The sequence below is a fragment of the Chiroxiphia lanceolata genome, chromosome 15, assembly GCF_009829145.1.
Source record: "Chiroxiphia lanceolata isolate bChiLan1 chromosome 15, bChiLan1.pri, whole genome shotgun sequence".
Lineage (NCBI taxonomy): Eukaryota > Metazoa > Chordata > Aves > Passeriformes > Pipridae > Chiroxiphia > Chiroxiphia lanceolata.
The window spans coordinates 17047801-17190518 of NC_045651.1; the positions used below are offsets into that span (position 1 = coordinate 17047801).

A 142718-nucleotide genomic window follows, 5' to 3' on the forward strand; every position below is an offset into this window, starting at 1 on the left:
TGTACGATCTGGACTCTGACATGAGTCAAATACACAGAAATAGTATTTGTTAATGGTGATGTAACAAATATCTGATATAAATTGTGTTCTTCTTCCAATCTTTTGCAATCATTCTACTAAAGATGACAGGATTTTTCTGACTTAATGGGACTATTAAGACACCAAACTTGTATTTTGTCTCAGTAAGTGGCCAGTATCTGAATATGCAAGAGATTACATGATATATACTTCTGACTTCATTTGACCAGGAAAAGTCCCTTTCCCCACAGAGGCAGTTCACTCCCATACTGATGGATGACTGGCTATACTCTTTGCTTGCAAAAATACTCTTATTAATCAAAGAAGGCAGCCCTACATCAAAAGGTGGCAGCTCATTATTACAACATTGTATAGCCTTTTAATTGTATAGTATAGTCTTTGTATTGTATGGCCTTTTAATTCTGCATTTAGTATTAAAACACCATAGCAACAGACACTTGAGACATGCATTGACGGATAATTTAGAATCAGTAAAATATTCAGAGAGAGACAAGTGTGAAGAAAACTGATTTACGTGTTCCTTACTCTACAATGCTTAATTGACACTACATTGCATAGTTGGACAATGTGGTATAAATCTGCATAGTTTAAACACTGATGTCCCACAGTACAATGGAAATGTTGGTGTTACTGCATTAACTGATTGGATTATTGCAGTTGCTAACACGCTCATCAACGAGTTTGGGATTAATTTCAGACTGTTACAGAATTAGTTGGCACTATAGGTGGCTTTGCAAAAAGCTGAATAACCTACAGCTGGATGTGTATAAACACCAGTGCAGTGAGTGCCCAGTTCACCTCTCTCAGGAATGCCACACGTGTGACACACAGGTTTGACTCAGATGTCAGCACAGCACTGTGGCCTCACTACCCCTGAGTCATCAGGGCAGCCACACCCAGCAGCTCCATGGTTACAAACCACACACACACAAGCCTGGCATATATTCACATACTAAATATGACTTATTACTGCCATCTCACAGTTCACAATTTAATCTTCCCGTGCATCTGAAGCACTGACAAACCCCCACCTTACGCAACAGAGCAGGTATTCTTTCATTATTGTGTTCTCCTTTGAAGGCTCAGATAACTATCTAAGAAGAGAAAAGCAACTGTGATTCTCTAAACTATTGATTATCACTCTCAAGCACGAGGGAGGAAAGAGATCTGATTTCTGATCTATTCAAAACAGTATGAGGAGAAAATACAGAACTAATGCTTGGGGTGGAGATGGAAACCAAAGTTTTCCCCTTCTCTGTGACTGTCCAGATAAATGAATCCAGAACTTCCTTTGCTGAGTCCCGAGTTCTCCCCTAGTCAGTGGCTCCAGCCGCAAGCAGGGAGTGCTGAATCACCTTCCCCTTCCCGAGTGGCATTTGTCACTGTGACTGTGCCACTGAGTCTTTTGATTATGACTGAGCCTTTTCAAACAGAAAGTGTTCCTTTCTCTAACACTGTGCTCCCGGGAACCAGCACAATTGCTCTGAAGACAGCAGTGATTACTACTCGGTCTGTGAGGAGCCCTGGTTAATCCACACTGGCTGTGCTTTCCCCACACCTACCAGATAAAACATCTCAGGACTTCAGGCGCAGTTCCATCAGCAAACACGCCAGGTTAACAGTTTCCTGCTGCTGAGAAGGTTCTGCGTCTCCTCTCTCACTCAATCTTTCCTTTTCCAGAAACCCAGACGGGTGCAGGGAATGCAATCCTGCCCCGTTCTGAGCTCTAGGATTGGTACCCAGCACCCTCTTTCTCAGCTGGATGGACTGCCCGCCACAGAGAGCCCCAGAATTACAGCTGATGACCCAAACTGGACCATCCCCACAGCTCCTGACTGACACCACAAGGAGTTCAAAGATGTAATCGCCTCAAGTTTCATCAAGAATTTCACTATCTGTATGGAAAATACAGAGCTAAATGTGCTCTTCAAACATCTGACTATGTCAGAAGGTCAGCAGTTATTAAATAATATGAACTTTTGCTTGGCAAGTTACACAAGAGTTGATGTTATTGCTTCATGTTATTTGCTCAAGATTATTTTGGGACTACTAAGGAAGATGTGAATTCTTGAAACCTATCACTTCTCAGTGAAAAACATTTTTCCTTCTACAAATTTAAGCACAAACTAAGAACATCTGAAGATGGGAACCTATCTAAAAAGACAAACAACATTCTGGAAGGAAGACAAAGCACCTGAGTCAGGTCATTCAAACAAACTGATGTCTACCAGGAGAGTATGACACCAAGAAACCGAGACTGACCTACGAAAGCAAACATTCCTTATCCCTTGCTCACTATGGAATCCTTAATTTGCTTCAATAGTAGGCAAAGAATTTAATAAGTCAGACTCTGTATTAGGCAAATGATGACCAAGACAATTAGCGCAAATTAACGAGGAAAAGTCCCTGTACCCTCTTGAAATGAACAAATCAACATTTTGTTTATATTTTGACCCATTAAGTGAAAAAATACATTTTTTTTTTAATTGATCGTTTCATGCCTTTTGGAAGTTATTTAAGGGAAATCTTGCATTGACTGATTTCTCTCCCATTTAAGATGCAAATTGCAATAAGACACATAATCTATTGCAAATCGGTGATGCCTATTTTCTTCCATTCCTTTTTCTTGCGTCTTATCCCTGTCTTACTGAAATATTTCCCCTTAGGAAGAAAGGAAGCGTCTGAGTGCACTAAGGTAGCCGAGGTCCACCACTAGTTTCCTGAAAGGACCTGAAAAACGTCCACCTTCCTGAAAGGTTCCTGAAAGGACCACCGCTAGTTTCCTTTACCAAAAGCTTACACTGCACTTCATGCATTACTCCTGTCCAAAAAGCTCAGAATAAACCCCGGTCTTCCAAGAACTCTTTCAGTATAAATTGTCTTTTAAAGAAACGCCACACAGCCTTTCTAACCTAAGCACTACATGGTGGTACAAGCCAGCTGATATTTAACGCTCATAATTTAATTCCGAAAAGCTTTATTTCTAAGTACCAACACCAGCAAGCGCCCTCCCCTTCCCTGTTCCCTGTGGGACACGGTAACGGTGCTCAGGACTACGGAATCATGGAATTGCTGGGGTTGGAGGGCACCTCTGGAGATCATCCTCCCCAGGCAGGGTCACCTGGAGCAGGTGACACGGGGACGTGTCCAGGTGGGTCTGGAAGGCCTCCTGAGGGGGGGAGACTCCAGCCTTCCCTGGGCAGCTGTTCCACCCTCAGCCTAAAGAAGTTCTTTCTCATGCTGAGGTGGGACTTCTTGTGTTTTAGTTTATGGCCATTTCTCCCTGTCGTGTCGCTGAAGAGAGCCTGGCATCGTCTCATTGGAGATATTTATGTGCATTAATTACAGGGAGAACCACAAACACTGCGAAGCCGCACAAAGCCACTGGAGACCCGCGTCCCGCCTTGTGACCCGGGAGGAGCCGGCGCTGGGCAAACGGGGACAGGAAGGGCAGGCACGGCCACGGCAGCGACGCCGTTCCGGCGGTACCCCCTCTCCCGCCTCAGGGATGGGAGCAGCCCCAACAGCCGCCTCCCCTCATCCCCTCCCGGGCTCCAACCCCTCGGCCCGCGCGGCCCCTCAGCGCGCACGCGCGGCCCCGCCCGGGCGCTGCGCAGGCGCCGTGCGCTCCCGCGGCGTCCCCCTCCCCGCGGCGGGGCGGGCGGTGACGTCAGCAGCGGCGGCCATTACACGGTGCGGAGCGAGGAGCGGCAGCGCTGCCGCAGCCGGAGCGCCCCGGGCCGGCCCCGTCCCTGAGCCCCGCGCCCGCCGCCCGCCCGCCCTGACGCGTCGCGGCCGCCGCCGCTGTGGGGAGCGCGGATCGCAGGGGCCCGCGGGGCGGTGCGGCAGCAGCAGCAGCCGGTGAGGAGGAGGAGGGAGAAGAAGAGGAGGAGGAGGAGGGGGAGAGCGGGATGGAGGAGAAGGTCTTCACCAAGGAGCTCGACCAGTGGGTGGAGCAGCTCAACGAGTGCAAGCAGCTCTCCGAGGGGCAGGTGAAGAGCCTTTGCGAGAAGGTGAGGGGCTGCGGGGCCGGGTGGGGAGCTGGGGCGGGGGAGGCGGCGGGCGGCCGGGCGGGGGGTGCCCGGGCGGGCCGGGGACGATGCGGGGGCCGGTCCGGTCCGGGAGGGGAGCGGGGCCGGGCGCGATCCGGGAGCCGCTCCGGGCTCGCGGCGGCCGCTCGGCGCTGCCGGAGCCGCGGCCCCGCCTCCCGCCCGCTCAGCGCCTCCTAAAATGGCGCCGCGGCCGCGATGGATCCTCGGGAGAGACCCCCGAGAGACCCCCCGGGTAAAACGGTAAATCACCCCCCGAGCGAGAGGGGGCACAATGGGAATAAAAGCTTGCGGTGATCGGGTGGAAATCGCACGCCTTAAAGAGCTGCTGCTTTGATTTTTTTTTTTTTCTTTTTGTGTTTTTCATGATATGAATAAGCACCGATACGTTTATAGCTCATTGAAAAATAAACTGGCATCAGGGCTTTGGTTTCTCTGAATGAGGTTCTGGATTTCATGGAATTCACAGAATAAACGTTCGAGATCCTGTAAACGTTCGAGATCCTGTATAACTAGATGTGTTTTTAAGGTGATGGATGGGAAACACTGGAACTCGGATGTTACAGAGCGCTGTGTTGATTCAGGCATTTGTGGCATAGAAAGGTTGTAAAGCCAGCCCAGGATGGATTGGTTGCCTTTTGGAAATTCAAGAAAAATTTTGTTCTGATAGCATCCATATGCATTTTCCAGTTGGATTCTAATTCTGGGTGTAACTTAATAGCTGAGTGGTTTGGTTTTTTTTTTTTTAAACTGAGGGTTTTGTGTATTGTTACATTCCTAGACTGAAGGATGGAATATTTGTGAATTGTATGGGAACTGGACATTAAGGAATATGAGGAGTTATCAATGTACTGGGTTCTAAAGAAACCTCCATACTTGCCACAGAAAGTAGTTAGAATATTTTAAATTTGGAATCATGCCTTCAAATACTACACCATGTTGTTTGTGAAGCAAATTGTTTCCAGAGGACTGTCTATGAACCTAATAAAGAACTTTTGGCCAGACGGGTTCTTGCTCCAGTACAGAATTTAGTTCACTTGTATTCCAGAAAATCAACATTTTTTCCATTTGATCCAGGCTGTGTATTTTAAATGGTGCTGCAAGCAAGGGGCAATGTCACTGCCTGGATGTTTCCATGTGCTTCTCCAATGACAGTGGTCCAGCTTCTTCCTTGTATTGCTTTGTTTGAGAGGCAAGTGTTTCATTTGCCATCATCAATAAACTGAAGGGTGCAGAGTCCTGAATCCCGCAGGAGGGGGTGTGTTTTGTGGGGCTGGATGGTAACTTGCAGGACCATGAGGGATATACAAGAAGCTTTCAGTACATGGGGGTTTTGGTTCAGTGAGGAGCAGGCATGCCACTAGAAATTCCTTACAGAGGATACAGTAGTCCCAGTCATCATTGTTGCACAAGATGACGTTTTCATTTTTTCCCAGCGAAGAATGGAAATTAGCTTTATTTGTGGATAAATGTGTAATGCTCATCACCAAGGTAATGGTAAAGGAAAAAGAAAGTTGTGTGTCTACCTGCTGGGTGTTGACATGAGAGACTGGGAGAATGTTTGAGAGAAATCTACCTTAAAAATATCATTTAGTAGCAACCTTCAGGTTGTCTCAGGTTGGGTGTCTGTGAGCAGCTCCAGACCAAAGGTGGCTGTTCTCTGGGTAGTGGGATGGAATTCCCTGTGTGTGCCAGGTGTGGGCTCAGCACTGTGCAGAGAACAGCCACAGCCTGGGGATGTTACAGAAAGGTGATTTGTTCCTGGTAACTACAGATGGATTTACTGGGACTCTCTGCCCAGAGTAGTTTAGTTTCTACATGGTTGCTGATGCAGGGAATTGGAAGCAGACCCTTGACATCTGAGTTTTCCATCAGGTTGTCTCTGCCCCTCAAGTGGGAAGCCGTGATTGTGGAAGCAGGGCATGAGCCGAGTTCTGCACCTTCCTGCTGAGGGACAGCACCTGCTTTAAAGTGCTTCCATGTCTCCAGCACTGACTCTCAGAAACCTCACTGAGTTGTGCTTTGTTTGGACTATTTAAGTAATTTCATGGATGCAATCACACACCAAAAGGTGGTTTTTCCACAAATAGCTTAAGTGTCTTAAGGGCAATGCCAAATATAGCTCGTGTTCCAAAGGACAGTAAAGACCCTACTGGGTATGAACTGTTGTTCTTCACCACGTTTCATTGTAGCTAGGGCTAGTTAAAATAAACAAATAAAAAATATCTTTGTGAGAGCTTTTCCCCTGTAACACCGTTGGATGGGATGATCTCCCTGACTTGTATTTCTTGATCTGCTGGGGCTTCATGTGTGCAGTGTGGTGCCTGTGTAATGAGAACAAGCCTAAGGGCTCTCTTGTATTTCAGTATTGATACCTGAAGAACATAACAGCATTTTATGAGCATAATAATTAAGTGTGGCCTTTTGTGCATCCCATTTACTGTCTTGGTGCATCTTACATCAGCCATGGTTACCTGGGTGATGGTGGTGGTGGTAACTGGGCAGAAATGTCTTTGAAATCTGGGAGTAATTTGTAACCATGAATAATACATAATACATTCACAGATGATTTGAAATAATATCAACCTCTGAGTGACAGCTAAATTATTCTGGGCTTAATACATACTGTGTGTTTAATGTTACATCAGTTGAGTGACCGACTGTGTGTGCTTTGCTTCAGGATTTAAGTGCAAGTTCTGAAAAAGTGGTCAAAATATGCCCAGTATAGCTCACTGTTACATGTCAGCAGTGTTTGTCCTGTTAACACTGAGTTGTTTATTGACAGAGGAGAAAGGAAGTCCTTTATTGCCAGGTGAGGGTTTTTCCACTGGCCATTTTGAATGAAAGGATGCTGGTTTGGAATTTCTCTTCCATGCATTGTGAGGGTAGAGGGAAATGGTGTTGCCTCATCACTGGTGCATAGATGGCCTTCATGACAGGAGGTGGGGGTGTGGTGCATTGCTCAGGAAGGTGGGATGACAGTCTAAAAATGCACAAAGGAATGAGTTGAATTTGTGGATAGTTTCCTTTGGTTATTGTAGAAGGGATCTAGTGCAGGTGGAGGCAGAGGTGTCAGAGTCTCTCCCCTGGAAACACTAGTTTGTGATTAACTGGGTTTGAGCACAGCATCAGGTTTTTAGAGAGAGAGGACAGTTTGGTCATATAGCTGTGTAGAGTGTTCAGGGCTCTTGAATTACTGGTGAAATGCCTCTGAATGAGCATTTCTGTGCTGCTAGCCAAAATATTTTTAAACTAAACAAAGGGCTGATACTGGGAAAGGCATTCAAGAAACCTTGATTCAGGCTTTGTCTCCTGCAGTTTTTGATCTGTATCAATGATCTTGGTTGCATATGCTTTTTGATTTGTCATCAGTGCTAATTTTCATAGAATAAATATGTTTCTGGGCCATACTGTTCTCTGGTATGTACCTTGTTCATGGTGTATTTTTCTGATTTTTTTTTTTTTCCTGTTGCAGAATTTTGAATTTGTTTAACACCTGATATTCCAAGTTAGATTTTCTCTAACCAAACAGACTTGTACCTACTGCAGCTGTGTGAGCTGCTCCAACTCGTGTAACTTGAGTGCCTGCCTTAGTTCTGAGAGGGCAAGTATGTTACTGGTGAAGCTTTCTTTTGGGTCAAGAAAAGCCTCTGCAATCAAAGTTCAGTTCCTCCAGTGCATAGGACTGGCATGTTTTGTGGATCTCACTCCTCTGTTTTAGGCTGAGTTGTCTGCCCAACTTCTTTTTCAGACAGAGGCACTTGCTCCCTTCTGCCTCCTCTGCTGTTCAGGAGTTACCTTTCTTAGCTGATTATTTTTGGCCAGAAGTGAATGTTTTAAACTGTCTCCAGCTGCATTTGCAAGGGCTTTTCCATTAGCTAGCTTCCCATATCCATCACGTATAACTATTCTTCAGACTAAGATGATTGTGAAAATTATTATTCCTGTCTGAACTTGCTGTAGATCAGCCAAAAACCCTGCCCCAGCAGAATTCCCTGGTAGTGAGAGTATCTGTGTGGTGGGCTGTGCAGTGGGCAAGGTGTGTGTCCCTCCACCCTGGCCCTGGCACGAGAGGGAGGTGCAGCACTGCACTGCTGCCTTGCCCTTGCACTGGCTTCTGGATTCTCTACCGAGGGAACCCTTGACCTGCTGCCAGTGGCAGGAGGGGCCCCTCTGGAGCTGTTCCAGGGGCTCTGGGAGACCAGAGGTTGGTTTAGAGCTCCTTTGCTGCTGGGATCAAGTCATTGATGGGGGTATGTAGTTACACCTTCCGTCTCTGAAGAGTTACAAGTGTAGTGTAGAGAGCCTCTTGTAACATTTTAATAACTGTGGTTTCGATTGTTCCAGAACATTTTCACCAAAAAAGTCAATCCTTTTACTCCCAGTGTTCTGGTTTGTTGTTGATTTTTTTTTGCTTTGTGGTGTTTGATAATATAAAATGGAAATTCTTTAAACAGAAGGCATTTGAAGTGTCAACCTTCCAGTCTTCTCACCTAGTCCTGATTATACTCACAACACCTTGATGTGCATATGAGAATTTAGTCTTGTATATGCCAGTGATTGTAGCATCAGCAGCTTTCTGCTTTTTTTTCAGTTCTAGTAAATTCTGTAAAAATTGAATTGTGCTGGCAGTGAGGTGTTTTGGTTTTGGCTTTTTGGTTTTTAATTACAGCATTAGTTGTGATCAAATAGGAGTGAAAGATATTTGGGTTGTTTTGAGGATAGCTTAAGCTAACAGAAGTAAGCACTCCTAAGTCAGAGCAAGTTCCTATTTGAAAATACCTTCCAGTGCTGGTTAGCTCTGAAGTCCCTCTCTTGGGTTTTGACACACGTGCCTGCCCCATCCTCCATCTGGTGTTCTGACTGCACCTCCACCATCGCTGTGCCAAGCTGTGGTTGGAGTTGTTGGAGCAGAAGGGTTGAAAACCTTTGGAGTTCATTGCATGAAGCTGGACTTGTGGATATCAGGCACAACTAGTTTGGGAATGGCTTTAGCCTGTTTCTTTTTTTTTACAACTGGAATGATTCAAAATGAATACAGCTTGTTCTACAGATGGGACTGAAAACAGTGTAAGTGGTCAGCTTCTGCATTACTACCCTGGCTGTGTTTCTTGGAAGTCCCGTGAGGGGAGGAAGGCATCTGGATTTCCCAAGCTATGTGGCCTCCTGTGTTTCGAAAAAGCTTTTCTAGACTTTTTTTAAAATTTAAAATTAAACACGCTAAGATCTTTTATATGAAGCAAAATAATGACATTGAATTTTTTCAGAGAAGCTCCTTCCTTCAACTACTGATTGTTAAATAGCAATTCCCCTTTCCTTCTCTTATATCTACATCTGAGGGAAAGAGTATTCCATCAGTTAACACTGAGTTTGTAAGACTGCTACTGATTTTTCCAGATGGAAGTATCAGGGGACTGTCAGGGCTACAAGTGGTGTCAGTCGTTACTTTGTAATACAAAGGAATACAGGTTATTTGGCAGAAGTTCAGTGCTTGCATGCTTTCTTGCAGACCTTCTAGAATTGACAGGAGATAAAGGAAGGTGGTTGTCTCAATCTTAGCTGTAGTACTGGCACTGGGATTGCTCTTCTAGCTGGCTAACATCTTGTATTTAAACTGGTCTCTCTTTGAACCAAACAGAAGAGATGAGAACTGAATGTTTAGATGCTCGTCAGAACCGGAGAGAAAGCAGATCTGTCATCTTCTGTTTCAGTCCTGGCAAAAGAGTATTTTGCTGCTGTGAGTTCTCTGTGGATGGAAATCCTGGTTTTACTTACTTTGGAATACTAAATAATTAAATGTCAGCGGGGAGCTTTGTATTTTAATTTTGTTCCTACTTATACATTCACATTGAACTCCTTAGTGGATTGCCAAGTTCAGCAGAAATCAGTTCCCCATTTGTGTCGTGTGTAATCTGGCTGCTGCCGTGGCTTCTTCACAGAAGGGTGATATGGGAGGTTTCATTTACCTAGTTTTGTTTAAAATGTCACAGTGAATGAAAATACCTTTTGTTTTAAAAACGAGTCCACTTTTTGTTGGAACACGTTCTCTTTCCTCCTCAGGTAAAGGGGTGATGGGGGGAAACCTTTACATTGAAAAGCATGGACTCTGCAGAAGAACTTGCTGACTGTAATGGATGACTTTGCTTGGGACTGGAATCTCTTCCAGGTCATGATGTTTGGCCAGCTAAGACCAGTGTTCATCCCAATTAGCTGATCACTGTGCCTTTAGTCACATCCTGTGCACCTTGGCCACAGGAAATCATGGGTGTGGTCGAAGGCTTCGATCTCATCAAAATGTCTTTGTGGTAACTCCCAATAACTATTTCTCTGGGTTACTGTGGATGCCTCTCATCACACACTTTACTAGACAACGTGGTGGGCTGCAGGTGTGAATTCTGGTCTGCCAAGAGTGACACTTCACCATCTGCAGCCATGGCTTTGGAGCTGTGTTGTCTAATTAAAATAATGGTTGTATTTCCTTTACTGAGTTAGTGGTGATCTTTGGTAAGTGCTTCATAGTGCTGCTTCAAGCATTGATTTAGAATTCTACACAGACACACTGGTGTTCACTCTTTGATTTGGGTCTTGTTATTTTTCTTTTATGTGCCCCAGAGTTTTTCAGGGTAGGTAATTGGGCTGAGTTGTCAGAGCTCCTGCTGCAATGTAGGGACCTAAGAGGGGTTGGAGTAATAAGAAGTATCTGGTATGTTCTGGAAACACAGAGGAATTTGGTTGCAGATTAATTCAGAGGATTTTGCAGAAATGGATCACTTGAAATTAATTCTCTGAGACAAGGCTGAGGTACCCTGCTCAAGAGGGAAACTCGCTTATCCTCAGAGTAGTGAGAGTTGAGAAAGAAAGAAAAGGATGGATTATGGCTTTTGTGGCACTTACAACTCTGAGCCTTAATTTGTGGCATAGAGGATAAAATTATATAGGGAACAGGGGAAATAAGAGAGATGTCTGCATACACACAACGCCTGCATCTCATGAAATATGTTGTGAGGGTCTGAAAATCATACTGTAGTAACTTTAGTAGTCATACGTTTTTTTAAATTCTCATCCATGGCTGTTCATTCACTTGGATCTTGCATTGTCTTAAAACAATGAAGCTGATCTTTGTGTTTTAAGAACAGTGCTTTGCATAGATGTGCTTTGTAAACAGAGACACCCAAACAGTGTGGTACTGTTCCACTGGCCCTTTAGATGCTGTGCAGCAGGCCAGGAACAGTTTAATTCTAAAACACTAGGTTTTAGGTATTTTTATACAGTGCTACTTGCTTTACAATAAAGTGAAAATGCGCTGTTTTCTTGTGTGTTTAAACCAGTATTGGTTTTATTCCTGTTGCGCTTTGGGATCATACAAGTTGTCTTTTTACAATGTCAGCAAAATGGCTGAGCAAGCCAGTATCAAGTCAGAATGAACTCCAGTTACTGTGACTAAGCTGAAGTGTATTTGATATGTGCTTATTGTGTGAACTTTGAGATTGTTCTAAGTAAAATACGTGACTTTCCACCTCAGCAGTAGTGTTGTGACAGCATTGCTCTTGGTTCTTATGCTCTCCTTGTGCAACTGTGTTGCACAGCTACATGGTTTTTTGCATTAGACCTTACTGATGCTTGGATGTAAAATCAGCATTTACCAGCTTGAAGTAATGTGTTCTTTTCATCTTAGTCTGTATCTGTTTGCACTTGATTTTGAAATCTGAGAAAAAATAGTTGGACTGATTTGGAGTTTAGGGTCTTACAACTGTAATGTAGTAGATTGTTGGTAACAAGTTTTTGCTTAAGTTAATTAATCTCTAAGTTGTAGAATATCACCACAAGTCAAACTTCTGTGGTGTGGGATACTTACAAGGGTTGAAGGTGTACAGAAATAATGCTAAGAGTTGTTAAGAACTGAAAAAAGGCTGAAATACAAAAGAATAAGTGTCCAAGAAAAATCTGTTTCAAAATTTCAGTTTGTGCTGGTGATAGACAATGAAACCTGGACATTTTAAAATGTTGATGTCAAAATACTGCAGTGTGTTGGACTGCTATCCTTTGTGGCAATAAGTCACTGAGTTTTTGAAGTTCAAGGGGTTGTGGCTGTGCTTCTTTCTTAGTTCACCTTTGTGAGATGATTGGATCAGTTGTTTTTTGCCTTGTGCTGAAGGATGCTGAAGATTGCTCTGCTGCTTCCTTTCCGTGAGGAAGTGCAGGAGAGCTGCTGGTGGGAAGTCCATTTGTTGGAGGGGAGGATGGGCAGGGAGGGAGTTGTGTGATGTGGCTGAGTAAGTAGCATCATCATGGATCTGGCAAAAGGATCAATAGAGGGAGTGGAACTAGGTGAGGTTGCACAGGGTGGTGTGTGATCCAGTACAAGGTCAGGGGCACAGAGAGTGCAGTAGTGATGTTAGTGAGCACTTCCCTTTGTGAAACTGGAGTCTTCCATGTGCTGCTGTCTTACCAACTTGGGTTCCTTCCATAGGAATGAATGTGGAAATTTGGGGTTTAGTTGATGGATTGCTTGTTGGTGGCTTGTTTTCAGGATGTTACTTTTCCCATGTTCAGCTCTGCCAAAGCTCTTTTCTGGAGTGCTTAAACACTTTAGTGTGTGCCACTCTTAATGTTATGGGACATAAAGCTGTAAATGGACTAAGCAGTTAGTAACACAGTATTGCATGAAACTGGTTTTAGAACATGGAGATGCTGGAATCTCTGCACCAGCATTCCTCTACTGCAGGATTTAAATAGAGATTGCTGTTCTGCAAGTTGACCTGGAACAGTCTTTTTCCATCAGAGTAGCTGTCTGAGTTATCTACGTGTTTGGTCACGTGAGTATCTGAGTGATTTAATATTTCAGAAACCAAGGAAGCAACAACTCCATGGCTGAGAAGTTCTGCCATTCTCATCTCAGTCAGCACAAACACTGCATACCTTTGATGAAAAATGAATGCTGCATTCTTTGTGCAGTGCTTCAAGTGTGTTAAGAAAATACGGTGGTAGAAGCAGTCTAATTAAAGAGTAGGGTTTTTTATTGGGGTGCTATAAGCATCTGTAAGATTCTCTGTCAAAAGGATAATTAAGCTGGCTACAGCTTCTGAATGTAAGAGCGTATTAGAAGAGGCTAAAGCTGTTAAAACACCTTCAAAACATCTGGTGAGTGTCACTGCATTAAAATGAACTTAAGTCAGGCTATCTTAAAATAAATCTACACTTTTAGCATCTACCACAAACCAGCAATGACCTATCTTTAGTAGGAGGCACAGCACGAGTGGAAACTGTCATGGGGGGTTGACTTCTGTTGTAAATGTGTCTGTAAATGAGTCTGCAGAGTGGTTCCAGCCTGGGCTGCTGCTGGAGCATCTCAAGCTCTGTGCTGTGCAGGGGGCTGAACCACGCTACACTCTTCCATTTCTTTGCAGTGTTCAGTGAAACATTTCATGTTCCAGCTCATGAACCTCCATCATTAAACTGTGTGGTGCTTCTGTTTGCAGTGGTGACCATGGTGGTCAGCCAAGATGATGTGAGGGGACAGTGAGACACTTTTGGGTGGGAGAGTCAGCCACTGTCTTGTAGATACCTTGGGTTATAGAACAGAATACAGTTTTTTGTCATTCTGAATTGGAGCACTGACGGTTGAAAAGCAGGGAAATCTTTGTAGATGGTAACTTGTAAACTTGTTACTATTTATATTTCTAATACCTTCTTGATTTAGAAAATTATTGTGGCATGTGTCTGGTGACTGTTCTGAGAACAAACTGTAACAACTGTCTTTGGCTATTTTAAAATTACCTTTCTGATGCTATATTTAGCCTGTGCTGCTTCATACAAATTGCCTTTGTCTGCAACTTCTGTGTACAAAATTTTGTGGGGAAAAAATGGTGATGACAAAGATGTTTCCCAGTTTTGGTTTATAAGGACACAACTTGATGTTACTAGTCTGTGTTTAAACACAAAACTTGTTGAGAGAGCTTGTGCAGGTAATTACCTGCTCTGTAATTGCTGGTACCAGTGAGGGCTTATGTTCTCATTCTGCTTCATGTAGGAATCACTGCCTTTGTGAGTGAGTTGGTGTCTGTGCAGATGGATGTCAAGATGTTGGTAGTGTTTTGGCCATGTCTTAAGTTTGGGCTTTTGGCAGGATTTTTAGATTTAATTTTTCCAAATACTTACAAACTTTAAGTTCCAGCAGTGGTGATCATTTTTTTATGTTTTTGTAGACAGTCTGAAGTTTCACTGAAGTTGGAAATTACCTCTGAAATACTATTCTCAAGGAGAGAAAACCCCCACCAAACCAAATTTCTGTTGCTAATACAGGGCTGCATAAAGCAAAATATTATTTAAGTAAAGGGGAACTCTTATCTCAAATGCCTCAGACAAGGAAGGGACAAGAGTTCCTAAAGAGAGCAGGTAGTAGAGAGCAGGAAGTGGTAGAGTGTGCTTTGAATGAAACAACTGTTCATAGACAGACTCACAATGAATGTGTTTTTTGTTTTGTAGGCTAAAGAAATTTTGACAAAAGAATCTAATGTACAAGAAGTGCGATGTCCAGTCACAGTCTGTGGAGATGTCCACGGACAATTTCACGACCTCATGGAACTTTTCAGAATTGGAGGCAAATCACCAGACACAAACTATTTGTTTATGGGGGACTATGTTGACAGAGGCTATTATTCAGTGGAAACAGTCACATTGCTTGTAGCTCTTAAGGTAACCTTTCTTCTTAGCTGCATAGTTCTGTATAAACATTTATAATTACTCTGCTGACTACACTTAATATCTATTATGATTTTCACTGTACTGGTATTAGAGGTACACAAACTGACATGTTGGCTGTCTTTAGTTTTCTAAGTCACTCCTTAAAATAAATCAATGTTCAATGCAAGCCTGAGCTTTAAAATGAGTACTTTTTACTTGCCTAAGTAGCAGTCTTTAAGAATTTGCTGGGAGAGATCAGCTTAATGCACAGTTGTACTGAAGTCCACTAGTAATAGTAAATACAATTTGTAATTAATCCCAGAAGTATTTGGCAGTTAAAAATTATTCCTTTTTTTCCCTCAAAGGCTGTAAGTGAACCTTAATCTTAAGAAGGGCTTGGGTTTAATTGCTTCATTGATGGGGATTAAGGGGTGCAGATTGTGGTTTTGGGAAGACACAGGTGTTTTGATGCCTCTCACATGCACTGTTGTGTTTAGGTCCGTTACCGTGAACGTATCACAATTCTGCGAGGGAACCACGAAAGCAGGCAAATCACACAAGTATATGGGTTCTATGATGAATGTTTAAGAAAATACGGAAATGCAAACGTTTGGAAATACTTCACAGACCTTTTTGATTACCTGCCTCTAACTGCCTTGGTGGATGGCCAGGTATGTTGACATTGGACAGAGTTAAATGCTGTTGGTCGTAAAGGGAGCTCTTAACACTGCATTCTGTCAGCTCTCAGTTGTAAAGGAATCTTGTGCAGATTTTCTCCTAATCATTTATTCTAAACCATTATAATCGCACTCATTAAATAAATAAACTTCATATGTCTGAACTCTTGCAGATTTTCTGTCTACATGGTGGCCTCTCTCCATCGATAGATACACTGGATCACATCAGAGCACTTGATCGCTTGCAGGAAGTTCCCCACGAGGTACTGAAAATTCATTTTCTAAACCAATGAGTTTCATGATTCAGCATGTATTGGGTGGTTGGGTTCACAGGCTGAAAATGAAATTCAGATCAGCTTAGCAATGAGAAAGTGCCTGTCTTCCTGTTCTGGGTTTTTGAAGGAAAGGTGAGGGACACCTGCCTAAAGAAAGAAACATATTAAGTCTCAAAATGTTGCTGCAACAAGTTGTGTGGGAGGGGAGTGTGTGCAAGTTTTTTGTGGGTTTTTTTGGTATTTTGTACTTCACCTCTGAAACATCTTCTGCATCTCTTACAGGGTCCAATGTGTGACTTGCTATGGTCAGATCCAGATGATCGTGGTGGCTGGGGAATTTCTCCTCGAGGTGCAGGTTATACATTTGGACAGGATATTTCAGAAACCTTTAACCATGCCAATGGCCTTACATTGGTTTCAAGAGCTCATCAGTTGGTAATGGAGGTGAGCAGGACATCCTGTGTGTTCCAGCCTTGAATTCTGTGCCTGGTCCATTAATTCTCTGTGTGCCAGAAGTGTGCATGTGCTGCTGTCACAACTGATGGTCCAGCTGAGAGTCTTCCAGAAACTTGACCTTGACAGTATTGATGTGCTACTGAAAGAGCTTCTCAGTTTGACAATGGGATAACCTTTATTTTGGCCCTTTCTTCTGAAAATTTACGGTAATGTCCCAAACCAGGCTTCAGTACTAGATGTGGCATTGCTTTCTGTGTAGATAAAAAGGTTCTTGAATATGTGTTCCTTGAAAAAAGATGGTTTTTTTCTTTTTATCCTACATGTGTGCTTTTGTTGTCTGTCTGTAGTTATCTCCTGGCAGTTCAGATCCTTAAATGTATGTCTGGATTCTGGTTTTGGTGATCACAGCTGAAGGTTCAGAGTAGATTTTGTGCTTCAGAATTGCTATTTTAAGTTTCTAACACTAATGCAATGGCAAATTCTTGCTGCTTTGTTTTGGTTTTCTTTTTTTTTTTTTAATGTTTAACTCACATCTACTAGTAAGAAGCAACCTGTGAAGGCCAAAATTCCTTTTTCTCTCCAGAAGTGAAATAAAGACGTGGCCTTACCCTTATTTAAAATGACCTTACAAGTGCCACTTAGGGCTTTGCACATTAAAAATTCCATGAGTAGTCAGGTGGTTACATGGGGTACAACAAGTGAACTTGACTGTCATAATTCTTTTTTCTCCCTCTGCAGGGGTATAACTGGTGCCATGATCGGAATGTAGTAACAATTTTCAGTGCTCCAAACTATTGTTACCGTTGTGGCAACCAGGCTGCAATTATGGAACTTGATGATACTCTAAAATACTCCTTGTAAGTATGTTTAAAAATGAGAATTATATTGCCTGTGGTTTTAAGATAGTTGTTGTAGCAAGTTATTTAATTATTGTGTTAAGGTATGGGGTTTTTTTTTCCTCCTCTGTGCTTTTTGGAGGTGGAGTGAGTGTGGAATTGTTGGGTTAATCACATTTAAAGTCTTGGAGTCAAATGTCTGGGACAATTGTTGAGATCTCTGTCAGATTAAAGTGAGACTCCTCGTTTTTGTTTTGTATAACTAATTGGAGTTTAATGAATTACTATGGAGGTATGTGATTTGAGAGTAGGAGTAGTCTGTCACATCTGAGGTAATGCCCTCCTGTAGGTCTAGGCCAAGAGACTTCTGGAATCTTTGAATTCTTCAGATGTTGGGATGTCAGCTTTTCAAGTGATGTCAGCTTTTCTAATTAACTACCACAGCAACAACTTTATTAGTAAATGGGGGAAAAGCTTAGTGTAAACTGACTTCTTTGACAATTACTGGAGACTTTAACTTTCTAAATATATGTTAATGTTTACCCAGTTTGAGTCTTAAAGCTAAAATTAATTTCTCTCCAGACCTTTTAGTAAGAGGAGTTTTAAATGTGGAGGTTATAAGTACGTATTGATAGGAGGGGTGGAAGAGGTTGAATGCTTGGTCTAGAGGACTTCAGTTGGGTGGTAAAACTTGGAAAGACTTACCTGGGGTAAACCACTGCTGCTGTAGCTCGGGGATGGGAGGTACCTGAGTGGAGGCTGAGCCCTCCTGTCTCACTGCTGTGTGCTCTCAGTTTGCAGTTCGACCCGGCGCCGCGCAGAGGGGAACCGCATGTGACCCGCCGCACCCCAGACTACTTCCTGTAAAGAGATTTTAGACCTGTACAGTATTGCCATGAACCATATGTTGACCTAAAGAAAATGGGAAGAGCAACAGTAACTCCAAAGTGTCAGAAAATATTTAACATTCAAACTTTGTTTTCACATGGACCAAAAGACGTGCCATATTCAAATACAAAGCCTCTTGTCGTCAACAACTGTGACCACTTAGAATGAACCAGTTCATTGCATGCTGAAGCAACATTGTTGGTCAAGAAACCAGTTTCTGGCATAGCGCTATTTGTAGTTACTTTTGCTTTCTCTGAGAGACTGCAAATAATAAGATGTAGACATTAACACCTCGTGAATACATTTAACTTTCCATTTAGCTATAGCTTTATTCAGCATGACTGTAGATAAGGGTAGCAGCAAACAATCATTGAAGCTTAAAGAACATTTTTAAAATAAGTACCAAGGCCTCATATTTGTTCTGAAACTGTTTGTTTGTTTTATTTTCAGGGAATACTGTTTAATTTAATTGTATTGATTTTTTTTTTTTTTGTCTGCACTCAGTTCCCTTTTCCACTCTGCCCTACCATATTGTCCCTTGTAATTGTCCAAGGATAATGAATTACTTTGAACAGAACTGTTTTTTTCTGTAAAACAATTGTTACTGCAGGACAGAGCTGCAGTGTTTTTCATAATAAACTTGTGAACTAAGTATGGAAAAATGTCAAAATCCTAATTGCATCTCAGGTCAACTGTGGTTTAATAAACTAACATGTAGCTGGATGGGTTTTATAAACTTGCATAGAAATTTCCACCTTAAGTAACTAAAACTGAGGTGATCTGGAGTGTGCTGGAAAACTCTGACCTTTTGAATCCTGTCCCAGGGAGGTGCCTGGGCCTGTGTCTTGCAGCTGAGAACAGCTCACTGGTTACTCACATGGTGCTCTTTCCCTCTTGGTGCTCTACTGAAATACTCAAAAATGGAAGAATATAGGATCACTTAATTGATTGTGTGGCTTATTTTCAAGTGTAAATCTAAGTTTGAGTCATTTACAATGTAGGTGCTAATACTTAAAATCATTTTTCTGAAAAACTTAAGAATAAAACCAGTTTTCTAAATATTAAAGGAAACAACGTGAAGTTTAGTGCTACGTGTATTGCCCAAGCTTCTATTCTGAAAAATAGTGGTATGTGGGTTATGTTAACTTCTGTTCAAATATTTCCTTTCTGCTGACTTGTTTCAGAATTAGAATCCCGATTTGATAATTTTGTTCAAAACAGAAATTTCAGTTTTATGCCTTCTTAAAGCTTGTGCTTGAAACTTCTTGGGCATGTCGAAAAGACACACTGGGCTGTTGGCTTTATAGAGAACTCTTAATATTCATATTGTTTGAGACTTTAAATTTGTAGATTCTGCAATAACATGGAGGTTTGTTTTCTACCGGTTGTTTCTAAGGGAATGCACTGAAATTTTGCAGATTTCCAACTCACCTGGAGGCCTGGTCCTAGACATGCTTTTGGGGGCTTTCTTGCTTTTCTGAAAAGCTGAAGGGCCACTTAATTCTTTACCTTGCAAAAAAGGTGCTGCATTTCACAGTGTTCCTTCATCCCCTTTCAGAAAGGCTCAAGGGGTTGCTTTTCCTTCAGCAGAATCTCAGCCTCGTGTCATAAGTGGGGTTCCAAATGGCTGTTGGGGAGCTCAGTCTGCTGCAGTTTCATCTCTTGCAGGAAGAAGTGCATGCTAAAAATAAGTACATCTGAAGTGGCTTTTTTTAGTATATTGGGAGCTTTTGCTTTGATTGCTGTTGAAAACCAGTCCTTTGCTGTGGAGAGCGGTTCACGTTCCATTCCTGTCGCTTGCCATTCCCTGTGTTTGTGTAGATGGAACTGTGCTTTCATTGACACCATTCCTTCAAGAGGAATGTCTTTGCCCTATTTTCTGTTTTCCTTGTTGCTTTAATTGGCGTGACTCATCTGCTCTGAGCCCCTTCCTTGCTTCAGTTTCTGTACACAAATCCAAGTGCTTGTTAGTAAAGTCCATGGACAGTGTTGGAGTCACTCCAGTTTTTGTGCTTTCCCCAAATTACGCTGTGAGGGTCTGTGTGAAGATTCCTTTGAGAAAACCACATCGTGAGTGAAAACTGGTTACCCTGCTGGAGTACTAACCAGCTAAAAGCATGTTGGGAAGATTCAAGAGGAGAAAGAAAACTTCAAATGTCAGTAATTGGTGTTTGATTTCTTGGTAGCTGATCCATTAGTTCACCTGAGCAAGGCTTCCTTCACTTCAGCCTGTGAAGACAGTGGCTGCAGAGAAATGAGCATGATTAGGGTTTGTCCTTGTTCTGGAGATCAGTGGTGATGTTTCCTCTGTCACTACAAAGACTGATGGATTCCAAGAAATGCACAGTAGTAGCTGAGAATCCCAGATTGTGGTAGTTCAGTGTTCAAGCAGGAATGTTACAGCCAGGGCTGCCACTGGGGTTTGGATTTGAGAATGAAATTACTTTTCTATGAACCACTTTAAAGACTTTCTCTTCCTTCTTCTTTCTCAGAACTTGGCCAGAGGCAGGAGAATCCTGATGGACAGAGGGGGGTGGGTTTTGGGTTTTCCCTGTTGTGTTTTGCTTTAGACATTTGGCCATATCAGCTGGAAGTGAGCACTCTGCACTGGTGGAGGCCTGTCCTGAACTAGGGGGCCATTAAATCAAGAGACCAAATCATGCTCCTGCATAGGAAAACATTTAAGTAACTTTGTTTTTGAAAGGAAGAATGAGACAGATTTTAAGTGTATGGATTTGCCGGGGTTTTTTTCCCCTTCTCCCTCTTTCTGCCCCTTTCTTCTGCCTCTTCCCACCCTGTGCTTTGTTCCCTCTTGCTCATGGCCTCCCTGGGGATCAGGGCTGGCTGCTGCCACAGCCCCTGCTCGTCTGTGCCTGAGCTGCCTCTGGAGATGGATGTTTCTCCAAGGTAACCAGTGTCTGTGACTGTCACCTCCTGCTCATGTGTGATTGTTTCCAGCTGCTGACGCTTCCATACACACTCAGTATCCCAAGTGCTTGGGCAGTGTTACCTTGTTTAGGTCTGATAATACCTTGGAAAGATACTGGATACGTGGGAGAGGGAAGACAGAGCATTACCTCCTCCTTCCCACGTGTCTGGGTGGTAACAACAAATTCTACCCTGGGGAAAAGGTGATGAGGGGACATCCCTCTGCTGAAAGCTGAGGCATTTTACCTGCCTGTATCTTAATCTGGTTACTGTCAAAATCCATCTGGAAATAGAGGAAAAACTGCTGAGAGCTGCCAAGACCTGCCAATCCATGTTCCATGGGAGGGGAGTTTTGTTTTTGTAGTAGTCAACTGGAATACTGAAAGCCATTTTCATAAATCAGTTGTGGGTTAAGAGCCTGGGACAAAGTCTTTGACAATTTAAAAATTCAGCCTGAGTCTTAAAGGTAAAGAATTTCCTCCTATACAAGACAAGACCAACCTTGTTATGCAAGGGCTGGGTTTATTTTGGGCCTTTTCTTCAGAGTTCAATAAACACATTCATCTGTTTTTCCCCTCTCACCCCTTTGTTTCCTTAGTAATACTGGAGTGCAGTTCCTGCTGTTGGAGAAGCTGTGACCTCAGGAGGGGGCTGAAGGATAAATGTTCATTCAGGAAAAATGGTCTGTAAGAAGAGGCAAGTGCGATCACAGCTTTGAATTTCAGATTAAATACTTCTCCAAGTTCAGTGAGTTGAAGGTGTGGCCCCACTCCCCACCTCCTTATGCACCTGTCACATACTCATTTATCACTTGAGTTGCTGCCTGTTTTCTCTGAATGCAGAGTACTCATTGAAACTCGAGTGTGTTTTAGGGGTTGTTGCATAAGTTAAAGCAAATTTTACCCAAGAGGAGTGGCTTTTTAGTGTTCCATGGTTTTTGGCAGCCATATGCATGGTTTCCACGAGCTTGGATTTTGGAGCCAAATGCAAGCAACGATTTTTGAAGCCCTGTAGAAGGCATTGGGTGCCTTCTGTGTGCTACAGCAATCTCAACATGGAGTATTGGTGCTCTGCAAGTTCAGAGGGTTGGAAACAGGTAGAGAGCCAAGTAAAAGTCACACTGGGCTGTATAGAAATCTTTCAGTACCCATGAACACACCAGCAAAGCCCTGCAGAGTCAGCAGTTCATGAGTCAGCCTTCTGTGGTTTTACAAAAAGTTATTTCAGTGCTCTAATTCATTTGGCTGTGCTCCTTTTTGGATGGGAATAAAGGCAGGCTGCTCTCTTGAGCAAGGGACCAGAGTGCTTTGGCATATGGACAGGAAAAAAAGGCTGAAACAACACTTTAGGTTTGAAATTAAGCAGTGCTGCATGTTTTAGCCTTTTAAAACCTGTGCTGCAGCTTAAAAGCTTTATTCTCTTAAGATGGGTTGAACTACTGATCTCTTAATTGCTCTCTGGTGGGGTGGGAATTAAACTGATTGCTGCTGGTGTATAAAACATTAGTTGGTTATAGTACCTGGGACTGGTGATGGAGCATCCTGGATGAAAACTTGCAGGAAAATAATTGTGAGGAGAAAACTTTCCTTTTTGCAGCTCCTCATATCATTGCACAAGGTTATATAAATTGAACTAAACCTTTGCTATCTGGTTGTCTTGACTTCTGTGTTCATCTTCCTCATCAGATTTCCCCCAACCACATCTGGATTTTTGGAGGTTGGATGCTTGAGGCTTTTTTAATTATTTGTTTCATTAAATCTATAACCGGTTTTCTGGATTATGCATTTAAAACCCAGAGCGCTGAACTGTCAAAGAGGAATGTGACTTGTTTACATTGCTAATTGCATGATCGATTGGGCTGAAAGGCTTTAGGCTGGCTCCCAACTGCCTTTATTTTTCAGGAGTTTAAAAAAACACCCCCACACACCCCCAACCTAACCATAAACTTTGTGGGAAACCCTTTATCGCGGCAGTCGGTGCAGGAGTGGGCAGTGACTGCTGCTCTCTTCCTTGTTTTATAAGGAAAAAGGGGGAGCCCTGGAGAAGCCCTGTCTGGGAGGATCCTGTGGTGGTTCATTCCACGCTTGACCCACTTTCCAGGCAGCTCTGCTCCTTTTGCAGCGCCGTATTGTCCTCGGGGAAGAGGAGCACAGCCGGCTGCTGCTGGAGCTGGGACCGTGCCCGGGGGAGGGAGGGGGTGCCACAGCTTCCCGGGAGAGAGAGAGGCTGGGGATGGGTTCTCTGACTGTCTGGTCATGAGTTTATCCAGCTTTAGCTCAGCCACGTCAAAATGTTACAGGACTGCCCCTTTTTCCCTGGAATCTCTTTTAAAAATGCTTTGAATTAGCCTGACTTCTGAAACACACTATGTTTATTCCCATGGACTTTGAAACCTCAAAGCAACTGCTCGTTATCATCTGTGGCGTCAGAGCCAGCCTGGAATCTGCTTTTTGGACTTTGAACAGCTCCAGGGTTGGACACCAGTGCCAGGCAGCCCCGTAGAGCCAGCACAGTTCCCTTCCCCTCGTTCTTATATCAAGGATATATCAAGGATATTCACAATTCTATGCGTTACCGCTTAACGTCGTTCTTAAGGCCACATAGAGCGAGCCTGCGCTTCTCCCGGAGTTCTTGGAATGCTCGGGAGCGCATCTCCCGGGGCTGACTGAGCTCCCTCGGAGCGAGCCCCGGCGCCACCGCGTGGCACTGCCCGGCCTGCCCTGACCCTCTGCTTAGGCGAGGCTCTCACACGCGCTGTCTCCGGGCTGGGCTCCTCTGGAACGGTCCAGATGATTTCAGAGGATGCCAAGGCACAACTGGTACAAAAATCACTGTTAAAAGTGTGCGGAGGTGGAGGGAGGATGAGGTTAGGAAGTAGATGCTGCAAATAGGTTTGAGGTAGGTGTTTCTATTTTTAGTCTTCCCCCCCCCCCTTCATCTGTAGTTTTTTAAACTATCTCGAATCCTTGCAGTTATGTAAGGGGAATGTGAGCAGAGTTAGAGGAAGAAACAGAAGCTGATAATGAAAAAAAGCCAGTTGGTGTCTGCTTGGCAGAATTTGGTTGTTGGGTTTGGTCAGTCCATTGGTGTCTATTTTGCTCTCATGAGACCCCACCTGCAGTGCTGGGTCCAGCTCTGGGACGCCCAAGAGCAGGAGGATGTGGAGCTGCAGAGGAGGCCACGGAGATGCTCCGAGGGCTGGAACCCCTCTGCTCTGGAGCCAGGCTGGGAGAGCTGGGGGTGTTCATGTGGAGAAGGCTCCAGGGAGACCTGAGAGCCCCTGCCAGGGCCTAAAGGGGCTCCAGGAGAGCTGGAGAGGGACTTGGGACAAGGGGGAATGGCATCCCAGTGACAAAGGGCAGGGGTAGATGGGATATTGGCATGAAATTCTTCCCTGTGAGGGTGGTGAGGCCCTGGCACAGGTTGCCCAGAGAAGCTGTGGCTGCCTCATTCCTGGGAGTGTCCAAGGCCAGGTTGGACAGAGCTTGGAGCAACCTGGGCTAGTGGGAGGTGTCCCTGCCCATGGCAGGGGGTGGGACTGGATGGGCTTTAGGGTTCCTCCCAACCCAAACTTTTCTGTGACTGATTCTATGGCCTGGACTCTCACCCAAGTGCTGGGCTCTGTCACCCACCATCTCATGCTGCTGGGGTACAACGGGAATGAAAAATGACTCCTTCTCAAGGATGCTGTTGCAACACAAATTTTAATGAAGTGGAAATGCAATAATTAGCTTTTCATATAATTAGCTTTTTCAGATTTGTACTGAGAACAAGAATTTTCCTCTTCTGCTGCTACATTGTTGCAAGACTGCTTTAAACAACAGTGGCACAGGCCTTTGAGCTCAGTGTTGTCTTCCTGCCATGTCTCTCACATGAATAATTCTGATGTTTTCTGGTTTTACAGTGAACCAGTCACTTCAATTCTTTTCAAACTTGTTGATGTGGCTGCTTGTTTTAAAAAACCGTTCCTTATCTTTTGTATTCCTGGTGGGGGAAGAGGATTTTTGCAGCATTCTCCCCTACATGTAGATGAGGTTCTGGTTCAGATTCCATGGTTGTACCTGGCTCAGGGAACCTCTCTCTGGTTCAGAGAATCTAGGCTGAGTTCTGTGCAGTTTCATGGAGCAAAGCTGAGCCCTTTCAAGCCTGATTGTCATTAGACCTTGACAATCCCATGTCACGCTTGCGGTATTGAAAAATAATCAGTGTGTTATCTCCATAGTCTCTAAATCACCAGCAGCAAAAAAAAAAAAAAAAAAAAGAAAAAAGGAAAAAAGGCAGTTTCTCAGTCAAAGTGGAATGTGAGGTGTTCTGAGGGGCGGGAGGCTGTGTGATTTTTGCCTGGGAGAAGCAGCCAGGAAGGGAATCCGGGGCTGTGGAGCCTGGGGCAGGGCAGCGTTCAGGAGCTGCTCCCCCACTCAGCCGGCTGAGCCCCAGCCCGGGGATGCTGCGAGTATGTAGGTCAGAGCTCTTCTGGATCTGATTAAGCGTTAAACCAAGCTCAGTTGCTCCAATCTTTTCAGGTATTTGCTTTAGTGTTAAGCTTCCCCCTCCCTCGCCTGCGTTCGCAGCGGTTTTTACCTCAGTTGCGGCGTCCCCGTGGCCGACACACGGTGCGGTTCTCTGCGCTCAGGGGGGCGATGCTCGGATTGAGGATTATTTTGCGTTACAGTCGTTACCTACAATTGAAATCGGGCCGGCCCTTTTCGGAACAATCATGTTCTCTGCCTCGCAGCTTTAGCCAAGGACGGGTTTTTTGTGCCATTAACGCCGCCTTGCAGGCAGCACTCGGGCTATCGGCGCCGCAGCAGCTGCTCTTGCAGGGCAGATAACGGGAGGCATCTGGAGCGCCGGGGAGGTTCTTTGTACGATATGTGGGGCACAGCGGGAGGTGCCGTCCCGGCATTTGGCATATCTGTGCCAGCCGGCTGCCTCTTCTTGGGCCGTGCGGTGTTTATGCTGCTTTGACTTTCCCAGACTTCGAATTCAACAGCGAAATCCCCCGAGGACGGAATTCTCTCCTTTGGAAAGCTGTAGAGAGCTGTACCGAGTATAAAACTCATCAGGAGTATAATTTTTAATTTAATTCACCCACAGCTATAAGTAAGCAGAGAACTTCGCTCTCAGCCTGTTCCGAGATTCCATGAGGTTTGTCTCGTGGTGAGAACGAACCCCATCCCCCCTTGGCCGAGCCTGATTTGCAGTCTGAGAGCTTGTGCTCCCTGGTCACGAGCCAAATCAGAAACCTTGGGCTTTGCCAACATCGGGAAAGGGGATTGAGGATTTGCAGATATGTTCTCCACAGACCACCTTCTGTCATTCTCTGATCCTCTAAACCAAGGAGTATTAATATAAATAAATTAAAAAAACAAATGAACAAACAACAACAACAAAAAACCATCATGGCTAGGCTTCACGAACGAAGATTTGGGAAGGCACTATCCACTTTTGCTGCAGGCACGCTGGTGGCTTATGAGGCCAATATGTGACAGACATATCCGATGGCAAAAGGCGCAGCAGAAAGACTCCTTAGATGGTGTAATCAAAAAAACAAACAGGAAAAAAGGAAAATAAAGGAATAAAAGGAAAATAAAGGAATAAAATAAATAAAAGGAAAATAAAGGCAGTGTTGTTTATATGCAGTGAATGTGGTTCTCAGCATTGGAGATGGAGTGACTGAGGGGGAAAGAGGTAAATGTGATGAAGGTACAATCACAAGGTCTCAGTAGACATAGTTTGGAGGCTTCACTCTATGTATGTGATATAGGGTTGTCACTGTGTAAATATCTTCCCTACTTAAAGGCCACTTTGCCACAGAGGGCTCAGCACCAGAGTGTGGAGCAAGTGCTGTGACAGCAAAACACAGTGCCCTGGACACCTCATGGAACCACAGAGTGGGTCAGGCTGGAAGCGACCAAAGAGGGCCACCTGGTCTCACCTCCCTGCTCCAGCAGGGCCATCCCAGAGCACATGGCATTGTGTCCAGAAGGTTCTGGAATATCCCCACTGAGAAGACTCCACACCCTCCCAGGGCACCCTGTTCAGTGCTGGGTTCACTGCAGAGCAAAGAAGTTCTTCCTCGTGTCCAGGTGGAACTTCCTGGGCATCAGTTCCTGCCCGTTCCTCTTGTGCCATTGCCGGGCCCCCCACTCCGAGCAGAACCTGGTCTATCCTCTGCCCTCTCTCTGCAGACACTGACAAATGTTTCCTGCACCCTCACGACGGGGTTTCACTGCACGCGCTGCCGGACGGGTCCCGGGACGGGCCGTCAGGGGGAACGGGGCCCGCGGGGTCCCGTCCGGGCCCCCATCCCTCTCACGGCCCGTCCCGGGACCCCCGCGGCGGCGCCTGAGCGCTCATGGAGGCCCCCTGCCCGCCGCTCACTGCCTGACAAACTCAGCACACTTCGCTCCGCTCCCCACCCTCCCCCCGGCTCCTCTCCCCACTCTGCACCCCGCGGGAGGCAGCGCGGGCCCGCGTTTTCACCGTCCTGCCGCCCTCGGCGCCGTTCGGAGCGCGGTGGCGGGGCGTTCCGCTCAGGCGTCCGCGGCGGGCAGCCCGTCGGTTGCGAGGCGGCGGGTCCTTGCCCTTCCCCCGCCCCCTATAAAAGGCGCCGCCGCAGTCGGGCCCGAGCGCCGCCGCCACCGCCTCCTCACGGTGCGAACGGAGCTGCCGCCGCCTCCTCCTCAAGGTGAGGCCCGAGCGGGGCCTGGGGTGTGCCCAGGGGAGCGAGAGGGGCACTGTGAGGGGGCGGTGGGAGCGGCCTGGCGCGGGCAGAGCCCGTGGGGTCGTTGCGGGGGCCGCGGCGGAGCGTTGGGCGCTCCTGGGCCCTGCGGGGCTGAGCCCGCCCGCGCTCGGAGGGGATGAAGCTCTCGGGGGTCCCGTGTTGGAGCCCCCGGGGGTCGGTGTGGGGAGCGCTGCCCGCGGGGGCGGCCGGAGGAGCCCCCGGGACCCTCCGGTGTGTCCGGGGCGGCCGCACCTCGGGGGCGAGTTGGTCACCTGGTTACCGCGCCGGGATCCATCCGGGATGGGGCTGAGCGTGGCGCCCCAGGATTATCCGTGTAAGGGATCACCGTGGTTCAGGTCGGGCTCTGACCGCCCCCCCGGCCTGTTCTGCTGCTGTCGAATAAAGCTTTTAGGACTCTCCTGCTTAGTCACCCAGCGGTGCTGCTGCCCAGGGACCGGCACCTGCCAGAGCTCTGCTGCAGCTGCTGAAAATGACTCTTTTAAATATATTTTTCAGGCAGCTGAGCTCTGTGGTGTAAAATAACGAAATGTGGGTGAAACCCCGATTTGTTATCAGTGACAAGGCAGTAGATTAACTTCATTCTCACGGTTTCAGACCCTCAGCAGTAGCTGAAGGGCTTGTTTAGAAGCGGGTTTGGGTGACACGAGGGTCTCGCTGGAGATCCCCGGGCAGCATCCCCCCCTGGCCGGCTCTGCTGAGCAGGATTATGTAAGCCGGGCTCAGGAGGCTGGGTTTGTTCTGGAGAGCTCCCAGGCAGCCACTGCAAGAACAGATGCATCAAATTTGAAATGTGTGCCTGCAGCACTTTTTCCCGGAGCATCACTCAGACTGCTAACTCAAGATTTTATTTTATTTATAATCCAGGTTTTATTTCTGTGCACGTGGGTGTATTTATATGTTTGTACCTTTGGAACAATCATGACTGTGCCCCTCCAGAACACCCATCTTAATTAGAAGTAGCACTGTCATATAGGGTTTCATTGCTGTGTAAACATTAACTGGCTGCTCGCTGCCAAATGGAAATTAAAGCAATGAGGGCTCCAGGCTGGTGTGAGCTGCTTAATAACGTGTGTTGGCCGAGCCTCCCTTGGCCTGGCTTTCCAGCAGCTCTGTCAGGCTCAGCCACACTGATGAGCTTTCAAAAGGGGGTAATGCAAGTTTGCTGCAAGTGGCCCAGCTAATTCACTGTTGGTAGCTCAAGTACTGCTGCCAGGAACTGGTGTGCAAGGCTCCTAAGTTTGGTAGGGGAAGGACATTGGGAAATTGAGATTGATTTGAAATTCTTTGTTCCTAGAGCTGTTGAATACCTTGCAGGCTGTACAAACACATGCTTCAGTGATCTTGAAGCAGGTAACTCCAGGGAAAAAATGAAACTGTTGCAATAGTTTGCTGCTAACAAAGGAGCTTACGACACATCCTACTAGCTGGTTGAGAATCAGTTTATGGAATTTATACAGGCAGACAGTCGTGTTTATTGTGTCCTTCAGTTGGTTCCAGTGCAGTGATACCCCCACACTCTGCATGTGCTGGCAAGACTCTTGGCTGCTGTGTCATGTGCCTTACTTCTGGGTTTGAGTTGTTAAACATCCAGAAAGATGTTTTCTTGTAAAATTTGTGTTTCTGCTGATGACATCTTCGAAGCCTGCTGGTTTTTATTGTAGCTATGATCACAGTTTGGTTGAGAAACTTTGTTAAAGTGCACGGTCATGTCAGGTACTAACAAAGTGCTGATCTAACTTCCTGCTTTGCAAGAGCAGCAGTGGGTGCTGAAACCTTCCTCCTAGGGGTGTATTGCTTTTTAATCTCTTGAGAAAACCAAACACTGTTCTGAAGGGAAAGCCTTTGATCCTGAGTAACCTGGTTTGTTTGACTCTGTTTGGAGCAGGGGAGGCTGGATTAGGTTGTCTAGAGTAATTCCTTCCAACCTCAATGTTGTCATTCTGTTCCAGAGGCTATCATTTGAAACTGCTTTTGAGATCTGACATCATTTGAGCAAAGTGAGTAGCAGTTGTTTGGATTTGGAGATAAGTAGTGTTTGGGAAGTGTTGAAAATTAATTCAAGAGAAAATAGCTCCAGTGTTGCACTGTAAAACCCAATAAAAATACAAGCACTATTGACTGATGAATTCTATGTATTTTATGCTTTCACATTAAGAAAAAAAGCTCTTAAACTAGTGTTAGGCTTTGATCAATCCGTGTTTCTTAATCACGAGGATTAATGAGTTTAGGGCTGTTGATTCAAGCACTGAATAATCAGATTGTGCTCTAAGTGGCTCCAGGCTCTGCTGTTGAGAAGGAGCAATATGAACACTAAAGGTGATGTACATCTTTGGGTCGGCTAAACTTGTAACATCTGCTGAATGTTGGGTGGAAATAACTGTCAAATTCTCTTGTAGATGCCTTCAATTAAACTGCAGAGTTCAGATGGAGAGATCTTCGAAGTTGATGTTGAGATTGCAAAACAGTCTGTGACCATAAAGACTATGCTGGAAGGTAAGTGTGAGACCCTGGGGGTCACAGTGTGTTCAAGGAGGCCTCTTGAGCAGGAACTGTGACCAGAGGAGACAAACTGGCACTGTGCTGGCAAAGGATTCCCAGCCCTCTGGAGCAGCTTGCTGTGTCCTGGCAGAACAGCTGGAACAGTTGCTGCTGTAGCTGAGGCTGTCCTGGGTGGATGTGCTCTTGCAAAAAGCTCTTGTTAAGAGTACTTACAGGGATGCCAGTAAAATATAAGCACCCCACTGCCCTGCCTACGGTTTTGTGAAAGCTGAGCAAACAGAACATTAATAATATTAACAACTTTGGTTTATTTAATCACCCAAACCAATCTTAGAATGTAAATATCACTTAAAGGGAGTGGGAGGTCATAAATAATGCAATAAAGAGCTGAAGTGAAACCTATATTGCGAGCTGGTAGAAGCAGTTAAATTATTTGGGATAAATACTTAGTTCTGATCTCCTGCTGACATAAATTTGAAACAAAAGAACTCGTGGCGGGGGAGGGGAAATGTGCCAGATGGCTGAGATACAGAGCAAACTGTGTCTAATCCCTCCAGTGCAAATCCTCATTGTTTACTGGGGTTTTTTTTCAAGTTTTTTGATGTATTCTTGAATTAACTTAGGAAAAAAATATTTCTGTAGAAGTAGTTAAAATGATGCTCTTGGGTATAAATTTTTGGTTGTGACACCTTAAAAGAACAGTAAAACCAGGGTTGAGATACATCAGGCATTGAAGTCTTTTTCTGTTAATAAGATGCTGTGGAACATGACTGGCAGCAGGAGCAGGAAATGGAATGCATTAGGGAGCACAATTCCTCTCAGTTTTCTCCTGCAGGAGCTGTGTTGCTGCTGGTGTCCAGTGACACTCAGGTGGGGATGGAGGGGGAGATAAACACGGGGAGTGTGTGAGCTGGGCACCATAAACTTGCCTCTGCTAAACTGGGGGAGAACCAGTCTCCCAGTACAGGTGAAATGCATTTTCAGGTTATGTTTTGGGTGCTGCAGCTGAGAGGGGAAGAGCTGAAAGGTTGGGTTGTGTTGGGTATCAGGGGACCACCAATGAAGTACCAGTTTTCTGATAATGGGTGACAGTGCTGGTTTGGAGGTGATGGTGACAAGTTGAGCCAAGTTGACTGAACTTGAGATATTGCTTGAATCATTTCCATGTACCAACAATTTTGGACTGGTCATTTCTTACACTGGATCCCCCACCATGCTCAAAGTCTGCTTTTGAAGTCTCCATTAGCTGGGGGCATGAGCAGTACCTTTTAGTGGCAGGGGTTTAGTTCTGAATTGAGGAAACTGGTTATTTCAAACAAAAAGTAGTGTTAATGTCCCACTGGTAACAACAACTGACTTGTCTAAATACAGAAAAAATACATGGGTTTTTTTTATAATGTTCAAATTTGATCAGTCATAAGTGTTCAAATTTGATCAGTGACAATGGTCGTATGGTCTTAAAAATGAAGTTCCTTGGTGATGTAGAATTGGCTCATCTGTGCATGTAATGAGTGAAGGTCTGTATAGTTCATTACATAACTAATTACAAGATGTCTTTGACAGCCAGGGTGTCATCCAACTGTTGGCATTTGGATAATAAAAAAGCATATTCTCTAACCAAAGATGGATAATGTGCTATTTGTTCTGCGTATCAAATCCAAACTTTAATTATGTTTTTCTCTCAATTTTTACTTTGATTCCTTAATTATATCAAGAGGGTAGAGTGACAAACTTTATCCAAAACTGTCTGGAGCATGCTGACAAGCTTTTAAAACAAGGAGTGTCAGAAGTGTGCTGTACAAATGCTTTTTTGATGAAAGGGTTTGTGCTGCTGTGTTATCATGTGAACTTTTTTAAGCTGGGAAGGATCAGTGCAAAGCTTCAGAGCCAGAGAATGGCATCTCTGTGGCTCCAGTGTTTACTGCTCATACAGAGCACAAGGCACTGTCTCTACTTACCACAGTAGATCTGAATTCTTATTTAACAATCACTGGAATGGGAGCTCTCAGTTTGAATTTGTGGATTGACCCCTGTAAGTGGTAAAAATATGTAAATATTTGTCAGATTGTTGAACATTCCCTATTCCCAGAATACTGAACTAGCAAGTTCTGCTCTAACAAGTCCCTGGCTGCTTATAGGTGATGGTTTGATGATGCTCTGTGTGATGAGGCAGCTTTGTTAGCCACTTGCCCTAATCTTGGTATAACCTGGGATGTATAATGCAACCATAGCTCCACAAAGCTTTCTAAAAGCTCCTGACTTGACCATTTGGGGATCCTTTGCTACCAGTCATTCAGCCTCAGTGTTGTTAAAACAGTGGATAACTGGTGAAGCATCCCAGTTCAGTAAGTGGTCTTGTCTGCCAATTGCTTAGTCATCTTTCCATTTTTAGATTTGGGAATGGATGATGAAGGTGATGATGACCCAGTCCCTCTTCCAAATGTTAATGCAGCTATCTTAAAAAAGGTAAGATGCTGGAAGTGGTCGTGCTGTATGGCAGTAATGAAATGTGAACTTCATCTTGGGAGTTGGGTATTGTTGGATAAAAAATGCTTTTCATGTGCTGGCTACAAGGTTAACCAAATCCAGGTGCATGAACATGGGACCTGGGTTATCTGGGAAGTGGGGTGAGGCTGGCAGGAGTTAATGGCAGAGGACAGAAAGGGGTGACCTGGAAGAGCAGCTGGAGGCCAGACAGGCTTCCTGAAGTGCTGGGGTGGTGCTGGACATGTGTGCACACAGGCATTTCATGGTGTTAAAGCACTGATTTTGACTGCATTCTGTGCACTGAGGTGGCTGTTCATGAGATGCAAGTGTTCAGAGAAAGGATTCAGGACAGGCAGTGGCTGTGCCAGGTGGCAGTGACAGAGCTCAAGGGACACTGTGTGCACTTGGTGGCATTAAATTCACTGGCAGGCCATGGAACTGAGTCACGTGAAAAAAGTGGGGTAGTGTGTGTTTGTCTGAGATGCTTTTTGCTTTGAAATAGGAAGTGCAGTGCCAAAATAAGCACTGGTCTGTTGTGCCTGTTTTGGGGTAAATACAGGGTTGGGAATTCTTTCCTAGCGAACAGACACAGATAATTTCACACTTGTGGAGTCTCTTGGGTTGGTGAAATGGAGCAGGATTTTGCTTGCTGTAGATCCATTCTCCTTTTAATTGTCTGGTGATGAGATTGCATGTTCCCAAGCTTGTGTTGTTTGGTTGTTTTTTAAAGGCAAACATGCCAGTTGAACTTTGTTCTGGGGTGAGCATGACCTGCTGGTAGCTGTTACCACTCTGCACTCTTCCCCTGTGCAGTATCCTGCTTAATAATAATTATGTGTCTGCAAACAGATTGAACACTGCAAAATGAGGTTTAGTTTTCTTGGTATGGTCCTGTGTGTGTTATAACAGGGTGTATTAACTTTACAGCACCAGCAACTGGCTTTTAAGATTAAGTAATTAATATGCTACCGACTCATTGAGATTCCTGAAGGCTGTTGTACTCTGGGATTGGGGATCAGTTCTTCTAAAATTAAAATACTGTTGATTTGAGCATGTTCATGCAGGATTCTAACATTAATCTAAAAAAAAATGTCCATTTCTTCCTAAATGAAGTTAAGTTTTATAGTTGGGGCCTAATGGGAGAATCACTTGGATAAAACTCTAATATAAAAACTCTAATATCAAAAATTAGGTGATTCAGTGGTGCACCCATCACAAGGATGATCCACCTCCTCCTGAGGATGATGAGAACAAAGAAAAAAGAACAGATGACATCCCTGTGTGGGATCAAGAGTTTCTGAAAGTAGACCAAGGAACCCTCTTTGAACTTATCCTGGTGAGTATGTTCAGAAAGTGCAAAGGCTGTGCCTGTGAAGTTATCTCTTAGTGCACTTGAGAAACAGCCTTTGTGCTTCTTGAGTAACTTCTTCATTGGGAGGGGGATGTGGGTAGGGGAAGTGGTTCTGGTAACTACTGGCTGGAATTGCTGAGGATGTTAAAATGCTTGTCTGTGTAATGCTGGCATTAATTATACTCATTTATCAATCAATTTTCTGAATATTGCTGCCTTTTATTCTTGTGGCTCTTGAGTCTGAGCTGAGGGTTTATTTCTAGTAATGGAGTTCTGGAGATCTGCACACAAATTAAAATACAGCTTGGACTTACAAATTTGTACCTTGTATGGTCCTGTGAGCCCACATTACCTGTCTTGGTTAGTTAACAGGACTGTAGCCCTGAAGATCTTGGATGTTTGCAGACTCCTGAAAGTCCTTTGCAAAAGGAGCAGCAGGAGTGTGTACTTTTCATGGTACAAATGACTTTCCCTTTTGTTTGGCAAACAAGTTGTAGGTAGTGTCACTTGAAGGTTGTAGCTAGAAGCTTCTCAGAGTGGAGATGATCTGTTTGCAGTTACAGTGTTCTACAATTGCAGTGTAAGCATGACTCTGGTAGTACATCTGCAGAGGCAGAATATTGATATGGAGGTTTTACATTTGGCAACTCTTCTACAGGCTGCAAATTACTTGGACATCAAAGGTTTGCTTGATGTCACATGCAAGACAGTTGCAAACATGATCAAGGGGAAAACTCCAGAAGAAATTCGCAAGACATTCAATATTAAGAATGACTTCACTGAAGAGGAAGAAGCACAGGTACTGGATCTGGGTTTAATTATAATAGAGCTGGCTTTTTGTGCTGGATTAGAGTGTGGTGCTTCAAAATTTAATCGTTAATAAATGTAAACTAATACATAAAATTCTCGTAACTGGGTTGCTACTGGTAGAAAACTTTTTGGTGTCTACTGCACTTGCAGCCCATTGCCTGAAAGGGTCAAAACAGAGCACGTTGATTTTTCTAGCTCCAACATGTACCTGGTAAGAAAGTGTTGTAGGATTGTTTGTGGCAGCCCTAGTGGGCTGTTTGGGAGCTGTGGTCGGAGTGCTGGAGGTGCACTGCTCTGTGTGGCTGGAAAGGTAAGATGTTTGGGTTCTCATCTTTAATGAACTCATTGATCTTAAAACTTGAACAGCAAACCAACTGCAAAATGGCAGAGCTGGGAAAGAGCAGAATAAGATGCCTTGGTTAAATACACAGGCAGTGACTGGACACTTGGATTTGTCTTCAGTGCTATGTCATGAAACGAGCAACTTAGACTTAAACTAATCCACTTGCTTTACTTGGTGGAAAATTTCCCAGTTTTGCTCAAATCTAGGCATAAGTTTCCTGGCTTTCATTGATAAAAAGGTCAGTTTGGAAGACTGACTTTCTAATTGCAAACCCTGCATGAAGAGTTAAAGCTGCTCCAAGTTGATGCCTCCTGCTGGAAATAATCCTGAATGTTTATGGGAATTGACAGCCAACTCTTAGGAGTTCACTGCAACATATTAACATTTAAACTGTTGTTTCAGGTACGTAAAGAGAACCAGTGGTGTGAAGAGAAGTGAAGTATTTGTGCCTGATACTCGAACACTGTAAGGATTGTTCCAAATACTAGTTGCACTGCCCTGTTCATAATTGTTAATATTAGACAAATGCAGCAGCAAATGAAGTTGTGTTAGCAGGATATTGTTCCCTTTGCATGTGTAGTGGTTTTTTGAGTACAAATCTAAATCTTCTGAGTTTTTACTAGTGTAATTGGATGTCTTTTTACTTTGCAAAGAATAAAATTGAATTAAGTGTGGATTCTGTATGGGAAGTAGCACTTAAGGGTATCATTTTCATTACACTTTTAAACTATTCAAGTCCAGTTACAGTGCTGAGGATTGACTCTGTTGTAAATAAAAACATCTATGATTTCTTCCTCAAGAAGAGCAAAACACTTGTATTTACAGGGTATTGATAGTTTCAGAAAGAAAAACAAACTAGAGTGTGTCTTGGGGAACTAGGTAATGTAAAAAAAAGTTACTGGATTTCTTCCAAAAACATGGTGGAAAAAATTAGTGTTACTTAAAGCTATATGATTTTCAAGATGGTTCTTGTCCTGCATTTAAACAAACAAAAAAAATGAAATATTTGACCACTTGCTTGTCCTGTTAGTCTTGCCTTATAGACTAGTGAAAATGTGATCTAGAACTAAGCAAGCTCCTGACAGCTAAATTTGAATACTTCAGCCATGTCTTGAAGACCTGCCTCTAGCTGGTAGCAAATAAAGTGTGTTGCTTTATGCACAGGATGGGTGTGTTTTTATACATGTTACTGTTAAAAGTGGAACCCAGATTTGACCAAAAATGACTGACATTACCAAAGTTAATATTATTGACCTGTGCATGCCATTAGTGGCTGGTTTTTTAGGCAGTTTTAAAGAACCCTTGTGATGTAGCTCTTGAAAACATGGTTTCATGTGTCCACAGGAAATCTTATGCCTCTGTATGTGATACTTCAGCTTGTAGAGACTTAATTATTGCATACAAAGCTAATGAAATATCAAGCTTAACTTCTTTGGACAAAGCCACTTGCAACTAGTTGAACAGTAACTGGTTTTCTGATTTTTATTTTTTTTTTTTTACAGTTCCCTTATAGGGAGTAGGGGATGGTTGTGTGGTAGATCTTTGAGGTGTGCTCTTAGCTTGTATTGCATTCCATTCTCTGTATAAACCTTAGAGTAGAATGAACCTTAATAAACATACTTATCTCACTTTAAATATCGGTGTTTCACTTCTGAATTAATAAAGGGCTTTTAAACTTTCGTTTGCAAATGGTTCTAGTTATTTGGAACTAGACAATCTTGCTGTCACTTCTTTCTGAGTGCACAAATAACAGCACTGAGGCAGTGGGTGATTGGAATAAAGCAGATGTAAAGACTCTGTTAAATGACCAATGCAGGACAGTGGGCAACCTTCAGATGAATTTGGGTGATGGTTAAATATCCAGGTGGATATGTTTTTTGATGCTTACTAACTTTTAGGTAGTCCTTGATGTAACCCTTCTGAAAGCATTAATAACTTTTTCTAAAGCAGCATTCAAACCCAAGCTTTGGATGCAGGTGCTGCTCACATCTGAGGTGCTGGGCCTGCCTTTGTGCTGCTGTGTATTGTGTGGGTGTCTTAGTTATTGTCAGTGGGCAGAAAATACTCCACTGCTGCTCCTGGACATGCTGAAGCCTTTCCAGCAGCCTGTATTGCAAACAATACACCTCACTTTAAAAGTGCTCCCAGAGACAAACCTTTGCGTGACGTTTCTGTGGCTGCAGTTGAATATTCAGTTTATCCTGGATTCTTACAAGAAATAAATCCGTGTGTGTACAGCTCCAGAGTATTGCAGTTCACCCTCAGAGTGCTGTGTGGCTCATGCAGAAGCCTGTGCTATAATTGTGTTTCGTAGGAACCTGAGTGAATTCCTTCAGGTGCTTGTCATGAGACAGTGTCCGTGTGTGTCAGCAGCCGCCGCCTTGCACGAGGCCTCAGGGTGCTGTAGGATAAGGAAGAGGCAGTTTTCTTCCTCATTGCATTGCTTGTACTTTGTTTGCCATGCCATGACCACACCTGGATAAAAGCTGGCAGTTCTTAGAGCAGCTGGCCTAAAGCCCAACTCGTGGTGGTCAAACACTGCAGCCCAGGAGCCTCTGCTGAAGCTCCAGGCTGTCACATGTGGCTGTTGACCCTGAGGCAGCTGTGGAGGTGCAGTATAGGGCTGCTCTGTGCTCAAGGCATTCTGCAGCTTTGACAGATTTTTAATACTCTTAGTAGGTAGTTAGGATTCCATCCTGGTTATTTTCTCTAATTGAAATTCCCCTGTAGTAGTGACTCAGGCTTCAGCCAGATTCACATTCTGTAGCTGCCTGGCCGGGATGGCAGCAGGAGAACTTTGGGGTTTTTTTTAAATCTTTCAGTTGTCTCACCCACTCTGGTGACATTATGCTGTGCTGTAGAGAAGGACACTCTGGGGAGGTGCTGAGACAGCTTGGGCTGCCTTGTGTTTCCTGCTTCAGCTGAGCCTGTTCCCTGCCTGCTGTTCCAACAGACACTGCCTGGGAACTCTGACATTCTAGAGAGGGGAAGACACTGATTTCCCACTGTTAAACTTTCTGTTGCTGTTTAACTTGCATGGTGCTTCCTTACTTTTATTTTTTTTTTAAAAGTCATGGCATGATCAGGGATCAGGCTTCTCTTGGCTAAAGGGATTAATTGTGGGGGAAGGCTGGGTATCAATAGGGACTGTAGAAGAAGGTGTATTTCTTTTTACTCTTGCTTTACTTTTGCAGTCTTACCCATTGAAGACTACTGGCAGTTATTCTAAAAACTGAAGGGGAAAAAAAAGGCAAGCAGGAATCCTCTTGAATGCTAAGAAACAGTTATTTGAGAGTTTCAGAGGATTATAATTTCCAGTGGCCTCTTTTGAACAGCCAGTCTGGCAATTACTTTATTTATAAAGCTATAAACATATTTTGAACATAAAAGCCAAAAAATACAAACTCAGTGAAGTAAAAAAATTACAACAAATGATGGATAGTCATTGGACAAATGAAAGTACAGCTGCAAAACATTTATCCCTGCTACATACATACAGTGGTTTTACTTGGTTTAATGAAGTGGTGCTTCCATGACTTCTACATTCAAACTGATTTCAGGAATTCAAATGTGTATTTCAGGAAGAGTTAAAATTGCTGTAAAATAACTAAAATATTCTTGTTGAGATAAAAATGTAAGGGCAAAGTTTTCCTTCTATTAAAAAAGAATATTAACACAAAATAGCAACACTTCATATAGCAGTTCTAAAGACACTTTTTTTGGTATTAATAAGAGTAACTTTGTTTTGGCATCAGTTATCAGCTGTGGGGCATGGAACAGAAGTCAGTTGTGCTGTTTTGTCTTGGAAAGGGGCAGCTTAAACGATATCTCTTCTGTGTTTTGGGATAAAAATAAGTCAATTTTCTGTTACCCCTGTATGAACTGATTACAGCATATCACAAGGGGGTGTTCTGAGTTTATGCTGTGGGTCAGTCTGGCTATAACCTGTATGTACAGAGCAGAGCACGGGCAGGATGAGGCTGTGGTGGAGATGGGTGTGAGTGCTCCAGCTCTGGAAATGCTTCTGTGCCACCAGGGCACGAGGAAGGGCTCCTGGAGAGGGGAGTGGTACTTCCACTAAGGAGATTTTGCAGCAGTGGGGTGGAATAACGATGAGAGGAGGCTGTAATGCAGACGGGCCTCTGGCTGGTCGGGGCAGGGACCACAACACCGAGGAGGGGCCAGAGGAGCCTTGAAATAATGGGAGAAAGTCCCAGAGTGTGAAATGAGTGAGGGCTGCTCTGGGTGCTCGCGCTGCCTCCTCCTCGGCCAGGTTAATACTGATCAGGGCCTTCCCCTCAGCTCCCTCTGCTCTCACTCACACCCATCTGCCTTTTCCTTTACACCTGCCTTTGCTTTGCTGCTAAGTTCCATCTTCCATCCCACCACCAAGTACCAGTGGGGTGTTGAGTTACACCAGCTTTACACCCGGTGTGGGGCTGGTCTGTCCTCTGTGGTGTTCCCTTGTACAGCACCTTACAGCAGAGGGGCTCACAGCAACAGATGCTGAGCTGAGACATGGCCATTTTTTTAGAAAAAACCGTTTTGTTTCTTTTTTAAATCAAGTGATTGGAAGAGACCATGTCAGATCTGGCAAAAGTCTGCTGAGTTCCTCTGTTCAGCACTGGAACATGCTGTTGGCTAAGCTTGCTAAAATAATTTAAAATGAGCAGATTGCATATTGATCTAGTGCTATGTAATTAACCCTGTGAGTGCAGTCAGTACAGGTGGCATTGGGTCAGGTAATGCTACTTCTCCGAGGGTTAAAATGGTTCAAACTTTAAAATGATTCTTTGCAAACTTGTCAGGTTTGTGCACGTAGCTTTCAGTGCTTCTGAAGTTACATTTACACAGGAGAGGAATAAAGCAATAGGTTTAGATCTTCTAAACTAAAACCAGAAAAAAAAAAATCTACACTGCTGTAAGCAAAACTACCTAAATAAAGGGAATAAACCCAAAGCTGCTCTACAGACTAATCAGGTTTGGCTTTTTTTTTTTTTTTAAATTTTAAATCTTTGAGGCGTAAACTTGTTTAAAAAGTTATGTTTAGTCCAATGTAAAAAATTAGGGTTTGTGTTTTTGCGTTAAGAAAAAAAATATAAAAATATTTTGTACATTATAAAGGTCATCTTAAATTTCTCGTAGTTCTACAATAATATTACTACATAATTTGTATTCAGTACTCCAGAACCTATCTATCAAATAGGAAAAAAATAGACCCCCTCTTCCTTTGTGTGGTGTCATTTTTCTCTTCAGCAGTCTGGAATATATTTCTTTCAAGCAGGAAAAAAAATTGCACTGGACTAGATTTTGATCTCTGTGAGAAGTCTGTAAACCTGAAGTAAATCCAGAACTTGGAATTATTTGGGATTTACACCAGTTCGGGGAGATCATAATCCGTCCACAGTGTTTTTTGTTTATCAAACTCAAAATATAAATACAACACCAGAAACCGGCAAACGTTTTCAAGCTGGAGAGAACACATCAGCATTTGGCGTCGTCATGGGGGTGGGAGGGAGAATCTTTCAGAAAAAGCTAGAATAAGGTTTTTTTAAAAAGTTACACACTGAATCATGAACAGGGTTCTGATCTCACCGAGGGTACGGACAGACGGACGCCTGCAGCCAAGGGCAGGGCAGTGCTGCTCTCCTGGGGCTGGCAGAGCTGTGCTGGGGCAGAGCTCACCCCTCTCCCCAGAGCCCCCGCTCAGCAGGAGGGGCCCCCTGGGCCAGTGGGATCCTCAGGGCCTTGCCCACGGCCCACCCTGCCAGGGCCGCTGGCTCCATGCCCACCCCTGCAGAGGGGCACAGTCAGTCAGGGCCTACAGAGTCAACACAGGGATTTCTGAGGCTTTGCCCAGCCTGACTGGTGGGATTTCTGACTGTCCTCATCTCAGAGGACAATCTCTAACAGCCAGGGAGACCCTGCCCCTGACTGGTGCCCCCAGTGACCATCAGCCCTTCCCGGGGTCAGTCCATACTCCTTCCCCTGGCTGGTGCTGCACCACCATGGAATGGGACACGTCTGTGTTGCCTGTAAACAACATCTTCCTGTTCTCAAACAAGAAGTGTAAAAAATTCCCCTGGTTGGTTGGAGTATTTCATTTCTCAATGACCCGGTCAGATCAGAGCGCTGGCACCGCTACGGTTACTTTTCAGACAGAAGGGCTTTTAAAAAACGCTCCTATTCCAGCTTTTCCAGCTCCACGGTGGAATGGCTGTGAGAGATCCGTGAGTGACTACACTTTCAAACAGCTCAGAGGGCAGGGGGTGGAAGCCAGGGTTAGATGGACAGCACCTACCACCTACAGCAGCAAGCTGGGGACTGGGCTCTGCTCTCCGCCACGCTGCCAGATAATGCAGTAAAAAAACAAAACCCCAAACAAAACAAAAAAAAAGCAGCACAGGGCAGGGACAAAAGGCTTGTTTACTCATCAGCACTTTAAATTTCGGCAAGTACTTATTTTTGAATTTTTTTTTTTTTTGAAATCGCTTTTCTACCTTTATCACCCGTCCCCTCCAAAAACAACCAACCCCAAACCAGAGGAGTTTTTCCATCATCCTCAGGGTCATCCCGTTGCGTGTTTGACGGCGAGCTGGGGGTTCGGCCGGGCCCCTGGTCCTTGTCCGGAGGAGCCGGGCGGGCGGGCAGGGACTATGTCCCCGCGGGAGCTCGGCTGTGCGCGGGGGACGCGGCCGCGGAGCGCCGGGAGCCGGGTCTGGAGGGGCCGGAGGCGGGCGGGAGCTGCGCGGGCACCGGGCGGGGGTCGGGCTGGTCGCGGTGCGCGGGGTCGGCGGGGGCTGCGAGCTGCTCTGACGGGAAGGCGGAGGGGAGACATCGGAGTGCGTCCGGAGGGGATGGAGGCGAGTCTATAGCACTTCCATCGGAAGAAACTGGGCTGGCACAGCGTCCTTCTCCTTGTAGGTACCGAATGCACTTCTTTTTCCTCCTGGAACAGCGGGGAGAGAGGGCTCGGTCAGTGATGGGGGGGGTCACCGGCAGCCCCGGTGCTGCAGCGCTGCGGGGACACCGCCAGGAGGCGCCGGGAAAGGATCCACGGGAAAGGGTCCGAGGGAAAAGGCTGCAAGGGAAAGGGTTCGAAGGCAAAGGGCTCCAAGGGAAAGGGTTCATAGGGAAAGGGTTCGAAGGGAGAGGGTTCGTAGGGAGAGGGTTCGAAGGGAAAGGGCTCCAAAGGAAAGGGCTCCAAGGGAAAGGGTTCGCAGGGAAAGGGTTCGAAGGGAGAGGGTTCGAAGGAAAATGGTTTGTAGGGAGAGCATTCCAAGGGAAAGGGTTCCAAGGAAAAGAGGTTTAAAGGGAAAAGCGTTCCAAGGGAAAGGGTTCGAAGGAAAAGGGTTCCAAAGGAAAAGGGTTTTAAGGGAAAGGGTTTGAAGGGAAAGGGTTCCAAGGAAAAGGGTTCCAAGAGAAAGGGTTCCAAGGGAAAAGAGTTCCAAGGGAACAGGGTTTGAAGGGAAAAGGGTTCGAAGGGAAAGGGTTCCAAGGGAAAGGGGTTTGCCAGTAATGTGGGGAGAGGAGTAGGTCATGAAACCAAAATCAAAAAACAGTAATAATAAAATAAGAATATAAATAATAATACTAAACACGATAAAAATAATAAAGCCCCAAACAATAATTAAAATCAGCCCGGGAGGTCACTCCTCACCAGCCACCACCCTGGCTCCTCAAATTCCAGGAGGCTGTGTGGGGTGAGCATCTCACGAGTTCAGGACCAAAGCACTGCCCCCCTCCCCGGGTCACCCCTCCCCACAGAGCCCACCAGGGCCCACGGGACACACGTGTCATGGGGCAGTCACACCCCTGTGCTCAGCACTGCTGGGTGGGACACTGCCCTTCACACCAGTCCTGGCTTTTCTCATCTCAAAATCTGAAGGTCCCAAGAGCCCATTTCCCAGCACTTTCCTGGACTCGTGCACAGTATCATCTACTTAGAACCACAGACTGGTTTGGGTTGGAAAGGACCATAAAGCTCATCTTGTTTCAACCCCGTGCCATAGGCAGGGACACTCCACTAGACCAGGTTGCTCCAAGCCTTCTCCAACCTGGTCTGAGCTCTCAGCTTTTCTTTTGGCAGCAGGAGCCCCTGCTCTCAGCTATTTGTGCATCTCTGAGTATTTCCCAGACATTCCCATCTCCAAGAACAACTCAGTGATGCAGCTGAGTGGAAAGTGCTCAACAGAGATTCAAGAGGAGGGAAGGAAATGGCCTGGGACTGGCTGGAGATGGTTGGAGGCTGTCTGAGGTGTTGCTTTGGATGCTGGAGCAGTCCAGGTACAAAATGACAGATTTGGCAGCAGGACCTGAGTGGCCCTGCAGTGGTGCCAGACTCAGTTCCACGCTCCCATTCTGTGGAGTGTGACACAGAGAGCTCAGCAGCTGGGGAAGGATTCACTGACCAAAAGGGTTTTTCCAAGAAGTACCCCACAGTAGCTCTCCTCCCCCAGCCCTGCTCTTCTGGTAAGAAGCCCACTGGGACTGGGAAGGCCCTGAAGACAGCAGCACCTCAGAGCAAGGACCAGCCTCCCCTCATCCCTCCTGGAGAAGATACTCAGGTTTCCCATTTGTTTGGATGTCACGATTTGGGGGTCTCAAAAATCCAAGTCACACATTCTTGCTGTAGCTGGTTTGGGACACGATTCCTCCATGTCTGGGGACAGTTCTGTTCAGTGTTTACCCTGAACTCCAGGTGTCATCTCATGCACCTGATTGTTTTAACTACCCCTGGCTGTCCAGAGTCAGTCCCTCACAATGTTTTGTCTTTACACACTCTGTTGAGCTGGTTTTCCTTCTCTCCATGTGACAGATCCCTCATGTCACTTGCTGTGGGTCCTTGAGCACCTCTGCAGAGATCCTCAAACAAAAGAGCCCTCAAGATGTCACCTTAACAATAGCGAGGGGACAATTCCTCTGCTGGAGATGGCATTAATGACTTTACAGCTAAAACAGGTAGAAGAACATCTTCCTCCCACCCAGCTCCCTGCCTTGGCTGTCTCATGTGAGGAAAACAGATCAAATGAGAACTCGCTAATGCGGGCACACACCTTTCTTTGATCTTCCTAATGAAAAACCAGACAGTGTGAGAATGTGTATGAACTAGTCCAGTATTAAACACGACTTTGACTGGATGTGAACAGGAGCAGTGCTGTTACTGCTGTCAGTGCCATCGTTAGCCGTGGTGACCCAATTAATGTGATAGGAAACACGACGGCCCGGCTTTAACTCGCGGGGTATTTTCCATGGGTGGTAATTCCCCAGAGCAGACAGGCCTGAGGAGGAGCTGTGCTTCCCACAGACACCTCAGGAGTAGCTGCAGGATGGAGTTTCAACGACCTGTTTGAGATGACACGAATCTGTCCATTGATTCATTGATCTGATTTACAGCAATGGGGAGAAAAGAGCAGGTGTGATCCTGCTGATAACAGACCGGTCCGTGGGTTATGCTGAGGTGGGTGGTTTATCTAACCTCTTTAGCTAAAGGGGTTTATCTCCCTCCTTTTAGGAACTTATCCCTCTCCCTGTAGGAACTACAGCACTCTGGAGTGTTGTGTCCAGGGCGTAAGGGAGAGGGTGAAAGCTTTTCTAAAGCAGCAACACCCAATCTTAACCAGGTAACCTCTCCTGTGGATGGAAACCCTCCCGGGGAAGTTGTTCTCTGCAGGTGAGCAGAGCAGGCAGGACAGGAGCCCTGGAGTGTTAGTGCAGGAATTGCAGAGCAGCTCTGGCTGACCAGGGTTTGGTTACACAGGGGACACAGTAAGAGCATGCCAAGGTCTCTGAGCACTCCAGCAGCCTGTGTTAATTGGGAAGCCGTGCAGAGGAGAAGCTGAATTCAGAGTTGGAGTGGAGGCAGAGCAAAGGTGGAGGAACTACCCACAGGGGCACAGGGTGCTCAGCCTGGCTGTAGGAGGGATGGGGGACTCCAACAGCCCCCTCTGGACATTCAGGTATTAATGAGACACTAAGGGAGCTCTGTCCAGATTCTTAATCAGTAAAAAATGGTGCTTGATGACACTATCTGGGGTGTAAAAGGTGAGCAGGGAGCTCTGCTGTTGTGGCACCCTGAGGTGCAGGAGGGGAGCTCACCTGGGGCTCAGCCACAGGGACCAGAGCTCGGGGTGCAGTAAAGTCTGGGCCAGATTTGGGTGCACTGAATGATTTTAGTCACTTCAAGCTGCATTAAGCACATCAAGCAATACTTTACTTCCAGCTTTTCCTACAGCTCTCAATGCATTGGTATAAAAACGTGCTGTGAATCACAGACCTCTGTCCAGGCTGGAGCCTCCCTGTGCTCCAGTGCCCAGGTCCAGAAGCCCCCATGGAGCTTTTTCTGCCTGGCTGCCTCCACAGACCCCTGAGCCAGGCAGCACTTGGTTGATGCACTGAACTTTCCTATCTCCTGGCCATGTCCATTCCCTGGAAGCCTGAGGGGCAGGGCACTGCACTGTTTTGCTGCTCGAGGCTGTCCCGTCCCACCCATGGTGGGTACTGTGAAATTTAAGGGTCAGGAAGAGCTGGATCCTGAAATACATGGTTAGCCCGGTATAAATGGGAAAAAGAAACCCATTAACTCCTCACTGCTGGCCCTAGGGTGCTGTTTATGTGATTGGACATCACTAACAGGGGGGGAAAAAGCCCCACATCAGGGTCACAGAGGTCTCCACCCTGGAAATAAGCTTTTAAGACCAGGGAATTCCATCAGCTGAGGAATATGTACAGCACTACACCAACACTGCCCCGGGGGTGTGAGAAACCCAGTGTGCAGCCTGACCCCTGCAGCTCAGGCAGCAGCTCCGGAGGATGCCCAGGAACACCCAGGGAACTCCCAGGGAACTCCCAGGGAACACCCAGGGAACGCCCATCCCCGCCCGGCTGGAGCAGCCCCCGCCGGCACCGGGAGGACCCTGGAGCTGCACCCACTGTCCCAGGAGCGCCCCAGCAGCGAGGAGATGCCGATACACACCTGCACGGGCCGCACCAGTCCGTTTGTTGGTTGAGGCCAAAGCGAGCTCTGCATTTCTTAGGAGAGGCAGGATCTGAACACAGAAGCATGCGCGGCGAGAATGGGCAAGGCAGAGGCACAAAGAGGAGGAGGAGCAGGAGGAAGAAAAGAGGCAACATCATTTTAGCCACTTGAACACACGACTAACAGACTACAATCCCATTTTTTTTTTTTTTCCTGCTGGCACCACCTCTCCTGGAAAAAAGTGATCGTTAGGCAAATATCGGTGATCACTGCTGGCAGCTGGAGGAGGAGGTTTGGGAAGCAGCTCTGGGAAACGTGGGCAATTACGGGGAAATCCACGGACCTTCGAATTTCTTAAGTTTGGAGGTGCTGCCAAATCCCAGAGACGCTACCTGGCTCCTGTGTCTGCATCCTTACCTGCTCCCTGCCTTCCCAGCAGCGACTGCCAGGGCTGCCAGCGAGCTCGGAGTGCGCACGGAAGAAAGAGGAGGAAACGTTGCAGAAGCAGCTGAAAGCAGAGTTAGCACCGAGGAGACCTAGGCCAGGTTATTCCACTCTGCCCCCCCCATCATTCCCCTTGCAGTTTTAATGGAAAAGCTCTTCTCCATGGTTTTTCTAAAATGTTGCAGTTTTACTGTTTAATTATGGGACTCATCAGGGTGAAGCCCTATTTGCTTTCAGGCACATCCTGTTTTTCTCTAGTGCTGCAAATGGGATCTGAACAGCACATTTCTGTGCTGGATTCAGCCTCCCTCTCTCAGGCTGTTGTGTGTGACCAGCAGTTGGTTTCAACCCATTATCATTTTTGTATCACACAGACAGGACATATATAGGGATATATAAATCTATATACACACTACATATAAGCCTGAAAACTTGTATTCCCTTTATCAGTCTAGACACAGTAAGATCAGTAGTGTTAATTAAAGTGAAGATATAACTGTGACACAGTCATGGAATTGCTTTTTAGGGACAATTTGAAGACGTCATCCAGTGGTGATTCATTAAATTAATAAATTTGCTTAGAAAGCCAATAGCTTATCATATGGATGGCACAGTTTCATCCAGAAGTAAGAGCAATGAGCAGTAATGGACTGGTGAGCTGGAGAGTGGGAAAAGCTCTTTGTGACTCTATAGGTAATCCCAGAATGGAGACACTGGGAAAAAGAGTCTAAGTTCATGTATATGTGATGCCACAGTGGGCAAGACAGTCTCTTGATGGTTTATAATAAATATTTATTGGTGCAGATATTACTTGTTCCTGATATGGCAGAAATACTTCAGAAATCAGCACAGGAATAGCCTTGGATGATGGGGATATGTCTGAAATCTGCCAAAGGGGCCTTTCCTCATCAGCACTGGGGTGCAGGGAGGCAGCTGCTACTGGATTTTAGTATGACTTTGCTTCAACCTTGGTTACTCTGAAAAGAAAACCAAACTTGGGGTATCACCCCATGGGTGATCTTCAATCCTGTCACTGCATTTCATCCCACCCACAGTCCTGATGCATTTGAGAGCTTTCTTTAATTGATGACACCTGTAGGTCTGATGGGGACATGCACCCTGGATGTTTTCAACAGATTTAGTGATAGTTTATGTGAAGTTACACACTAGCCAAAATCTAATCTTTTCAGTTTGCACACACTCCCCATGTTCTAATTCAAACGTGTCCATGAAAAAGTCACAGAAATGTTAATTTGCCATTTCTTAAAACATATAATAAATGTGTGTTTCTCTGGTTAAGCTCAGGAGAATAAAGGAAGACATGGTAAAACACAACAACTGCCTTGGATTATCCCCTCTGAGTGGGAATGCAGGGACAGCCACCCCACACACACGTTTACCTGAGTTGGAATCTTGCTGCTTTTCCCGTGTTCGTCTCTTCTTTTTCCCCTGGGAAATCAAAGGAAAGGCTGTTATCCGTGCTCCAGGAGAACCAGGGTGCTGTGCAGGGTGTTTGGGGCTGGATTGGTGCTGCTGGCTCAGCCCATTCCAGGGAGAGATGAACTGGGAAAGGCTGCTAAGGGACTGCTCAGGTTTATCTATCAACAGCTGATGCTCCTGCCATATTCTTATTATTCCTCTTCCCTCTTTATGTTTCTAAGGAAAGCCCTCAGCCCATTTTAGCACCTTCCCTGTTTCCAAAACGTGCTTTACTGTGGTGCCTTATACCCAAACAGAAATTGCTCCTTAACATTCCCTGATTTCAAACGGGAAAGAACGTTTAAGGAAATCCCCAGAAATTCATTTTCAAATCACACTGACCTATTTCACTGCTTTTGCAGCTCTGGACCCATCTCTTGCTCTTCTTTCACTAACAAGAAAGCCCTATTTTATCCCCAAACTGCCTCTCTTGATTCACAAGACACAGCAACTCCCCTCCTGCCCTAATGAGCTGATTAATGAGGGCACAGCAGCGCAGGAGCAAATCTGGCTGTGAGGAGCAGCAGCTCACAGGGCTGCCTTTGACCTGTGACTTTTTATATGACTTCTTGTGGTTTGAGTGAAGGTGGAAAGCTCTGAGCTGTGGTGAGCTTTTTCTTCAGTGGGGGAGCAACTGTATTTCCTGCCCGATATCCGCATCACGTGCTGCAGAAGTGACCTACATTCCTCCTCCTCCTTCTCCTCCTCCCTGCTCAAGCTCTGCAGAGAAAAGCATCTCTTCCACAACCACAACACCCAAACCAGCTGGTCTGCAATGCTGGGAGGACCAATATCCACCTTCTGGAGCAAGGAACCAGCCCGTGATTCCCCAAGGAACCAGAAGAATGACGATACAGGTTGAGATTTCCATGCAGGGTGTGCTTGGTCTTGGTGCTGTGCCCTCCAGGTGTTCATGTCCTCCAGATGTGTGCCCACCAAAATGTGGGCTGGGGGTTTCCCCTCACCTCTGCTTTTTCTGCATCATCTCTGCCCTCTGTGTTTTAGGGGTGGTTTGGGCTCTTTAAGGGTGTTTTCTTGCCCTTGGTGGAGTTTGGGCTTCCTGGAAGGAGGGCTGTGGTCAGTGTGGGATGGATGGGATCTCACTGGGCAGCTCCCAGGGGAAAGAAAGTGTCTGTGAGGGAAATGATGGAGCCTTAGATCAAAGGGACAGAGTCCTTGAGTGGATGGACAGACCTCTGAAGACTTACGTGTGCTTTGCTTCAGGTCTCTAACGAGTTCATTAGGCACAACAGTCAAGAAAGTCACAAGGAAAAACCCTTTTCAAACATATCCACTATTTTAAACCACAGAATACTAAAATGGTTTGGGTTGGAGAGGACCTTAAATATATCCTACAATCCTGTTTCAAACCCCTGCCATAGGCAGGGACACCTTCCACTAGCCCAGGTTGCTCCAAACCGTGTCCAACCTGGCCTTGAACACTTCCAGGGATGAGGCAGCCACAGCTTCTCTGGGCAACCTCCCTCCCTCACCACCCTCACAGATATCTCAGCTGCTGCCCAAGATGCACAAAGCAGTGTATTCCCATAAAACTGTATTTCCAAGGACCATCCCCATCACTTCAAAGCTCCTCTTCCTCACTCCTTGTATTTGCTTGGACAATAAGCAAACACGTGTGGTAGCTGGGGCTGTACCATTCATCCTACAGACAGGCAATAAACCAGGAGGGTGCTCCAAATACTCCTGGAATGTGAATTCCCACGGCGCTGGTGCCACCAGGAACGGCACTGCCTGGGCCAGGTGGGCTGTTTGGCAAACACCAGCTGTCACCCCCGGGGTCATTTGGGGCCGTGCCAAGGGAAAGGGGCCCGAGCAGGGCGGGCACTCACGTAGTTGTCTCTGGCAGACCAGCCAGGGTAGAGCTGCATGTGGAGCTGCCGTTCCTTGCGAGCCAGTTCGTAGTACTTGGCCTGTTCCTCGCGGGACAGCGCGTGCCACTGCAGGGACACACACACAGAGCAGTGAGACACGGCCCCGCTGCCCCCTCCCAGCCCACCCCACCCCTCCACGGCCATCCCGCCCCCGGGCACGTCCGACCCTGTGTGCTTAAGGGATAAGAGCACCCAGCCTTGAAGCAGATGCTTGTTACGTGCTGAAGAGCAGCTGCAAGGGACGGGAATGTGGCACTGGGGGGTGGTGCTGGGCCCCACGAGCTCTCACCCTCCTTCCCAAGATCTGGTTGATGGCAGCGCTCTCCTTCAGGGTGCACTCGGCGATGACTTTCGCCCGCATTTCTTTCATATACAACATGAAAGCATTCAGGGGCTTCTTGATAGTGGGCTTCTTGGCTTCCTTCTCTCTCTTTGGTTCTGGTTGAGGTTTCCTTGGTGGGACCAAAGGAGGAGCTGTCAGCATCAGAGCCTGGCTCAGCAGAAAACTCCCCCCCCAGCCAACCCGACAGCACGAGCGGGTGGGGGGCCCGAGCTCTGCACCTCAGGTGCAGACAGAGCTCAGTGTTCACCCACCCTGCCCCCAAAGGGGCATTAAGAGGGATAAATGACATGGGTGCTAAGGTGCCGTTTCACGAGCCCTGCCTGCACTTCCAACTCACATGTTTCGGTCATAGTGCTCCATGTCCTGCTTGCCGGAGTGGGGCACGATGGCGGGGTGCGGGATGCCGGTGGTGTGCATGCCAGAGCCCAGCATCAGCGGGTGGGTGAACCTGCAACAGAGAGCGGGTGAGCCGTGCCGGGAGGGCTGTGCCGTGCCAGGGCTGCCTCACGGGACGGCACTCGGACGTGGCGGAAGCGGACGGAAAGCAGAGGACACGGAAAGCACGTGGGTGCTGCCAGGCTGGCGGGGGGCGGGCAGTGCCCACCACCCCAGGTCACCCGCGTGGGCAGGCAGCTGGAAAGGATCCGGTGCCATGGCGAGGGAACCGCCCGCAGCGGGAGCCGGCCTGGCTGAGGTCCAGGGCACTTCCAACCAGCAGCTTCAGCTACTCAGATCTCTGTTGCTGCAATATCTTATTAGCACTGCACAAAGAAACAACAAGCTCAACGAGGGCTTTGGATGGGAGAGATGAGGACCACCCCGCACCTTCCTTTCAACAGAAACAGCCTAAGTCTGAACACGAACCCAGCTGCAACTCTAGGAGGTGCACCTTGCCTGAGCAATGCTCTCCACAACACAGGCTGAGATCATGAGAGGTCTCGCTCGCTCTCAGGCTTCATTAGCTCTCTCCGGAGTTTTGGAGGGTAAAGCCAGCACAGTCAGCTTTGCCAAGCTTGCCACTTTATGACTGCAGCTTGAGATGGCAGAATTGCCCATGGGAGATGAACTGTTCATTAGATATGCTGGCACGAAAAGAAAAGCTGTTTAATTTAATCCACCAGCACAGTCTGATCCTTATCTGACCAGGTGTACTTTCTCGGCTGCAGCACTGCTGCAAAATCCACCCCGAAATCCTGCAAGCAGGAGCTCAGGGAGGCTGCTGGGGCTCCGGGGGGAACCGTTAGCTCCTCTTGCCTTCGCCTGCAAGGCTGTGCAAGGCTGATGCGTGAGCAAGGAGGGCTGGCAGCACTCCCTCCCCTCTTCTGCAGGACTAGGGGCTCCATGGATGGGGGATGAATGGCATGGGTCAAGGGTTGCATGGATCCAGGTTCCTGCATGGCTAAGGGCTCTCATGAGTGAGGGTTTGCCTGGTTTTCCTATGGGAAATCTCCAATAAAAGCTCTTCAGGACAACATGAAGCAGAAGCAAAAGCTGGTGCATGAGCCCAGACACCCCTATGGAACCACGGGGGCTTTGCCCAGCAGCACCCCTGGAAGGGCTGGGCTCTGTCATGCCCATCCACAGGGGTGTACTGTGCTCAGTTGAAGGCAGAAGCTGTGTTTTTGTCTCACAGAACTGACTTGTGCCCGATGGGAGGGCAGAAAATCACTGCCCATGGCCTGTCCTGCTTTTAAAGCTGAGGCCAGGAAAACAGACAGGTCTCTGCAGAGCAAGAGCTGTGGTGGCAGCAGAGAAACATCCAGGATTAGGATCAGTGACACAGAGCAAAATCCTGAGCAATGGATTCCAGCCCTTTTTCCCAATGCTGAGCTGAGGGCTGGGGTCTCTGGCTCTGTTTAGACTTCTGCTCTATTAAAACCCAACTGCTGTGCATCCTTCATCCTCGATACTCCCCCGAGCACCCTCTGGACCAGACACTGCCTCAAAGCACCTTCTCTCCCCACGGCTGCCCCGGGGCGGGTGCGTGGCTGTCCCTGGGGGCCGTGGTCTGCTGCAAGCTCCTGCTGCACACACTGCAAGCTGCGAGAGCAGCCGAGCTGCTGCCCTGTGTCACACAGCTCATACTCACCTGGAGAAAGAAGCCCCAGCAGAAAGCGCGGACGAGTACGGCTGTCTAAATCCACATGACGGGAGCGGATAGACAGACTGGCTCTGCCTGGGATCAGGAAGAAAGAGGCTATAAAGTATCCACAGCTACGTGGTGTTTCCTAAAGATATCCTTTCCCAAGGGGACTCGGAGCACCGATGCCCCTGGCTGGCAGGACACTCAGGTTGTCCTTTGGATTCAAGGGGCCCTGCAGGACTTGGACATTATTTTGAGAGAACCTGGGCCTTCCTACAAAGGTTGGATTCGATTCTGACCCCCCTTCCAACCCTGGTGCTGAGCAGCACTGCAGCTTTGAGTTTATCTGGTTAAAATGCAAAATGCAGAGGTGTGTGCTGAAAAATCAGCTGCTGTTGCACAGAAGAAGTTGCTAAAAAGAGCACAGCTTGACCAAAAACCTAAAGCCTGGTTAGAGTCTCTGTGCAGTGCACAAGAGGCTGCAACATGAGGATGAATATGAGGAAGAACTTCTTTACTGTGTGGGTGACTGAGCACTGGAACAGATTGCCCAGAGAGGGTGTGGAGTCTCCCTCACTGGGGATATTCCAGGACCATCTGGATGCAATCCTTTGCCATGTGCTCTGGGATTGCCCTGCTTGAGCAGAGAGGTTGGATCAGATGACCCTCTGTGGTCCCTTCCAGCTTTACCCATTCTGTGATTCTGTGATCATGGAACTTCCTGGTGTCTGGAGAGAAAATACCTACTCTGCCCTTGTATTCAGGAATACTCTGATTTCCCCAGCATATAATTTCAAGGATGCCCATCAGTTTTAAACAGCCAAAAGCTCATTCCTTTTCAAAGTGCTTTCATACTGGGGACTGGGCATGTACCAGACCTGGAGCTGGAAATTATTTTTGAGATAGTAAAATAACTATGCAGGAAGTTCCTTGTTGTTCCCAGCAAGGGAACCCCCACATTTTCATATGGAAATAGCTCAAAAATACCTTGGCTTGTTCTGCAAACCCACCAAAAGATGCTTCCAGCCTAAAACTGCACATGGAAACTGAGATTATAGAGTCACAGAGTGGTTTGGGTTGGAAAAGACCTTAAAGCCCATCTTGTTCCACTCCCTGCCATGAGCAGGGACACCTTCCACCAGTCCAGGCTGCTCCAAGCCCTGTCCAACCTGGGGCATGATGGGGTGCTTACACCTGCACTGGTGCTCATGCTCCTCTGGCCGGGCTGCACAGAGCTGTGCCTAAAACCAGCACCAGTTATTTTCAGCTCTAATAACCAAAAAGCCCACCAAAAGTCCACTATCATCACGCGTGGTGCCCTGCCAAGGGCCGAGCTCTGGGGTGCCTGGGATTTTTCAGGGCCAAAGACAAGTTTGTGCCCTGCAGAGGCACAATGACAGTGGGGCAGCAGTCAGGCCCCTGAGCCACGCTGGGCAGGAAGGAGGTTCCTGTTTCTGTTGCTCAGGGAGCTGCTGTGCCTCGGCTTGACCGAAATCTGCAGGATCTGTGTGCAGGGAAGGAGCCGGGGCGGCGGGGCTGTTTACACCCTGCCAGGCAGGAGCCCTCTCCCACCCCTTAGATGTCGGCGGGTATAAACACACCAACAAACAGCCAAGTGCCGCCGCACCGGGAAAACCAAACAGCCTTTGAAGTTGGAGGCGGCTGCCCCAGGGCCGAGAAAACACTCGGAGCTAATCCAGAAGCAACCTGCATTACTCCAGAGGCTGGGATACACCGGGATAGGAACGGAGTCGGGCACTCGCAGCTTCATCCGAAGTCCCCCTGACGTGCAAATTAGTGCAGCTGCGAAATCAGCCCCTGATGGTTGGGAATGCATGACTGCAGCCTGTGCCATGGAATTACAGACTGGCTGGGGTTGGAAGGGACCTTAAAGCTCATCCAGTTCCATCCCCTGCCATGGGCAGGGACATCTTCCACTAGCCCAGGTTGCTCCAAGCCCCGTCCAACCTGGCCTTGGACACCTCCAAGGATGGCACATCCATAGCCTTTCTAGGCAACCTGTGCCCAGGCCTCACCACTCTCCGAGTAAAGAACCTCCTCCTAGTATCTAACCTAACTCTCTCCTCTTCTAGTTTAAAACTGTTCCCCCTTGTCCTATCAGTATCTGCCCATATAAGAAGTCCATCTCCAATTTTTTATGAGCTCCCTTTGTGTACAGGAAGGGGCTGTGAGGTCTCCTCAAAGTCTTCTCTTCTCCGAGCTGACAGCTCCAGCTCTCTCAGTATCTCCACAGTATCAGAGATGCTGGGAGGACAACTGGAACACAGCCATGGGACTCGGCCCAGGGCACAGAAGAGTCACACCATGTGCAGGTTCCTGGCCAAGGTGAACTGCCAGGCTCCATGAGCAAAACTCACTTGACTGGACTCTCGGAGGCTTTTATCCGACTGTCATCCCAGCTAATTACAGAGAGAGTGATTGCAGCTCCTCCTCCTGAAGCGCTCGGTGAGAACAAAACCCGTTTCTGCCCAGCTCCTGCCTGCCAGCTCGTGCAGGAAAATTTGCTTCCTGTGTGTGGCCATCCTGGCTCAGCAGCTGACTTGGTGGCACTGGCACAGGCACAGAATCATGGAATGATTGGGCCAGAAGGGACCTTAAAGACCATCCAGTTCCACCCCCTGCCATGGGCAGGGACACCTTCCACTAGCCCAGGTTGCTCCAAGCCCCGTCCAACCTGGCCTTGAACTCTTCCAGAGACGGGGTAGCCACAGCTTCTCTGGGATGCATCCTTGGCATGACCATCCCTGGCACACAGCCCCTGCTGCCATGGCACAGGGGGATGCTGTCATGAATCTGATGGGATTTGGTGCTTCTGCACCCACCCACACTGGTGTGCTGAGCCTCAGCTGAAAACTGGGCACTCCAGGAGGCTCTTTCCATAAAGTTTGGGCAAGGAAAAGAACGAGCAAAAGCTCTATTAGGCACACGTGCCTCGAGGTGCTGCTCTCTGCATGTCAGGCCGTTTGTTGCTGTACCATATCTGCTCTATTAGTCACTAATGAAGGCATCTGAGGGCGCCAAATCCTGTGGATGCTGAAGAAGCTCTCAGCCATGCAAACTCCCTCTACCACCAACTACCCCACAAAACCTCCACAACAGCCAGACTGCTCTGCCTCCATTCACCCAGGGCTTCCTGAACAACACCATCCCATCCCAGGACCTTCCTTTTGACAAACAGGCTCATTTCTCTCCATCTCCCAACTATTTCTTTCATGTTACAGCACAGTCGCCCCAGTCCTTGTTTTCCCTGAGGATGAATCACATAATCTGAGGAGTTAAATCATCACCCAAGAGTAGCAGATTTAGCACAGAAGGTAAAATGTAATCTCTTTGAAGCCAAACTCTGTATCAAAGGCCTCAGCTCCTGTTTCCTTGTGGTTAAATATCTGGAACATGAAATTCATAAACAAAACAAAGCAAAAAGCTCCCCTCTCCCATTCTGCAATTGGTTCTTGTACCTGGAGCTCTCTGTGGGGTTTTGCTGATAAAAATCCCTCAGCACTGGGGACATCTGGCCACCTGCCCCCATGATCACCCTCCCCGCACTCTCTCCCTGTCCTGACCACCCTGAATTGCCACCTGCAGCCACCACCCTTTCTGTCAGCCTCTGCCACGCCTCCGTGTCCTCAATGGGGGTTAAAAATTAACCCAAGGAGTGACGATGCCCTCACGGCAGCCCTGGCCAGCCCTGCTCCCCTGGGCTCGTCACGGGGACACAGCCAGGGACACGACCACAGAGCACACACTGGTGTATTTTTAACTTGTGTGCCTGGGGCAGGTTTCCCAACTGGCTCTGCTTTGCAGGATGCTCTTCAGGGCTGGCCCATGCAGGAGGGACATTTTGGGAGCGCTCCAGCTCATGGTCCCACCTTCCCCATCCCCACTGGGACAGCAGTTCCCACTGAGCCAGCAGTGCTGTGGCCAGGCTGTGGGTACTGGGGTCGTTTGCTGGGCAGGTCTCTGCCATGGTGTACTTCTTCCTTGTGTGTCAGACCCTAAGAAACACCATGGCCTGGCAGATAGATCATCCCACAGGATTACACTGTGCTGGTGGCAGGCTCAGGAAAAGCACTGCTTGTGCCGCAAACTCCAGCAAGGGAGAAAATTACCTCCCACTCAAAAGAGAGACTTTTGCTGGGATTAGGAGGGATAGGTAGGAAGCTCTCCCTGGGTTCCCTAATCCACACAGGCTGTTGGATGTAAGGCAGCAGACAGTTTTGACTCAGGCAGGTTGTAACACCTCTCCAGGGGTGCCGGGATGAAGCCCTCAGCCTCTCCATGGATCTGCTCCCCATGTGTGACACGGGGCTAAATTCTGCCTGTTCCCCCCGCACACAGGAGGGATGAAGCTGTGGGGGGATGAAGCACCGTGGAGGTCAGGGAGGGCACTGTGGGTGCTCAGTGACCCGTCCGTGTGGAGCGTCCGGCACGAGGGGCTGTGTGGGCAGAGCCCTCCTCACTCACCATCCCATCGAGGGCGTGATCTGTCCCACTCCTCCGGGGGGCAGGGGGTAGAAACCAGGGATGTCTGACGTCTGGGAAGGACGGTGCACTCCTGGAAGAAGGGAGAAGGAGATCAGTTGGACCCAGCACCACATCCCCCAGCCGACAGGGACCACTCCCAGCCCAGTCCCCTGGCTGCTTCATCTATGGACACTTGTCCAGCAGGCCATATATATGTGAAATATCTGTCTGCAAGTGGCAGGATACTGCAATTCCCCTTCATTTGCTGTGGTTCTCTCTATGGGGATGTGGTGGGTCACCCACGTTGCTGCAGAATCACCAACACTCAGGTAAGGTGGTGGGGAATGCAGCTCGTTCTTGTACAAGCATCATCCCTGCTCCATGCCACCCTGAGGACAAGCAGCAACTTGCTTTGCTAAGGATTTGGTTGACTCCAGGCCTCCCTCTGCCCTTCCCAGAGAGCCTCATGAGGTGCTCAATGGATGGTCCAAGCCGTTCCTATGCCCTGTCCCCATCAGTCACCTGCGGGACCCCCCGTGAGCAGGTAGTGGGGATGCTCCAGCAGGCACCACTTCTATCTCCATTTTAAACAATTTGAGTTCAAAACAACTGTTCCGCGGGCTCTGTGGGTGCCAAGGAACTGTGGAGGTGGGTATGGTGCCAGCTGGGAATTCACCCTTCGCACGGGGAATCCCTGTGGGATCTTCAAAGCCGCTGGCACGGGCAGCATGGCCAGGAGACACAGCCCAGCACTGCTCCCTTTCCACCTGGACTGCAAAACATCCTGCAGAGCCTGAGGCTGCGGGTGGGACTCAGACAACCAGGGAGCTGCTGGCAGGAACAGCCTCCAGCTGACCCCTGCACTGGGAGACTGGAGGGGCACTGGGGCTGAGCTCTGCTGCACAGGGGTGTAATGCTGGCTGCTACCCAGCCTCAGACTAAAACTGGGGACAGGGATTGTCCACTGGCTGCCCTGGGTGATGAATACATGGAATAAATTGGCGCAAGCAGCTGCAAACTCAGAAGTCTGGATTATTTTTTTAGGTGTGTTAATGATTAATTAATAATTAGGAATGACACCAACAGATTCCAAGCATCTTATTAGGAGGTAGCTAAAATAAATATATACCTGACCTGAAAGGAATACATAACTTAGTATGAGATCTGCTTCAAGTGGGACTCAGCAGCACTCTGAGGGTCAAACAAAACCAGCACTCACGTCAGGCAGCTGCTGGAATATCCTGAGATTTGCACCTCCAACAGTACAAGTTGCATAAGCCAGAGCACAAGTTATTCTTGCTGGCCCAGTGGTTGGGGCACCAACTACTGACTCAGAATTCCTGCTTGTATTTCCTTGTCTGTGTGTCCTTGGGCTACTGTGAATACTTTAAAGGCATGCTGGGAGAATGAGTATGATGGTGACTCTCAAGTGCTTACACTGGGTGATAATGGGAGCTATTTCAGTGATGGAAACAGAGATGGGACACATCCAGAAGGAACAGGGGAGAAAACCCCCGCCCAGCAATACAGGGACGGGGTGTGATCCCAGCTGCACCACGGAGGCAGGTCCCAGCTGAGGATGATGGTCTGAACCTCTGCACAAATAGGAGCTGGGGGTCTCTGGGAGGGACAGAGTGAAGGAGGGTCTGTCGGGTCACCTTCCCTGCAGACTCAGAAATCTGCAGTCTCCTCTCGAGACTCAAACTCTGCTGGTAGCTGAGCTTCAACAGGTTTATTTTGTTAACTCTTCCTTTTCTTCTGCTGAGTTTATTATGCTCTGGTGGCTGACAAGCAAAGTGCTGGCTGGATGACAACCAGGATGTGCCTGGGTATCTCTTACACCAGACCTAAACCCTACCCATTAACCATCTCTGGTGAGTCCAGAACGTGGCCCCTGGGTTCAGACCAGGGATCACTCAGCAGGTCCTCCAGCCAAGAGCATCCTTGACAGCCCATTGTTTTATCAACAATGTTAACTTGGTGAAGCTGATGCCTCCAGGACAGTTTGGATCACTCCTGGGTGGAGGCCCTTGCCCAAATCACAACAGTTAGTTTTGTGTCTTTGTTTTGGCACTGATTTCTGGGCTCTGATGGGCCCTGAACTCCTTCCTGAATACAGCCTGACACAAAACTGTGAATTTGCTTGCTTTCCCACAAAATCAAGATCATGGTTGTGTAAAAGCCTGGATAATCTGAAGAGAAGTTCTGCACTAACGTAAGGTTGAGGAAAGTTTGATTTTACACTCACTTTGCCAGTAACCCATGAAGAATGATGGAATGATAAACTGGGGTGAATTCCTCTGCACATACCTGTCTTTCACAGTTCAGGGTATGTTTTACAGTTCAGGGTTTAACCTCTGCCTACTGTACTTTCCTCTGTAGCCTCAAGAGCCAGCTGACGTGGCCTGAGCTCACACAGGAACCCGAAGAGCCAAAGCGTGTGACAACCACACAACGTGTGGCTACGGGGACACACATGTCACAATCCAGTCAGCTATCAGACACCGATCCTGCTTAGTCAAAATATTTCCTGTTTCAAGCATTTATTTTCTCTAAACGACAACCTGACAACAGTTTGGGTATGAGTCAAAGGAAAGATTACTTTCCATTTTCTGGTTGACTCTCGCGCATCACCGCGCAGCCTCTGCTCTGGTCTCAAGGTACAGGACAGCTTGTACAGAGAGCTGAACCCACCCCATCAGCAGAGCTGGCACTTTGGATACCAAACTGCCCTTGCCTAGGATTACAAGGCATTGCCAATAAACGAAATAACCTGCTACTGTCAAGCAATGCCCCAGCTCTTGATTTTTCTCACTGATTTGGGACCAGGAAGGTGACAGCCTTCACCTCAGTGGTCTCCAGCACTGTCCCCCTCCCACCACACAGGTCCCCACTACCTTGTTTCTGGTTGATGTCAGCGGGCAGGTGGGGCGAGTGGGAGCCGTGGCTGAAATGGTCGTTGCTGTACGGGATGAGCGGGGTGAGCGGGTGGACTCCGTGGGATGGCTGCACGACGGGAACTTTGTTGGACTGCAAGACACAAGGAGGGAGAGCACTCAGGAATCATCAGGATCCATCAGCAAAAAGGGCCAGTGCCCTTTGCAGACCGGTGGTTGGAGGCGAGGCTGGGAATGACTAAAAACACTAAACAAATCACTGAACCAACATTACAGCACCCTGCTAGAAAAATCCATAAATGAAGCACGGACAACAGCTGGACATGATTACATGGATAGGTGGAAAACAGATCAAATTAGCATGAAGTTTTCAAAATTCAGACCTTTTTTTCATTCATTTCCAGTATCTTTTATTCCAGGATGAATGCTACAAGCATGTTTCCCAATGCAGTGCTCTTGTTCTCTGTCGTGTGCTACCACAGGGTCTAAATCTGGACTCTCACATCTTTCACATTCACTCTGAAAACCACGCTTGGGCTTTCCTAACCAGGGCTCTCATGCAGGCACAGACACAGAATCATTTAGGTTGGAAAAGTCCTTATAAAGACCAAGTCCAACCATTAACCCAGCTCTGCCAAGGCCACCACTAAACACTGAGGGCAACGCCTTTGAAAACATGACGTGGTCACCAGCGAGCCCTTGGGCTGAAATCCCCCTTGGACTGAGGTCCAGCGCTCAGGGAGAAGGACCAGGGGGAGCTGAGGCAGCACTGGGGATGCATGAAACCCAGGAAACTAAGGAAAGAAAAACCTGTCTCCTCTTGCAGCTGCCCCTGGTTAAACACGGTGCGGCCGTCGGAGCCCAACACCTTGTAAAAGGCTCTTTTTGGTGAACATAACGGGAAGTACTTCTGTATGTTGGAGCAAAGAGAGGGGAACCTATTCCAAAGAGCTGCACAGCTGTAAGGAACAAACACACACACACACACTCACACACACACACACTCACTCTCTGCCATCCACACCAGCCTCCTCGCCCCGAGCGTCTCGCGCTGCTCCCTACATGCCTGGTTTCGCCCAGGGTTGCCTTTAAACCCAAACTGACAGGGCAAAGCCTTGGTGGTGGAGTGTTAGGATTTGTCCCAGATAAATCCAGAAAGAGAAACAGGACAGACAGACAAAAGTGGGGAGAAAATGGCAACAGAGCAGGTCAGACAGCTCTGCAGGGGCTAAGAGCTGTGGGCATTGCCAATCAGACCTCTGGTTCCAGCAGGGACTGCAGGTGATTTGCTGTGTGACTTTTGACAAGTCATTTAGGATCCCTGGACTCAATTCACTGGTGCCTTTCACTTTGGAAATGATTTTGCTCAGGCAGAATGAGCACGAAGCTCCAGTTGGCTTTGGTGGAGGTGGCACAGACGGAGACAGGGCTCTGGTTGACTTGTCCTGGACCTCTCCCAGCTGCTCCAAGCTGCTTGCACAGCAGATTGGGAGTCCTGGGCAAGTCCTGTGCTTTGCATCCCTGCTCTGAGGAGGAAACCCGTGAAGCGGAAAGGAAAACAGGCTGATGGAGAAGCCACTTTACATCTGTCTTTCCCACAAAGGTTTGCTCATGTAAATAAAAACCAAGAGGCATGCAGGTTTGCATTTGAGAATGAATGAATACCCTAATTCCTGATGCTTAACAGGGGTAGATTTACTGTGTACAGTGGGATAGTGGGAATGCAACCCCCCTTCCCAGCACAGACTGGTGTGGTGCAGGCGTTCCTGTCCTGCAGCAGGGCCATGGGTTGTGTGGTTTTCCCACTGAGAGTGGTGCTGGGCTGGCTCCTGCTTACTTAAATACATGTTTGGAGCTCTGAGCTTTTTCTATTCTTAGCCATGAAATGAGACGAAGAATAGCTTTTCAGTGATATTTCTAAAATTAGCTTTGGCTGAGCTTGTTTAAGAGCCACAAAGCCCAAATGAGGGATATGCTGTTTTACATGTACATTTGAACATGACACTGGAGCAGAATGAGCTCTGTGATGGGCTGTTCTGAAAACTAAACTTGAGCATTTCTGCTGTTCAAAGCAGGGCAGATCTTTCCTTTCCATTTGCCTCGTGCCTGATCCAAAGCACAGCACCAGCCTGCCTGATGACTGACAACAGCTCTCAGAGCAATGACAGAAGACACAGACCACTACAGCTGCAGAGGAACAGTCCTGATGCTGATCCGCAGGATACCTCCACAAGGAAAAGCGGAGAGCAAAGCTGCTTACAGCAAAGGCATGGACTGTCCTGCTTCCCATCAAAGCAGAACATGGAAGTGTTCAAGGCCAGGTTGGACAGGGCCAGTGGAAGGTGTCCCTGCCCATGGCAAGAGGGGTTGGAATGAGATGAGCCTTAAGGTCTCTTCCAACTCAAATCATTCTGTTATTCTATGGTAACCTGGTGTTACAAGAAGGTTGCACTCAGCTACTCAGATTTTCCATCGGTTCAGATGGCAAACAAGATGCTGCACCAGCAAGAGCTGCCATCCCCATGGCCCTTCTACATTTGCCCTTGTCTCACTCAAAAACCTTTCTACTCTCTAAAGCCATGGAGATCTGTGGGGAAAGATGCTCAGGAAGGAGGCCAGAAAAATTTCTGGAAGAGGCTGTTTATCCCTCTCCCACTTCCTCCATCAGGGAGTTTGTCACAGGAACCCGTCTCCCAAAACGAGCCAACCAAGGGAAGAGGGAAATGTTGCACAAACATCTGGAGAAACAGAGACAACTCCTTCAGTGCTGGTCCCCAGTTCAAACACCACAGCTGCTAATGGTTGTGGTCCATGGCCAGGACTGCAGCTCCTTGTTTTCCCACAGCTGTGCTGTGAAACCACACCCAGCTCATAGAAATCCATATGCCAGAGAAACGGGATCGATTCCTCTTTTTTGTAAGGTCTAGATTGCATTCCTGCAAATCAGCTGCAGCACCTGAACCTTGAAGAGGCTTTTCAAAGCCAGGACTTAGGAGCTGACAATGTTTTACGCCATAAAAATAACCTGATGTAAATGTTTTCTTCCAAGTGGAGATTTAACAAGAGGGTAGTGGTTTGGTGTCCTCCCAGCAGGTCCCCTGGGAGGACGTGGGGTGCTGCTGGTTGGGACTTCATGGGGATCTGCTGTGGTTTGGTGAAGCATCTTTTTTTGCCTCTTCCCCAGAGCTGGGTTTCAGTACAGCCCAGAGCTGCAGTGACAGAGCTGCTCACTGCCCACCCCCCAGAATAACACAGCTGGTGCCCAGGATCACAGGGCAACTCCAAGCTGTGACCTCTTGTCCTTCAGCATTCATGGGGGTTCATGAAGGGGCTCCAAGGACAGCTTTGCCTCACCTCTCCAGCACAGCCCTTTGAAGGCAGGTTGGAGAATGAGCTGTGCAGCCACGCCCTCGTACAGAAATGGAGAGACACCTTTACAGCAACAGCAGAACGATATTTCCAGAGGGGATGGAGCAGCAGGATGGGGTTTGCAAGCCTTTTTCCCTCTCAAATTTGCTAAACTGCAGCTCTGCTGAGTGCCCACCCCCTGGTAAGTGCTGCCTGCTTGGTCCCCTTGTGCTGGGCCAGGCACTGACGTGCAGCACATCACCCTCCCGGGACCAACCACCCCCACCACCCTCCCTGAAACCAAAAACCCCCAAAGCTATTGTGAGGGAAGGAGATCCCACTTCGAAGCCAAGAAGTGACATTAATAACCAGAGGTAATTGGAGGAGCAGAGAGAAAACACAGTTGCATTAATTATTAAGAAAGACTAATTGTTGGCAAGAAAAAATTAGGAAACACCGCTCACACAGGGGCGTCTGATTGCCACGGGAGCTCCAGGCTAGCTAGAAAAATCTCTTTGTGCTGAGCACACACAAACCCAGCAGGTCTTTCACATGAGGATCACCCTCACCATCAGAACTCCAGTGTTTTTTGACTCCAAGGTGCCTGATCAGGCTCAGCATCCTTCGCCTTTACTCCCATCCCACACCACACGTGCTCTGGCTGTGGGCAGCACTGGGGTTATATAAGTTGCTGGTTGATCAGAACTATAAATGAGGGGGTTTTGGTCAAAATGTGGGTTTTTCAATAGAAAATTGTGTGAGATTATAATCAAACATCTTCTGGAAAGCACCTCGTGTTAGCAAGCATTTTGATTCATTTTTTAAAGACTGATGTATTTAGTCATGACATGCTAAAAATGAGTAGCTTTGCTTTGCTGGCTTGATGGAGGATTTTTCTTTTAAAGATTTTTCTTTCAAACTTTAAAGCCAGTCTTAGCAAAATGTAGCACAGAAGGTCAAAAGTCAAAATTTGAGTGAAATGATCAAATCAAAAAACTTCCATGGCCAGCAAAACTCTTCAGTTTTTAACTCTGTGAAAATATTAGGAAAAAACCTGAAGATTTTTTTTTTTCTGCTTGGATCACTTTCGGAAAACAAACAAATGGAAAAAAAGAAGAGCATGTTTTGTAACCTGTGAAAAGTATTCCTTGCTACAACTGAACACAGCTATCAAAGGCAGAAGTGGTCACACCAAACTTCCTGGGGATCTGCTAAGGAACCCAACAGCTGCTTTTGTGGATGGGAATTTTCTGATAGAAGACAATTCACGACTAAAATAAATCAGCTGAATTCTACTGCCCCTTCCAAGAGCTGGTGCCCAGTTTGCTGAAAAACGCTAAATTTCTGGGGACAAGACTCAGAGGGGTGATGTGCTCCCCATGGAGGATAATGGGGTGCTGCCTGCCTTGCATGAACCACAGCTCCCACAGCATCAGCCAACACCCTGGAGAGCCAAAAGCCCCGTGGTCAGCCCAAAACCAAGGAAAGCAGGGAGGAGGCTGCTGGGAAGTCCTGCACCGTGGGAGCCAGGGATGCACAGGAGTCTGCAGGGAGGAGGAAGCCCCAGGGCCCCTCTGGGCACCCCAGAGTCAGGTGCCCCCATCACCCCGGTCATGCTGGCCCTGGCAGCACCCCCAGCCTCGGGCAGGCTGGAGCACCCTGGGGGTGCAGGATCTGTGCCCCCAGCACACAGGGTCAGGGTGCAGGGCCGGGGGAGTGCTGTGGTTCCCAGCCCTCCGGGGAGCCGAGCCACAGGCAGGTGAGATGAGTCACATCACTTTCAAATTTCCCCACATGGCCCGCCCCAAAAACAGAGAAATGAAAGAGCCCTGGGCCAGCCTGGCCATGGCCAGTGTGGGGCGAGGGGCCTGGGCAATGGATGGGAGCTCGGGGTGGCAGCTGTGCCGAGCTGGTGGCCATCACCATGGAGCTCAGGCTGGCAGCTGTGCCGAGCTGGTGGCCATCACCATGGAGCTCAGGCTGGCAGCTGTGCCGAGCTGGTGGCCATCACCACCACGGCAGAGCGGGGATTTGGCAGTCCCAGAGCCCTGTGTCACCAGCTGTGCTGTGTTTCCCGCTGCTGGGAGCATCCCCAAGGCAGTTCCTGGCTCAGAGCCGGTAGATGGATGGGGTGAGCTCCATCCCTGCTCCTCTGCCCTGCACACAAGCTCCAGTCCAGCCCCAACAAGCTGCCCCATGAGCGTTTGCTCCGACGTCACTTCTCAGAGGGGGTGAGATGAGATGAGTCGACGCGTCGTCTACGAGAAACAAAACCTACCAAGTTTTGCTGTTGCTGATTCAATGAGGAATTAATTCCTCTTAGCTGCAAAATTAGTCATCGTGCCACAGAAAGAAAGGTAGAAGGTCAGGCTGCACCGAGCATGCACTGCTGCTGGGGAAGGTACCTGTGACCGGTGGGACTGTGCCTTGTGCTCTTTACCCATCAATCAATCCAAATTAGCAAGTGATTAGTGACGTATCAGGGACATCAGGACAGGTTGGATGAGGCCCTGGGCGACCTGGTCTAGTGGAAGGTGTCTTTGCCCATGGCAGGCAGGTTGGAACTGGATGATCTCTAAGGTTCCTTCCAACCCAAAGCACTCTGTGATTCTATGCTATTATTAAGGACATTATTAGGTACATCATGTAACAGGAGGGCTCACAGGACTCCCATGGCAACGCTGGGATCCGGAGCTCACACCTTCCCACCCAGCTCTGCAGAGTTTCAGGGTTCCTCTAAGTTCTGGAAACACCTCCCAGCTCAGAGCCCCGGACCTTCAGACACATTCAGCCCTCGCTGCCCCGGGGTGTCACAGCAGGAGATGCTGTGATAACAGATCACCCCAAACACCCGCTGCAGGCCGTTTGTGGCGCTGCCTGCACGGGGCCGGAGCCCTCGGCAGCCGCGGGCCACGGCAGCGCCGACTCATTTCTCGCCTCAGCTCGCTCTTTTCTCCTTTCTCACTTTTGCTGCAGTCCCAGCGCCCGCTGCCGCAGCACAGAGGAAACAGGGAAAGTTAAAGCCACCCACGCCCTCATCCAGCCATGCACCCCTCCAGCAAAGCCCAGCTTTGGCTGCAGCTGCAGCATCAGCATCTCCCTGGTCCCTGCCCGGGCCAACCGGCGAGGCTGCGGCACGAGGGCTGGACCAGGTCCTCACCCTCAGCACCACCAAGGGTTCCTCCAGGGACCAGGCACCACCTGCCCCATGGCCAGAGGAGCCCCATGCACCCCATCCCTGGCTGGCCCCAAAGTGCTCATGAGCAGCAGTGAGACCAAGAGGAAAGTAATAATATGCAGCTCTTAATTCTTGCATTAATTCTGCATGTGAATCGCAGCAAGGAGCTGATTGGTTTAAGAGACACATCACACACACAGGCAGATATTGTCTTTGCTCAGGTTTTTATCCAAATATTGTCCTCACTCAGGTTTTTATCCCTGCACTCCACGTTTTGTGGCTGATGGAGCATTAATTCCCTCGACTCTTCCCTCTCCCCCTGCTTTCTTTCAGCTTCATGAAAATGCAGTTCTGCTTTGAAAATGCTGATGGGGCACCTGGGCAGCCCCACTCTTCTCTGCACACTCAAGGGGATGTGCTCACCTCAGCAGTCAAATTCAGCTCCCCTGGTGCTGACTCCCCTGGGACTGGGATGTGCCTCAGGGGACAAATCACAGAATCATGGAATGGTTTGGGTTGGAAGGGACCTTAAAGCTCATCTTGTTTCACACATTCCACTAGACCAGGTTGCTCCAAACCCCATCCAACCTGGCCTTGGACACTTCCAGGGATGAGGGAAACACGGGGAAAAAACTTAAAACCCTTCTAGAAGTTCTCAGTGACCTTCTGTGCTGCTGCTGGTTTCTGGTTTTAAGCAATAATGGTTATTATTTTTAAGTTAAATGCTTCAGGGGAAATCAGCTGAGTTTTTCACGGGCACAGGAAGAGCTGTTTCACTTCTCAAGTATTTATGTTCTAAGAGAAAGATGTAGGTGGTTCTTCGTGAAAATTACGAAAAAAAAAAAAAGAAAAAAAGGCATGGAAAAATAAAGATCAAAAGTCCCTCCCAGAGGCTGCTGCTTTGGGGTGAGGGGGGCAGTTACACCCCATACCAGAGAGGTAGTACCCCCAGAAAAATGAAATTTAGGCATCACCACCCAATGTTTACAGTCCCATTCAGCAGAAGAGCCACCTCACTCCAGAAGCTTCCTCAGCTCTGCAGAAAGTCCCATTGTGCAAGGCTCTCCTTGCCTGGGAAGTGCTGCTGCTGTGAGTCTCAAAGCACCTGCTCAGGAGGGGACAGAAACACCCCCCAGTCCCAATGTGCCACTGCCACGGAGGGCAGCGGTGACATGTGGCTTCATGGCAACAAATACAGCCCAGGGGCTGCCCCACAGCACCAAACCCCAGCTAGCTTCTCCCCCAAAACAGGGCAATATAATGCCAGGGGCTGCATCACCCCCGAGCTATTGCCCCTCTTCTGCAAAACCCACCCCTGGTTATTGGCTTTCTCGTGTTCTGGGCTAGGGAGAAAAAACATTTCTGGCCCCGTCGTGCTCTGAGGTTCTGAGAATTTGAATCAAGAGCTGCAAACCCTGGAGTTACCAGTAACTCTGAGGCTCTGAATGCCAAGGCTCTCACTTGACCTGCGGGGGCTGATAGGATCTGACCTCCTTTACTGCACTTCTCGACGGTGAGTGCTCGCTCCAATACCCAGAATTAATCAGGAAAATGTCCAACAGGGCAAGGCAGGAAAGCAAAACAAAAGTATGTCACAGAGGTGAGGCTCACCCTGTGGTCAGGCTTGAGACACCACTTTCTGAAGGACCAGGGACATTCCCTTGTGTGCCCGGCAGTGCTGGGACCAGCCAGACCTCAGGGTGCAAAGGCTGAGGGTCTGCACTGGGAGAGCTGTGTCCCAGTGCCAGGTGCTGGTGGTTTGGAGGATTTTCACCTGTTTGGACAAGCCATTTGCAAATCCCAGCTCTAGCTGGGTCTTGGATCTGAACCCAGATGGCTTTGGCATCTGGTTGTCACATCCTTAGGTATGAGGAAGAAATTCTTCCCTGTGAGGGTGGTGAGGCCCTGGCACAGAGAAGCTGTGGATGCCCCATCCCTGGAAGTGTTCCAGACCAGGCTGGATGGGGCTTGGAGAAACCTAATGTAAGGTGTCCCTGCCCATGTCAGGGGGTGGAATGAGATGAGCTTTAAGGTCCCTTCCAACCCAAAACACCCCTCCTCTCCAAGGACGCTCTGCAGCAGCAGATGGAAAAACCTGTGAGATCTCTGGGTGCATGTGCCAGCCAACGAGCCCAGCAGGAACCCTCCAGGTGCTGGGGATGTGCAGTTTTCTGGAGGCAAATGTTTGCTCACAGAATCCCTGGGCACGGGCAGAGGGCTCCTGGCTGCTGGCTGTGTTTTTTCTTTCCGTGTAAAACAAAAACAAAACCAGCCCATGTACTTGAAAGAGCGCGGGGGAGTTTACAAAACACAACCCCCCAAAAAACCCTGATGCGATTTGAGGCGTTTCGATTCACCAAACATCAGAGGGGGTGAAACCTGCCCCTCCACATCACAGTGCCAGAGTGCAAGGCCACCGTGGGTGACACCATCCTGCTGGTGTCACCATCCTGCTGGTGTCACCCCTGTCACACCGGGACATGGGCAGGAGACACATCACAGGACTTTTGTCCATCTCTAGGCTTGGGGAGGGACAGTTGCCAGCCCCTCCTGGCAGGCACATTACTCCCTATTTTTCTCTCTCTTTTCTTTTCTTTTCTTTTCTTTTCTTTTCTTTTCTTTTCTTTTCTTTTCTTTTCTTTTCTTTTCTTTTCTTTTCTTTTCTTTTCTTTTCTTTTCTTTTCTTTTCTTTTCTTTTCTTTTCTTTTCTTTTCTTTTCTTTTCTTTTCTTTTCTTTTCTTTTCTTTTCTCCTTTTTTTTCTTTTCCATTACCTTTACTATTCCCTTCCCTTCCTTTCCCTTCCCTTTTTTCTCTTTTCTTTTCCTTTTCTTTCTTTCATTTCCTTTTCTTTCTTTTATCTTTACTTTCCTCTTATTTCCTTTTCTTTTCTTTTTCCTCTTCTTTTCTTTTCCTATTCTATTCTGTTCTGTTCCTTTTAAATCTGCCAGTCTCAAAGCTCAGCTTCAGGGGAGATCCCACTAGCTGACAACATCACTGGTTGGAAGAAACAGAAAACAAACCCAAGGACCTCACCCCATCTCAGAGTAAATCCCCATCTTGGTGACTATGATGGGAAAAAATAACAGTAACAAAATAATAACAATCCAGTAATTCTGCTGACTTGTTCAGAGGCATCAAAGGACACCAAGAGAAGGTGTTTTACCCCGTGGGAGGTGGCCGTGCCCAAGCACTTGCCACAGCTCAGTGACAGATAAACCCAAACAACGAGGGATGACAACCTGTAATATTACTGTCCTCCCTGGGTAGGCATTTCCCTCCTGGGGTGAAATCCTTGGCCATTTATAAAGATGCTGGGGTGCATTTCCAACACGGATGGCCAGGAAGGAAACCGAGCCCTCCCCGGGCTCTCTCCCAGACCCTCCGCAGCCTCCCTGCCAGCCCCGCGTGGGGATGGGTGTCATTCCCACCCTGGCACTGGTTCTGCCAACCAGGGAAGCGAAGGGCAGGGGTGAGGGACATCCCTCCCTCCCCACGGGGACCCCTCTGGGGACCCCCCGGGCTGGAGAGGGGCGAGCTGCCCGCTGCCGCCCCCAGGGTATCCCAACCTCACTCACATTTATTTCCCAGTTTCCATGACAAACGGCTCCCCGGGGGCCGTGGAGGGAAGATAATCCCCCTCGGAGCCGAAGGGATGCTCTCTGGACACCCCGCAGCAGTAAGGCGATAGCAGCTTTCCCGGCTGCTCACTTTCAAGGGTGACATGTTTACAAAGAATGCTACAGCCGCTAATCCTGGATGATACCCCGTGTCTGCCTGGGAGAAATCCTAATTTTCTCGATAGGAGGAATTAGTTCCTTTAATGCCTAATACCCTTTTTTTTTCCTCTGAAAGCAAGCAAGCATTATTGTGCAGAGCGGAATAAACATTTTAATTAAAATGAGGAATTTATCTTCCAGTCGAATTCGTCTGAGCCCCCGACGACACGTCAAACTCTGCTTTCCCATTTTGAATCTTCCTCTGATCTCTTAATGCGAGCAGCTGAATTAAAACCTGGGCTTGGTGGATTTGCATATAATTAGAGAGCAAGGGAAATTAATAGGGAATTGAATGGGCTTCTCCTCTGCCCATCTGATGTTTTTACCAGATTAAAAAGAGTTGATTTTTTTTAATGACTGTAAAAATGTATTAAATATTATTTAAACTTTTTTTGTTTTGTTTTGTTTTGTTGGGGGGAGGGAAGCAGACAGACTAAAGAAGCAAACTTATACATATGATAATGAACAACTCCTATCGTGGGAAGCAAATATCATTGTAATTAGGATTAGAAAGGAATCCTAATTAATCTTGTCCTGCCACTTGACTTCTAGAAGTTCCTTAAATGTTACCTCCTATGAGATGTAAAACAAGGAGCAGTTTAAAGGCTCGACAGCTAATCCTCGTGGCCTCAGCAGCACGGGGTGGAGGCTCCTGGATGAGATTTAGGATGGAGAGGTCTGATCCCATGGGCTGGACTCGGACTAAAGGGGAACACACAGCTCTGCTGCCTCAGACTCCTAATTCCTCATGACAAAGTAGGTAATGAGAGAGCAAACCAGGAGAGATGGGATGCACCAAGCACCACAGCAACCCCCCACTCCATACAATCTCTCCAGATCCTCTTCCATGGCTTTTTTTCAATACTGTCTGTTTAGCAACACTTCTGGGGCTCTTTTTCAGAATGGGACTCCAGGTGAGGGGGGGAATAAATGAGGTAACTCCAGGGCTGTGCATCCCCACCCCATGCCTCGATTTCATCTTCTCCACACTCGTGATGATAAAGATTACCCACCATGCTGGTATTAAGTCATACATATTTTAACTCAGCTCTTGTCATGTGTCATCAAATCCTGTTTTTCAGGTATTGAGATTCATGGATTTAATTGCGTAAGATTTTACTACGGGAGTGGATGGTCATGAGATTTTTTTCATCTTTGTGTCTCAGCATGGAAAGCAGGTTGGAGAGAGCTGGTTTCCAAACTTCAGAGCCTGGATGAAAGTCTCATTTTCCAAATACAGCTAAATACAGTGCCAGGAGATGCCATAACGGGGGATTATAACTTGGCCTAGTAATGAATGCAGCAAACTTTATGCTAAATAATAAATGAATCCTGCTATGGCTGGGTTGCCTTCTCAGCATTTTTTTACCAAGAGCTCCCATCATTTTTTGGCTATGGCTTTATGAAAGTGACTGTGAACAACAGCCCAAGAATAACCTGATTAGGACAGACACAAAAAATTTTCACCTCGAAACCAGAGACCACACAAAATATGCCCAGTCTTGGATTTCACCTTAACCCAGGCTAATCAAAAGTTCACAAGGCAGGACTGATCAAAGGCTTCACACTGAAAGAACGAGAAAGTCACAATTTCATATGGTTTTCACGAGAAAAATAATTGATGAAACTTTTCCCTTTCAACTTGGTTTTGCTTTGAGTTCGGGGTTCATCGGAATACAAGAAGCCACAGGCACAGACCCACGAGGGCTGAGATCTTAGCACAGCTCTGATGATCCAGTTCTTACTGGGGGAGCTCATGACCTGGCCCAGGACTGCACGGAGTCAGGAATTTTAAGGAACATTTATTTTTGTCTGAAAAACCAAGTCATGGAAACCACAACTCCTCGCAGGGTGCATCAAACAGTTTTGCTGGGAGAAGTTTAGGTCCTGGACAGAGACTTGAGCCACCTCCCGGTTGACGTGCTCACCTTCCCAGGTGGCAGAAGAGCCAGATACAAGCCACGTTCATCCCAAACCTTTCTTTGTATTTTCATGCTTTGATTCTCATCTCTGATGAGATTTTCCTTTTCCTTTTCTTCCCTTTTTTCTCTTTTCTTTTCCTTTTTTTTTCTTTCCTTTCCTTTTCTTTCTTTTCTCTTTTCTCTCCTCTTATTTCCTTTTCTTTTCTTTTTTCCTCTTCTTTTCTTTTCCTATCCTATTCTGTTCTGTTCCTTTTGAATCTGCCAGTCTCAAAGCTCAGCTTCAGGGGAGATCCCACTATCTAACAACATCACGGGTTGGAAGAAACAGAAAACAAACCCAAGGACCTCACCCCATCTGAGAGTAAATCCCCCCAGAGCTGTACCCCTGGCTGACCATGGAGAAGGGTCCCAGTGGCCAGACCCCGACTGGGGAAAGCAGCCCGAGGTGGGGGTTGGAGGCACCTGCCTGTTCCCATCACCCCAGGTGGGAGGTGTCACCATTTCAGGGAGGCAGCGAAGGGGAAAATGTTAAAATACCACCTTTTCTGGCTGAGGTCAGACTTGTTTTCCAAAACAACTCGCCCTGGGAGCTCGCCCTGCCCCGCGGTCAGCTGCGACACGGCACTCCATGGAAAAGGTTTTCCAGAAAAGCCAAACAAAGCAGAACTGGGCAAACAGAAGGGTGTGTGTGGAGTCGGTCCCACGGGAGGCAGGGATCAGGGTGGCTGACGTGCAAGCAGGTCACTGCTGCTCTGGTGCCTCTGCCAGGTCTGCCCGCACCACGCAGGGCACCGGTGCCACCAGCAGTGTCCCCAAGGCAGGTGACTGTTTTCCTTGGGGCAGCTCATTTCGTGGGATTTGCTGGGAAGTGGAGGGGGTGTCTGAGCTCCTGGGGTCACCACAGGAGAACGTGGGGACTTCGGCCCTCTGTGACCCAAGTAAAACCTCAGGGTTTTCATGGAGGAGTTTGATGAACTCACTGATTTGGGGCCTGTTCTGTGCCAGCAGCTCCCATGGAATACAAACTGATTCACAACAACTTCCCCAGCATTTACACCCGTTTGGATGAAAAGGAGAAGAAAAAAATATTCAAGAAGAAAGAAGAACAAATGATAATATGAAGCTCCTGGCATAGATTTTTTCCTAACCAGATAATTAACCAATTCAACCCACCACCAGGGATCAGGTATTTAACTGCAGGTCATTTTGTAACACAGACCTTTTTTAGCTTACTTGCCACGGCCTCTGATCTACTGCAATAACTGACAGCTGTATTTGCTGAATGATGAAACTGAGATTACAGAGAACGCAGATCATACTAAAAATACCCCAAACCACCTGTGTGCATACAACCTCCACATGCCTACAGTGACATTTTTAAGCTTAGGTATTATTTAGGGCCTGAGCTCCAAGTCCACGTGTCCCACATCTGCCTTCTGACAATCCAGGAATGAAAAACTTATCTTGCCACCAGGACAGTGATCCACAGGCAGAAGAAATCCTTGCTTCAGGACTTTACTACATGATTAAATCCTATACTAGTATTGCATTTTCTCCATAGCAAAAGTTCTCTTCATTACCTACGGATTGTACATTTGCTGAAAAATCCAATTAAAACACTACTGCCGTTGGGTTAGGATTTACATTCTTTCCAGCAAAGTTTGCAATTAAAAAAATAAACCCAGATATCTTCTGGCCATCATCTAAGCTCCTTAGAATGCAAAAGGTAAAAAGCATATAGATTACAGAGGATTACACCTTTTTACACCTCTCCATTCTGAGGTGCTGCACAGGGAAAGCAACTTCTTCTTAAAGGATGTTCTTAATATAATATCTTCCCTTTAATTTTTTGGCTGTCTCTTTCCACCATTTCAGGACATAAAGCAACCTGGGACTTTAGGAGGAAACCCCATCTCAGAACAGGTGACCCCATAAGTCCTCAGCTGAAGTGTTTGGGGCATCTCCAGACCCTTTCAGTAGAAGAGGATTGAAAATAAGATACAACCCATGCCAAAGTGAAAGCTTTGCCACTGATTTATCTCATCTAAGGCCAAGGACATGTCACTACCTCCAGTGCCGGCAGGTGTCCATTCAGGTCTTGAATCACAGATTCATTTAGGCTGGAAAAGCCCTCAAAGATCGAGTCCAACCGTTACCACAGCACTGCCAAGGCCACCACTAAGCCATGTCCCCAAGTGCCACACTCCTTTTAAATCCCTCCAGGGATGGTGACTCTATCACTGCCCTGGGCAACCTGTGCCAGGGCTTCACAACCCTTCTGATGAAGAGATTTTTTCCTAATGTTAAATCTAAACCTCCCCTGGTGCAACTTGAGGCTGTTTCCTCTTGTCCCATCACTTGTCACCTGGGAGAAGAGGCCAACCCACAGCTGGCTACAACCTCCTTCCAGGGCTTTGTAGAGCAAGAAGGGTCCCCCCTGAGCCTCCTTTTCTCCAGGCTGAGTCCCCCCAGCTCCCTCAGCTGATCCTCACCAGACTTGTCCTCCAGCCCCTTCCCCAGCTCTGTTGGCCTTCTCTGGACACACTCCAGCACCTCACTGCCTTTCTTGGAGTGAGGGGCCCAAAACTCCACACAGAACTCGAGATGCCTCCTCACCAGTGACTGCAGAAGTGGGAAGAGCCAGAGTTTTCTCCTGAGATGAATACTTGTTTGCTGTGCTACAGGGAGACTGGTGACATGGCTATAAAACATTGCCTTTAGTCCACCTCTCTTATCATCACATCTCTCTGCCTCAGTGGGACTGTTTCTATGTGTACAGGCCCATATTCAAACCACGAATTTAACAGAAATTGCATTTCTTAACTGTAAAGTGTATTTTTAGGGTGGAGACCTGTTATCTCCTGCATCTGAACAACGTGGAGCTCAGCAGGCTCATTTCTGCTTGTGATCTTCACCAAGCAAACAATAGATATTGCTTGTAACAGGGGATTTTATATAAAGTATTTCTATATATTTGATACAATAGTGTAATAATAGCTACCAGTTACTGATCAAGGTCTGACAGGCAGCTCAGAGACATTTCCCTGTCTGTTTGCTTGCTGACCCCAGAAAAAGGAGTGGGGAAATTACCCAGGAGCAGAGGCAAATGAGCACTTTTCCTTATTTTGTCTTTTATGACAGCAAATTTTGCCACTGATTTCAAGAGGAGTGTATTGTCTGCCTCTTTATAGCCACCAGCATAAAAATCTGTGAGGATCACAAACTGGTTAGCAAGAGCATAAATATGTGCACGTACACGAATGCCAGGGCAAACACGTGCACAAACCTGCAGGCCAAGGCTCTCCTCCTGCACCAGGGAATCACAGGATCATGGAATGGTTTGAGTGGGAAGGGACCTCAAAGCTCCTCCAGTTTCAACCTCCCTTCCACGGGCAGGGACATCCCAAGTCACTGCAAAGCAGAGGGGGAGCCCCTCACCAGCCCCCCTCATTAGTCCTCGGGCTCATTAGGTTATCAGGACCCAACTATTCCCATTAAACAAAATCCACTGGCATGTTCCTTTCGTAAAAAAAGTATTAATATTTTAAATTACTATAATTTGTGCCTGGGACTAATAAATCTTAATTATTCAGCAGAAAACAAATTGTAGCATGGAATTTAATCCCTCATATCTACTCTATCTACTACAAACGAGCTACCAGCGATCCAAGCAGGAGCTACCTGGCAATCAGCGATTACACGATTTATTTTTTGAATTTTCATTCTCCACTGGGTATTATCTGAACACCTGCAGTGCCTCTGTTCTCACCTGACGTGTACTACGCTGTGCTGGCTGCAATGACATCTGCTGGTGGCTACAAACCTCCTCGGCTGGCCCAGGTAATTCCATAATAAAAGAGGCACCTACGTGCTCCTACACTTTTGGTTTTGTTGTGGTATTTTTTTTTCCCTCCAGAGCTGTGGAACAGTATTTATGTGAAAAGGAGTAATTCTGCTACACCTGAGCAAGCTCAAGAGGTGAGGCTGTCCAACCCACCCCAGCAGTCCATGGAGCACAGCACTGCCCTGAAAAGTCTCCATGGTTTCTCCAAAAATCCCGTGTGCCACGGGTAAAAAAAGGAAGGGGTGGGTTTCACCAGTATGGAAGAGTTAGTGTAATTACAAGTTACAGGATCATGGCAAAATCCAGAGCAAAGACAGGCATTTCCCGTGGCAGATCTCCAGCAGTTTCGAGGAAAGATAACCTCAGTTCTGTCTGGGTGGCACAGACACGTGTTGGACAGCACAGTGAAGGACCACACTGTCTGGAGTTCTGTAGGACTCTGGGCCCACAGACTGGCAAACTTCCTTTTTCCTGCCCTGGGGGTCTGCTGACACACATTCCCTACCTTCCAGCAAGGCTGCCACTGTGCTGGGGGCTGCTTCCCACAGAGCCCACGAGCTGTTCCATGGAGGAGAGGATGGGCCACATCAGGTGGATGTCAAGGCCAGGTTGGACAAGGGCTTTGAGCAACCTGGTCTAGTGGAAAGTGTCCCTTCCCATGGCAGGGGGTTGGAACAAGATGATCTTTAAGGTCTCTTCCAACCCAAACAATTCTGTGATTTTATGATTGGGATGGACTGTTGCTGCCAGGGCTGTGGGGCCACAGGACAGTCCCGACTTCCCTGAGGTGCCACACTGTGTATTGAATGCCCAAGCACCTTAAAAAAAACTTCCTCATAGAATTTGGGTCTCACTGAAACCTAATTATCTTTATGCTAATGGCTGAATTAGTCTGAATCCTGGTTCCCTTTGTGCCGGGATTCCTGCTACCAAACCCGAGGAGCGAGGAGACACACCACCAAAGCCAGCACATTTCAAAATGCAGAGCCATGCTGCAGATGCCAACACCTAAAGGAATTTGTCACAAACCACCCTCCCAACGGGCCAGCACTCACAGAGGGTGAGGCCTGATGGCATCTTTCTGCTGAGACTGAATTTCTTGTGCTCCTGCTCCACGGACTTGAACGCTGATTGCAACAGCCCTGCCCTGACCAGGGTAAGGATACGTAAGGAAGTATTTACAGCCATCCCTGCTGATGGGATTTTTTGCTAGAAGGGATGTTACTAGAAGAAAAACACTGTAATATAATTTTAAGTATTTCTAACAAAATGTTACAGAGTAGGAAGAAGGGAACATCGCCTGATACCACAACATAAGGGAACCACTTCTCATCACCCCCTTCTTAACACAGGATGGGGCTTCTCTCTTCTGTCAAATTGTAATAAAGTAAGAGTTAATTTAAATTCTGGAGATAGTCACTTAACATTTTTAACAGGAGGGGGCTGCAGGGAGAAACCTCTTAGCCCAGCAGCCATCCCACACCTCAGCGTGACCAAGCCACAGCCTGTGGACTTCCAGGTAATGCAAGAAGTGAGATCAGGGCAGGATGGAGACTGAGGGACACGAAAAGGTTGTTCAGTTTTGCACAGCATGAAAGACTACCAGTCTATGAGCTCGGAAGCTTTGAAGAGCCCGATTTGAAAAATCGAAAGAAATGAAAATAAAATAATTAAATAAGTCAGATGGCAGCCAACAGACTGCTCACCTAGCATTTTCCCACCTCGGGCAGGAGCTCTGATTAATGCTAATTAGCTTATCTTCACATTAGATCCTGATGATTCATCACTTACTACCCCAGGAATTATGACGCACTGGGGAGAGATATATTTGTAGATTCCATGGGTGTATGCCATGTCTGGAACACTTAAATGATTTTGGCATGAAAAGGGACCAACCACAAGCCCAGCTAATCAAACCAGCATTTCTCAACCTACACCTTCCAGTAGTTATAAAGAAGATTCAGAGCAAAGACAAGGCTATGGCACTGAAGACAAATTTATCTGCCTCATCAGTGGTGTAGAATCTTAGCAGAACAAAGGGCTTTATCGGCAACCTGCCAGGAGCCTGTGGCTGCTCCTCGTTTGCATATAAATTTAAAAAGAATTTTAATAAGTGTTAAATGCACATGATTATTTCTTATTTATAGCCCGAAAGTAGGTGTATGCAGCGCTTTATAAAACACGGAGAGGAGAAAAAGCACCTTTGGGAGCCTGAACGGAAAAACCAACGGAAAAAAACCTGCGAGCGCTTCTCTGAACTCGCTCCTGGGCACCCCCGGCTCTGGTCCCCCACGGCCGCGGGCACAGCGGGGCCAGGTTGGAATGGCAGCCTCCCCCTTTCAGAGGTGATGCATCAAATGAGAAGGGATGTGCTCGCCGCTGTGTGCTCCTCCCCGCAGAGGTGTGCAGATGGCCGGCCACCCCCCCTGCAGCCCGGTGACTGTCACTCAGCACAGGGCTGGAACGGAGCACTGCATCCTCACACCTTCGGGGGGAGTGCTCTGCAGCACGGGGGGGTGCTTTTGGGATGGACCTGGGCCTCAAGCTGCTTTGCATTCAGTTGTGAGCAAGCATGCAAGCAGCCTGGAGCTTCTCTTCTTCTGAGAGTTTTCAAACTGTTGATAACATAAATCCAAACCCCTCTTTTTATATGTAAAACAGGAGTAGCTGTCATACTCCTTCCAATGAAATATTCTATTCTATTCTATTCTATTCTATTCTATTCTATTCTATTCTATTCTATTCTATTCTATTCTATTCTACTCCTATTCTATTCTATGCCATGCTATTCTATTCTATTCTATTCTATGCCATTCCATTCCATTCCATTCCATTCCATTCCATTCCATTCCATTCTATTCTATTCTATTCTATTCTATTCTATTCTATTCTATTCTATTCTATTCTGTTCTGTTCTGTTCTGTTCTGTTCTTCTATTCCTCTGTCTCTCTCATTTGTCACTGAGCTGCAAGGAAGGGAAGGTCACTCCCTCACGCCTGTCACACACCAGGACCTGCCACCTGCCTGTGTTTGCTGTAAGCAGGATAAAACAAACAAAAAAAAAGCTGAAATTTTCTGTGGGGGTTGAAGATTCAGCTGCCTTTCAAAAGCAATGTGGAGTCATGAAACAGAAGAGATCAAAGACTTATTTGGAAACTTGAGAGCTATTATTGGATACAGTCCCTTCTTAGTCAAAGCATCTTTATCTCTTCTGGAATTCAGAAGAATTTCCTCAGAAACAGATCCTTGCACCACTGAGGAGCTGCAGTCCATCAAACATCTTATTTACGGGTTAATTAAGGAAACTGTTCTAGCCCAGTCATCTCACAGTGATGACATCAGATAATCTTCCTTGAAGCCTGTTTTTTCCAAGGAAGACTTTCATCAGAGTGTGCACCTACGGTACCAATGTTTATTTTATCCATGTGAGAGCTGGCAGGGAAATCTGGGACAGGACACTCGCAACCCACTCACTTGGGAAACCAGCACTACTGACTGGAGACAAGGCACACTGTTAGCACTCTCCCATGTTTTCCTAGCTAACAGGAGCCTAAACTAAATCCTGAATTTAATTTGGAGAACAACATTAATCCCAGACCCAACTCCAGTCCCAGCTCATGGCACTCTGGATATTAGTGTAATTTCTACCCAGAAAAAACATTCTAGCAGATCCACCTGGACTCCCCTGGATTTAAGGCAGGCTGCACATAGCTTCTACCTTTATGGCTGGGGTGAGAGTTTTGGTCAGGAATAGTATTTGGCAAGGGGTAGGAGATAGTGTTGAGGCTGGAGTAGGTGTTGGGATTATAATCCAGGTCAGGAAGAACAGACGAAGTTGGGTCATGAGAAGGTTCAGTGGAGGAGGATGAGCAAAGCACAGGGAGAGGACATGAAGCTCTTTGAGACCATTTTCCTCTGGTACTGGTGATGGCTGCATGGGAAGGTCCAGAAGGAACTGATGGGCTAGGATAGTAAAAGGATTTGGGGGAGACAGCATCAAAATTGAAAGCTCATGTTGAGTCAACCTGTGACTCCTTTGAAATCTGGGGTCACCAGGAGTCACTGGAGCAGTGAACAGGTCAAGGTTGAGGTCAGGGTTAGAGTTTGAATCCAGCAGATTATATGGTGGGCTCTGAATGTGCTGCCACATCTAGAGCCATTATATTTAGTTTGGGAACTGGGAGAGGTTTCTGGGGCTGACACTGAGTGTAGGATTTAAGGGCTTGAAGGAGGAGAAACCACAGAAATTGTACTACAGGCATCACTAAAGCAACCTGAGAACTGCTGAGTGCCCCTGGGCCACGCTTCCAACCACAGCCAGCAAGGTACTGATGGCCAAAGCTCAAGGCAGTAGGTAAAGCTCAGAGAGAAAGTGCCAACTGAATAGTGTACCATGGGAATCCAGAAGCACCTACACTGTGTCATGGCTTTTCTCAGCCCAAATCTTAATCCTAAAATTTTCCCCTCCTATCCAGTGTCTCCCAGCAGCCCATACCCCGATGCAGGTCATTGTTCTGTCCTGGTTCCCAGGCTCCCTTCCAGCTTTAGGTCTCTACCAGCCCAAGCCTTCACCCTAAAACATATCTTATCCTAACTCAAAAAAACCCAGATTTCATTTTTTTCCTAAACTGTACATTCAAGCCAAATCCTCACAAAATTGTTGCCACGTGAGAGATGATGTCTTGGCTGTCCCAGCTGATTTTCTGTAGCCAGCTCATTATGGGTCTTTGTGCTAATTAAGAATATAAGGAGTAAATGAGACTGAGAAACTACCCAGGGAACCTGTTTCCTCCAGGGCAGGCTGAGTGACCTGTGAAACCCACACGTGTTGTGTTACAGACTGTAAACCCTCAACACTGAGGGAGGAATCAAAAGTAAAAGCAATTATGAGGGAAGGCAGTTCCCTCAGCCACCCCACTAATGCACCATGGTAAACACATACAAGTGTCCTCTGCACAGCTCTGTACTGGGAGGTCTCTTTTCCTTTCCCAGTTCCCAAGGTGGAAACTTTCCATTCCAGATGATGCATTGCAAATGTGGTCAACCACCCTTTTCCCCCCTGACTTTTTGGAGTAACAAACAAATAAAACCACCACCGAGATTTGCATCCTGGCCTTCCTTTCACAGGCACAGGTCACTGGAAAACGGGCAGCAGCTGTAACTGCGCTCCCAAGGAAAAGGCATGAAAGGGCTCTTGAGCCTCCTTGCATTTTTGGGCATTTTAAACTGGATCTTCATCTTCAGCATGTTTGGAAGCGGAGTAGAGGCAGCCTGAGCTCTGTGCACAGGTAATCCTTCCTGTCTCCCTTAGCTCCTGCAGAAGGGCCATACCCTGCCCTCTCCAAGCTGGAAAGACAGTGTCATCCACATGGGATGCTGAACTGTCTTGTATGAGCAAAAGCAAGGAAGATTTTCATGCACTTACAAATTAAAGAATTAGAATGACTTGAACTTGCCTACTAAGATTTGTAGAATCCCAGAATGGTTTGGGTTGGAAGAGACCCTAAAGCTCATCCTGTTCCAACCCCCTGCCATGGGCAGGGACACCTTCCACTAACCCAGGTTGTCCCAAGCCCTGTCCAACTTGGCCTTGGGACACTTCCAGGGATGGGGCAGCCACAGCTTCTCTGGGAGACCTGTGCCAGGGCCTGGGCACCCTTAGGGCTAAACAGAGGTTAAATGTATGTCCAGGTATGTTGGGATATGGCTGAAGTCACCTCCATGTGTCTTGAGTCCCTCCTGCCGTGCAGAACCTTCTCTCCACGGCTCAGGGGGCTGGAGCTCCGCTCATCCACTGCCCCAAGGCAGACACAAACTGCTGCTCACTCCAACCCAACTGCTCTGCAAACCAAAATGGTAGGAGGACATCACCCTACAGCAGCCTGGGTAGGTGTGTGCTTATCTGTATTTGTCTGTGTGCACACCGAGGAAGTTAATTTTAGTTTCACGTCTGAAATTCTTCCCTGCCTGAGCTACATACACACTCTCCTCTTTGGTCTGTGTGTAGCCAAGTTCAGGTGAAAAACACCATGTCTGTATTTTCCATGGTAAACCACACAGGGTTTAAACTCACATCACTGTATTTGCAAACATGCAACTTCTGCATGCGCCGAATCCTGTTTCGTTTGAAACCCTCACCCCCAAAGTGTCTGACGTTAGAAAAAAGAAAGTTGAATTCTCAACCACAAGCAAAAAAACCTCACACTGGCCCCACTGTATCCTGTGCACCACTAGAGAAATAGGAGCCTGTGTTTTGATTTCCATGCCATGTTGTCTTTCTGGTCTGGCTAGGGTTGGTCTAGACTGTATTCTGAGCAGAAGGAGAAGCTAATCCTTCGCCACCCTCCCCCTGTGCATCCCTGTGATATGGGATGAGCCCAGGCGTTCTCAGGCACAGGAGCAGGAAGAATCACCCTCCAGGACCACACATTAATTTGTTCTGCTCTGTTCCTAAATTCAGTCTCTCTGCTTCAATTACTGCTCTTCTCTTCCACCCAACCCGCAGCATGAGATTTTGCAGGCTGGGTATTTCAGGCTCTCCAGATCCTAATTCCCCATTTCTGCTCCCAGCCTCCCATGCTATGGGAGTCTTTTCTTTGCTCTATACACTGCCTGAAGAATGGGAAGCAAACCCAGGGCTCTAAAAACACTTTTTGCCACCCAGACACTTCATTATATCGCTCCCTTTTTAGCAGGTGCTTTAAACAGAAACATTTGACCGAGGGAAAAGAAGATTAATCCAGTTGTGAATGACCAGATACTCTCATTAGCACTGGCTGACAGGCTTTTCTTCAGAAAGTTGCGCCACTGAATCTGGCTTGCCTACATTCTTTGTAGGTAATGTAATCCTCATTTAAAAGAGAGCTGTGGCTGTCCAACCTCACTTGTTACCTCCCTTCCACAAACAGCAGTGGAAGGCAGAAGATGTAGAAATTAAGACTTTATCATCGGCCTGCACTCTGTGACACGGTACAGGCTTCGTTTGCCTCGACAGAAGTGAACTAAAAAATGGAGAAAAAAAAATGAGCTGAATTCTTCATTCCAGCTTCTGCAGCATCAGCAGTGTGGCAGCTCCAGGCAACAATGCCCAGCATATGGGGACAGGATGAATTTGGGATACACCCGGCCCTCGCCACCGCTCCAAGTACCTCCCTGCGTGCTCCCTGTGAGTAATGAGCATCAAACCCTGTCGACTCATCCATTACTCACGGGTAAATCCATGTGTGGTGGCTTGGAAATGAAACATAAAGAGAGATTTTTATATAAATATCTGTCTGAATGTGTTGCTGAGGGTATTAAGCCAGACTGAAAAGGAAAGTACTGTGCCAGGCCAGGTTAGCACACACTCGCTGGGAGGACACAGGAGTCATTCCCAGAGTTTCCAAGGAGCGACCCACTGCTCGCTGACGGATCATTTCCAGGCATTTCCACTCCTACCTGTGATTACAGCAGCTCAAGCTTCTCCCCTCCCTCTCTCTGGGCTTTTTTTTGAGTGACCCAGCTTGGATGTCCACAGCTGGTGGAGGAGAACACTTCACCCCTGCTCTCTCCATCAGGCAGCAGAGCTGACTCCCTCCTTTTCAGCTGATTCCACCCACCCCCTTCGCAAGGGAAAATCCAAATCTCCGTGAAGCTGCTGTGAAGGGAGCGGGAAAGCAGAGACCAACACCCAGCAGCTCTCAGCGTGCTCTGCTCATCATTTAAGAAGATGAGTTTTAAAAAACCTATCAGAGCAGCAACATTCTGCTCCTTTTCTGCTCCCTCCCGCTCCAAAGCTCATGGAACGTGTTCTGTCTTAACCAAACACCCCGAGGGGCAGAGCAAAGCACCCCAGTGACTCACCCTAAACAGCACCCACGTCCTACAACCCAAGTGACAAACCCGGCAGCCATTTGTGCTGCGTGTGGAAGTCAGGGCATTCCACACATGTGAAACACAGAGATTGACAGAGCTGATTCCAAACAGCCCTTCCCATAAAGCTGATCAAGAGCACGCTGTGCTGCAGCTGCGGGAATAACGGAGCCCCAGCTGGGATCCCTGGGTGCTGCTGTCCTCAGGCTCCGACCTCGTGTGCTCCCCTGGGAGTTTGGTACCTGGGACACTGGTGTCACTGGAGTAATTCCCTGTTTCACAAGCACTCTCTGTGCTGCTGCACCTCCTCCCTTCGTGTGTGATCTGTCTGCTGTCAGCACGCCAGGAATGGGGACATGGAGAGGGCAGAGTGGCCCAGGGATGCACCCGGGGAATGAGGGCTCAGCACCAGGGGGCACAGGGATGCAGGAGAAGGATGCACTGCAGACACAGTCCTCTGCCCCAGGAAGATGCAAATAATACCCCCACTGCCACTCTAACCTCCATCTTCCCCCAAGGAGGGAATTCTTTTGAGGACTGGGGAAATCCCACAGCATCACTAGATTTTTCCAGGAAGGCTGGAGGATAAAAAAGGCACCTGCCTCCATTCAAGTCTCTAAAGCCTTAGAGGCCTCTTTGCCAGCAGAACATCAATGAAATAATACTGAGTGGTTTGTGGGATTGGGATAATTTTATGTAGAGGCATTTTGAAAAGGCTGGATCACCACCACCTGGCAACAGTGTGAGTCAAAGATAGATCTGAAATCCTCCTCAGTGGCACAAGAGGTGCTCTTAACACAGCAAAGTGCTTAAAAGGAGATAAACTTACAGCTGCTTTCCAAAATAAAGTAATTAACTATTTTGTCTTAATTCAGGTGGATGAGCATCAGGAAATGACTCTGGAAAATGCCCATATTGGGTTCCAAGGTTGTCAGCCCTGTGATTTCATGATGCAATTCCAAGGCTGTTTTTTCAGTGTTAGTCATGCAACCTTTCTCTGGGATCTGGATGTCAAGCTGGGTCAGGCTCTCTCCTTCCTCCACACGGTCACCAATTCTAAGGAATATATAGGTCAGATTCTATGCAGACACTCCTGCAAAGCTATTACTTCAAATTATACGTCAATTATGCATGTTGAATTTAGCAACTCTTCCTTATAAACGCAAGCTTGCTTTGGGACTTTAAAACCCTCAGTATCTGCAGTAAAATATTTTGCTTTACAGTTGTTGTCCTGAAACCAGACAGGACCAGCAGAGAAAGAAAGTTGTCTTCTTCAGGGAACTGTGTGGTGGCCTTTGGAATCAAATTCTGATGGTCACAGAGATTCAGAAAATCTCAGCACCACAGCTGCTCCTAACACCGAGGGGAAGGCAGAGAATTGAGTGGACAGAAAAAGTACTGATGTTTGCAACCTAAAGAGATGCTGATCTAGAGTTTTCTACCTCTTTAGCAAGAACCTTTAGCTTCAACCATGTGGAAAAAATATCCAGCAAAGAAAGCTACGTTCACATGGAACTCAGGTAGAGCTGGAGAGGCTGGATTAGAGTCAGGATCTAAAGAAAACATTAAAGAATCATATTCCTTGTTTTGCATAGGGCAGTGCACATGAAAAACCACCTAAAGCACAGAAATGAGCATAATTCATTTTCTTCCACCTAATCTGGTCATCTGCAAAGAGACCTGGGTAGCATTACACACATGGCAAACCAAAAATGCAAGAAGGCAAGTGCAGCCAACGATGCCAAGGAGTAAATGCAGAAATTCAAGCAGAATGAGATGAAGATGAAAGAGAATTTCCGAGTGACGCCATTTGGAGTCGCTTGCAGGCCTTCACAGCACCACGGCCTGGTTGGCTCCAACAGCAGGACACGAGATTTTACCACTTCTGTATTTTTCCTTCATAAACTAGAGATTATAGACTTGTGGGTTAATTAAGTAGAACTAATTCTCTTTCATTGTTGAAGCTCAATACTGACAAAATAACAGAAATCCATGACCGACCAAGCAAGAAAAAACCTCGTGTGAAATGCAGACAGAGCCAAACTGGGGGGCAAAGGTGCTCCTGACTCTCCAAAGCAAGATTTCACTCAGTGTGATGGCCTGACTGCCCACACTGGGAGCACAGTAGATTGCAGGCTCCTGGTACATCTGGAGAAGGCACCACAAGCCCTGCCAGCTCCCAGACCACATGAATCGTGCCTCAGGATTCTCAAATTCAAAACATGCAAGACAAATGGTCCCCTTTGATACCACAGAGGTCCTAAAATGTCTTCGGGTCTGGGATTCAGCTTTCACCACTCCGTCTGTGGATGAAGTCCCCTCCCAAGAGCCAGTCTGCAGTGTCTGGAAAAGCCACGGCCTGTGGCAGAGATGGGGAGCACCAGGGTCACTGCCTGGGAGTATTTTGGACATGTAATGATAAAAGGCTTTTTCCACCTCCTCAGAGGTGGAGGTGTTGGGCATGTGAGGAAGTGGAGAATTCACAAGGTAATTTAGCAAAGAAAAGGAAGTTTGAGAGGCTTTGTGGTAAAGTCAGTTAAAGCAATGGTATAGCACTGAGGTAAAATAACTGAAGATACAAATCCCACATCCACTAATCTCTGTTCAATCAATGCCATTGAAAGAGGTTGAGAAAAAAAGTGTGTATTTCATTCTGTCAAAACCAGACATTTTTGGGTCTTGTTTGCAGGAAATACATCACTGGAAATGTTGCATCCTACAGGGAGCTGACCTGCTGGAATATCCTACAATTTATCACAAATTTCAAAATTTTATAAATGCCTGAGATTGCTCAAGAAGGCATATGAGTGGTTGTTACAGAAATGCAACAGGACTTAGACAGCAGAGACCTGCAGGTACCCAGTCAGCAAAGTTTTTATGTTGCAAAACAAAAAAAGTTTACAAATTCATTCCTTGATCTTGCAGGTATAGATCCAGCACGTGCAAATACAAATATATACAAATAATTTTATGCACCATTTGTTGGGCTGGTTTCAGTAAGGCCATCCATAAATGTGAAACCATTTACCTACGTGAGCATCTGCAGGTCCGAGCAAACTTTGGGAACGCTGCCCATGGAAGAGGGAGCAACCATCAATTTGGCAACACAAGGCATTTACAGCTGTAAATCTCTGGTGTCCACACAAATCAGATGAGACCCAAGCTTTTAATAATTAATACACTGGCACAAGTTGCCCAGAGAAGCTGTGGCTGCCCCATCCCTGGAAGTGTCCAAGGCCAGGTTGGACAGGGCTTGGAGCAACCTGGGCTGGTGGAAGGTGTCCCTGCCCATGGCAGGGGGTGGAATGAGATGGGTTTTAAGGTCCCTTCCAACCCAACCCATTCTGTGATTCTGTGACTTTGGGACCCTGATAGCTTGTATTCATTATTGAAGAGAAGTACAGAACTGAAAAGGGATTAAACCAACATAACATGCAATCATGAAACAGCTGCCTGCAGAATTACATCTAAAAACCTACACAGCTTTTAGAGAATGATTCCTCTCGCCATGAGGATGTTGATCATGGCGTGGAAAGGAGTGAAGAATTCCATCTCTGAACTGTATTAGAGAATTACATTCCTTGCCACAGAAATATGCAGGCTAGATAAAAACACCATAAAAAAATGATCTTAGACCTTCTGGGAGCCTTACACATGGTCACATACCACCTGGAAGTAAGTTTCTTAGGAATCTGAGGACATGGTTCTTTTTAGGGAATAATTCACAAGCAACAAGAATAGCCAAAAAGTAGGAAGAGCTGCTGCTGGAGAGAGAGAGCACAGCAGCGGATCAGATAAAGCAGGGAAAACGCAGAGCCCCAGGATAACGAAAGCTCCAGGGCTTTCCCAGCTGTGGAGAGCACACGGAGCATGTCCCTGCCAACTCACACCAGCACAACATCCAGCCCTAGATGCAAAGGTAGCTACCCAAGGATGTCATATTCCACCTTCAGAGCTAAAGAAAACAAATTACCCACCAGCAAAGGGATAATTTTTGCCACCAGTGTGTTCTGCAAGTGTAGGATACAGCACTCCCAGCTTCTGCCTTTGCTTGTCATTTTGTGTGCTGAGATAAAGCACTTCTGCACAGCCCTTACACTAAAGGCAAATTGTAAATGCAGGGTTATAATTTATTTATGTGCATTAGAAACTAGCTAATTTGCACTAGTGACTAGATACCCTATTGGAGGTTTTCATATTTTATGAATCAGCAAGCGAGCTAATGAACAAACAATTAAAGAGTGAACAAAGAAATGTACTTTGTTTGTTACTCTTAGTGAGCTCTAATAATACATTATATTAGTTAATACATTTGGTTCAAGTGATGCAGTCTAGACAGTAACCCATACCATGTGCTGAGATATTTTAGAAAAGAAGGGAAATGTCTGTGCTGGGTGTGATAATGAGAAAGAAGGCAGGGTTGTGTGTGCAAGGCAGGCAGGGAGGGTCTGTCTTGGGATGAGCAGACAACCGAAAAGGAGGAATGCTGCTTTGAAAAGTCTGGGTTGATATCACAGAACCACAGAATGCTTTGGGTTGGAAGGGACCTTAAAGCTCATCTCGTTCCAAGTCCCTGCCATGTGCAGGGACACCTTCCACTATACCAGGTTGCTCCAAGCCCCGTCCAACCTGGCCTTGGGACACTTTCAGGGATGGGAATCCTTAAATACAGCTGTGGGTCAACAAACATGCAGCTGTTATTTGCACAGAGAAAATCAAGATATTTAGAGGAGGTAGAAACTGAGGCCATCAGTGCTGCCTGGGTAAGTGCAAATGCAGCCATCAGTCGATGGGATGAGCAGTGGGAAGGCTGTGACTCTCAGCTCCCAGAAAACAGGAGAAGGGAGGTGCTCCAGCAGCACATCTCCCCTGCCCTCAGCCCAGCCTGGCCCTCTCCAGCCCTGGCAGGAGCATGGGCAGGGTGCCAGGGGCTTCACAAGAGATGTGCCCACAGCTCCGGGCTGGCTGCTGATGGGGCACCCCGGGCACCCTGACCCTGCTGCCAAAATCTGGGGCTATGGCTGTGTGCCCACAGCTGGGCTCTGCTGGCAGCTCCTGCACCCCAACCATCGCTCCATCAAACCAGCCCAGCAGCTCCACGGGCGACCAGCAGCTCCAGCTCTCCCTGGCTCTTTTCAGGCCAGCTATAAAGCTGGTAAACACTTGGACTCGTCTGACAAAACATTCGAGCAGGAGGAAGTGGGGTGTGTGCAGAAATACTCCATTACATATTGTAATGGCAGACATTAATTCAACGTTAATAACACTTTGCACTTTTCAATCACATATTCTAAAACCCTTTAGATAGGTGGGGAAGCATTTGGCTGATGATTACTGGGCAGAGCCCAAAGGTGTATTTTTCCCTTAGGCACGAGGAGATGAAGTGACTTGTCAGAGTGGCAGAGCTGGGAAGAGAATCTACATCTACCCATTTCCAGACCTACATTCCCATCTAGTTGCCAGAAAGAGGAGTTAATTTAAATATTACCGTTTGCTGACCTACTTACAACGCTACCATCAAAACTTGGAAGCCGTGATCAAGTATATTCCCCTCTATACTTGGGCTTTTTTAGGATAACACTATCTTTGAAGTACGCCTTTCAGCTGCATTAAACATATGGATCATTATTATTTGCTCCACTTTCTTAACGAGTCCCTGTTTGCTGCAATTCAGCTGCTGCAGACTCTGGATAGACTCTCAGCCCCACAGCCCTGAAAAACAGCTTCCCAGCTCAGGGATTGCTCTCTGTTACTGTCACCCCATGGCCACCACCACGCCCTGCCCGAGGAGCCGGCGGTACCCAAAGACACAGCGCCTGTGCAGAAAGAGCAGAAAGTGTGACTGTTCCTGTACCTGCTCCTCTTTGTCCTCTTCTCCTCGGCTTCCTTTCTAAACAACCTTCTCCCTCCTCAGCCAGCCCATCTTCAATACTCAGTGGGCCACTCTGTCACCTTTTATTGTCAGCCTTCCTCCCTTCACCAAAACCCCAAACACTTTCCTGCCTGCAGAGAGAACTGCAGGCACAACCGAACGTCAACAACCACAGCGACGTGACAGACGGATCCGCAATACCCTGAGTCTCCTTCCCGGTGGCAGCATCACCATCATGGCTCTGCTCCCACAGCTCCCCAGCTCCTGGTGCCCCATAGCCCACCAGGCATCCCTGTGCCAGGTGGGGCAAAACCCCGACGGAAGTTTAAGCCGCTGTGCCAGATTGAGAAGCCGATAGCAAAAATCTGATGTAAGAGGACAGAGGAAATGGTCAGCACTGTGCCCAGCTTTGAGGGCTGACCTCCCAAAGTAGGTCATGTCCTGCGTGGAGGGGAAATCACAGCTGCCTGACCCCGCTCAGGCAGAGCCTCCTGGGCACGGTCACCCCGACCACGCTCCGCTTGTCCCACACACAGCCGGGAAAGCAGAGCTGCCTGCGGCCACGGAAGGGCAAAATCCCCATCTTAATCCCCTGGGCAATTCCACCCCGACCAAAACACCGTCCCCAAACCTCCGTGTGCCTCTCCCTGCGTCTCCGGGAGCCGTTAGACGTCCTCAGCCTTGCCGTAACCTCACTCTATCCAGACTGTTTACAGACATTTTATCGAGGTGCACCAGGTGTGGATGCGGTTACCGACTTTGAGACCGTTTACCTCATCCTCCCTTCTGCATCACACTGTCACCAGCTGTACATAAAAATCAGATAACGATGGTACTTCGGTCACAGCCAGCTCAGCCTCTGCACCCCCCCCTCACACATGCACTGGAGGCTGTGATGCATGTACAATCCTGGCAGCAAACCACACACGAGCTGCTGCAATCAAATATCTGCCTTATCTCATTTTTTGCTGAAGTAAATTACACTGAATTTTTTTTTTTTTTTTACCCTTTTCAAAGCTGATACACAAATGACAGGATGTTGTTGAAGGAAAATATGAGCTTTCATAAGCTATTATTATTAGCACATGTGCACCTCTCTGCTGCTTTGATCTTACTGTAGGTTTGTGTTTATTCCTCCTGACTCTGTACCGACTGAACTCAAACCCGATGTCTGCCCCGATAGAGATCACGAACAATTAAAGTTGGATTTGTTAGCCACAACACCATGGAGCCAGAGCTATGGGATAATTAGCAGGGTGACATTTCCCCAAAACACACTATATGTAGCTTTCCCAAAGTCTCTGGGCCGTGACAAGGTGTTTGCTGTGGAACGGAAGGGCGGTGATGTGTGCTGAATGAGGGCTCTTTGATATTTCACATGTAAGTCAGAGCATGTTCAGGTTTTGTTTGCAGCGGAACTGTGCTGCTTCTATTGTTTTCCGAGGAAAAAAAAAAAAGAAAAAAAAGGCAATCTTCAAAAAAAACCCCTTACAGGCTGCCTTAAAAATGTTGTCAAGGATTTACAGCCATCTCAGCTGGGTTTAGTGACCAAAATAAATTTATGTATTGTTAGGTGCAGGGTTTTTAATACTTTGGCTGGCAGCACAGAGTCAACCCTCCTGCAGAAAAGGAATTCCCAGGGTGGTTCTGCTTCGGTCATCAGGGGAATCCTCTGCTGAGCTTCAATCCATTACACATTCACAACCTCTCTGAAGGCAGAGAAGTTATAGAGAGAATACTCAGGGTGTGATTTGGTAGTGATTCACAGAAAGAAGAAAAGTAACTTGGATCTTAGTCCCTGGATTGAACATGCAAGGCCAGTGACCAGAAACAATCAAGTGGCTTTTCAGTTAACAAATATGACTCTATTATAAATTAAATCCTGGGGACTCAAGGCCAGGGGTGATGGGGCCCTGAACAACTTGATCTGGTGGGTAGCATCCCTGCCCACAACAGGGAGGGTGGAATGAGATGGTCTTTAAGGTGCCTTCTGACCCCAACCATTCTGTGATTCTGGGACTCTGTGACTCCAGCACTTGGCAGGATCCATTTGTGCTTGGTGCTGTGTGGATTTGCAGCAGGGTCCTTCAGCTGTAAAGGCAGCTGAAAACAACCCTGTTTACCAAGGCAAATGGGGGGAATGAGTTAAAGAGAATAAAGTAACAGGAACGGGACAGGTGTTTTATCCACTGGCTTCATGCACAATTAGACAATAATTTTAGGGTGCACTTTAAGCCCAGCCATGCTCTGACACATCAACAGGCCTTGGAAGGCAGCATGTGGGGACAAGCACTTTGTCCCCACAGGCCACACGGACATGCATAGAAAACACCCCTGCAAAATTGGGAGGTTGATGTATTTTTAAAACCCTGCTCAGCTCACTGACCTTCAAAGTGCCCCACCAGTGTTTGCAGCCCCAGCCAAGCTCGTGGCACGTCAGGGCTCGGGCTTGAGCAGAGCGATGCCACCAAAGTCTCAGTGAATGCCACCAGGTTTGGTGGTGACACGCAGGTGGCAGGTGGCTCACAGTGCTGGCACGGGTCCACTGCAGAACCAGATGTTGTTTGTACTGAAGGGCGATGGCAAACTGTGCAACAGCAGCATCAGGAGGCTGGGAGAGCCACGTGAAAAATACACCAGGGAAAAAAACTACGTCCAGGAAAAAAAAAATATTCTTGATGAATGGTTTCGTGAAAGTTCTGACCCGGTGAAAAATGTTACTTAATCAACAAACGGAGTGGAAAACAAACACTGAGCACAGACAGTTTTTCAAAAAAATAGCAAAGACAAGAAGTTTGCAGAACTCTGAAAATGCCCTAACGACTGTGGAAAAGGAATTGGGAACGGCAGCAATCACAGGAGACAGCGGCTGCCAGCGCTGCTGAGTGATATTTACATCAATGTCCTGCCAACAATACCATTACTGGATTATCAGGGCGGATTAAGCCTTTAGCCAATTAACCCGACTGGTAAATTGTAGATTGTCTAGACTTTTTCATGTTCAACAATATGCATGAAGTTTCTCTTTATCGCTGCAGCATCACACGATGCTCTTGTGGGATGTAATCCTGTGCCTCCCCGGGAGGTTCAGGTGAGCCCTGCCTACAGCTCCGGGTTGCCTTAGTGTGGCCCTGTGCACAGACAGATTTATTTCAGACAGGATTCTCATAAATTCAGAACGACTTCCAAATTTCTTGACTAGGAGATCAAAGAGGCAAGCATTTGCTTCGTGCCATCTGGGGAGCTGCTCGACAGGGCAACGCAGTCTGGGGAGGGGGGAGGAGAAGGGAAAAAAGCAAGTCTTGGAGATTATGCCCTCAAAAACAAACTCAAATGCCACCCTCACATTAAAAAGCACTGGTTGGCAGTAACAATTAATTTCTTAACTGAAACCCGCCCAACTGTGTCCAAGTGTTTTAATTTGCCTATTGCTACAATATGCAAGGGAGCTGGCAGTAATGGATTTGCAATTAAAACTAAAACTGGCAAAGAAATCGCAAAGCTGGCAAAAGAGCTAATCTGCAAGCCATGATCACAAGATTACGAAGTGTTTATGCACATGCTAATTACCCGAGCACATCGCTGAGAATGGCTTGTAGGAGAGAGCACTGGCTTTGCGTGATCTAAATCCCCGGATCCACACGGCCAGCCCAGTCGCCATCCTACCTGCTTCCCACAGCTCCCACGGGCTGGGGAACGCAGGCAATCACCGCAGTCCCTGCGTGGAAGCAGGAAGAGGGACAAGGGACTGACAGGTAGAGGGTCACTGTGCCATCCCACATCACAGCTGGGGAAGGACGGGTGACAACCCTCTCAAGCAGCGGTCACTGGGAGCTGTGTCCTCGACTGGAATACGGAGACCACTGGTGTGAAATTAAAATCACCCTGAATAAACCAGCACCCAGTTATTCACCCTTTCATCCTGCTATCTCTTGGCTCTATAAATAGTTATTCCAGCAGGTCCTGGAGACTGCTGGTTGCACAGCACACGGCCCCACACCACAACCTCCGAGGGCAAACAGGCACCTACTGCCACGGGCATGAAACCTTCCCAAATTACCTGCAAGGGACAGGCTGGGAAGGGAAAAGGGCTTAAAAAGTGATCAAACATCCATGCAAATAGCTCATAACAGCAAGTGACAGTGGTCAGGGGCACCGTGAAGAGCAATTTTGAACCACGGGAGAGGATTTCAAGGAGAAAACAGAGTGGAAGAGTAGTCCCAGAATAAAAGGCTGCTGGGAAAACTGAGATTCTTTAATATATAGGATTAAGGATTGCCAGTATCCTCAGGGAGGAAATGCAAATGGGGTTTAGACCATTTTTTCCATAAAAATTAGGACGGAGAAAGAATAGACTTTGAAGTTCAACATGTTAGCAAATGAAAGCAACAGCAAAGGAGACACAAAGAGAAAGCAAGCCCTGGACGCCTGGAATTATGTCTTAAACACTTGGTACCGAAAGACAGAACCTGAGGTGATGAGGAGACTTCCCTCTGTGCCATGCACAGATCCCAGAAAATCTCTAGATTAGAAACTGCCTGAGAAAAAAAAGTATTGCACAACCAAGGCAGGATGGAGTTCAGCATCCAAGCGGGATTCTTCCTGCCTTATTCAGCCAGACCGGGAGGATGAGGCTGCTGGGAGCACAGGAGGGAGCACATGGTGTGTATGCCAGGCTGCTCTTGGATGAGTGGAGCAGGGAAAGGTTCTCTTTGCTCCCTGAAATGGTGGCTGGAGCTGGCACGGAAGGAGGGGACAACTAACAGGTATCTATGGAGATGTCAGCAATCCAACGGGCACCTCTACAGAGCTTTGTAAGCTCAGTTGTGCTGATGGAGACTGACCATTCCCGACACCCTCATGGCTGCACAGAGGTGGTGAAGGACCAGGAGGACACTGTAAGGACACACAGCAACAGCCATTGCTGGGTCTGGCAGAGGATGGATGGTCTTTGTGGTGGCTCCTCAGAGGTATCAACGGTCTCACTTGATTCTGGGAGGCGGCTGAGATGGGCAGTTTGTATTTGGCTGGTGGTCATTCCAACCTGTGTACTTGTGCAAGGCAATTACAGAGCGAGTTCAGCCCATCATTACTGGTGGCCATGGAATGCCATGTGTCAGGAAATGGCACCCGACCATCACTGGTGCTGATAAGAGCTGTGGTGTTAATGGGTGCTACGGAAAGGGAGGTGTAAGGGAGAAGTGCTTCAAAACTTGGCTTGGAAATTAATTTATCCATCCCTACCTGTAATGCACTGTCAAGCAGTTCATGTCCAGCTATTTGGGTAACTGAGTGAAACTCGGGAGCCCATGGCCTAGAGGAGATGATGCACCACGGTAAAGCAAAGATGATACAATGTTGGGTCCTTCAGACTATGAACTCCATGACTCTACAGATGCTCAAAGTGAGATGTGTGGACTCTAAAAGTCTAAAGATTATAACACAATCACAAAGACTTCTCTTGGTTTTTTTTTTCTTTTTTTTTTTTTTAAATACATTTGAGAGAAATTTTTCCTAACATTCAGGGATTTGGTTGGCTTCTCTGTACTTTATATCCAGCACCTAAGCCAGGCTCTGCTGCTGCTGGGGTCTGCCATTCTGCCTCTCGCAAGGAAAGCCCCAGATACAACTGTTGCCTATTTAGAGTCATCTACAAACCAGTTTAATAAAAGCTGACTGCATCTGCTTCCATGTTATTAGTTCTGCCCCAAAACTCTGTTCCTGGCAACACAATGTTCCACGCTAATGAGCCAAATCTTCCCCTCCCATGGCAGTACTCCTAAACCTCCACACCATTCAGTTCACAAAGTTACCACCCTGTTTTTCCCTCGGGGGAGGGAAGGATTGCAGCTGCAGAGGGGGTTCTTCAAATAATATGAAGGCCAAAGATCTGTGGGAAAATCTGCTCTCAGACAAATAGCACTTGGGGGCATCTGCAGAGAGAACCAGCCCCTCTTTACTTCTGTCTGGGTCCCACGTCCTTCTGGCAGCCGAGTTTTTTATGAACCAGGCTGCCATTAATCCCCTGCCAGTTCCTACACCCTACCATCCTCTGTGGGCAGACAGCACCGAGTGGGAGATAATGCTGCAGGGAAGTGGTATTTACTTCAGCTGGATTTTGTGGCCTTTCGGGAGAGTTTCGGCTCCGGGTAGTTATTTCTCACCCGCTCCTGCTGCAAAAAGGAGGGATTTGGTGCGGGTCAGGGTGGCTTCTCCTAGCTCCTTTTCCAGTGAATTTCACCCATTCTTGCCAGTTTTCTCCCTGCAGCCCTGAGCGTGAGATAAACAGCGATGGGAGGCTGTCGCGCTGCAGCGATGCTGCCCAGATTAAAGGGAAATCAGATAACTCATTACCTAACTGAAACTCGCTGCTAGACTGCTGGAGAGGGCGATAACATCTCCGAGCTGGAGGACTCTGCTGCCCTGGCAGACACCCTGCGGCACCCCAGCTGAGCTGGGGGGGCTGCACCCTGGCCCTCCTGCCCGGCTGCCTCCACACCTGGCGTGGGGAGATGCCTCGGGATGCGGAGGAGCCGGGATGCAGAGATGGAGATGCCCAGGATGGTGAGATGCCCGGGATGCAGAGATGTCCAGGACACAGAGACGCAGAGATGCCTGGGATACAGAGATGCAGAAATGCCCAGGGTGCGAGGCAGAACCTCAGCCACCACAAACACGTGTGGTTTTGGCCTCCCCACACTCACACCTGGAGCCGCCAGTAAGGAAAACTCAGGCGTGGAAGTTGACACAGGCACAGCTGATGGCTTTAATATTCTACAAATGATGCACTCCTAGAACAGTCATCTTTATCCCGTCGTGCCGGGTTTCCTTGGGATTCTGGAAGTTGGACTGAACTCATCTGACCGCCTCCACTACTTGCTGTCTGCTATAAACCTTTCTGCACCCCATGCGACAGCAGCATCTCCCTGGAAAAGATTTCATCCACTTCAGACTTTGCCTCAAGCCATTAGCTGACAAACTGGCAGGGAACTACTGTTAACAAATGATTTCCTAGAGATTACTGTTTAAGTAAAAAAGGTTCCAAGATAAATAGACTCATTCTTCACGACAAGGAATTTGAATTATGCATCCAGAGGTTTGGTACATGTGTGCAAAAGCTACGCCGTGTGATCCTGGAGGTTGTTCTCATCACCATATTACTAGTGGGTAAACATTTTGTCCCTGGTTTAATAAGGAGGATTTGTGCAGCTTGTGTATTTCAGACATGTTGGACCATACCATCATTGTTCCCGTCCAACTAATGCCACTCTATGAAATTACTGCTTAGGCCAAAAAGGTGACTTGTTTTTAAAGCAAGAAGAGATGCCAATTGCCTTGAAGGAGTTGTGGTCTTAAGGCCACCTGCAACTCCCTAGAAGGTTATGAAATTGCAATTTGTTTAATATCTTGAAGTAAATGGTCTAACAAGCAGCACAGATTACTTTTTTTGGCTAGTCCTTCTCTGATCAGTTCTGACACATCCCCTCTCGCAGTCCCCTGCATGGGATTTTATGGTTCTTTTCAGTATCCATGTGGCTGTCCCTGCAGTGCTCTCCAAACATCACTTACACATGAAATGATAAAGCTCCACAATGCTCCTGGGGGAAACTGAGTCACGGAAAAACAAGCTCCTGCGGGACCGGGAGCAGGAGCCGGGATAAAACCACGCTTCCTCCGCCACAGCCCTGCACGGCAGTTACAAGACTATCCGGTTCCTCTGCTATAAAACTTGGTAACATGCCTCACTTCTTACCTGATTTTGAGAACATCCTGTGTTAGCACATAAACAACTGGTGCTGCTCGTGTCTGTTTATCTGGCTACTCACCCCGTCTGCCACGGCACCTGGTGCTCTCGGGGAAGAGGATCCCGGATCAAACGAGCTCCTGGGCACAGGAGACAGGCAGCTCCCGCCCCCGGGCACAGCAACGCACCCACCCAGCACCCAGGCACTCACCACTGGTTTCAGAAGGAAATTTGGGTCAATAGAGATTCCTTTTGATATGGGAACTGATCTTTCAGGGATTCGCTGCAGCCTGCCTCATCCATCACTGTGCATTTACATGCAGATCCGTGTGTAAGACGAGCAGAATCACAGAATATTCTGAGCTGGAAGGGACCCAGAAGGATCACTGAGTCCAGCTCTTAACTGAATGGCCTGCACAGGGATCAAACCCATGACCCTGGCATTATTAGCACCCTGCTCCAACCAACTGAACTCATCTCAGCACAAACAGCACATTATAATTTGAAAACATCTTATTTCGTGAAGTTCCAATATATGCATGTAGTTATACACTATTTCCAGTAAAGTCATTAACCAAACAACCAGCACTGACATATCAGGTAATTTTCTGTCCTCTTGAGTCAAGAAATTAAATTTTCCCTATGACAGCTCTTGCATTCAAGTGTTGTCCTAGTCCCAGTGAGGGATATTTAGTGCTTTTACCTGAGTAGTGAAAAACCTAATTTGCCAGATAGAACCTCAGGTTCAGCCACCAAATTAATCATAGGAAAAAGAAAAGGGCTTAGGCACAATGTCAGCTTCAAGCCAGAAGCATTAAAAACTTTTTAGCTTTTTCTAAATCCCACTGTCTGTTGCATTATACAGAGCAGGATGCCAACAGGAGTCAAAATGTCTTAGCACTTAGTTGCAAATAGATCCTTAAATTACTGACAGTGTGGAAATCAATGCATTTACTCTATAAAACTAATGCCTTGTCAAAGTGTCCCACGTCCCCTAGTCCAGGATGTTCCAGGGAGCTAAGTCAGCAACAGCAAACCCACTTCTGTGATGTCACTTTACAGCATTTGATTCTTCAGAGTTTCCAACAGCCTGCAAGAAAATCGACTGATCAAGCTAAAAACTGGAGAGCCTGTTTGCACTGGAACAGGACTCCAGACCTGGACAAGGGAAAAGAGCTGCCTTGAAGTTAAAACAACCTGAAACAACTGTATGGCTCCCTGTAAATCCCTTGGAGAGTTTGTATCCTGCCCCACGACAACCAGAGATACATCTGATTTGAATGAAACCTCAGACTTCATGATTTTCATGCCAGCTATTTCAGAAGCAATGTAATTTTCTACAGCACCCTGTTATTTCACTCACCATCTCCACAGATTTTGCTCCAATTCCACAAGCAAACTTATTTTGAGGATAGAGACTGTTTCCAACTGGTTTTAGAAGGGCCACACACTTAAAATTGAGGACAGGCTCCAACCACAGCCTTCAGCCACCCTCATGTGAAGGTGCACATCCCCATCATGATCACGTAACTTACAAAAGAAAAATGCAAACGAGAGATCAGCACCGAAGATTCCAACGTTCTTCAGCAAACCATCCCTATAGTGATGCTTTCAAACAAATAACGAGCTAAAACCGAAACACAACAGCAGTAAAGTCAGATCTGATGAGCTCTTCAAAAAGATCTCGAGCGATATCAGCTGGCAGGACTCTGTTGTCTGTCCCAGAGCTACGGCAGTCGAGCCCAGCCAGGGCTTTGCTGCGAACACACCGAAGCCAGGAGGCTGCAGCCTTTCATATCCCAAAACAAAATCCAAGTTCTGATCGCCGGGATGAGGAAGAAATCTTTTTGTTGTGAATACACTGCTGTGTAATTACTGCAGATTTATTTCGTTTACTTTCTTTTGAATACTGCAGCAGATACAAAGGCTGGGGAGATGTGGCAGCTTCTTGTGTTCTCATCTAATGCTCCAGGTTTACATTCTAAGACTTGGTTCCCCACAATACCAGGGATGTGTGTGTCTCTTGAAGGAAAAAGAAAATAATTCCCTGCTAGGAGACAGGGAAATAAAACTGATACTGCCAATCACTGCCAAACTGATAGCAAAGAAAGAGTTTCACGTAAAATTAAAAAAAAAAAGTAATTTGCCCATTTTCTCAATAAAATCAGGGTTAGAAACATGGGGATAAGATCAGAAAGGAATGCCACTGGGTAAAGGACTATTCATGGGACGAGAACATGGAAAATTCCATAAAGCACAAATGTTGCTAAGAATATTCAAAAGTCAAAGCTTTCTGTGGGTGTGCATGCATAGAGATGTCAACACAACTATTTCATGATCACCGAAATTGCTACTAGCCTGCATCCTCTCTGAATGGCTATTTTTAGGACCCAGTCTTTCATGTGGTATAATGATGTGGATTTTACAAGAGCATTTATAATGTGTTTCATATGGTGAACAGTCCTGGAGAAATTGCTTTATATCAGAGAAAGTCAAACTAAAAGGTTTGGGTGTTTATTTATTTTTTTTTAATTTTATTTCTTATTTTATATTATTGCCTCTAGATTTGATTTTGAGTAATACACATATTTTAATTTATCTATTTATTTAATTTATCTAAGCACTCCCAAGGAATACTCAGCACAGCACGATGTGATCTTACAAAACATCACTCGGCTTTTGGAATCCACATATCCCTTTGGATGGTGAGATTCCAAAACTGGCAGTGCCACACTCTGTAAGTTGTAGCAGGAAGCCAAAGCTCAAAGGCCAATTTTCATCCCGGGGTATGGTGGTGTCAGGGACTGTGCTGCGTCTCCCACATTAGAATCCAAAGCCAATGACTCCTCTCCACTATCTCCACTCCTGCACCAGTAATTCCAGGGCAGCAGCACGTAACAAGAGCCACCTCATCAGCCTCTCCATGCTAAGAACAACAAATTTTCATGTGGTAGATCTTACGATGGTTTATTTCCTAAACATGAAAGGAACCTCTGCAGCGCCGTCTCCTCAGTGTCAGAATAAAAATCCCACATTTCTGCTCCTTTCCGAGCATTTTGCTGCAAAGAGTCTCTCCCCAGCACTCCTTCCACGAGTGCCTTTATAATCGCATCTCCCTCGTGCCCATTCAAACACACTTTATAACCTTGGGCCTTCACGTTTTACTTTTGTGTGAGTCCCATCAGAGCAGAACCTCAGTTTACGCTACTCCTCGGAGCAAACCACAAACTCAGCGCAGAGCAGACAAGTTGAATCACTTAAAAAAAAAAAAAAAGGTCTTTTTTTTGGTCAGTCCATGATTACTGTGTAGCTTTTCAAGGCAGACGTGTACTTTGTATATTATATAGTTCCAGATTCTTCAATGGAACAAAGGAGATACTGTTGAGACGGTTTTTTGCCTATCATTTAATCAAATGCAAAGTTGTTATAACCGGAGGGGAAAAGTGCTCCAGATTCTAGTATCCAGTTTTACTTTGGTTTCAGAAACTTACCACAGCATTGTTGAGTTTATTGTTTTCTTTCACAAAATACTAATTTTGGGACCCCGTGAAACACAATGAAGCAGATTCCTTTCGTGGCAGCTGAGCTGTGTTTAGCACAGAGGCGGTGGACGGGAGAGGAGCAGTGGTTTAAAGACACTTTGGTGACCTCTTCCCCAGCACTTCCAGCCAGCAGGATGCTCTGCATGGGGACAGCTGATTTTGCCAGGTTTTGCTAACCCTCGTCATTCTCAGTACTGAACAAGTGTCCCACTTCCTCCATGAAATCACAGAGGCAGTGGTGGTGGAATAGTCCTTTATAACTTTTGGAATGGTCATAAGTGGTGTGACCAGAGAAGGCCAGCGAAGCTGGGGAAGGGTCTGGAGCACAAGTCTGATGAGGAGCAGCTGAGGGAGCAGGGGGGGCTCAGCCTGGAGAAAAGGAGGCTCAGGGGGGACCTTCTCACTCCCTCCTGACAGGAAGGTGGAGCCAGGTGGGGGTCGGGCTCTCCTCACAAGTAACAGTTGATAGGATAAGAGAACATGGCCTCAAACTGCACCAGAGGAGGCTCAGATTGGATATCAGGGAAAGTTTTTCACTGAGAAAGTTGACAAGCCCTGGCACAGGCTGTCCTGAGAAGTCACTGTCCCCAGAGGGATTTAAAACACCTGTAGATGTGGCACCTGGGGACATGGTTTAGTGGTGGGCTGGGCACTGCTGGGTTAACAGCTGGACTTGATGATCTTACAGGGCTTTTCCAGCATAAATGACTCTGTGATCCTAAATCATAAAGACCCAAAGGCAAAAACCAGTGACAAAGCAGCGCTAAGTTGTTCCATAAGGAGGTGAAGGTAGAGCTCCTTGTCCAAGATCATTAACCAAGGAACAGTTCCCTCTGCAATCAAGCCTCAGAGGAGCACGAGGTTACAATCCCCTCCTTTAAGGGATGGAGTGGGTGGGTTTGTGAGCCACCAGCATGTGCTGAACCGACAGGCTCACGGTGAGAACAGGACCTTGGGTGACGTTCACAGAAGGTTTGGTCCAGACTCTGCAGGTTCTTAGGACACCTCATCATTCACCCCATGAAACACCCGCAGTGCCCAGGGGCTGGAGGGAGCCGTGCCCTCCCGGACAGACCGCTGGACAAGCCAGCAGGCGGAACAGTCTCCACTGATTCAGCTGGATTGAAACTGGAAAGTAGGAAGAGAACAGCTCTGCATCCTGTTACCAACCCTCTGAGTCACCCGTCCTCCTACCAAACCTTTGTTTCATGCTCCAGACACAGAGTCTAATGAGCAAGGATCGTGTTATAGCCTATTTCTTAAAGAGAAATTCGAAGAATAGCACATGAAAGAGCCTGGGGGGGGGGACTCACACGTCCCAGCTCAGCACCAACCTGGGATTTGATCAGGCTGAGTAGCTTTCCCTGCCACAGTGGCTCTACAAAGAGCTCAGGAAGCAACCTGTACCTACTCTCCTATTGCTGTGCCCTCCACCCACCATTGGTAAAGGATGAGGTAAGAGCATGAGTGCATCAGGCTGGGAGAGATGCTGACCTAAGCCATCTCCTGGCTCCCAGAGCAATGAGGTGGAGTGGCAAAGGCATGGGAAACCAAGGGCCCCGAACAACCCAGTGGGTGGCATCCCTGCCCATGGCAGAGAGTTGGAACAGGATGAGCTTTAAGGTCTCTTCCAACCCAAACCATTCTGTGAGTCTAGGAAATGAGCAGCAAATGAAAGGAGAGGGAGCTGCAGTGGCTGTGGCCAGCCCAAAACCTCGGAGGAGTGGGATGAAGAGAAGCTCCCACATTGCCAATGCCTTCAAGAAGACAGTGCTGGGGATGTCTGTCATCTAGTCCCTCTTCAAATCAATAGAACAGAGAGGAGAGGACAATCCTTGAGGATTTGTTGAGGAAATTTTCTTGTGACTCACACGTGGTGTGGGAGATTTTAGTAACTGAAGAGCAGCATGTGCCTGACTGTTGTTCACCCAACCCCACCCTGTCCAGCAGAGTCTCCCTGTGCTCACAAGTGCTCGAGTCCTTCCTCACCTCCTCTCTGCTGAATTGCCAAGGGGGCTCAAAGGCCAACCCCTATGAAACAAAGACTAAATTTGGTTTTGGTGAATTGCAGCCAAAAGGCAGAACTGCAGGCACAAAATTAATGGTAAAAATGGCAAAACTGGTGGTGTTCCTCAGCACCAGACTTTGCTCTCCCAATAACCACCATGCCATGCACACACAGTCCACGCCAGATTGGGATCTTAGGTGTGCAGCTCACACCACCTCTATCCCAAAATCCTGCTTCCCTTGCAGATCACATCACAGATCAAGAGGGTTCAGTCTGTGATTAGGATCTGGCCCTTTGCAGATGATCTTTGACAGCAGGCAAGGGAGTCATCCCTACAGAGCCAGCAATGTCTGTTTAGTCACAGGAACACACCGGGGTTACTGGGCCGGGTACCTGGGAACAGCACATCCCACCCTATGGATTGGTCAGGGGCTTCACCCCAACACAGGAATTCAATGGTGTCTATGGAGCCATAGCAGGAGTGAGGAAAACGTGAGTGCACTGCAGAGCTCCTCCTGCTCTCCCTTCTCCGGGTTACAGCTCCACATACCAGACCAGCTCTGCACTTTCATCTCGGACGTGCCACTCAAACCCAAATCACTTTGTTCTTCACAGTTAAAATTTCAAAAATACTAATCATTAACATGGATGAGCTTCGGGAACTTGAGTTGATGTTAAGTTTTTGCTTTTCTCTCCAAATTCTCAACCGATTGAGCTCATAACACTTCACAAACAGCAACAGTTGGAAGCTTGCAGGAACGGTGCCTTTACCATACATATCTCATAGCAACTCCCCCCCACCAAAGCATCCCATGCCTGGGAAGCCAATTCCAGGGTAGCCTGTGAAGGAATCCCAGTGGGAGAGCAGATATTGTTGAACTGTCTGAATCACGTGCATTCTTATTCACATGCACAGATTTACATAAAACTTGCTTTTGTTTCCCTGTGACATTTTTCTTTCTCTTTTTTTCATTCCAAACAATTTTAAAAATAAGGTTATATTAGACCACACACAGGCAGTGCTGTATCATGTCACTGCTTCTTAAGCAGAACTCTCTAATTTATTTCAAAGGGAAGTTCTGCTTCAAAATTGAGGGTGTGATATGAACTCAGAAATTAACACAAGAATTTTCCTTGGGGGGGAACCAAGACTGAATCAGACATGCAATAAATGACCTCGGAAGCCCCGTGCCTTGGTACATCCACCTATCCAACATTATGCTTTAATGTAAAAAATGATTTTCACCATTATCTTATTTCAAGCTAGGTAGAGGAGCTGAAAGAATTTGGATTTGCTCTGGTCAGGAGGGAACAAATTACTCATCTGTCTGTGTGCCAGGAGGTCCATCAGCAGCCACCGCACTCCTAACGCTTTCTGCCGGGAATGTGACAACTGATGGGGACAGAGCACCATCCCGGCGAGGTCCCGCAGTGCAAACCCTGCTGCCAGGGAACCTGGCTGGGATGCTGCTCCCCCACAGCAACAGGCACTGCTGGGAACACACGGAGCTGCTGTTGGCTTCCAGCTGCCTTCCCTCCCTCCCTCCCTGCACGCACAACATCTGGAGAGGGATGCAGCAGTCCCCTCGCAGCGACAAATCCCCGTCACACGGCGGCTCCGGGGAGTTTTCCCACTGGTTTCGACAAGATCAGAACCCAACACAGGAAAAAGCAATACTAAACTATTGCCCTGACAGTGCAAGTCAGGACAGAGAGACCTCGCAGAGAAGCAGCTGAGCTGCAGATTTCCTTCCGCCAGCTGCTGCGGGGGCCACAGCCTCCTCCTGCCCGGGGATGGGGCAGCCCTGGGGAAGGGGATGCAGCAGAACCAGCCGTGTCCCGGGGCTCAGGGGCTGCTGCCTCAGCTTCTGTCCGGCAAAGAGCAGCCCCAGACTGCAGCTCTGTGCTTTCTGACCTCGTGTTAGACATTTGGGCCCCGTGGCCCCAGGCCAGCAGTAACTGCACTTTCATCTTGCCCTGCCCAAGGGGACATTTCAAACCCTCTGAACGAGCTCCAGGAGCCCAGCGGACCACGGGGACCAGGCTCTGAGCAGGGGCACTATTTGTGAGTCCTGCTGTCTAATCTGGAGACTTGAGCTGTGCAGGGCTGGGGAGGTCCCCCCACCCTTCTGCTCCCATGTAAGCTCTGGTTAGACAACTTAATAATTAAGAAAATGAGGTAGTGTCTGTTTTCCAAAGAAATGGAGGCTCTTGGACTTCTGTTTTTCACACAGACAGAAAGCCCAGTGCCTCAGCTCTACATACAGAACATTTTAATCCTGTCTTCACCTCTCATGCTCAGCACACACACCTGAGGTGCACAGAAGGTGTGAGGAGCACCCCTGGGATCTCTTCCATCAGTGGGAGTGGGGAGAACTTGTGCCCTACATATAGGACAGCATGGCTCATTCCCCTATTTTATAAACCTATTTACAAAAGGAACTTAAAGGAACTTATAAGTGCTCCTTCTACCATTTAACTACCACATGGTACAAGATATAACAATGTTCAGAAAACCCCCGCAGGTCTAAACTCAATTATACAACTGTAGCAAGAAAAATATTTTAATCTGATCAAAGTGTTAACATGTTTGACCATGTCTGACCTCTAATGTTTGTAACCACCTAAAAGGCTGATGTTCTTACTAAGGATGTACCTTAATTTGATTTAAAGTCATTTGTACTATTTAAAAAAGGATATAGTTTTATGATTTTATATTTAATTTAGAAAAACAGTTCCTCAACTTGCCCATATTCTTTGGAAGTTTCTTGCAGGTTTTTAACCCATAAATCCCATATATTTCACTCCTGGAAAAAACTGGACTTTGCATGAGACGGGAGAGTGAAAGTGGAGCCACGAAGCACCACGCACACAGCACCTGAGAGCCAGGTGAGAGCTGGCTCTGCTGGGGCCTGGCACAATGTTGGGATTTCAGGTGCACACGGGCTGTGCTGAGAGGCTCTTGACACCTTTGACCTCCCCAGCCCAGTAGATGATGGGGTTCACAGCTCACTCCCAAAACCCAGGCTCAGCCCACTGCCTGGAACGCACTCCAGGAGCACTTTGGCTGCACCCCCTGTGACAGCTCTACTGCCAGCCCAGGAAACCTGTGCCTGCTCAAACCAGCATCACTGCAGCTGAATTATCCCACACTGGCATTTGCCACCTGCGGCTGAGGTGGGCCACCCTGCTGCAGGGAGCTCCTGCCACCCTCCTGCTGCTGCTGGCCCTCCAGGGACCATCGGCTGGGCTTGGCCTTGCCGCTGGTGGCAGTACCCAGACACCTTCAGAGCATCGCTCTGGAGCGGCACCAGAGCTCGTAAATAACACGAGTGGGTGTGTTTTGGTAAAAAGAGGCAATTTGGGCTGGGAGATGCGGGGAGCCGAGCAGGATGCTGGGGTGAGCAGCCTAACAGTTAGTGGCTACAACCACCTTGAGGGAAACAAAGCAGAAGTGATGCTGCTGAGAAAATCAGAAAGAAAATAGGAAAGCAGCGCTGCCGGTAGCAACACACCCACCCGGGCAGGCGCCAGGGCTGCTCCAGCAGTGCTTGCAGGGCCCTGACAGGGTTCGTGGGGAGCCCACTGAAAAAAATGTGGTTTTACAGAGCGTTGCAGGGCAGGGGCTCAGCCCCAGCCTCGGCTGCCCCTCGTCTTTCAGGGAGTTATACTCTATTCTCAATCAGGTAAATTACTATTTTCAACGCAAAGCCCTGAAAGTTTGCCAGAGTACTCCTGGGTTAATCTTTTAATTTATATTTTTTTTTAAGATTCTAAAATTAATCCCAACTGCCAACAACCGTTTCCAGGAAGCCTCATTAACCAAAATACAATCTCCACTATCAAGAGCACGCATGGCTGTGATATGTAATCCCATTCACTCACACAACCTTCCTCCCCGACTCTACTTGTGCTAAAGTGTTAATTAAACACACTTTTATGGATGGTTAAGTATCTGCAATCTTCGGTCACAGATCTGACCTCCCCAATTATTGGAAGCAGCCACCAGATTATAGCCCACACTTCACATAATGTACACAGCAGCAATAAATCTATATGAGAGCAATCCATAATTTACCACGATAACCTTTGCACAGTCAATGGAAACACAAGACAAAATTGCCCAGAATAATACACTGGAATAGCTATTGCAGTAAATTGAAAAACCACAAGACCAGCCTTCATCTGAGGAAGAAATCTTCCCCTGTCTGTTAGGTAACAGACTTTTAGCTGAAAACACCAAATCAGCTCTTTAAGTCACACAACGTAAGCCACGGCAGGACCTGAGCAGGCCCAAGGGCAGCCGGCTGAGGCACTGGATGATTTGGGTGACTTTCAAGGGGACTGGATCATTCCTCCTCTGCTACTTCAGTTTTCTCCCCTTTGAGTTCTGCACAGTCTACTTACTCCTGCCTGCTGCTCTGACAGTAGTCACTTGGATTTTATTCCATTATCAAGGGAAGAGGCAATTCCCAAACCACAACCTACTTTTTAGCATAACTGCTAATAAATAGGCTATTGCACTTTGCTGCCCATCTAGGAAGAGTTTAAGATTAAAAGAAATATTCCACTACAACAAATAGTTGCTGGACTAACGTAACTGTAAACTCACCCAGATTCTATCCCAGGGAGCACACTAAATGTGTTTCAATAAGACAAATTTAATATGATCTAAAATTTATCAGGAAGTGAACAGCTTCATATTTCAGGGGGTGGGGTGGTACCTGATACCTGGATGAAGGGACACAAGGTGGGAAGCACCAGAAGAAATGCTTATTTGGGTTACACTGGCCCTGCCTCGCAAACATATCTTTTCATGTTGGAAACTGAAGGAAGACTTCAAAATTTAGAGACAGACCCTCAGTATTTGCAAACTTTGGCAAAGTCACAGCAGTCTGCAGCCAGGGAAACTGATTCCCTGGGAAGAGCTGAGCTGGGTGCAGGAAGGTCTCACAGGAACCCGTCTCCTGCTGCCCAGGCCAGCTGGGTCAGGTGTGAGGGTACGGCACTGACTCCCACAAATAAAATATTGAGTTCCATACCCCACAATCCACCAATTTTTCATAACACCAGTTTAACACCCCCCCCTTATGAACAAATGCCTGGAATTAAGGACGGTTTTATAGATCCTTTTAAACCTCACCCCTTTAAAGGTTAAAAAACTAAACCCGAAATAAACCAAATTACGTTCTGTCCTCCCTTGCCGACGACTGATGCAGAATAAAGCAGAAACAAACACAGCAGTGCCGGCTCCCCAGGAGCCACACCAGCCCCAACTGACTGCTGCAAAGTCAGGACACTTTGCTGAAGTTCTGACAGAGGTGGTGACGGGAAGAGACAGCGTTTGTAGAGCAGCCTTTAGTTTAATCACTCACGTAGCAAAACTTAGAAATAGTACCACACACAGAATTACTAAAGCTGATTTAAACCGAGAGGGAAAAACTTTACAGCAAGAAGACGGGAATAGTCCTCCGGCAGCGTGAAGCCTTTTCCTAAAAACCTCTATTGCCATTTTAGAAGCACAAGACCCACTTTTTGGGCCATCATCCACCACAGAGCTCTAACTCACAGCACAGCAGAACCTGGCTGTTTAACAAGTAGACACATCGAGCTCAACTTCAGCTGCGGGACATATCCCTGAACACAAACACCAGGAGCTGCTCCTTCCAAAGCCTGTGACCCAGAAAAACGAAGGGGCATTCTTCCATTAGATATTAGGGTTTGATTGCTGGAAGAGTAAAGGCAGACCTAGAGGATGGGGAGGTCGGGAAAGCAGCTCCTCCAGCAAATTTGGAGCCAAGCAGGCGCTTCCTGCCGAGCATCTCTGCCCCTTCCCATGGCTTCTCCCTTCGGCTCGGACAGAACAGCGCCCAGGTATTGCAGAAACCGGGCTCCAATTTGTTGGGAAAAAAGCACATGTAGGTGCCTGCACAATACCCACAACATACTTCAGCAGTGAGAGAGGCCACGAAAACTCTCCACGAGGAGAGGAGGAACTCACCAGAGGTGACATAGATCCATTTGGCAGATACGGATCTGAGAGCATCAGGAAAGGGTAGCCGGAATATGCAGAGCCTTTGTACATCCCTGGGTCCTGATGTTTCATACCTGCTGAAATCAACGTGCCCTGTCAAAATTGGCCTTACAGCAGGTGATTCCCCTGCCTGTCGGGGGTCCCCAAAGAGGTTACAGCATATTGTGGGAGTCTTTTTCTCCTGGACTCCCTGGAGAAGGTGTGGAGGGGTACCAAGGTCCCCCATGGTTGTGGGATCCCAAATTGGGGAGACTGGGAAGCCTCGGTGCTGACAGACACAGCTTTCCCACGGGGGCCGTGGTGGCCAGGCTGACATCCCTCCCTCCCCGGGGGCGACAGGGTGATGGGCTGGGGACCGGGGGATCACGACCCCGGGTCGGGCGAGCACTGGACAGGGTACACGGGGGAAGACCAGCGGGAACCGGGAATGAGGAGAGGGGGACACACGGAAACACGCGGGGACTGCCGTGACTAACCATCATCCATGTGGTCCGGGAGCTTCTCCTGGTAAACTCTCTGCGGATCCTGCACTCGCCGGAGGGCCTGCATGGGGAGGAGAGAGAGGGGCAGCGCGGGGGCGGTGGGGAGGGGGCGCGGGGCCGGGCGGGGGGCGCGGGGCCGGGCCGGGCTCACCCACCTCGGGGTCGGCGGCGGCGGCGGCCGGGCTGCCGCTGCCCTCGGACTCGTTCACCAGCGAGGACTTGAGGTCGGCCAGGTCGCGCTCGGTGAAGGCGTTCTCGGGGATCTTCTCCTCCTGCTCGCCCTCGTCCTTGAAGGCCAGCATCTCGTCCGTGGCGCCCAGGTCGTCCCCGCCGCCGCTGCCCAGCTGCGGCATTTTCCTCCCGCCGCTCCCTCCCCGCCGCGCAGCAACTTTCCCGGCGAGTATTGTTCTCCCGGATCAAGCCCTCCGCAATTATTATTATTTTTTTCCCCTCCCTCAATTATTTTCTTTCCTCCTCTTGAAAAAAAAAACCACCACCCTATACGTAAAAAAACTTGCTCCCTCTTGAATTTCTTTTTTTCTTCTAAAAGTTTTTTCCTCCCTTCCTCTTTAACTTTTAAACTTTTTCCTTTAATTTCGCTCCCCGCTTTCCAAATTCCCTCGAAACCCTTTCGTTAGGACAAAAAAAGAAATAACAAATCAGAATCGCTTCTCCCCCCTCTTCAGTCTTTTCCTCCCCTCCCCGCTTTCCCCCGTTCCCCTCCCCGCTCCGGCGGCTCTCGGGGGGCTCGGCAGGCTGCGGGCGGGCAGGAGTCGCGGGATGCCGGGCTCCGGGGGCCCCCCCCGTGCCGCCGCCGCCCCCCCCCCGCCCTCCGAGCCCCGGGAAGTTTGGCTGGAGCAGCGGGCGCCGGCGGCTGGCGGAGCACGGAGCGCCCGGTCCGACTGCGAGCGCGGCGGCGCGGCGGGCGAGCGCTGCGACATCAAAGCGGCCGCCGGGTGATTGGCAGCGCCGGGGAGGGGCCGGGGGCGGGCACACGCGGGGACACACACACACACACAGGGACACACAGACGCACAGACGCGGGCACACATGCACCGCCGCACACGCGCCGAGCCCCTGCCTTAAAGGGATGCTGCGGCGGGGTGACCCCCATCCCGGCCCGGCTGCGGGGTGGGCAGCGCTGGGGGCTCGGTGCGGCCCCCCGGGTGTGTGTAAGGTGTGCTGCACGCACAGGGGTGCACACGCGTGTCTGCTCGCACATGGGCACTCGCACCTGTGCCTGCGTGTGCGCTCATCAGCTCGCGCTCACACGGGCCTGCACGCACATCTGTGTGTGTGCATGTGCTGCACATACATCTCTGCACAGGAACACGCCTGAACACACCTCTGTGCACACACACTGGCCCTCACGTTCATCTGTGTGTGTGCATGTGCTGCACGTACATCTCTGCACAGGAACATGCCTGAACACACCTCTGTGCACACACAGACAGACCCTCACGGGCATCTGTGCACATACATGTGCTGTACATACATCTCTGCACGTGAACATGCCTGAACACACCTCTGTGCACACACACAGGCCCTCACGTGCATCTGTGCACGTACATGTGATGCACGTACATCTCTGCACGTGAACACGCCTGAACACACCTCTGTGCACACACACACAGGCCCTCACGCGCATCTCTGCACACCCTCACATGTGCCTGCACACACATCTCTGCACACCCACGTGCCTGCACACACATCTCTGCACGCAGACCTCTGTGTACACACACCTGTACGTGCACCTGTGCCCACACACGTGCACACACGCCTGTGCACACCTCTGTCTGCACACGTGCTTGCACACACACTTTGGCACACACTCAACCTGCACACACTGCTTGTGCCCACACACGTCCCTGCAGGTGTCTGTGTACACACAGACCTGTGCACACACATCAGCACGCACAGCTGGCACACGAGAGTGATCCCACGCGTGTGTGCACAGCAGTGGGATCCACACACAGCCCCAAACACACCGGCACAAAGGAACACACAACTGTACCCTTCAGGGTGCACAGCTACACGTCTGGCACACGCACATCTGCACACACACGTCTGCACACACACATCTGCACACACACACACATCTGCATGCTCACATTTGCCCATGAGTCTGCAAGCACAGATCAGCAGCACACAGACAAATATAGAGGACAGAAGACCATACATGGAACTGCAGACACACATCAGCACATACGTGTGTGCATACTGAGACACGTCAGGACATGTATGTGTGCACATGCACATCAGCACATGTGTGTGCACACTGAGACATGTCAGGATGTCACACAGTCACACACTGAGATATCAGGACGTGTGTGTGTGCACAGAGAGACACACATGAACACATATACATATGTACACAGTAAGACATCAGGATGTGTGCACACAGACGCACGTGAACACAGACATGGGTGCACACACGCACACATTAACATATAGCTGTGCACATACAGACATCATCATGTGTGCACACTATTGCATCAGCACAGGTACTTGTGCACACACAGACACATGTCATCATGTATGTGTGTGCACACAGACACACTTCAGTACATACATGTGTGCACTGAGACACATCAGGGCGTGTACCCATACACACACAGAGACATCAGGACACGTATGTGTGCACAGATAGGCACACATGAGCACATACATGCACACACTGTGGCATCAAGACAAATGTGTGCACACGCTGAGACACATCAGGGCATGTACATGTGACACGGGCACACACAGCACACGTGTGTGCACACACACACACATGGGTCACACATGAGTGCACCCACAGATCACGTCTGTACACACACACACACGGATCACATGTGGGGGCACACAGAGATCACACGTGGCTGCATACACACACACAGATCACACATGTGCACACACAGATCACACATGGGTGCACACACAGATCATGCATGTGCACACACACAGAGATCACACAGGGGTGCACACCCACACAATCTCACATGTGCACACACACTCAGATCACACGTGTGCACACACAGATCCCACATGTGCACACACACACAAATCATACATGTGCACACACACACAGATCACATGTGTGCACACACAGATCACACGTGTGCACACACACAAATCATACGTGTGCACACACACAGATCACACGTGCACACACAGATCACACGTGTGCACACGCACACACTCACAGATCACACATGGGTGCACACACACACAATCACATGCGTGCACACACGCGGGTCACACGTGTGCACACACGCGGGTCACACGTGTGCACACACGCGGGTCACACGAGCGTGCCCTGCCCACCCGCGGGCACACCATCGCCCCCCGCCCCTCGGCAGCACAGACGTGACATGGGGCTGCAGAAAATTATTAGTTTTCCTGACTGGCCCCGAGGGTCAGGAAACACGAAATTACCATCTTCGCAGCCAATTTCGGAGGCACTAGACACTTGTGTGTCGGCGTCGGAAGGTTTTTCAAGCAGTTCCCATGGAAAAGGAAACTCCCCATCTCTTCTGATCACATACGACAGGTCCTGTGCATGTCTCCGGTAGCTTAAAACAACACACCGATATTTATTTTCCTTAATTAAGATTGCATAAGATAGCCCTGGGTCCTGGAGACTTTGCTACAGACTGTAATGACGCCATGTAAATTGTTTTTTATGACCCAATATACAACATATTGTCACATTCAGCCCTTGAATAGGAAGCTAAAAATCTCGGCCCCTATTTTTCTTGTTAATTAGGGTATTATTACTAGGGATATAATCTCATTACTTTTTGGGGAGGAGAAGAACTAGTTGGAGCTACTTTGAAAAGTACTTGAATATATTTAAATGAAGCAAAATCCGTCTTTCTGCTAATTGCTGATTTTGCATGACATAGAATTATTGTTCTGGTTTCGGGGGCACAGTTGATGCAGGGCTGAAGGAGATGAGAGGGGGGAAGGATGCTGTTTGCTTTTTTCCTGCTCAGTTTTCCCCTCCAAATGAATGAGCCGCCCCATAGGAAACTCCGTCTGCAAATTTCCATTCTTTTAAACATCCCAAAAATAAAACAAGATGCAGCCACTTTGAGGAATAATCATTTGAATGAAATATTTGCTACTTTAAGATTTTTTTTTCCCCCTTCTTCTTTCAGATGATCCTCTTGTTTTGCATGTGAAAAAAATCGTCTGAGATTTACAGCCCTCCCAAATGGAGATAAAGCCTTGGCAATGAGTTGGAAACCTGTTGTAATCTGTGATCCAGGAAACAAAGAGCCTCATTAATGCAGAGACTTTGGTGAGCCTTTGATGTTAGCTAGCATAGCATTCACTCTCAGTTCCATTTGCATTTAAACATTCATAAAAACATCATCTCTGCTTCCTTTGCCTTAAGCAATTTAGGAGTAAAGTATAGCTTCTATTTAAAGAAACCCACTGTGGTGAGGCTTAGAATACAAATATCACATAATCTTCAAGCAGAGCAAATATTTTATCCTACATTTCTGGTGGGCACATTTAATAATATTATATTTAAGACCCAAAATAAAAGATCCATCTTATTTTCATTAACCTTACACCACATATTCGAGTCAGAAGAGAAAACGGGCCCTGTTAATTCTAAATATACTACATTCCAATTTGTGGAAGGAAGAGAATCCAGAGGATTTTACATTATTCACAAGAGCTGAATTTTTGAAAACTGAGTGCCTACAGCAAGGTGCCTAAATCTGTATTTAGGCACATAACACTGAAAATTGTGAACAATGTCAGTTTTATATATATATCTAGTTTTCTGAACTGCAGAATCTTCATCCTGGTTTTAGAATGGAGTAGAAAAAGATTTTTAAAAATTTAGATTTTATTTTTAACAGAATTATAAAAGTAAAATACTAAAAAAAAAAAATCAAAGTAAACCTAACATGGAGATTTTCTTTCAAGAGAAGGCACTGTTGCTCCCACACGGCATCCCGAGGGAATGGCATCACGTGGGGAATTTGGGCAATCACTTAGAAAGCAAAGGCCTGTGTATCTTATTGTTTTCAAAAGTCTTATTCCCCAACACAGCTGTGAGAAGTGGAACAGTGCAAACAACACTGGAAACGTTCAGCTGGGGTTGTCCATGTTCCCTGTACCATTAAAAATAACCGAGCAATGGAAATCGATCCCGTGTCACATCAGGAACTCTTGATGGTCCCACTCTTAGGGGCAAATACAAGGAAATCTTTATGTTTGGTGCTGTGAGTCAGTGCAGCCAGACTGAGGTTTGAAGCATTATAAGCGAGTTTCCTATATGATGAATATCCGAAATTAAAAACTGAAATGGAAAACACTTAAAAACAACTTTACCTTGGATAAAATATTTCTGGAGCTGGATCAAAGGAAAACAAAAAGCCTGGCTTACTTGTCAGATCATATCTGCGCTGAACTTCAAGGTTTGATTTGTATTATTTACATGGAAAAGGTCCCAAGAAACCAATTTGGCACTAAATATCTTCATTACGTTTTTTCGCTTGTATGGGTGATTAAATCAATCCAGGGTTCCTGTTTTAATTTTTTTTGAAAGGTGCAGCCATCTGTGAATTGAGGAACTTTTCTGATGTCATCTTGGTGCTTCAGACATACTTTCCCCCCCTCCTTTTTAATTTTTTTTTTTTTTTAATAAGGAAACTTTTAAAGGAGCATATTTGCTTTACTATTAGAGTTTCTAGCTGTCCTTCCAGTAACTGTTTAGAATTAAAGGTGTATGGTAACTTTTTAGAACATTTTAACTGTAACACCTGCAGGTAACAGTAAACCAGATTAAAATATAACCAAGTCTGTCTATTAGTCTGCCTGTACCTCATCCTGCGTTTATCAACATGTTCCCTGAATGCTGTGTGTGAAACTCAGCACATGTATTTCATACTGTGCCATGCACAGCAGCATTTTGTGGCTTTACACGTCATGGTAAGTGAAGCCTCTCCTTTAAATTCAGTGTAAATGTTGCCACTAATTTCTCCTAGACAAGTGTTCCTCTCTCTGTGCTTTAAAAGGGGCTTCCTCAGAGTTATTTAATTTAGTTTTGGTTTTTTTTGATGTTCATTTACATTAATCAGTTTGGAGTGGCTCCCATTTTACTCTCTTTTGAAACATTTTCATTTAATATGGGTAAGGGACACATCTATCCCTGGCAGGCTGAACATCCTACATCAGCCTTCCTATTTCATCTGCAGCAAATATGTTTCCCTGACATCCATATACAAATCTAAATATGCTTTAATTTAAACCCAGATTTATTTCAGCATGTTTTTGTAGCCTGCATTAATCAATTACCTACTAACAGAGGAGTCTTCTACATATTTACCATTCTTTTGGAGAGAAACATTTGCACAACCATCCCATAAGGATGGTTTGATTGATAGATTGGCAGTGCCAACGTTTCAGATGAGACGGATGAAAACTCCTGTGCAGGATTCCAGCTGGGAGCAGGAGCTCCTGGAGGACAGGCTGGTACCAGCTGAACTAATCCTGGCAAGTGACCAGCGTAAATCAGGCCACTGAAAGCTCTGTTTTGCCCAAAGGGGTTTACACTGGTGTAATTACCTCAGCATAGTCATAGCAGGAACATTTCCTTAGTCTAGACAAGCTCTAGTACGTAAAATAGATCTATCGTTTGCAACTGAAACATCTCGACCCAGCTGAGGCAGGAGCAAAGCCTCGTGTCCTCCTTCCCATGTGGCCTTTCCTTCCCTGGTGTGTGTCCAGGTACAGCAGGATTTGGGCTTGGGTTGGAGCATCCTCCAGTTCTGTTGGTCTGTGACAGCAAAAAGGGTCAAGCAGCCACTCGGCCGTTTCCTGACTGGATTCACTCTGCACATCTCAGTCTTGCAGGATTTTAAGTGTTTATTTGACTTCATGCATTGATCTAAATGTACTTAGAGGATTCCCTGACAGCTGCCAAAAGTTTGCTTTTAAACTACCAGCAGAAAATTGACTCCCTGACACTGCAGTATTTTGGTTGCTTTCGAATATCTATGTGCTTTTCTGGAAATGTTTCCAGCTGTTGGGACCGGAGACTCTGTTTTTCTCCTCTGGGAGTCCAGTAGCAAAGGCACTGCAGTCAACTGGCTGGGGCCAGCATCCTGCTTTCTCCAGGAAAAGAGGATAATCTCTCTCAAAAGACTTCATCAGATGTCAAAAGCCATAGTGTGAAATCCATTTGGGAGCCTGTGATCTTTGGATCTTGCTCTGCATGTACGGTACAACGTGGCACAAGCCATCATCAAATACCCCAATTTTGGTTTTTTTTACCCTCTGTTTTGGTTTTGTCAGATTGTGAGACCATCTCTTCAAGCAATTTTCACTTAACAAGGCTTTTCTTTGTTCCTGATACCAATAACACTTCAGATTATTAAAGGACTTTAAAAGACTAATGTATTTTTCACTCTGTGTATTTTGTCCACCTCTTGCTGTTGGAACTGGACCAAGCAACTGGCATCACATTTAATATTTCTTATTACTCTCACTGTCGGGTTCTCAGGCACTTTCCCAATGCTGAAAGATCTGAGTTTCCAACAGGAAGGACTATGTTTATTTGTTTACAAAAACACTTTTCCAGGGCTGCATCCTGTGGTCACACAATCATCCAAGGAGTCCCTGCTCTGATGACTCACGTGTCTAAATTAAAAGGATCCATGAAGATGGATTTGCAGAATCATACTCACTGCTTCCACAACCGTTTTTCCGTAAAGTATAGGGAAAAATATGTTGATTTTCAGGTCTATAAAGCTTTATTTTTTACCAAACCGAAGTACAGGGCTCCTTTTTTCCTCTGACAGTGTCCTTGACATTTTAACCAAATCCTTCCAAGCCGGGTGCCTCTTGCTGTGCATTTGGTACAATTCACATAAAGTACACTTTGTCCTGGGATTCCTGTTTGAACATTGAATGGAACAAAGTACAGGAGAAATCCAAATATTGTTCTTTTAGCTCAGGCTCTGCTCAGACACGCTGTCCAGGCTGCAGTTGAGCCTGGCTATGAGGTTGTGACCCAGACCCAGCTTCCCTTGTGTATCTCCCACTGAAGGTGATCGTATTCCACCAGACAGGGCAGCATAATTTCACATGTAGGCACTCCCCTACCTGCTTCTGTCTGAATGAGCTCATTTCTAAAGGACAGCCCTACTGTTAAAAGGGAATGAACAAGAAGTTAGTGGAGGGAAATGGTGGAGTCACCGTTTCTTGAGGTGTTTAAAAAAAAACAAGTTCAGATGGCACTTTGTGATATGATTTAGTGGGCAAGGGGATATTCAGTTGGAAGTTGTACTTGATGATCTTGGAACTCTTTTCCAACCTTGCTGATTCTGTGATTCTGTGATTCTAAGAATCATCTTGAAAAGTCTGGGTTATGTAGTTCAGAATGAGGAGCATTGCTGCCAATGGGGCCGGGTGGCAGCAATGAACTGCTGGACTGAGTGGCAGACAGTGAAATTGGGTTTGGCTGTGGGGACCTGGGACATCTGAACTGCTGCCTCTGGATGCTTGAGAGGGCAGTGAAAGGAACAAGACCCAAACTAGAGGCTGCTTCACTGAGAGGTACCTGCGGGGACTGGTGCTGCTGAGGAAAAAGGAAAAGAGTTTAGGATTATTACGACAGCCTTGGCTGCAGCTCTCCCTGTGATCCCCACATTAGCACATCAAACCTGTGCAGAGCAGAGCTGGAGGCTTTGGCAGGCTCCTGCCTTACACCAACACCCAGTTGGGTCTCATGGCAGGAAGCCCTCCCTGAGTCTTTGCAGTCGGATCAACTCCTTCCCAGTGCTGGAGCCACGCAGGAAGAAAAGGGGGATGAAATGGAAACAGCTGGTTGCAAGTGAGACTAAAGGGAAGTTGTCAGGATAGTGCTGGTGGGATACAGTGGCCAGATCAGAAACCAAAGGAAAATTATTCCAATGTCTAAAAGCCATCCATGTGATGTGTGGGGTATTGATCACTTCAGGTACATCCTGCACCACTTCCCACGGCAAAAGACACCTTTCTCTGCACTTATTAAGGTGGGATTTTTTCCTGCATTATTTTGTTTTTTTTTCCCTAATGATTTTTACCTGTTGTGAGAAAGAATAAAAATGATTGAAGTGATGAGGAGGAAAATGAAGCACAGAAAAGAATATGGGATGAGGGGGGATGCTGAGTTTATAAACGTTCCTACCAAAATTAGCGAAAGGAAAAGGAGGTAAGAACCGAACTTATTTAAAAATCTGAATCCAACAAGGCAGAGCTTTCTGCTGCTGAATGTAGAGCACTTCCCTTACTACTTGGAATATATTTTTATTTATTTTGCAGACATTATTTCTTTCAGATCTTTACTGATGACTTTCTCGAGACACACTGACAAGAAGCCGGGGTGAGCCTGTCAGCATCCTGCTTCTCTGCACTCCAGGCTGCAAAATGAAAGCAAAGGGAGGGCGTGTAAAAGCGGAAGGGAGGATTGTATTCCTGTATCATTTATGCCATCCCCTCTATCCTTGCCACTTCCCTCTTGCCAGCAGTTTCATCCCTTCCCCCAGTTCGAATGGATGTGGGGGTCCTTGTGCAGAGCAGGGCTGCTCTTACCTCCTTCTCTGTACTTCTGAAACGGCTATAAAGAAACCAGATTAAAGCAGCATTAAAAGCTGTGTTACAAATCCCACCATATTAAGCAAGACAAATCTAATAGCTCTTTTTGGGCTAGCTGAACAGAAGGGGTGCCTTGGAGTTGAACTACATGTTTCAACAGTATGTTGTTCTGAAAAGTGTTGTATATGTACCGACATCCGCTGCTGGCATGTGGACAGAGTGAAGCTTGCCAGCTCCTCCTAATCTGGAAAGAGGAGACATGCAGTGTTAAGTACATGTGTCATCACCAGTCATTCCCCCCCCTCCAATTTTATCATTTGGTTGTGCAACACATTTGAACCAAGTCAGCCCATTTAGTTTAGATGAACTTAGGCCAAGTAACTGTACTGGAGCTGACTTCAGAGGCTTGAGAGGAGTTGCTGGAGTAGCTCTTCCATAAGTAAATGCAAACACTGTGTTATGCTCCTTATTCTACTCCTTAGACAAAGGCCTTTTGGTAGGGTTGCAGTCAGAGGGAGGGAGGGAAAGCCCCTAAGAAAACAAACAAACTGCAGCCCATTGCATCATATGACTTTTGGCTCCCATCGTGTTAAATCTTACAGGCAAAACAGGGTCAGGCCTAAGCAGGGCTTACAAAGGGGACTCCAAGGAAACCCATGCTGCAAGGGATGGTTTTGGTGACTCAGTAGGTGACACAGGTTCTTCTGAGTCGGGACTGAACCAGTGTTCTTGCCTGACGTTAGCACACCCCAGCTTAGGACATGTTTCAGACTGATAGCCTGACTACTCATGCCAGTGAGGGTCCTGGAGACTTCTGCACTCACACAGATGGTGATTTCAGTCTCCTGGTTAGAGTCCAGCTGTATTAATTGTGTTTTCCCCCTGCATCTACTTTGCCTGGTGTTAATTATTGCCCCCTTTAAGGCTGTGACCATGGTCAGCACCACAGCCCTAAAGTGTCTCTGGAGCTGATCCTTTAACTCATCAGTTGAAAGGGAACACCTGGGTGACTCCAGCAGCAGCTGCTCAGGGTTTAAGTATTTAAGCAGGGGGCTCAGAGCTCCCTCCTCTCTCCTGATGAGGCTGCAGCACTGGTGGTGAGTGAGCTTACTTGTTGTGTGTGTCCACGGGGGCTGGAGACCCACCCTGGGGTGACTGGAGCTGTCCTGTGTGGCTCTGCACTGTCCCACCAGCACTTCTCTGTCCATGGGGCACACTCAGGAGTTATCTACAGCTCTCCTCTGTTTTTCTTAAGTGGCTTTGGTGCTCTTTATCTTGCCCAGTAAGTGGGCTGATAACAGAAACCCTGATGTACCCTGGTCTAGACTTCAGCTCTTAAGACCCTCAGTTTTGAGCTGTATGAGATTTTATGTCCTTAACTCTGAGGTGAGTCCATTCTGATCTAGAATGATGCAGTAGCAGCAGATGATGCCTTTCTGAAGGCTATGGAGATGGGGAAGGTGTGCAGTTGCCATAGGCAGTCTGGTAAGAGACAAAGAGAAGCTGTGAAAAGTTTTGGTGATTAGAGAAGAAAGCACAGGAGCAGAGACTTTAGAAGGATAAGAAAAAAAAGTATGTAAAAATGTGATCACCCATTTTAATGGCTAAACATGAATTATGTTATGAGATGCTTTCATCTTAGTGTAGGTTAGCATTCCCCAGCTTTTTATATTTGTATATAAATATTTTTCTTGAAGTAAAGTCATCCTAATTGGAAGTAAAAAGCTATTCTATGTCGTTTATTTTAATACTCTAATATATTTCCCCTAGTTAATCATTGCTATTTCTAAATATAAATTTCCTTTCCTTTTCTTTCAAGTCACTTAAAATGAAAGGGCCTGCTTTACTCTTTGACCTTCTCTAACAAGCAGACCCTTGAAATGCAGCATTTCCAGAAAGCAAGCTGTAGGAACAACAGATGGATTTAGTAAATTACAGCCTGCAGATGAATTGTATGAGGAGTCAGTTTGGGATGGAGGCTTAAAATACACAGAAATTTTCTGTGCTGTAGCTTGTTTCTTGCTGTCAAACACTGCCTGGTAAATGTGTAGCTTGTGTGATGTTGGCTTTCTGTACTGATTGATTTGTAGAGCCCTTCCATCCCAAATTACCAGCTATTTGGGTCTCAGCCTGCAATCCTGCTCAGCTAGGAGACTCTGTCCTCTAGGTACGTTTCGGTATTTTGCATTTCTTTTATTTGCTTAAGCTATTCTGACAGACTACTTACCCTGATCAGCAGATTCTAAAACCTGTTTGTGGTTTCCCAGGGATTTTGTAGACAAATTATTTGTGTGTGTGTGTATTTGCAGGACAGGTGACTCCTAAATGATAAAAATGTAGTTCATAATCAAAGTGCCTTTCTTGTAACAATCATCTTGAGTGAAGCATTTACTTATCTCCCAACGTGTTAATCCTTTTCAGGATTAACAACTGATTTTTTTCAAAAGCCTGGTCTTTGGTTCTGCAGACCTGGTTGACACAACTAAATCTTTGTGAGTTCCTGAGGTGTGACTGCAAGGACAGCAGGAATAGGAAGGTCCCCTCAATAGGTTTCCTCGACGTGATTTAGCTCTTGCTCTGGGGTTTGAAGCTCCATAATGTCTGTGATACAGAGCAGCACCAGCAGCAAGTTGTCATTGTGATCAAACACAAAGCTTCTGTGGGGAAGAATAAATTATTTGCATGGGTGTGATGAATACTTGAAGGGAATTTGATAAGTGGCATGTTGAGCACTGGGAAAATTTCTGAATATGATCTACGTTGTTCTTTGCGGTGTCAGAAACTTAACATAGAAAGGATTTCATCCCTGGCTCTGGTTATTGCACAGTTATATTAAAGGTCTTATGAAATGAATCCATCTAAGAGAGAATGGTAATCAATATGAGATCAGACAGGCCTAGGGTTTTTTACATAAATAAGGATTTATTTCTACTCCTGTATTTGTAAGATGGTCAATAATTTCCCCTTTACAACAATTTCCCATGATATGTCTGAGTTTGCAGTCCTTGAAGTCCCCTGCATTTAAATCAATCTGAAAGACTCCAGTGAGCCCCTGTATCAGGGTTTTGCATAGAGCCCATGGTTTTTGATGTGGGACTTGCAGGAATCATGTCTGCTCGAGCCAAAATATGATTCCCTTTTGTAAGGAAAAGATGCATCTGGTAATAACAAGGATGGCAATACCAACAACCTTGTTAACACTTGGGAAACTTGTGCAAAATACCCTCAGTGCTGCTTTCTGCTTCCCCTCTGAGTGCAGGTGATGGTGCCAGTGGATGCAGTTCATTGCTGCCCTGGTTCCAGTCTGAACCCACTGGGCACCTCTTGGGGTGCAGCTCCATTCCCATCCCTAGCCATGCCCTGTCATCCTTCCAAAGGGAGCTAATGCCTGTGGGGTTGGCTGTGCTTGCAGATCCCTCCTGAAATGGAGACAGTGCAGGGCAAATGTACCCAGGGACATGGATGGCAGGGAACACCTGCCCAACCATGTGGATCCTTCCTCTCGGGAACCCTCCTGCAGAAGTGTCTGGTGTTGTAAATGCTCTGCTGGCAGAGCAGGTCTTGGTGCTACAGCACTTAATGTACTGGTACATCCAGTGGCCAGGCTGCAAATGCCATGCTCACACTTGGCAGTGGTGCTAAATTCTCCCAGCACTCACAGATCCCAGCAGGACTGCTTCCATGAGAAACTGTGACACAGTGCAAACTCTGACAATTCATTCCATAGAACAGCAACCCTGGTCTGTACCTATGAGCTTCTTCCAAGGCAGACACTGTGGGTGAAGACATACTTTCTTTTCTCCTTTTCCAAAGGTCCTTGTCCCACAGGAGTTATCTGCTCAGTGGGTTTCATGGCATTCCTGGAGCTACTCAGGTGTAAAAGGTGATGCACAGTGACCTGAGCAGCTTTTCTGTGCTGTGCTTTGTCACTGCTCTCAGCTTTGCAGCTCCATAATACGAGTCATTGACACAAGATTTTGTTGAGTTGTCACAGTCCTTTCCTTGAGCTGCTCAGGGCAAGGCCACATAACAGTTCAAGATCTGAAATGTCCACCTGAAACTCTCCAGAGAACTGCTTAGGGAGGCAGAATGTAATTACCCATGTTGGAGTCTGGCCAGGCTTCCCAGGTTAACACCTTTCATCTTGACATCAAATCTTTAATGACCACATGTGGTAAAGACATTTGTTCAGCATCTCATTTGGGAACAGGGCATTGTCTCTGTGCCTCTGTTGTCATGCTGGGGTATTGGTTCAGTATTGGTTTCAAGGAAAATTGCTCTCAAAGTTGCCAGCAATACTTCAGGGACAACCTCTGGAGATCCTTATTTGAGTATAAGCAGGACCTACTGGTCTGATTGTTTTTTTTTTTTTCCCCTTCCTCTAAACGATTTACTCCTCTGTCCTCCTTACAAGCTAACAGTGAACACTGTAATTACCCTTATTTTCAGGCTGCCAAATAAAGTAATTAGAGAAATAGGCATTATGATTTTGGAAAGATACATTAGAAAATGAAGGGGAGTGATGAGAGCATGTTCTCACAGTGCCAATTAAAACACTGCTGAGGAGATTCAACGCTTCTTCCTGGCAATCCAAGCAGACAAAAGAGATTCACAGGGATTTACTCAAACAGAGGGATGGCAGAAATGCTCCTCTCTGCTTCTAAGCATACAGCATACAGATATCCAGCCAGGGAAATTACCTGTGGAGTGACTTTCCTGAGCACTAGGCACCATTTAGAAATGCTGGAACAACATGAAGCATCTTTAAGAAAAATATTTGTTCTCACATCTGAGATGGTCTAGTTGAAGCAAAGACTCATGAGTTGCATTTAGTTATTACTTAGTCTTGTTTAGACTCTGTCAAAGACTTCTCTTTAGAACCATTAAGCCCATTAAACTTTCCCTGCTATTAATGTCTATTTAACTGTAACTTTTGCTTAAAAAGAATTAAAAACATCTAGGTTGTGGGGGTTTGAGGCACACTGAACAGAAGCACAAAAAGAATGTGTACATGGGGGTCAGGGAGATCAGGAATATCTCATAGTGTACTGAATGCAGACTCTATCCAGGTGCTAATTTTTAATGGCTGTGGAGAAATGCCTCTTCCTCAGCAGCAGTTTTAATTACTGAATGAACAACTGGATCCCAGTTTTTTTACCTCTTATGATGAACTACGTGATCCTCTCCACATGCCAAGGTGGTGTATTAGGCTTCAGTCCAAGTCTTGGGGTTTTTCCCTCAATTGCACATCCAGGATGCTCTTCACACCCACTGCTCTTCAGGTACTTTGCAGGGAAGGTGTTGTAAGTGCTTTCATTCTACATATTGGAAAAGTGAAGCTTAGATACTGCTTGTATAAATTTAGGCAGAAACTGAGCTTTTTAGCCTCTCTTTGTCTGACACTGGATCACACCACTGGAAAGCAAGGGAAAGTTGAGTTTGTCCATTGCTAATGGCACAGAGCTTCCTGAGCTCAGTGTGAACCTTCCTGGATTCTGTGCAATGTATTTTTGTTCATATGGAGTAGCATTTGAAGTGCAACAATATTCTAACATGTGAAATGAAGAAAGAATTTAACTTGAGTTAAATTTTCCCCTTCAAAAGGCCTTTTTTTTTTTTTCCAGATTATTGAACGTATCTGTTTATCGGTACAACTTGTGATCTGCTAAACAAATCAGCCCCCTTTCTGCCTGGCATCTGTCACATTCAAACATGTATCTGCTGTGGAGGGCTCAGATGCTCACAGGTGTTAATGCCACTGTCTTTTTGCCATGCCCCTGTTTAACTGTTTCTCTGGACTCAGTCTGTGACCTGCCCTTATTCCTCTTCTCAGGCACCGAGTCCCTGTTGTCTCAACCAGAGAGGAGGAGAATGCCTCAACATCTCTATCAGTTGTGGGGCTTTTTTTTAATCTCATCATTTTTTAAAATCAAATCTCTATTTTTTTTTTCTACGTGCAGTCTGACTAATGACTTTTGTAAACTTGTGCTGGCAGAACTAACAACAGCTTAAATAAAATGACTAATTGTTTTCATTCATCAGCTATTCATTGTAAGAACAATTATAATTTCAGTGTTCTGCCCCCAAACGAGGGCTGAATCCTCCAGTCATGGATTATTTATATTACCTGTCTCCCTGTTTATATTCTCTAGCTCATTGATGGCTCTATTCATCATCCAGGCCCATTCTTGTAAAATCTGGGTGCTTCAGATTTGGGTCAGAATTTGGGCAATCTGTGTAACTGCTACTCCTCTTGATTTCAAGCAAGAAATAAATTACAGTGAGTTCTTGTAGCTTGATTTGTTTATATGGTGGTAGGTGGCTACTAAAATGTTAAGATGCCTTCCCTTGCTTTTTTCTGCTAAACTGAAATTTAGCACCAGGGGCAAGTTGCCATACTAGCACCAAGACATCAGGTTCATTTTGGGAAGCCCACTAAGTATTTCCAGCTTGTCAGTAAATATTTTCCCCCCACATATAACGTTTAAGAAAAAAAAAGCCATATAGTCACAGAATGGTTTGGGTTGGAAAGGACTTTAAAGAGAATTTCGTTCTAACCTCCCCTGCCATGGGCAGGGACACCAGAGCAAACCTCATGTTTCCCTGGTAAGCAAGAAAGAATCAGAAATAGTTCAATTTGAAAGGGTTAAAGAAAAGACTCATCTGTCACCTGCTTGTTGAACATGAGTTATAGGACAGAGTGAATGAGCTGCTCTGGGAATGGAGCTGGAGATCCCTGGTGCCCTGGGTAGGGGTGAAGGAGGAGGCTCTGAAGGTCTCACCGTCTGGGGTTTTGTCATAGTTGTGTGGTTAGAAATCATCCCAGGATGGAACAGCTCAACAGGGATCGAGTCCTCTCTCCTCCGAAGGTCCACTTGTGGTCACGTGCAGTGCCCGGAGCACAGGGAGTGTCCAAGCCACGGGGGCAGTGGGAGGGATGTGTAGGAGTGGAGTCATGTCTCTGTGGGCACCTCCATCCCTGAATCCTTACTGCTTTTTGTGCCACTTCAACACGGAAAAGGCCCAGAAATGACTGACTTTGGCTCTATCTCACAGCCCAAGTACAGACAGCTCTACTGGATTCTGTAGGATTCTGGACATGGATTGAAAGTTTGTAATGTTCCCTTGTCTTTCCAGTGGGAAGAAGGAAAACTGATGCTTTGAAAATAATTGGAGTCTAACTAGAGAATTTCTCATCTAATCTGAATTTCATAGCTTGACCCTATTTCTGCTACTGCAAACTCCATTTCTGTGTATGACACCCTGGAAGGTGCAGTGTTCATTCCTGACACTCTGAAAGGCCCAGTGTTCATTCCTAACCCCTGATCTGCTTCTTGTCCACAAAGCAGCTGGAGCTGATGGCAAGTAAATCATGGAGAGGGGAGGGGGAAAAAAAACAAAGTGAAAGTGGTAATCTTAACACTCTACTTTGTACTTGGCAGATCTCAAAATACTTCCCAAAGTGAAGGTGCCTGATTTTAAATCCTTCAGCCACCCAGTGTGCTTGTTAAGAGGAGGGAGGAGAAGCATTTGTTTGTGACAGAGCTATTAAATGTAGGATTTGTGCCTTATGAAGAGGCAGTGTTGCTTTTCCAGGCTGATTAGAAATGGTGACTGGATTTGGGTCCCACAGCCCTTGAAATGAATGCAGAACTCACTCCACTTCAATGGGAGGTGGATAGGGAAAGTTGTTCCTCTTCCAGTGTCATGGCAGCGTTGGCTGGAATTGCACAAATATCGTGGGCAGGTTTTGAATGTCCTGGAAGCAATTCCTGATGCTAATGGGGAGCACAGTGATACCAGAGGTATGAATCCCCAAGAAGTTAATTTTAAACAGTGTATCTGAAAGCAATGCAGTTCTATTACAACATCGCACCTGCTTTGCATATATATAATATATATTTCTCTTTTTCAAGGCTCTCAATATGATTTATGAGCAGCAATTAACTCAGCCTTTTAACACCATGTGACAGGTGTTGCTGGGCCCATTTATGAAGCAGGCAAGCTGAGGCACAGAGGTGTCAAGTGTAGTTTGGCAGCACTGGTATTGCAAAATGAAGACCAGAACCCAAGAATCCTGAATCACAACCCCTATTCTACGAGCTGCCCATTTATTGCTAGGAGAGGAGATCATTAAAATCCACTGGGCTTGTCTGGCAGACTTTATAAACTTATGCATGCTGTTAAATGCAGCGGGGTTATCGTTATTAAATGATGAATGTAGGAGGGTTTTAACATAATGCTGAAGAAACACATTAAACCATGATGGAATGAGAATCAATATAGGTCATTACAAAGAATTCTGCTGAAGCAGATTTTGCCTGTCACTCAGCAATGTTTATACACTGTGCTCCCTTTATGCTGCTCTACCTGTGTAATATAGGAGATTATTTTTTTTAAATGTAAATGGCAGGAGGCTTGTAAAATACTGTGCTTTAGTGCTCACAGACCATGGGCTTCCTTCTCATGGTCAGCAGGACTGAGGCTCTGTACCACAGCCTGAAGTGTAAGGAGGAGGTGTGGGCTCTGTGGGTGTTTTACACTTACAAAACAGCCAAGAGTTTTGGAAAAAAAAAAATAAAAGGGGGTGTCTGAACCTCTATTTTCCAGCTCTATGTGCAAAAGAAGAAATTTGTAACGTATCTTGTAGTTCCCACCTTCAGGTACATCCATATTAGTAATACAGTAAGAATTCCAGAAGTTCCACCTTGCTAATTGTGGAAGGATAGAAACATGTGAAAACTTGATAAATGCAGGATGGGGACTTGCCACGGGTTTAAATCTTGGAAAGGGAAATGCTTTATTCACATCTGAAACTAAGAGCTATGTACCAGTGGAAATAGGACTTTTTTGTGTGTTGTATGGAGTTTTCTGCTGCATGGCAGATGATTTAATCAGGGGAATTTTTTTTTTTTAATAAGAAAGAAAAGCAGAATGTAGATGTGAGTAATTAAATACAGAAGATCCTATTTCTGGTTTTAGTGTAAATAAATTTATTATTTGTAAACCTGACTCATTTGTAAAGACACACACCGAAAAAAATGGGCACACATTCAGAATTATCCAAGTCCTTTATGAGTGTGAACTGCCCTTCATAAGCGGATATCAAAATATCAAAATGTCCCTCAGTTATGTCTGGGCTACCAGTACATTTATTGCTGTCACTGAGGACATCTTCTGTATATTTATTTTCATATGTAACAGTATTAGACTCTGGGCAGTATTTTACCTGTTGCAAGTAAGTATTTAAAGAGAATCAGGCAAGCAGATAATATCACTGAAAATAGCCTCAGATATATAAAATCAGAATGAAAGGCAAAACAAGTGGCCTTAAGACCCTGTAACCCAGCACAAACTTTTCAGCCCATGAGAGTGGATGTTCTAACGATCCTTATGTTGCTCTGGGCACCTGATTCAGCTCCAAGTCCTGTAGAACTGTAATGCAATCCCTGCACCTGATTCAGCTCCAAATCCTGCAGAACTGTAAGGCAATCCCTGCCTTTTGTTTGGTTGGTATGTCGGTTGTTTTTTTTTCCTCTAGCTGAAGGTGCAAAGCCAAATAGGTCTGTGGTCCCGCTGCCATCACAGACTGTGAGAGTTTGCTTACACTGAAGTGACTGACAAAACCCTCAACAGCTTTAATGGGGGCAAGAACAGGCTCTCGGTGATTTAATCTCAAGTGTTCAGCTCAAGGCAGAAAGACGGGGGCTCTTTGAAAATGACAACTTGTGGGTTTTGGAGAGGCCATTAACATATTTGTCATGGGGGAAAGAGGGTAAATAAGGAACTTGAAAAGAAAGGCAGATATTAATTACGCTTCAGACAAGATTGTTGTGTGCTGATGACACGCTGGAGCTCTCCAGACGACTATAATTTGCAAGTGAACCCAACGAGTAGGAGACTTTACAACAAGCCGAGCAATTAGTTCTTCCTGAGTTGCAAGAGTGACATCATGTGTGCAAAACATGCCTTCGCCTTCAGCTAACAACACATACTCATTTATTCTTCCTGTAGGGTCACTGTTGGCTGTGAAGGCCATTAAATCATCCCTCTGATGGATGTGTTAACTTTGGGAGTCGAGTGAATGAGGGTCCCTCGTGTGCAGATAAAGGAACACGTGTTCAAAGCGCCAGCTACCAACAAAAGCAACTCCAGTATCTGATTTTATGCCCTATAGCTGGCTTAAAAATTCCTTATGTTCTTTTAAACACCTGAAGTTATTTTTCTGGGTTCTTGAAAGCCTGTCCCTGCTGTAGGGTCTGACCTGATTAGTGGGATTTTTGTAAATTAATTTGTGGTTTAAAATTTGTGAACACTGTTGAACAAGGCTTGCTTTTATGAGCTCTTCATATAGAATTCTGAAAAAAGCAAGAACTTTGTTTAAGTAGGAAATGTAATAGGAATTAAACACTTAAACAATAATGTTAATATGCATCTGGGTGTAGATTTCCAGTAGTGTGTACTTGGTTTCATAATCTGAATCACTTATTGTTTTGCACTGCATGAGTTTATCAAAGAGACTATAAGGATGCATTTGATACTCAATGAGGAATAAATTATGGCATTGATCTGTAGAGACAATTACATTTATTCTTTAATCAGATACATAGTCCCACTGGAGCCACGTACTACTTACACACAGTCAATTAAGCTCCTGCTTAAGTGCTTTGTAAGATCAAGAGCCAAAAAACCCCACTTGCAAAGATTTTTCAACTCTTTTTTCTGTTAGAAGTGTGATGAAAATTGTCTTGTAGTTTTTGATTATTTTTTTTTCTCTGGATTAATGAGAAGGAATGGGATGCGAACAAGCTTGAATTTAGAGATTTATTTCAGTGTGTGAAAAGCTGCTTTATCTTTTGAAGAAAACTGTTACTACAAATGCAAAATTAGCATTTCACCAGTACAGTTTTTTTAAAACATAGCAGTGGGCACGAAGATTTGGCAGAGCAGATGCAGAATAGGGCCACAACCAGCTCGGCAGAGAGAGCTGAGGAGTTTTGCCTGAAACAGGAGTGGGTTTCTCTTACTGAGATGAGCTTCCAGACAGGGCTGTGCATATTCTCCTTGCCTTTCCCCAGTCCTGAGAGCGTTTGCCTGGTGTTGGTTGCCCTGAGTATATCCCCATCTGTCCCAAATTTGCCATTTCCCAGGGAAGCAGAAGGGAAAACTCCTCTTTTTAACAGTGGCCCAGCCAGACCCACGATAGTCCTGTGCTGCACTGCTCTGGAAAAGTCCAGGGCAGTGACTTCAGGATATTTGGATCTGATCATCCACCCCAAGCTTTCAGCAAATAATCTATATGGTCCTTGTTTCCAGCTCCCATGTTTACATAGTTCCCAGAAGCTTCTAAAATTAGAACCTGAGGAAAATAGAAACCTGTTCTCTGAAGCCAGCAGGATGTTTTAATAGGAACTGTTACTGCTATTATTAAGAATAGTAATAATCTTTTGTTAACCAAAGGCAGGGATGAATCCCTTGCTGGACTGTGCCTGGGATCTGTGCCATGTCTTTATATCCTTGCAAAGCTGTGGCAAAAACCATCCCAGAGAAATGGTAAAGCTGCTGACGACTGTTCCATAGGAAGCGACACAGCAGGGAACTGGGCAGCCTGCTAGTTCTTCAGACACTGAAGTTTCTTGGGTTTTCTTCTATTTGTGACAGCTCATCCCAGCAGAGAGAGGCAGATTTTGTACAACCTTCAGTTTAGTTTCCTGCAGTAAAAGTTCCTGTTTTGGTCACAGCAGTGAGGGAAGGCAGGCATCTGAGAGCTTGGCAGTAAAAGTGCCAAGCAAAGCTGAAAGGGATGAAAAAAAATTCTGAATTCTGTGAAAAAGGTTTAACCCTGCTCTGCATGCAGCTTCAACTGCAGGGACTTTCCTCTTAACTGAACCCTGAGGATCCCTTCAGAGGAGCCTGTTCAGTTAACTCCTTTATCTGTAGCTGCCAGCAAGGCCACAGATGCGATAGGGGAAGCCACTGGTTTTGGTGGTGTGGTCAAAGAAGAGTGAGATGTGTGTGCATGAACTGTCTTTTTTGGCTACACGCTCTGCACAGCCTGAAGAAGTGAACCTCCCACAGAGCCAGAGCCTGCCTGCTTCGTGGGCCATTCTGGTTGAATTATTCCTCTGGCAATGCACCCCCTGAGCTAAAGTTTATAATGTAAAGCTGGTGACAGGCTGGTTTAGGTTTAAAGTGCATGGTTTTGATTAATTTGCTACATTTCAAGGGCAAAAACTTGCAAACTTGGTCTTTACTGAACACTACACTGCCTTCCACATGTGGATTTACCAAAACTGTACACCTTTTTCACCTGATGTACTTCTCCATCTATGGGAGAGGCAGAGCTGGGCCACATTTAAATAAATACTTAGATGAGGAGGAAACTGAGGTTCTGTAAAGATTAGGCTGGAAGCTTTCAGTGTCAAAAAACCCTGAGTGTGAGCAGAAAATGCAGCTATTCCAAACCACACATTCTTGGGTTCTGTTCACCTGGCCATGGTGCACAGGAGAGGTGAAAGTTCTCTCTTTGTACCCACCCATGTGTGCCCGTGCTCATACCCACCAAGCTCCCAAACAGCATGTAAGGGAGAATCTACTTGATGGTTTTAATAAAAATGCAGTTTCATGGCTCTAATAATCAACAGCTGGGAAAATACATGCTTTCCTCCTTCATCTCTAAACTTATTTGAGAGCTTTTTTGTTTTGTGGCTTTGCTGGGTGACTTTTCTGATGAACTGATTTAAAAAAAATCATTGAATTTCTTCGAAGACCATAGTGGTTACCATAGAAATACGTTAGCTGCAAAACAAGGAATAATTAGTTTATGTTTGTTCCTTTGTGTCTCTTAATTTCTTCCATTCAGGATTTTTAAGCATATAATTATAGGGATTATTCAGCTTTGTGATTTTTTTTTTTTTCCCCTCCTCTATAAATTCATTCAAAGACAAAACTCTGATGTCTGTAGAGCATAAATAATAATGATTATATGGGGTAATTAGTCCAACCTGTTTGTCCACATAGCAGAAAACAATGTGTTTCTGTCAAAGGCTGCAGTGCTGACTACTGGTCACTGGGCTTCCACTCTGGCATTCCCAGTTATCTGACTCATCCCTTATGGCTACTCAAACAGTGACCCTCAAAATTCAGAAAGGGACCCTGGAGAGCGCTGCAGGACACTCCTTTGGGTCATTCAAGTTCTGGGACAGGCTAAATTTGACAAGAAAGGGATCAGCAGGAGTCTCTAAGGTCGGGTGCCAGTTGAGCAAGGACGGGAGTGTTGTGACACTGGGGTTTGAGGTAGTTATTTAACACCTCTGCCCTGGCTGGATCTGCAGAGTAGGCAAAGTTCTGCCTGTCTGTGTGGAAGGGCTGAAACTTGTAGGACTTCTCCAGCAACACTTGGGCTTTTTGCAAAATAGCAGTTTTCCTCAAACACTGGGAGAAGGGTCCTGGAGCCCTTTGATTCAGAGTTGTTCAGAGGTTGTCACCTTGAAAGGATTCTCCCTTGGGAGAGATGTTCTCTCTTTAAAGCTCCAAGATGAATAAACAGGAATAAGAAAGAGTCTTATCCTAGGCTTGTTCCCTTTCTCCAGCCCAATCAGGGTGGAAATGTTCCATACTGGAGAAAATATCAGGAGAGGGGGTAGGAGATGTTCCATACAAGGCAGGAATATCAGGAGGGAGCAGGATTTATGCAGAGCCTTTTGTTGCCCACAGCCTGGAGTTAGGGAGTGGGAGAGGCACGACCCTATACTCCTGGCATCCCGAGCCAGTGTCCTAACTCCAAATTCTTCTATGGAAAAGGGAGGAATAGTGCCAGAACCTGGTCTGATAGGTGTATTCCAGTTACTCTCCTGGATCAAGCCTTTAAGGAAAAATAATAGTGTAATGTGGCTTCCAAGGGCTCAGGTCCGAGCTAGGTTAGAATCACAGAGTGGTTTGGGTTGGAAGGGACCTTTAAGCTCCTCTCTTGTCACCCCCCCCGCCGTGGGCAGGGACATCTCCCACTATCCCAGGATGCTCCCAGCCTCGTGCAACCTGGGCTCGGGCAGTTCCAGGGATGGGGCAGGTAGAGTTTCCCTGGACAATAACTGACCCCAGTGACCCCGTTCCCCCCGGGCTGTGCTCGGGGTCGGTCCCCTCGGTCCCCCCGGTGCCGTCTGGCGGCGGCGGCGGGCGCTGCACCGCCCGCGGGGGGAGCGGCCACGGGGATGCTCGAGGGGAGCGGCGGCACCGCGATCGCTCCCTTCGCCTCGGCCCGTGTCCCGCTGCTCCCGAGGGCGCTCGTGTGATGCCTCCCTGCCGAGGACTCGGGGCTCCAGCCGTGGCTCTGCCCGCCGGGTGCGGGAGCCGCCCCTGCTCGTGGGGCAAAGCGCCGGTCCCCGGTTCTGGCGATGCTTTCAATGAGTTCTGAGCTTGTACAAACCTAATTCACCCTTTGACATAATGTCTGATAGTCACAGCTCAGCCTGGAGAAGAGGAGGCTGCAATGAGGTCTCCCCTCAGTTCCAAGGTCCTCTGAACTGAGCTCTGCTCTGGTGGGACCAGGGACAGCACCCAGGGAATGGCTGGAGCTGTGTCAGGGCAGGCTCAGGTTGGGTCTCAGGCAAAGGTTCTTCCCTCAGAGGGTGGTTGGGCACTGCCCAGGCTCCCCAGGGCACTGGGCACAGCCCCAAGGCTGCCAGAGCTCCAGGAGGGTTTGGCTGATCCTCTGGGGCACAGGGGGTGACTCTTGGGATGGTCCTGTGCAGGGCTGAGGGTTGGACTGGATGGTCCTTGGGGGTCCCTTCCAGCTCAGCATGTTCTGGGATTTTGTGGCTTTAATTTCCAGTGTTTACTGCCTTTTTTTTAAATGTTTTTCATGGATGCACTGTCAGCTTCAGTTTATTGAAATATAAAATTAACTTCCCAATACAAGGATGACTTTTGGTAATAGAACATAATATCCGGGAATGAACACTCAGGATAGAGCACTCCACTTAATGTAATTCTTGCACAATTATGAGTTGCTTACCTTAAACATTATTCTGAGGAGTAATAAAAAAAAAACCCCTAGTTAATAACCTGGGCAAAACAATTATCCTTCTAAGAGTCTTTATTGAATCATATATGCAAAGCAGAGGAGGTTTTCATAACAGATGTATTTAATCTTGATGCAATGCTTGGTTTTAACCCCACAGTGTCTCACAATTCAATCAGAGCTTAGACTAGTTTTGATGTGCTTGAATAGAGGAGATGGAGCCAGAAGCCTCTGGGATCACAAATAAGACTCTGCTATTGTGGAAGCCCCTCAAAGTCTTGTTATTTTCCAGCAGTAACCATAATAATGAAAGCCTGGAAGATCATTTATATAATGGTTCAATGGTTAGTTTTCATAACTGGCTGTAACAGGCTTTTGGAAGCTCTCCCGGTGTTTATTGAAATAAATGTCAGGGTGAGGCTATTGTGTTTGTGTCATAGACGTAAACTCTGGCACAGGGAGAGCAACCTCACAGTGTGCATTGCTCCAGAGTTTTACCCTTCCAGGGAGAGGGCAGCGTTTGGCAGCTCTCCCTGCTCTTTGGTTGCCATTCACAGCAGCACTTGGCTCCTGCTGGCACTGGCAGCAGTGGTCTGATGTCCTGGAGCACAACAAAAGCTCGGTTCTGTGGAGCTGCACCAAACACTGCTTGTGTGGAAGCTGAGATACCAAGAAAAGCCTCCCCTGATAGTGAGTGTGTTGGACTTTACCTCGTTGTGCCCCATGATGTGGTCAGGTGTAAATAGAACATTGGATCTTAGAGCTGGCAAAGCATTAGTGGGTCACCTACACAATTTCCCTCCTTCACAAAGGATGATTCTCCCTGCTGAACAATTATTAGGGCTTTATTGTGCTGGCTTTTGAATTCTTCAGTGCAAAAGTTTCTACAAATGACCCCTTTACCACTAAACTATTTCACATTATAATTTTCTTCTTTCATTTTTCTTTCCTCGTCTTGAGCCCAAATTTCTTTTTTTATTCAGTTTGCTATAATTGCTCCCAGCTATCCATCCTATCCCACCCCACTAACTGCCCTCCCCTCTGTGGACTGGGTACCTGTCAGACATCCCTGGACCATTTCCTTTGGTCAAAGATATACATATGCAATTCCTCTAATCTTCTTTCTGCCACCTGTTCCCTCAGGCTCCTCATTATTTTCCGAGTCCTGCTCTGAACTGCTACCCATTTATCAATATTATTTGATGATGGGTTAGGAACTGCTCATCCTGCCATCCTTCTCTCCCCTGCCCATGTCCACGCCACCCACCGAGGTCACGTTTTGGGGACAGACTTGGCTGGTCCCACTCTCTCAGCTAAGGAAGCTTTCACAGCCAGAGAACACCCTGTCCCACCACGTAACCATCTGCTCTGCAAACAGAAATGTGGCACATCAAATGCTACTTGCAGTTAAATATCTACCTGGAATAAAGCATTAATGGCAAGCTTGACTGATGAGGGAAGAGGACAGGACTTTTTTTTATTGATGACTTAAAAATCCTTTTCTGAGGACTTCTCTAGTGTCTGAGATCTTTGCTTGCCTGGGTTTTTTTGCAAGCAGGAGCAATCAGTGAGGCACAGCTACAGGTCTTGTAACTTGTTTTTAAAATCACTGTTTATCCTCCACCAGTATTATCTGCTGAGTGCAGAAGACCAGAGTCTGTGTTTGCAGTGTGTCTGTCTCCTGAGTGCTGGCATTCCTGCTGTTATGGGATTTCTTCTGTCCTGTGAGGGTGGTGAGGCCCTGGCACAGGTTGCCCAGAGAAGCTGTGGCTGCCCCATCCCTGGAAGTGTCCAAGGCCAGGTTGGACAGGGCTTGGAGCAACCTGGGCTAGTGGAAGGTGTCCCTGCCCATGGCAGGGGGTGGAACTGGATGGGCTTCAAGGTCCTTTCCAACCCAAACTATTCCATGATTCTGTGATTTCTGACTGGGTGTGGTATGTGTGCCAGTGTTGTTATTTTAAGGGCTTTTATGCTTATCTGGAAAATAAGCAGTTAGAGTCTGCAGGAGAAATTGGTTTTGGGTAAGAACATTTTGGGACTTGACTCAGCCTTAGCCTCTGATATAACAGTCAGGTTTCATTCTGTAATGGACAAGGAAGTTTGGAGAAGTATATGTTTAGGAGTCTTTTTATAATAAACAAACTATGTTGGTATGTAGAACAGAAAACAACTTTTAAAACCACTAAGTGCTAGTAGTGAAATACAGTGACCACCAAGTATTTAATTTCTGAAAATAGACCCCAGAGAACTGTATATATTGAAGTGTTTTGTCAACTGAACATCTTTCTAGGAAGTTAATCTTTACAAGAACAAAAGAAAAGGCTTGAACATTAAGTCTACATGAAATAATTGTGTAAGTAAATATCAAGCTAGTTAAGGGAGCAAAACTGGGTGAACCTCGTGCACACAGCGTGTGTGAACAATAAGACTGTGACTGAAACGGGTGGCCAGACCTTCCTTTGGGATAAATCACCAGTGTAATGTGTGGATTTGGCCCAGGGTTTGTGATTACAATGTCCTGCTCCTGGCTGAAGTGCAGGATGTTCTGTTGAGTTTACTTTTGCCTTCACCAATACTGAAAAGAATAAGGGAAGGAGATGGGTGGAGGGCAGGAGCTCCTGGGACAGCAGTGACTTTGCTCAAAGAATGTCCAATTCTGCTGCCTGGCTGGCAACTATTGTCACTCAACTTTTTCCTACTTAATTTCCTCTTGTCTCCCATTGTTTGGTGATGTTGATCTCAGAAATTACCTCTATAATGGACCAAGCCTTGATGTCCCTGTCAATGCTCAGATGTTCTACTGATGGAGGAGCTCAGAAGGTGGTGGGAGAGGGTAAGGGACAGCCAGATGGTGGGTGGGAGTGGGATCTGAGAACTGTGTCAGTGCTTTTGTTGTTGTTAGACAAAGACTACAGAGGAAAATATGAGCCCAAGCATGCCATGGAGATCCTCCTGTGGAAAAGTGCTCCATCCTCCTCACTCAAGTCAAGCCTGTTCCTGGAGAGCTCAGTTGGTCTGGGACTGAAAAGCAATCAAGGTGAATTCTTCTCTGTTCCCACCATGGGTCTCTCAGCAGAGTGGGGTTGCATCATCCCTGTGGACATTCTGGGCAAGGTTGGCCACTAAGTGTTGTTGAGGGTTTAAAAATCTAGAAAATTGTATCATTGCAACATCCCTGAATCTGCAGTTGCATTGTGCTTGCTTAAGTGTTCACTTTGATCTTCCCAGAGAATCTAACCATAGGCAACTGTTTAATAAGCAAGGAAAGGACTTGTCCAGTTTTTTGACCCATCCCCTGAACCACTCCAGGAAAAACTACCTTTGTTGTTCAGGTGAAAAACTTTAATCTGCTCTTAACAACTTCCCGTGTGGGAGCCCCACAGCTTCTCCACTCAGCCTCTTCCAGTGCTTTCCTCTCACTAGAAGGTTTCCTTGATGTCTAACAGGAATCTTCCTTGCCAGAGTTTAAGCCCATCCTCCTCACTGAATCACCTGTGGATGTGCCAAATAAACTATTTTCTTGTTTGGATGCCTTTTAGGGACTGTGATCATGTCATTCCCTTGCTGGTGGCCCATTCATTGACCTCTGCAACTTCAATTTTTTTAGTCCTCTCCTATGAGCCATATATTCAGGTTGTCTGATCATTCTTCCCTTTGGCTTTTGTACTCTTGCACTCTCTCCAACTGCTCCAAATCCAAATTGAATCCCCAGAATGGCTTGGTGGTACAGCTGAGGCCACACTGATACTGATACAGCTGTTGCCTTTTGTTGGGTATCCTACAGGAAATATTGCATAATCCTTTTGGGATTTTTTGCTATCACATTTTCACAAGGTTTATCTGCAGGTGCATATTAGTGCTTACTCCTTTCATTTATGCTACTTGTCCATACTGAATTTCATCCATTTTTATTTCTATTGCAAAGATCACGTTGAACTTCATCTTGTTCTCTGACGTGTCTGCAAAGGCTTCCACGTTCACACCATCTGCAAATCTAAATGTGCCCTTTCTGTTTTATCACCCCTCATTTTAGGGAAAACATCGAACAGAATTGGATCTGAGAGTTTCCTGCAGATCTTTGATGAATTAATGTGATAATGAGCTGTTGGTTGACTGTGGCTATGGATGCATCCCCAGGTATCAGGGAAGTTGAAGAATCAAACTTCGTAGGGCTAAAAGTGGTCAAGTACCCCCACCTGTTTTATCTCAATATGACTGAATCTGAGGCTTTTTTATGGCTGAAAAATTTTTGTTTGTAGACAGCTCAGGTCAGGAACTTCTGAACCCTCCTGAGGGCTGAAGCATTGCCTTCTTTGGGAACTGGAAGCAGCCTGAGAGCCACGGCCTCACGAGATTTCCAGCTCGTACCAACCAGCTCCTGTGTGGGTAGGAAGCGTTGTGGTAAAGGGATCTGAAGATAAGAAGGGGCAGAAAACTTTCAAACAAATTGTGAACTAAAGCTGGGTGAAGTCAATGGAAACTCTCTGACTGGTAGCTCGTGGCCATGTGTGGGGGGGGCTGGTAAAGGGGAGCATAGAAAGAAAAACTCTACTGTTGAAACAAAAAGATTGTCGAGATAGGAGAGGAAAATACAGTTCTGTAGAAACTTTGACAGCTGTGGGAAGACAGCCTTCCAAAAGCTGCCTGGAAATGTTTAGAGAAAGCCTTTTTGAATTAAATAATAATGATAACACAGGACTCGAAACAGAGAGAGAGGAGGTGGAACAGAACAAAAACAAAACAGAAATACAACAAATTTAGAAAAATCAAACCAAACAAACTGCTGGCTTTCTGAGGCTCCGGGTGGTGCCTGTGCCACCCTGCCCACCTTCCAGGGTTTCTGTTTTGAAAATGGACTTTCTCCTGTCTGGGTGGTGAGCACGTCATGGGTACCACAGGGAAAGCTGCTCAGCTGCTGCCAGTGCAGGAGCAGCAGCTCCAGGGGCAGGGGGGATGCTGGCACCCCGGGCTCTGGCTGCCCTTGGCACCAATGCCATGCAGATTCTTTCCTGTTCCCTCTGCTTGTGCCTTTTCCTCCCGTTCAATTAAAGGTGCTGCAGGTTGGATGCAGCGTTTTCCCCAGACAGATAATTGCTCTGCCTTTTGCCTTGTCCTTCTAATTGCTGTTAAAAGCGGTGCTGTCGGTGCCTTTTGTGAGCCTGCAAGCTCGTGTGTGTGTGTTTATATAAAGTCTGAGGGCAGAATTTGTCTGTGCTGTAACATTTTATCAGCAGCAGGTAGCAATTGGAGGAGAATAAGTCCCTGGTTTGGTTTCCAGAGCCTGCAGACTGACTGCTCGTTACAATAATGAGAAATGCAAGTAAGGAGCAGCACATCAGCACTTGCAGTCCCACTTTCTATTGCTGTCATCAAAGGGTTTAGGAAAGTTTGCATTCAGAGTAGGTTTTTTTTTCACTGATGCACATATACATGTGCCCATTACTGCCTGGGAAATGCTGTGCTGGAGAGAGCAGCTGATGGGCAAGGCATGGTTTGGGTTTGGGCACTGGGTTCAGTGGTTGTGGTCAGGTGAGGACTGGGATTGAAAGCAGAAAGTCAGCAGAACTCCAGATATCCCAAGAAAGAAGCACAGCTGGGAGCTGAATCGTGACCAGAAAGCTAAAAAGGGGAAGTTGTTCCACCCCGGAGCATGGAGGTGGTGTGGATTTTAACCAAAAAGCTGGAATCACCCTGTCACTCACAAAGCACTCAGAGCACTATCCCACTTTGCAGATGATTCTCGTTAGTTTATGTCTTTTATTTTTGGTTTGGGGAAGCAGAAGCTTTGTCCTGGCTAAAAACAGTGGTACTTACAACCACTTACAGATCTGTATTGTGTTGCAGGGACAGAATTACTGCTCTTGGCCTGGATTTCCAGAGCTACTGAAGAGCTGGTGTGGAAATCTGGAAATAAATCCCATGGTTATTTCCCAGTGCTTTAAAGTTTACCAGCCACACACAGGCTGGATAAAACTGATACTGGTAAAATTAGCAAGAAATGTGTCACTACAGAGAGTCTTGAAATGGCATCAAAAGCAGCCCCAGGAACACAACAAGGGGTTATGAGCAGCCTCTGTTGTGGTCCAAAATAAAATATTTACACAACATAGACCCTGAAAGTGAAAAAGAATCACAGAAACATTTACTAGGAATGAGAAATTCATCAACTGAAAAATGACATTTGCAACCTGAGAGGAACCTTTTGCTTTTAAGAGCAAGGTTTTTTTTTTTAATTAATCATTGCTTAATTTTTTTTCCTTCATGCTTTATATTGTCTCTCTACCTTGGAATAAAAAAAAGGGAGGGATTGTCACAAAATCTGTGTAGCTTTTACAGCTCCTGGGGAGTTTGAAGAAAGGCAGGAGATGGGGGATACTGAGCTGCCCTCATTGGAGTGCCAACTTTCCCTTCTAGTGAACACTCAGAATTTGGATTTTGCATAAGATGAAACACAAATATCTGCTATATTAAAGGAGCTGACCTTTTTACTTGTGCACCTACCTGTGTGTTAGATTTTCTCCTGCACTCAGGGGCTATTTTAGATGTCCAAGAAATCCTGGGGTTTGTGTGTTGCTTCAAACCCCCAGGAAGGGCAATTTTTTTTTTTTTTTAACCTATGGTAAGTTAATGATTTTACAGTGTTTCAGTTCACATGCCCTTTTTTGGTGTTCTCTGGGAATATCTTTTTTTTTTTTTCCCTTCCCAAACTTACTACCACACAGCACTTCTTGTTCCTGGGCACCTGGGGGATGTTCATTGGAGAACGGAGGGATAAATCTGGGAAAACCTTCAGCCTGTTACTTGATGTCTGGTTCACATTCTGGTTTTGCAGACAAGTTTTACTGTCAAAGCTGTGCTTTTAAATCCTTTGTTACAAAGACCAAGAAACCATCAGCTTACAACTGAACTCTGTTAACCATGAGGGAAGGAGAAGGCTCTTGAATCCACTGGATTTCTTTAAGAAAGTGAAGTCATCTAGATTTTACTGGATTTATTTATTTCACTTCATTGATTTTTAAAGTTTGTTTGCAAAGAAATGTGTATCCTGTTTGGAATTGCTTAAGTATTGGGATGAATATTTAACACAGGATTCTCAGAGAGATGGGGTTTTGAAACACCTGATGTCAGAGCCATTGCAAATTAATTCATGTTCTCTCAAATATTTCTTTTTTTTGTATGTGTATCTTTTGCTTCCTTAAAGCCTTGCCAGTAAAGGGGGGAAAAAAAAAAGCTTGATTAAAAAATAAGCAAATTGCTTTTAATTTGCTAGAAGTGATTGATTTCTGTGGACATGTGATGGCTCTTCCAGCAGTGCTGGGAAAACCAGCACAGGGATCTCATTGGCTTCTGGATTCAGACCCCAGAGCAGAGAGGGACACGGTGCCCAAAGCTCTGGGCAGAGAGGGACACTGTCCCCAAAGCCATGGGGACAAGCAGTGGAACGTGAAGGCTACGAGTGAGTTCTGCTGAAGATCTCTCTCGTTGCAGTTGCCTCGCTCAGGGGCTCAGAAATGATTTTTCTGCTAAAAAAACCCTAAAATAAAAAAAAATCGTGTGCTAAACGCCAAAGCAGCGTTTGAATTAAAGATAATTATTTCATTTTTATGTGTCTGGTTGTGCTTTGGTGCAGGTCAAAGCCAGACCCAGAGCAGTGTTGGATGTGTTTGGATGAGCTGTAACTCACGGGAAGCGCGTGACAATTTTATTATTGAAGAGGTAAGAGAGAAACACCGAGCTGTGCACACTCAACATATGAATTTTAAAAGTTTCCATTGTTTACTTATCTCATTAAGAATCTCTCTCCATGCAGGCACACGAGAGGCAGGTACAAATATATCTCTTCTGTCTATCTTTGTTCCACTGTACGTTTGCCTGCAGGTCTCTATAGATAGAAACATAAACTGGTGTGTATATCCTGCTGCCTTTTGAAACGTACAGAACATTACCAACAGTTTCTTTTCTCTAGTTTGCTCAAATGCTTTGTGGTTAGATATTCTGAAAGTATAGAATTTAAAAAAAAAAAAAGAAAAAGAGAGAGAAAAAGACAAAAAGATTTTGACGCTTTGAAAGAGTTGCTTTGTTAAAAATGCACTTTTTTTCTTGAAAAAATTTTTAATAAGCTGACAAACTATTGAGTTTCTCAGCGTGTCGTATTTGAAAACGTAAAATCAGATAAAATTACTGATAAATATTAATTCAGAGCTGCAGAACTGAACAGTGTGTGTGGCATTTGAAGGCTGGAATTTGAGTGATATGGTGGGATTTTCAGAGCACGACTGGATCATGTGTTTGCTATCAGGAAAGTCTGAATATAAGAAATAAAGCTTCTGCTCAGGGCACACAGAGTCCTCTTGCATCTTATCGACTGACTCAAAATCCAAACTAAAAAGTGAAGTTGGAAAGAAGAAATTTAAATAAGATTTAGAGGACTCCCATAATTATTTGATTCAAATAAGAAAACATTTGGTAGCAGCACTTAAGCATAAAGAGTTAAATAAAAAGGGAACATTCCTTATTGAAACAAAACCCTATGAACAGAAGTAATATTTAACAATTAAATTAATCTTCTCTCTTGGGTAAATTTGATTATCTTCCTGATTGCCCCGTAATATTCAAAATATCCCAAGATTATGAGCACACCTGGCCTTATAATTTGCTAAATGAAGACTGAGTTGATGGGAACAGCACTTTGAATGTTGTAATTCACATCAGCACTTGGAGACTCAAAGGAACAAAGATCTGTAATGTGTTATTTTAAACATTTTCACTTCGAAAGTTATTAAAAAAACCCTGCCATAGATTAGCATTCATTTAAAACAAACTCTTCACTCTTGTAAATTTA

At 46.7% G+C, this 142718-nt stretch overlaps 3 protein-coding genes across 5 annotated transcripts; 2 read left to right on the forward strand and 1 right to left on the reverse strand.

The window, feature by feature from the left end:
* Positions 1 to 3716: 3716 nt before the first annotated feature.
* On the forward strand, positions 3717 to 21582 carry PPP2CA (protein phosphatase 2 catalytic subunit alpha). Its single transcript, XM_032702880.1, has 8 exons — positions 3717 to 4052; positions 14574 to 14783; positions 15269 to 15442; positions 15622 to 15711; positions 16006 to 16167; positions 16918 to 17036; positions 17810 to 17878; positions 21430 to 21582. Exons 1-8 carry the CDS (start codon positions 3951 to 3953, stop codon positions 21467 to 21469), a joined length of 966 nt encoding a protein of 321 aa, XP_032558771.1. The 5' UTR covers positions 3717 to 3950; the 3' UTR covers positions 21470 to 21582.
* Positions 21583 to 27391: 5809 nt separating this feature from the next.
* Positions 27392 to 36749, forward strand: SKP1 (S-phase kinase associated protein 1). Of its 2 annotated transcripts, XM_032702727.1 has the most exons (7): positions 27442 to 27522; positions 29529 to 29576; positions 29976 to 30072; positions 32471 to 32544; positions 33758 to 33901; positions 34575 to 34715; positions 35472 to 36749. In XM_032702727.1, exons 3-7 carry the CDS (start codon positions 29976 to 29978, stop codon positions 35505 to 35507), a joined length of 492 nt encoding a protein of 163 aa, XP_032558618.1. In that variant the 5' UTR covers positions 27442 to 27522; positions 29529 to 29576; the 3' UTR covers positions 35508 to 36749. The 2 variants fall into 2 exon arrangements, with proteins under 2 accessions (XP_032558617.1, XP_032558618.1); XM_032702726.1 differs by lacking the exon at positions 29529 to 29576 and having other exon boundaries at positions 27392 to 27522.
* Positions 36750 to 39611: 2862 nt separating this feature from the next.
* TCF7 (transcription factor 7) lies at positions 39612 to 109625 on the reverse strand. Of its 2 annotated transcripts, XM_032702724.1 has the most exons (12): positions 109428 to 109625; positions 109267 to 109333; positions 108758 to 108867; positions 59671 to 59803; positions 56774 to 56864; positions 52295 to 52381; positions 50543 to 50653; positions 50152 to 50314; positions 49821 to 49928; positions 47892 to 47940; positions 46045 to 46117; positions 39612 to 42018 (listed from the first exon to the last, which is right to left on the reverse strand). In XM_032702724.1, the coding sequence occupies exons 1-12, from the start codon at positions 109623 to 109625 to the stop codon at positions 41724 to 41726; spliced, it is 1485 nt and encodes a 494-aa protein (XP_032558615.1). In that variant the 3' UTR covers positions 39612 to 41723. The 2 variants fall into 2 exon arrangements, with proteins under 2 accessions (XP_032558615.1, XP_032558616.1); XM_032702725.1 differs by lacking the exon at positions 46045 to 46117 and having other exon boundaries at positions 41824 to 42018.
* Positions 109626 to 142718: the final 33093 nt, after the last annotated feature.

Bases quoted from the DNA above. Each gene is read 5' to 3' on its own strand.
- TCF7 (XM_032702724.1), bottom strand. From the start codon at position 109,625: ATGCCGCAGCTGGGCAGCGGCGGCGGGGACGACCTGGGCGCCACGGAC. The intron at 59,804-108,757 runs GTGAGTTCCTCC...TGTGTCTTGCAG, and splicing joins ATGGATCTATGTCACCTCTG to TCCAACAAAGTTCCCGTCGT. The intron at 56,865-59,670 runs GTAGTGGGGACC...CCCTTCTTCCAG, and splicing joins TGACATCAACCAGAAACAAG to GAGTGCACCGTCCTTCCCAG.
- PPP2CA (XM_032702880.1), top strand. From the start codon at position 3,951: ATGGAGGAGAAGGTCTTCACCAAGGAGCTCGACCAGTGGGTGGAGCAG. The intron at 15,443-15,621 runs GTATGTTGACAT...GAACTCTTGCAG, and splicing joins CTGCCTTGGTGGATGGCCAG to ATTTTCTGTCTACATGGTGG. The intron at 15,712-16,005 runs GTACTGAAAATT...CATCTCTTACAG, and splicing joins TGCAGGAAGTTCCCCACGAG to GGTCCAATGTGTGACTTGCT.
- SKP1 (XM_032702726.1), top strand. From the start codon at position 29,976: ATGCCTTCAATTAAACTGCAGAGTTCAGATGGAGAGATCTTCGAAGTT. The intron at 30,073-32,470 runs GTAAGTGTGAGA...TTCCATTTTTAG, and splicing joins CATAAAGACTATGCTGGAAG to ATTTGGGAATGGATGATGAA. The intron at 32,545-33,757 runs GTAAGATGCTGG...ATCAAAAATTAG, and splicing joins ATGCAGCTATCTTAAAAAAG to GTGATTCAGTGGTGCACCCA.